The sequence below is a fragment of the Acipenser ruthenus genome, chromosome 60 (genome assembly GCF_902713425.1).
Source record: "Acipenser ruthenus chromosome 60, fAciRut3.2 maternal haplotype, whole genome shotgun sequence".
Lineage (NCBI taxonomy): Eukaryota > Metazoa > Chordata > Actinopteri > Acipenseriformes > Acipenseridae > Acipenser > Acipenser ruthenus.
The window spans coordinates 261,516-399,790 of NC_081248.1; the positions used below are offsets into that span (position 1 = coordinate 261,516).

At 45.0% G+C, this 138,275-nt stretch overlaps 2 protein-coding genes across 10 annotated transcripts; both read right to left on the bottom strand.

Annotated features, from left to right (window-relative positions):
• Nucleotides 1–4,433: 4,433 nt before the first annotated feature.
• LOC131725054 (butyrophilin subfamily 1 member A1-like) lies at nucleotides 4,434–85,031 on the bottom strand. 9 transcript variants are annotated; one of them, XM_059018473.1, is made up of 13 exons: nucleotides 84,967–85,031; nucleotides 73,541–73,687; nucleotides 62,028–62,174; nucleotides 47,485–47,558; nucleotides 46,869–47,210; nucleotides 45,250–45,531; nucleotides 43,918–44,025; nucleotides 43,788–43,814; nucleotides 41,481–41,507; nucleotides 40,936–40,965; nucleotides 40,767–40,793; nucleotides 32,510–33,073; nucleotides 4,434–5,248 (listed from the first exon to the last, which is right to left on the bottom strand). In XM_059018473.1, exons 4-13 carry the CDS (start codon nucleotides 47,552–47,554, stop codon nucleotides 4,707–4,709), a joined length of 2,019 nt encoding a protein of 672 aa, XP_058874456.1. In that variant the 5' UTR covers nucleotides 47,555–47,558; nucleotides 62,028–62,174; nucleotides 73,541–73,687; nucleotides 84,967–85,031; the 3' UTR covers nucleotides 4,434–4,706. The 9 variants fall into 9 exon arrangements, with proteins under 9 accessions (XP_058874456.1, XP_058874455.1, XP_058874458.1 ...); XM_059018472.1 differs by lacking the exon at nucleotides 84,967–85,031 and adding an exon at nucleotides 76,030–77,337; XM_059018475.1 differs by lacking the exons at nucleotides 73,541–73,687; nucleotides 84,967–85,031 and adding an exon at nucleotides 66,529–66,570.
• Nucleotides 33,090–39,563, bottom strand: LOC131725056 (uncharacterized). Its single transcript, XM_059018493.1, has 2 exons — nucleotides 37,910–39,563; nucleotides 33,090–37,732 (listed from the first exon to the last, which is right to left on the bottom strand). Exon 2 carries the CDS (start codon nucleotides 34,259–34,261, stop codon nucleotides 33,278–33,280), a length of 984 nt encoding a protein of 327 aa, XP_058874476.1. The 5' UTR covers nucleotides 34,262–37,732; nucleotides 37,910–39,563; the 3' UTR covers nucleotides 33,090–33,277.
• Nucleotides 85,032–138,275: the final 53,244 nt, after the last annotated feature.

Here is a 138,275-nt window from a genome sequence, read left to right on the forward strand (position 1 = left end):
CGGTACAAAACAAGTCCTGGACACAAAATCCATCACAAAAATAAACCCTTCTTTACAGAGGAGGGTTTTTCACCCTGTCAGTGTCTGTCTGTCTTTCTGTGTGTGTTACTGATTGGTTTATTATTTTTTTCTTCAGATTAACGGATTGGCGTCGACTGGATCTTACGTTCAGAGCGGACAGAAAGACAAGGCTGCCTCCCAGTCTCTCTTCACTGCCAGTTACGTCTACTACACCAGTGCGCTCATTAAACTGGGACCAGTAAACCTCACACACTGAGCCACTGCTTTTGCAATCTGAATTTTACATTCCAAAAGGTGCTTTTTACAAATTAAAAAAATAAAAAATATGAAGATGTCTGTCTGTAAGCCTTTCTTCCAGAGCGTTTAAAGTCATGTGGATTTGACATGATCACTGGATTAAAGGAAGTTCTGTTTCTGTGCCTCACACTCGGGAAGGCTGCTGGACTCCCCGCCTCACTTCACCTCTGCAGTGTCTTCTGGGTCATGTTACTGGCTGACGGCATGCCAGTCAGCAGGGGGAGCAGCAGCTGATTGGTTAATGACATGAAAGAAGCCAGCGAGGGGCGGGGACAATTTCACCCTCCAGGTGAACAAGGAAGTGCAACCCTAACTGAAACCATGGCTTGCAAACAGAGATTTCTTTAACCGGGTGTAGCACTGTAGCACATGTTTGATTGCTGACTATAGCAGCTAGACTAGAGCAGTGTTTGATTGACTATAGCAGCTAGACTAGAGCACAGTGTTTGATTGACTATAGCAGCTAGACTAGAGCACAGTGTTTGATTGACTATAGCAGCTAGACTAGAGCAGTGTTTGATTGACTATAGCAGCTAGACTAGAGCAGTGTTTGACTGACTATAGCAGCTAGACTAGAGCAGTGTTTGATAGACTATAGCAGCTAGACTAGAGCAGTGTTTGATTGCTGACTATAGCAGCTAGACTAGAGCAGTGTTTGTTGACTATAGCAGCTAGACTAGAGCAGTGTTTGATTGACTATAGCAGCTAGACTAGAGCAGTGTTTGACTGACTATAGCAGCTAGACTAGAGCAGTGTTTGATTGCTGACTATAGAAGCTAGACTAGAGCAGTGTTTGTTGACTATAGCAGCTAGACTAGAGCAGTGTTTGATTGACTATAGCAGCTAGACTAGAGCAGTGTTTGATTGACTATAGCAGCTAGACTAGAGCAGTGTTTGATTGACTATAGCAGCTATACTAGAGCAGTGTTTGATTGACTATAGCAGCTAGACTAGAGCAGTGTTTGATTGACTATAGCAGCTAGACTAGAGCAGTGTTTGATAGACTATAGCAGCTAGACTAGAGCAGTGTTTGATTGACTATAGCAGCTAGACTAGAGCAGTGTTTGACTGACTATAGCAGCTAGACTAGAGCAGTGTTTGATAGACTATAGCAGCTAGACTAGAGCAGTGTTTGATTGAATATAGCAGCTAGACTAGAGCAGTGTTTGATTGCTGACTAGCAGCTAGACTAGAGCAGTGTTTGATTGCTAACTATAGCAGCTAGACCTGAGCAGTGTTTGTTGACTATAGCAGCTAGACTAGAGCAGTGTTTGATTGACTATAGCAGCTAGACTAGAGCAGTGTTTGATTGACTATAGCAGCTAGACTAGAGCACAGTATTTGATTGACTATAGCAGCTAGACTAGAGCAGTGTTTGATTGCTGACTATAGCAGCTAGACTAGAGCACAGTGTTTGATTGACTATAGCAGCTAGACTAGAGCACAGTGTTTAATTGACTATAGCAGCTAGACTAGAGCACAGTGTTTGATTGACTATAGCAGCTAGACTAGAGCACAGTGTTTGATTGCTGACTATAGCAGCTAGACTAGAGCACAGTGTCTCTGTGAAGAATCTGCTCATGGACCCAACAGGCTTGTTATTGTTGAGAGTTATGTGTGAAGAATCACAATTAAAATGTCCAGTTTAAGGATACAATTCATTCATATGTGTAATGGTCTCATTTAATCAGCACTCTGCTGTCATGAATGTCTTTCTTTTTACGAGTTCAAGATTGCCGAGGTAAACAATTGAGCAGTAAATCACACAACACCGTTATATCTTTTATACATTTTATCAAGAAAGATAGAAAATAGATGCGCTACAAAAACAGAACAGAAGATTCATATCAAAAGAGCAGAAATCAGTTCACTGAGTTTAGCAATGAATAATATTCAGGGAGCATCGCAGCTTCAGTGTAAATATTGATTACATGGAAAATAATGCATTCATCTATTGCCTAGAAAGTCTTTTATCATTATTTATTTATTAGCAGACACCCTTATCCAGGGGGACTTACAATTTTTACAAAATATCACAGCACAAAAAGTAGAGGGGGCAGGGAGGAAAGAGGGAGAGTAGAGAAGGCAGGGTGGAGAGAGGGAGAGTAGAGAGGATGGAGGAGAGAGGGAGAGTAGAGAGGATGGAGGAGAGAGGGAGAGTAGAGAGGATGGAGGAGAGAGGGAGAGTAGAGAGGATGGAGAGAGGGAGAGTAGAGAGGATGGAGGAGAGAGGGAGAGTAGAAAGGATGGAGGAGAGAGGGAGAGTAGAGAGGATGGAGGAGAGAGGGAGAGTAGAGAGGATGGAGGAGAGAGGGAGAGTAGAGAGGATGGAGAGAGGGAGAGTAGAGGATGGAGGAGAGAGGGAGAGTAGAGAAGGCAGGGTGGAGAGGGAGAGTAGAGAGGATGGAGGAGAGAGGGAGAGTAGAGAAGGCAGGGTGGAGAGAGGGAGAGTAGAGAGGATGGAGGAGAGAGGGAGAGTAGAGAAGGCAGGGTGGAGAGAGGGAGAGTAGAGAGGATGGAGGAGAGAGGGAGAGTAGAGAAGGCAGGGTGGAGAGAGGGAGAGTAGAGAGGATGGAGGAGAGAGGGAGAGTAGAGAGGATGGAGGAGAGGGAGAGTAGAGAAGACAGGGTGGAGAGAGGGAGAGAAGACAGGGTGGAGAGAGGGAGTAGAGAGGATGTTGGAGAGAGGGAGAGTAGAGAGGATGGAGGAGAGAGGGAGAGTAGAGAAGGCAGGGTGGAGAGAGGGAGAGTAGAGAGGATGGAGGAGAGAGGGAGAGTAGAGAGGGCAGGGTGGAGAGAGGGAGAGTAGAGAGGATGGAGGAGAGAGGGAGAGTAGAGAAGGCAGGGTGGAGAGAGGAAGAGTAGAGAGGGCAGGGTGGAGAGAGGGAGAGTAGAGAGGATGGAGGAGAGAGGGAGAGTAGAGAGGATGGAGGAGAGAGGGAGAGTAGAGAAGGCAGGGTGGAGAGAGTAGAGAGGGCAGGGTGGAGAGAGGGAGAGTAGAGAGGATGGAGGAGAGAGGGAGAGTAGAGAAGGCAGGGAGGAGAGAGGGAGAGTAGAGAGGATGGAGGAGAGAGGGAGAGTAGAGAGGATGGAGGAGAGAGGGAGAGGAGAGAAGGCAGGGTGGAGAGAGGGAGAGTAGAGAAGGCAGGGTGGAGAGAGGGAGAGTAGAGAGGATGGAGGAGAGAGGGAGAGTAGAGAGGATGGAGGAGAGGGGGAGAGTAGAGAAGGCAGGGTGGAGAGAGGGAGAGTAGAGGAAGCAGGGAGGAGAGAGGGAGAGTAGAGAGGATGGAGGAGAGAGGGAGAGTATAGAGGATGGAGGAGAAAGGGAGTAGAGAAGGCAGGGTGGAGAGAGGGAGAGTAGAGAAGGCAGGGAGGAGAGAGGGAGAGTAGAGAAGGCAGGGTGGAGAGAGGGAGAGTAGAGAAGGCAGGGAGGAGAGAGGGAGAGTAGAGAGGATGGAGGAGAGAGGGAGAGTAGAGAAGGCAGGGTGGAGAGAGGGAGAGTAGAGAAGGCAGGGAGGAGAGAGGGAGAGTAGAGAAGGCAGGGTGGAGAGAGGGAGAGTAGAGAAGGCAGGGAGGAGAGAGGGAGAGTAGAGAGGATGGAGGAGAGAGGGAGAGTAGAGAGGATGGAGGAGAGAGGGAGAGTAGAGAAGGCAGGGTGGAGAGAGGGAGAGTAGAGAAGGCAGGGAGGAGAGAGGGAGAGTAGAGAAGGCAGGGTGGAGAGAGGGAGAGTAGAGAAGGCAGGGAGGAGAGAGGGAGAGTAGAGAGGATGGAGGAGAGAGGGAGAGTAGAGAAGGCAGGGAGGAGAGAGGGAGAGTAGAGAAGGCAGGGTGGAGAGAGGGAGAGTAGAGAAGGCAGAGAGGAGAGAGGGAGAGTAGAGAGGATGGAGGAGAGAGGGAGAGTAGAGAAGGCAGGGTGGAGAGAGGGAGAGTAGAGAAGGCAGGGAGGAGAGAGGGAGAGTAGAGAGGATGGAGGAGAGAGGGAGAGTAGAGAGGATGGAGGAGAGAGGGAGAGTAGAGAGGATGGAGGAGAGAGGGAGTAGAGAGGATGGAGGAGAGAGGGAGAGTGGGAAAGGGAGGGGATTAACATAGCAGAGGGAAGGGAAAGAGAAAGAAAGAGGAGAGCCATAGGGGAGGCAGAGAGGAGAGCAGAAGAGGAGAGAAAGAGGGATCTGGAGATGGAGAGGTGGAGGGGAAAGAGAGAGGGAGACAGGAAGGGAGAGTAGGAAAGGAGGTGTAGAGAAATAAAGAGGAGGGGCTCAGGGTAAGAGGGTGGAAGAGAGAGGATTTCTTCTCATCAGCCCAGAAGAGTGCAGAGAGAGTGTCAGTGAAAGTGAAGAGGAGATTGTCTGAGCTGTTTGAATAGTTTCCTGGTTCAGACAGCAATGTGTGTTTAATCTGCAGCGTTGACAGGGTCAGGGGACTCCAGCACAAGGTCTGTATCACTGCAAGTCCAGAAGAGTGGATAGAGTTTCTCATTGGGATTGAACTCCATGTCAGTGAAAGTGTAGATGTGAGATCTGGTCTCCACATTGTAAAAGGAGAGCTGCCCTTCCTCATAATCCAGATACATCCCCAGCTTCTGGGGCTTCAGGCTCCGGGGGAGGGGGGTCTCGTAGTCAGTGAGAGCATTGAACTCACCTCCATTCCACTCCACAGTCCAGTAACCCTGCTGGGGGGTCATGCTGTACTCCCCATTCCTCTGGGCAGACTCTCTGCTGACTCCTAATCTCCACCATGTAATCCCACCCACCTGCACCTGCCAGTAGCGTCTCCCCGAGGTGAAGCTCTCCCTGCCCAGCACACAGGGCCAGCGATCAAATCTCTCTGGATTGTCAGGGAGATCCTGCCGTGTCTCTCCCCATCTCACTCGTTTCCCCTCCGCAGACAGGATGAGCTCGGGGTGTGCTGTATCAGGGTCCAGAGTCACATCAACTGTGGAGCAGAGAGGAGACATTATTATTATTATTATTATTAGTAGTAATGAGGAAGGAAGGGTATGAAGGAGGGTATGAAGGAGGATATGAAGGAGGGAGGGTATGAAGGAGGGAGGGTATGAAGGAGAGTGTATGAAGGAGGGAGGATATGAAGGAGGAAGGATATGAAGGAGAGAGGGTATGAAGGAGGGAGGATATGAAGAAGGGTATGAAGGAGGGAGGGTATGAAGGAGAGTATGAAGGAGGGAGGGTATACAGGAGTGTATGAAGGAGGGAGGGTATGAAGGAGGTTATGAAGAAGGGAGGGTATGAAAGAGGGTATGAAGGAGGGAGGGTATGAAGGAGGGTATGAGCGAGAGGGTATGAAGGGAGGATATGAAGAAGGGTATGAAGGAGGGAGGGTATGAAGGAGGGAGTGTATGAAGGAGGGTATGACTGAGGGAGGGTATGAAGGAGGGAGGATATGAAGGAGGGTATGAGTGAGGGGGGTATGAAGGAGGGAGTGTATGAAGGAGGGTATGAAGGAGGGTCTGAAGGAGGGAGGGTATAAAGGAGGGAGTATGAAGGAGGGTATGAAGGAGGGAGGGTATGAAGGAGGGAATGTAGGGAGGAGGGTAGGAAGGAGGGAGGATATGAAGGAGGGAGGTTATGAAGGAGGGAGTGTATGAAGGAGGGTATGAGTGAGGGAGGGTATGAAGGAGGGAGGGTATGAAGGAGGGAGAGTATGAAGGAGGGAGGTTATGAAGGAGGGTATGAGTGAGAGAGGGTATAAGTAAGGGAGGGTATGCAGGAGGGAGGGTATGAAGGAGGGTATGAGTGAGAGGGTATGAAGGAGGGAGGGTATGAAGGAGGGAGGGTATGAAGGAGGGTATGGGTGAGAGAGGGTATGAAGGAGGGAAGGTATGAAGGAGGGAGTGTATGAAGGAGGGTATGAGTGAGGAAGGGTATGAAGGAGGGAGTGTATGAAGGAGGGAGGGTATGAGTGAGAGAGGGTATGAAGGAGGGAGGTTATGAAGGAGGGAGGTTATGAAGGAGGGAGGGTATGAAGGAGGGAGGTATGAAGGAGGGAGGTATGAAGGAGGGTATGAGTGAGAGAGGGTATGAAGGAAGGAGGGTATGAAGGAGGGAGTGTATGAAGGAGGAAGGTTATGAAGGAGGGAGTGTATGGAGGGAGGTTATGAAGAAGGGAGGGTATGAAGGAGGGAGTGTATGAAGGAGGGTATGAGTGAGAGAGGGTATGAAGGAGAGAGGTTATGAAGGAGGGTATGAGTGAGGGAGGGTATGAAGGAGGGTATGAGTGAGGGAGGGTATGAAGGAGGAAGGTTATGGAGGGAGATTATGAAGGACGGAGTGTATGAAGGAGGGTATGAAGGAGGGAGGGTATGAAGAAGGGAGGGTATTATGGAGCAAGGGTATGAGTGAGGGTATGAAAAAGGGAGGGTATGAAGGAGGGAGGGTATGAAGGAGGAAGGGTATGAAGGAGGGAGGGTATGAAGGAGGAAGGGTATGAAGGAGGAAGGGTATGAAGGAGGGTATGAAGGAGGGAGGGTATGAAGGAGGGTATGAAGGAGGGAGTGTATGAAGGAGGGTATGAAGTAGGAAGGGTATGAAGGAGGGTATGAAGGAGGGAGTGTATGAAGGAGGGTATGAAGGAGGGAGGGTATGAAGGAGGAATGTTATGAAGAAGGGAGTGTATGAAGGAGGGTATGAGTGAGGAAGGGTATGAAGGAGGGAGGATATGAGGGAGGGTATGAGTGAGGGAGGGTATGAAGGAGGGTATGAGTGAGGGAGGGTATGAAGGAGGAAGGTTATGGAGGGAGATTATGAAGGACGGAGTGTATGAAGGAGGGTATGAAGGAGGGAGGGTATGAAGAAGGGAGGGTATGATGGAGCAAGGGTATGAGTGAGGGTATGAAAAAGGGAGGGTATGAAGGAGGGAGGGTATGAAGGAGGAAGGGTATGAAGGAGGGAGGGTATGAAGGAGGAAGGGTATGAAGGAGGAAGGGTATGAAGGAGGGTATGAAGGAGGGAGGGTATGAAGGAGGGTATGAAGGAGGGAGTGTATGAAGGAGGGTATGAAGTAGGAAGGGTATGAAGGAGGGTATGAAGGAGGGAGTGTATGAAGGAGGGTATGAAGGAGGGAGGGTATGAAGGAGGGTATGAAGAAGGGAGGGTATGAGAGGGAGGGTATGAAGGAGGGAGGGTATGAAGGAGGGAGGGTATGAAGGAGGGAGGGTATGAAGGAGGGAGTGTATGAAGAACGGAGGTTATGAAGGAGGGTATGAGTGAGAGAGGGTATAAGGGAGGGTATGAGTGAGAGAGGGTATGAAGGAGGGTAGGAAGGAGGGACTGTATGAAGGAGTGTATGAGTGAAGGAGGGTATGAGTGAGGGAGGGTATGAAGGGAGATTATGAAGGAGGGAGTGTATGAAGGAGGATATGGGTGAGGGAGGGTATGAAGAAGGGAGGTTATCAAGGAGGGAGTGTATGAAGGAGGGTATGAGTGAGAGAGGGTATGAAGGAGGGTATGAAGGAGGGAGGGTATGAATGAGGAATGTTATGAAGAAGGGAGTGTATGAAGGAGGGTATGAGTGAGGAAGGGTATGAAGGAGGGAGTGTATGAAGGAGGGTATGAAGGAGGGAGGGTATGAGTGAGAGAGGGTATGAAGGAGGGAGGTTATGAAGGAGGGAGGGTATGAAGGAGGGAGGTATGAAGGAGGGAGGTATGAAGGAGAGGGATGGAAGGAGGGAGTGTATGAAGGAGGGTATGAGTGAGGGAGGGTATGAAGGCGGGAGGGTATGAAGGAGGAATGTTATGAAGAAGGGAGTGTATGAAGGAGGGTATGAGTGAGGAAGGGGCAGCAGTGTGGAGTAGTGGTTAGGGGCTCTGGACTCTTGACCGGAGGGTCGTGGTTTCAATCCCAGGTGGGGGACACTGCTGCTGTACCCTTGAGCAAGATACTTTACCTAGATTGCTCCAGTAAAAACCCAACTGTATAAATGGGGAATTGTATGTAAAAATAATGTGATATCTGTATAATGTGAAATAATGTATAATGTGATATCTTGTAACAATTGTAAGTCGCCCTGGATAAGGGCGTCTGCTAAGAAATAAATAATAATAATAATAAAATAATGAAGGAGGGAGGGTATGAGGGAGGGTATGAGTGAGGGAGGGTATGAAGGAGGGAGTGTATGAAGGAGGGTATGAAGGAGGGAGGGTATGAGTAAGAGGGTATGAAGGAGGGAGGTTATGAAGGAGGGAGGGTATGAAGGAGGGAGGTATGAAGGAGAGGGTAGGAAGGAGGGAGGGTATGAGTGAGAGAGGGTATGAGTGAGGGAGGTTATGAAGGAGGGAGTGTATGAAGGAGGGTATGAGTGAGGGAGGGTATGAAGGAGGGAGGGTATGAAGGAGGGAGGGTATGAAGGAGGGAGGTTATGAAGGAGGGTATGAGAGAGGGTATGAGTAAGGGAGGGTATGCAGGAGGGAGGGTATGAAGGAGGGAGGTTATGAAGGAGGGTATGAGTGAGAGAGGGTATGAAGGAAGGAGGGTATGAAGGAGGGAGTGTATGAAGGAGGGAGGTTATGAAGGAGGGAGTGTATGGAGGGAGGTTATGAAGGAGGGAGTGTATGAAGAAGGGAGGTTATCAAGGAGGGAGGGTATGAAGGAGGGTATGAGTGAGGGAGGGTATGAGTGAGGGAGGGTATGAAGGAGGAATGTTATGAAGAAGGGAGTGTATGAAGGAGGGTATGAAGGAGGGAAGGTATGAGTAAGAGAGGGTATGAGTGAGGGTATGAGTGAGGAAGGGTACGAAGGAGGGAGGTATGAAGGAGAGGGTAGGAAGGAGGGTGGTCATGAAGGAGGGTATAAGTGAGAAAGGGTATGAAGGAGGGAGGGTATGCAGGAGGGAGGGTATGAGTGAGGGAGGTTATGAAGGAGGGTATGAGTGAGAGAGGGTATGAGTAAGGGAGGGTATGCAGGAGGGAGGGTATGAAGGAGGGAGGTTATGAAGGAGGGAGGTTATGAAGGAGGGAGGGTATGAAGGAAGGAGGGTATGAGTGAGGGAGGTTATGAAGGAGGGAGGTTATGAAGGAGGGAGGTTATGAAGGAGGGAGAGTATGAAGAATGGAGGTTATTAAGGAGGGAGTATATGAAGGAGGGTATGAGAGAGAGGGTATGAGGGAGGGTAGGAAGGAGGGAGGGTAGGAAGGAGTGTATGAGTGAGGGAGGGTATGAAGGAGGGAGGTTATGAAGGAGGGAGTGTATAAAGGAGGGTATGAGTGAGGGAGGGTATGAAAAAGGGAGGTTATGAAGAAGGGAGTGTATGAAGGAGGATATGAGGGAGGGAGGGTATGAAGAAGGGATGTTATCAAGGAGGGTATGAGTGAGGGAGGGTATGAAGGAGGGAGGGTATGAAAGAGGGTATGAGTGAGGGAGGGTATGAAGAAGGGAGGTTATGAAGGAGGGTATGAGTGAGGGGGGTATGTAGGAGGGAGGGTATGAGGGAGGGTATGAGTGAGGGAGGGTATGAGGGAGGGTATGAGTGAGGGAGGTTATGAAGGAGGGAGTGTATGAAGGAGGGTATGAGTGAGGGAGGGTATGAAGGAGGGAGGGTATGAAGGAGAGAGGGTATGAAGGAGAGAGGGTATGAAGGAGAGAGGGTATGAAGGAGGGTATGAGAGAGTGGGTATGAAGGAGGGAGGTTATGAAGGAGGGAGGGTATGAAGGAGGGTATGAAGGAGGGAGTGTATGAAGGAGGGAGGTTATGAAGGAGGGTATGAGTGAGGGTATGAGTGAGGGAGGATATGAAGGAGGGAGGGTATGAAGGAGGGAGGGTATGAAGGAGGGAGTGTATGGAGGGAGGTTATGAAGGAGGGAGTGTATGAAGGAGGGAGGGTATGAAGGAGGGAGTGTATGAAGGAGGGAGGTTATGAAGGAGAGTATGAAGAATGGAGGTTATTAACGAGGGAGTATATGAAGGAGGGTATGAGTGAGGGAGGGTATGAAGGAGGGAGGTATGAAGGAGAGGGTAGGAAGGAGGGAGGATATGAAGGAGGGAGGGTATGAAGGAGGAATGTTATGAAGGAGGGAGTGTATGAAGGAGGGTATGAGTGAGGAAGGGTATGAAGGAGGGAGGGTATGAGGGAGTGTATGAGTGAGGGAGGGTATGAAGGAGGGAGTGTATGAAGGAGGGTATGAAGGAGGGAGGGTATGAGTGAGAGAGGGTATGAGTGAGGATATGAGTGAGGAAGGGTACGAAGGAGGGAGGTTATGAAGGAGGGAGGTTATGAAGGAGGGTATGAGTGAGAGAGGGTATGAAGGAGGGAGGGTATGGAGGGAGGTTATGAAGGAGGGAGGGTATGAAGGAGGGAGGGTATGGAGGGAGGTTATGAAGGAGGGAGGGTATGAAGGAGGGAGGGTATGGAGGGAGGTTATGAAGGAGGGAGGGTATGAAGGAGGGAGGGTATGGAGGGAGGTTATGAAGGAGGGAGGGTATGAAGGAGGGAGGGTATGAAGGAGGGTATGAAGGAGGGAGGGTATGAAGGAGGATATGAAGGAGGGAGGGAATGAAGGAGGGTATGAAGGAGGGAGGGTATGAAGGAGGATATGAAGGAGGGAGGGTATGAAGGAGGGAGGGTATGAAGGTATGAAGATCAATTAAAATGAACCTTAAAATAATAATAATATTTTCTAGATATAAATATTAACTAAACCCCGAGATCGCCTCGTACAGTAAAGTCTCTTAAATCGACAGGATGAACTCAAGCTGCAGTTTGGAATCGGAATTGGAATTGCGGCAGTGTTTCGAATTTGGAATTGTAGCAGTGTTCTGTTGTCATGGAAACCACAGTGAACGCAATGAGCCGCGAGATACACCAGGGGTTCCGCACTCCTTGGGAAAATGTCAAATTAAAAACATTTGATATGTTTAAACCTGTAACACTATAAATAAACCCAATCTAAACTGTCCTTTACTCATCTGAATACATATCGTGAAAGAAGGAAATCACATAGAATATGCACTGAGGGAAATTAATTTAGTAAATAAAACGAATTGCAAAAACTAAACAGACATTTTTTTTAATCAAACCTTTAAATTAGGTACCTTTGTATAATTGAACATTTTAGAAATGCGGCTATTTTTCTTGGCCCTCAAACACGAAAGAAGTGCATGTCTCTTATTATTCCCATTCATAAATACCAGAGCAGGAATCACTTTGAGTAAAACCAGCACAACGCGCACAAGAACATGACTCTGAAATCCTGATTTCTGAACACTGTGTAACTAAACCGTGCAGCCGTTACCTCTCACGCTGAACTGTAACGCACAGAAAAGAGGAATGCGCAAAATACAGAGAGAAACGAGAGCCGCGCAACAGAGAGGGAAACGAGAGCCGCGCAACAGAGAGGGAAACGAGAGCCGCGCACAACAGAGAGGGAAACGAGAGCCGCGCAACAGAGAGGGAAACCAGAGCCGCGCAACAGAGAGGGAAACGAGAGCCGCGCAACAGAGAGGGAAACGAGAGCCGCGCAACAGAGAGGGAAACGAGAGCCGCGCAACAGAGAGGGAAACGAGAGCCGCGCAACAGAGAGGGAAACGAGAGCCGAGCACAACAGAGAGGGAAACGAGAGCCGCGCAACAGAGAGGGAAACGAGAGCCGCGCAACAGAGAGGGAAACGAGAGCCGCGCACAACAGAGAGGGAAACGAGAGCCGCGCAACAGAGAGGGAAACGAGAGCCGCGCACAACAGAGAGGGAAACGAGAGCCGCGCAACAGAGAGGGAAACGAGAGCCGCGCAACAGAGAGGGAAACGAGAGCCGCGCACAACAGAGAGGGAAACGAGAGCCGCGCAACAGAGAGGGAAACGAGAGCCGCGCAACAGAGAGGGAAACGAGAGCTGCGCGCAACAGAGAGGGAAACGAGAGCCACGCACAACAGAGAGGGAAACGAGAGCCGCGCAACAGAGGGAAACGAGAGCCACGCAACAGAGAGGGAAACGAGAGCCACGCAACAGAGAGGGAAACGAGGGCCACGCAACAGAGAGGGAAACGAGAGCCGCGCAACAGAGAGGGAAACGAGAGCCACGCAACAGAGAGGGAAACGAGAGCCGCGCAACAGAGAGGGAAACTAGAGCCGCGCAACAGAGAGGGAAACGAGAGCCACGCAACAGAGAGGGAAACGAGAGCCGCGCAACAGAGAGGGAAACGAGAGCCGCGCAACAGAGAGGGAAACGAGAGCCGCGCAACAGAGGGAAACGAGAGCCGCGCAACAGAGAGGGAAACGAGAGCCGCGCAACAGAGAGGGAAACGAGAGCAAAGCACAACAGAGAGGGAAACGAGAGCCGCGCAACAGAGAGGGAAACGAGAGCCGCGCAACAGAGAGGGAAACGAGAGCCGCGCAACAGAGAGGGAAACGAGAGCCGCGCAACAGAGAGGGAAACGAGAGCCGCGCAACAGAGAGGGAAACGAGAGCCGCGCAACAGAGAGGGAAACCAGAGCCGCGCAACAGAGAGGGAAACGAGAGCCGCGCAACAGAGAGGGAAACGAGAGCCGCGCAACAGAGAGAGAAACGAGAGCCGCGCAACAGAGAGGGAAACGAGAGCCGCGCAACAGAGAGGGAAACGAGAGCCGCGCAACAGAGAGGGAAACGAGAGCCGCGCACAACAGAGAGGGAAACGAGAGCCGCGCAACAGAGAGGGAAACGAGAGCCGCGCAACAGAGAGGGAAACGAGAGCCGCGCAACAGAGAGGGAAACGAGAGCCGCGCAACAGAGAGGGAAACGAGAGCCGCGCAACAGAGAGGGAAACGAGAGCCGCGCAACAGAGAGGGAAACGAGAGCCGCGCAACAGAGAGGGAAACGAGAGCCGCGCAACAGAGAGGGAAACGAGAGCCGCGCACAACAGAGAGGGAAACGAGAGCCGCGCAACAGAGAGGGAAACGAGAGCCGCGCAACAGAGAGGGAAACGAGAGCCGCGCAACAGAGAGGGAAACGAGAGCCGCGCAACAGAGAGGGAAACGAGAGCCGCGCAACAGAGAGGGAAACGAGAGCCGCGCAACAGAGAGGGAAACGAGAGCCGCGCACCAGAGAGGGAAACGAGAGCCGCGCACAACAGAGAGGGAAACGAGAGCCGCGCAACAGAGAGGGAAACGAGAGCCGCGCAACAGAGGGAAACGAGAGCCGCGCAACAGAGAGGGAAACGAGAGCCACACAACAGAGAGGGAAACGAGAGCCGCGCACAACAGAGAGGGAAACGAGAGCCGCGCAACAGAGAGGGAAACGAGAGCCGCGCAACAGAGAGGGAAACGAGAGCCGCGCAACAGAGAGGGAAACGAGAGCCACGCAACAGAGAGGGAAACGAGAGCCGCGCACAACAGAGAGGGAAACGAGAGCCGCGCACAACAGAGAGGGAAACGAGAGCCGCGCAACAGAGAGGGAAACGAGAGCCGCGCAACAGAGAGGGAAACGAGAGCCGCGCACAACAGAGAGGGAAACGAGAGCCGCGCAACAGAGAGGGAAACGAGAGCCACGCAACAGAGAGGGAAACGAGAGCCGCACACAACAGAGAGGGAAACGAGAGCCGCACACAACAGAGAGGGAAACGAGAGCCGCGCAACAGAGAGGGAAACGAGAGCCGCGCAACAGAGAGGGAAACGAGAGCCGCGCAACAGAGAGGGAAACGAGAGCCGCGCAACAGAGAGGGAAACGAGAGCCGCGCAACAGAGAGGGAAACGAGAGCCGCGCAACAGAGAGGGAAACGAGAGCCGCGCAACAGAGAGGGAAACGAGAGCCGCGCAACAGAGAGGGAAACGAGAGCCGCGCAACAGAGAGGGAAACGAGAGCCGCGCAACAGAGAGGGAAACGCGAGCCACGCACAACAGAGAGGGAAACGCGAGCCGCGCAACAGAGAGGGAAACGCGAGCCGCGCAACAGAGAGGGAAACGAGAGCCGCGCAACAGAGAGGGAAACGAGAGCCGCGCAACAGAGAGGGAAACGAGAGCCGCGCAACAGAGAGGGAAACGAGAGCCGCGCAACAGAGAGGGAAACGAGAGCCGCGCAACAGAGAGGGAAACGAGAGCCGCGCAACAGAGAGGGAAACGAGAGCCGCGCAACAGAGAGGGAAACGAGAGCCGCGCAACAGAGAGGGAAACGAGAGCCGCGCAACAGAGAGGGAAACGAGAGCGGCGCAACAGAGAGGGAAACGAGAGCGGCGCAACAGAGAGGGAAACGAGAGCGGCGCAACAGAGAGGGAAACAAGAGAGCCGCGCAACAGAGAGGGAAACGAGAGCCGCGCGCAACAGAGAGTGAAACGAGAGCCGCACAACAGAGAGGGAAACGAGAGCCGCGCAACAGAGAGGGAAACGAGAGCCGCGCAACAGAGAGGGAAACGAGAGCCGCGCAACAGAGAGTGAAACGAGAGCCGCGCAACAGAGAGGGAAACGAGAGCCGCGCAACAGAGAGGGAAACGAGAGCCGCGCAACAGAGAGGGAAACGAGAGCCGCGCAACAGAGAGGGAAACGAGAGCCGCGCAACAGAGAGGGAAACGAGAGCCGCGCAACAGAGAGGGAAACGAGAGCCGCGCAACAGAGAGGGAAACGCGAGCCGCGCAACAGAGAGGGAAACGCGAGCCGCGCACAACAGAGAGGGAAACGCGAGCCGCGCACAACAGAGAGGGAAACGAGAGCCGCGCAACAGAGAGGGAAACGAGAGCCGCGCGCAACAGAGAGGGAAACGAGAGCCGCGCAACAGAGAGGGAAACGAGAGCCGCGCAACAGAGAGGGAAACGAGAGCCGCGCAACAGAGAGGGAAACGAGAGCCGCGCAACAGAGAGGGAAACGAGAGCAGCGCACAACAGAGAGGGAAACGAGAGCCACACAACAGAGAGGGAAACGAGAGCCGCGCAACAGAGAGGGAAACGAGAGCCGCGCAACAGAGAGGGAAACGAGAGCCGCGCAACAGAGGGAAACGAGAGCCGCGCAACAGAGAGGGAAACGAGAGCCGCGCAACAGAGAGGGAAACGAGAGCCGCACACAACAGAGAGGGAAACGAGAGCCGCACAACAGAGAGGGAAACGAGAGCCGCACAACAGAGAGGGAAACGAGAGCCGCGCACAACAGAGAGGGAAACGAGAGCCACACAACAGAGAGGGAAACGAGAGCCGCGCACAACAGAGAGGGAAACGAGAGCCGCACACATCAGAGGGAAACGAGAGCCGCGCAACAGAGAGGGAAACGAGAGCCGCGCAACAGAGAGGGAAACGAGAGCCGCGCACAAGAGGGAAACGAGAGCCGCGCACAACAGAGGGAAACGAGAGCCGCGCACAACAGAGGGAAACGAGAGCCGCGCACAACAGAGGGAAACGAGAGCCGCGCACAACAGAGGGAAACGAGAGCCGCGCAACAGAGAGGGAAACGAGAGCCGCGCAACAGAGAGGGAAACGAGAGCCGCGCAACAGAGAGGGAAACGAGAGCCGCGCAACAGAGAGGGAAACGAGAGCCGCGCAACAGAGAGGGAAACGAGAGCCGCGCAACAGAGAGGGAAACGAGAGCCGCGCACAAGAGGGAAACGAGAGCCGCGCACAACAGAGGGAAACGAGAGCCGCGCACAACAGAGGGAAACGAGAGCCGCGCACAACAGAGGGAAACGAGAGCCGCGCACAACAGAGGGAAACGAGAGCCGCGCACAACAGAGGGAAACGAGAGCCGCGCACAACAGAGAGGGAAACGAGAGCCGCGAACAACGAAATACAACTTGCAACCCCCCCCCCCCCCAAAAAAAAAAACAAACCTGCGGAGCGAAGCTGCGGCACTGAACCAAAAATAAAACTGAAATCCAGAAAATAAATCCATCTGCAGCGAAATCTGAAAAACTGTGAACGAGCCAGAAATCAATAAAATAGCAGCATATCCAAACATTTTAATAAATCAGTTACCGGTATGTAACGAGATGTATGAGTTTGATTAATAACTTGATTTAGTTAATATTGAAACACACATCAGAGTACTCAATGTTTTAAATCTCAATAGCTAATTAGTCACAAAAACGTATTAATCAGAGATATAAATTGAATTTTTAAATGAATGTTATCAAGTACAGGAGTTAGTATGAAAACATTTCTTCAAAAGAACAAACCCATTGCAGCTCCTCAAAGCTGAGCCCGCGGTACAAACCCATTCCAGCTCCTCAAAGCTGAGCCCGCGGTACAAACCCATTCCAGCTCCTCAAAGCTGAGCCCGCGGTACAAACCCATTCCAGCTCCTCAAAGCTGAGCCCGCGATACAAACCCATTCCAGCTCCTCAAAGCTGAGCCCGCGGTACAAACCCATTCCAGCTCCTCAAAGCTGAGCCCGCGGTACAAACCCATTCCAGCTCCTCAAAGCTGAGCCCGCGGTACAAACCCATTCCAGCTCCTCAAAGCTGAGCCCGCGGTACAAACCCATTCCAGCTCCTCAAAGCTGAGCCTGCGGTACAAACCCATTCCAGCTCCTCAAAGCTGAGCCCGCGGTACAAACCCATTCCAGCTCCTCAAAGCTGAGCCCGCGGTACAAACCCATTCCAGCTCCTCAAAGCTGAGCCCGCGGTACAAACCCATTCCAGCTCCTCAAAGCTGAGCCCGCGGTACAAACGCATTCAAACTCCTGCAGCTGCCTGTGGTGTTCTTTATACTTTGCAAAACGTATTCTTTGGAAGCGGACTCGACATATTGTAATTTTATTAATACTGAACACACTGTTTACATCTGAAGCAGAGCGATCACATGACCTTAACCAGTGGCGGAGGAAGAGGAAGATGAGCCCGCCCCTCCCCAAACGTTAATTTAACCCTTATTTATAAACATCAAACACACCAAATCAAGTGTTCAATATTGAACTATATTTAATTGTCAGAATGTCAGCACGTATGAAACAGTGCGTCATAAGAACGTGTTCTACTGACCTACTTTATTTGATTCTGCATACATCTGAACATCCAACACGGCACTATTATTAATGATAAACGAACAGGTTTAATCACCAATCCTACCAGGATTCCCCAACTCTGCGATCACAGAAATGATTACACAATTCACAATTCTGAACAGACATTTGCAGAAATTGTCTCACATAGGAAACAGTTTTATTATTATTATTATTATTTATTATTATTATTATTATTATTATTATTAGTAGTAGTAGTAGTAGTAGTAGTAGTAGTAGTAGTATTAAATCAGAAATGCAGTTTATTTTGGTGTCCGCAGCAGCGCCCGACAGCTTCTGTCTAAACTACAGGATGAATCGCGCACGCAGAATATAACTGCGCATGTCTGTGCTGAATAGCACCCCAAAACCTTCCATGAAGACGAGCCTCGTACCAGTTACCTGGTTAATTGTTTAAGTGCTTTTATTGCAATTCCCTGGTTCTCATTTAATTAATGAGCTTTGTCAGATGAAGCCATTTGGTCAATTTCTTGATAACAGGCATCTGACTGGTTGAGGGGAGAGGCAGTTTTTGTGGAGAGAGAGAAGGGTGTGGTGTTTGTTCATTTGAAATCTATTTTAATCTACTGTGTTTTGAAGAAGAAAGAGAACACTCAGGAAAGAAAGAGTATCTCAGACTTTAATCCTGATTATAATTATCTTCTTGAGCTGAGTTTTGTTTGGCATTTGTAAATACACGCAACGTCATCGTCCCCGCGTCCCACCCGGGACGGTGTCACGGCGCACCTTCACACTGCAGCTCAAAGAAGAAGCTGCCTGTGGAACGTGACGTCAGATTCCACGGACACGCGCGCACAGAGGAGTGCTGTGGATTTGTTTTGAGAATGGATCCCGAGGTCGGACTGTCCCAAACGATAAAGTACCAAAAGATTTCACACGAATACACAAATATGGGTTTGTGTTTCACATGCTGCTGACTGCAAATACAAACCGAATAATTTCATTTAATATTATTAAAGTTAGATTAACTACTGCTAATAATAACTTTAAAAAGTTACAGATAGTATTTAAAAATGTCAGTAAACACGTCAGAAAAATAGATTTACTTTTTTTGCGGTCTGACGCTTTTATTGTTATGATCTTTTATTTATTTTTTAATCCTGTTTTATTATTTTTATTTTTTCACAGCACTGTTTCGCGCTGCGGTTTAGTCTCATATTTCTCAATCCCTGTGAAATCTTTTGGTAGACTCTATCGTTTCAGGCAGTACGAGTTAACCGCGCCCCCAGCCTTGCTCAGCACCGAGCCAGTACCAGATATCTCGCGAGGCCAGAGTTTCACGGTTCCGGTTCGGCTCGACAAAATGACCCGTGTGAAACTAGCCGTACCGCGAGGGCTCGGCTCGGCTCTGGTGTGCTCGTGTGAAAAGGCTGTTAGAGAGCCCTGCAGCTACTGACCCGAACCAACCTGGGGAGCCCCCGACACATCACCATGCATACCGGCACCAATGCCCTGGGCCAGCGCGGAGACGTGGCCAAAGCAGTGAGGAAGGTGGCAGAGAGGGCCACGCAGGAGTTCACACTCCAGAGTTGTCATTTCCACAGAGCAGACACCCCCCCCACACATCACCAGTAATATCAACGCTGAGATCGTCCGGGGCTGTGCTCTGATGCCCAGCGTCCACCTGGCACACCCCCCCACACTGAGCCCCTGGCAGCTGTACGACAGAGTGCACCTCAACCAGGAAGCCGTCCCTCAAGGATACAGCCATGGGCCGCAGCCCAGCCAACCCCCCCAGCGCAGCATACAACCAGTGAGGAGACCCCCTGGAGCCACAGGACACACACCAGTGAGGAGACCCCCTGGAGCCACAGGACACACACCAGAGACCCCCTGGAGCCACAGGACACACACCAGGGAGGGGCCAACCCACCCCTCGCCCACACAGCACAGCACGACCCAACACTGTCTGAGCCATTGCAACCCAGAGCAGCACAGATCAGCCAGGACCAGCCAGACCCAGAGCCCCTCCGAGCACCAACCAGCCACAGCACCAGCTCAGCTACGCTGGAGCCCTCGCTCAGCCAGCCCCCCTGCCACCACTGAGCTGGGTGAGATAAAACAGCTCCTCAACACCCTCTGCTCAAGACTGCTGGACTGAGGGACCCGCAGCACTCGGGTAGGACACAGGAAACCCTAGTTTACCTGGGAAAATACCAGAAACGAATGTGATATGAATATGAAGAAAAACAATGTGTGTGTGTGTGTCAGTGTGTGTGCGTGCATGCGTGCGTTTGTGCGTGTGTGTGTATCTGCGTGTGTCTCTGTGTGTGTGTATCACACACAGTATCACTGCACAGATACATCTACATATTTACTTAATGTTGTAATTTGCATTTTGTTTTTTTATAAATAATAGAAATTTAAAAAACAAAAAGAGAAAAGATGAGATCTCCTTCAATCAGCTGCTGAACATCCAGGGTCTGTACTCCTCGGTCTTCAGGCTGAAGAGCACAGACCCTGAGTTTGTTCTCAATGTAAATAATATTGATATTATGATCCTATTAAGAGACGTGGTGCCGTGCAGATGTGCCACTCACTGTCCCTCAGGCTACAGGGAGATCATAGTGCCCTCCCTGAAACACAGCACAGTCACACATGGCAGGGACTCTGGGGGGGAATACTAGTGTGGCACAGAGGGGAGCTCGCCCAATCCATCGGCTCAGTTAAACAAGGACAGACACACACACAGCTCAAAATAAACAAAAACGCAGTCCAAGGTGAAACTGACGTTTACCTGTGTGCAGCCTGCACCCCTCCCTCTGAATCCACAAATGAGGAATATTTTCATACCCTCCACACAGAGATCAGCCATTTCCAGACCCAGGGAAATGTGCTGTTCTGTGGGGATTTCAACACCAGAACAGGAACAGAGCCTGACTGTAGAAGCACACAAGGTAACAGCCATGTATTTGGGCAAACCCCTCTGTACCTCACACCTACCTCAATCCACAGAAACAACCCTGATTGTATTGTGAACACAAATGGGAGGCAGTTAGTGCATCTCTTTCAAGCCTGGGGTCTGTACATCATTAATGGCAGGATCAGAGGGGACTCTTTAGGTAGATTCACATACTGCTCAGCTCTTGGGACTAGCGTAGTTGATTACACCATCACTGACCTGGACCCCTCCTTTATTAATGCATTCACTGTCAGGACACAAACACCTCTGTCAGACCACTGTCAAATTACTGTGTTCCTACAAAGAACAGGACAGCCCAGTAACACACTAATACAGCCATGCAAGCTGTACCATCTGAACCATACTTATAAATGGGCTCCAAACAGCACAGAGGAATTCGATAAAGCAACTGGCTCTCCTGAAATCACTAACCTTACTGACACCTTCCAAATCACACAGTGCCAGCCTAATGTGAGAGGAGTAAATCTGGCAGTTAAACACATGAATGAAATATTAGAACAAACAGCAAGCAAGGCAAATCTCAAAAAAATGAACAAGTAAAAAACAATCAGAAGCACAAACCCAAAGAAAAATGGTTTGATGATGAATGTGAAACAATAAGGAGAAAACTAAGACAAGAATCAAATCAAAAACATCATCAGCCACACAAGCCAGATTTACACCTCAGGTACTGCGAGACCCTAAAGCAACACAAACACACCCTGAAACAGAACAAAGAGAAACACATGAACACAACCCTCACAGACACGGAGGAATCTATTAACCAAAATCAGTTCTGGGAATGTGGAACATGAACTCCACACAGAAACAAGAACTGACAATACAAAATGAAACTACACCCACCCCTCGTTATATCGCCCCTCGCTATCCTGTGGAGTCTGCTCCCCATCTTTACTGTCTAACTGCACATGCCTTACCTGCAGTATACAATCGACACTTAGAATTACTGTGTGTTTTATTCTGTACTGCACATCACAAACAACAATATACAAAACAATTAAAAACAAAGCATTAATGTCGTACGAACAATGAGAAAAAGCGGGTTGCGTAGAGGACTTAAATTGGACTCTGACGCCTCTGATAAAACGAGGGAGTGGTTGTACAGTATTTGTTATCGCCTATTTGGGCCCTCGATATACAGTGCCGTGAAAAAGTATTTGCCCCCTGTCTGATTTTCTGCATTTTTGCACATTTTTCACATTGTATTTGGTCAGAATTTTTTGTGGTTTGTAGTAGTATATAGAGGGAGTCTGAGAGAAAAAATGACACAAAAGAAATTCCTGAAGAGTTGTTGATGCCTATCAGTCTGGAAAGGGTTACAAAGCCATTTCTAAGGCTCTGGGGCTCCACCGAACCAGTCTCTTTTTCTTGTTCTTCTACCATTCTGATGTAGACTTGCTTGTGTGTTTCGGATCATTGTCTTGCTGCATGACCCAGCTGCGCTTCAGCTTCAGCTCATGGACGGATGGCCTGACATTCTCCTGTAGAATTCTCTGATACAGAGCAGAATTCATGGTTCCTTCAATGATGGCAAGGCATCCAGGTCCTGATGCAGCAAAGCATCCCCAAACCATGACACTACCACCACCATGCTTGACCGCTGGTATGAGGTTCTTACTGTGGAATGCAGTGTTTGGTTTTCGGCAGACATAACGGGGCCCATGTCGGCCAAAAGGTTCCACTTTTGACTCATCTGTCCATAGAACATTGTTCCAGAACGCTTGAGGATCATCCAGGTACTTGAGACGAGCATTCATGTTCTTCTTAGTGAGCAATGGTTTCCGCCTTGCTACTCTGCCATGAATCCCATTTTTGCCCAGTGTCTTCCTGATGGTGGAGTCATGAACACTGACCTTAGCCAAGGCGAGAGAGGCCTGCAGATCCCTGGATGTTGTTCTAGGGTTCTTTGTGACTTCCTGGACGATTTTACGCCTTGCTCTTGGAGAGATTTCGGCAGGACAGCCACTCCTGGGAAGATTCACTACTGTCCCAAACTTTCTCCATTTGGACAATATGGCTCTGACTGTGGTTCGGTGGAGCCCCAGAGCCTTAGAAATGGCTTTGTAACCCTTTCCAGACTGATAAGCATCAACAACCTTTTTGCGGAGGTCTTCAGGAATTTCTTTTGTTCGTGGCATGATGTGCCTCTAGAACCTGTGTGCTGACAACTTCACTCTGATGGTAAGGGCCAAAGTTAGTCAGATTTATATTGGGCAGGGCTGGCCCAAATCAGGCCTGGTTGTTAACCAAAGTACTCAAACAGCTGACCCTAATTATCCCTTTAATTGGGTTGAGTTAACTAGAGGAGGCAATAACTTTTTCACACCTGAAGACTGCGTGTTTGATTACCTTGCACACCAAACAAATGAAAGAAGCACCAAACTTTGGTGTCATATTTTTCTCTCAGACTCCCTCTATATACTACTACAACCCCCCCAAAAATCTGACCAAACACAATGTGAGAAATGTGCAAAAATGCAGAAAATCAGACAGGGGGCAAATACTTTTTCACGGCACTCTATATTTTTATATAAACAGTATCAGTCAAAAGTTTGAGTACACCTGCTTGAAACCAGGTTTTTCATGATTATCTATGCTTTTAACTGTATAAACTTGTCTATAAACACTTAATATTTCATTATATGATACGTGTACTTATATAAGCTGATAATCATACGTGAATTGCATTCAAAAATTTTATTTTTAAATGAAAATGTAAATCTTGTCAATTTCAATGAAATGGTCACCCAAAGCAAGGGGATTTCAGTCTGAAGCCCAAGTCAGTTAAAAGTCTGAAATGTGTATAACACGGTGTTAGAACACTGGCCTAAGTATAAAAGTGTCTTTGTTAGATGTTCTCCGAGTTAACTAGCATGTTACCTAATTAACCTTTTGTCACCAATTATTGTTAACAGGTGAGGGTCCATGATTACTATAAATATAGGTAGCATAGGCACAAGTTTGTCATTCCTGAATGTAAGGGAGCAGAAAATGGCAAAATATGCTCAGTTAAGCAAAGAAAAAAGACAGTCTGTAATTACTTTAAGAAATGAAGGTCAATCTTTAAGACAAATCGCAAGAACTTTGCAAGTGTCTGTAACTGCTGTGGCCAAGACCATCAAATGATTTGAAGAAACTGGCACTCATGAGGACCGAACAAGGTCAGGCAGGCCAAGGGTGACCTCAGAATCAGAGAACAAGTTCATTCGAGTCACAAGTCTGTGAAACCGGCGATTAACTGCCCCTGAAATACAAGCTCAGCTAAATGCTACTAGAAGTACAGATGTTTTAACATCAACTGTTCAGAGGAGATTGCGTGAAGCTGGCCTAACTGGAAGAATTGCTGCAAATAAACCATTGTTAAAGAGTGCAGAATAAGAGGAAGAGACACAGAAACTGGACGTTTGAGGAGTGGAAGTCGGTCTTATGGACCGATGAGTCAACATTTGAAATATTTGGGTCCAACCGCCAAGTATTTGTAAGACGCAGAGAGGGGGAGCGCATGAGTTCTGCATGTGTGGTTCCCACTGTCAAGCATGGAGGAGGCAGTGTCGTGGTCTGGGGTTGCTTTGCTGGTGACAGAGTTGGTGATCTTTACCAAGTCCATGGCAAGCTCAACCAGCATACTTCAGAGGCATGCCATTCCATCAGGATTACGGCTAGTTGGGCAGTCCTTCATTCTGCCCAACTAGCCGTAATCCTGATGGAATGGCATTCAGAACTATCTATCGAAGAAGGAAAGTGAAGGACAACTCAATCTAATGACCTGGCCTGCCCAGTCACCAGACCTCAATCCAATAGAACTTGTATGGGATGAACTGGACAGAAGAGCCAAAGCAAAGCTACCCACAAGTGCCCTACATCTCTGGGAATTGCTGCAGAAGCGCTGGGAAGACATGTCGGGTGATTTCCTGCTGAAACTTGTTAACCGAATACCTTGTGTTTGTGCGGCTGTTATTAAGGCAAAGGGTGGCTATATTGAGGAATCCAAGATTTAGAGACAGTTTACAATTTTCTTGAACATTGCTTTGATACTCCTTATGTTTTGTTTTGTATATTGTAACATGTGTTTTCATTTTCAAGTATTTACAGAAACGTATACGACGTAAAACATTGTCAATTATGAAAAAAAAACTAGTTTCCAGCAAGTGTACTCAAACTTTTGACTGGTACTGTATATATATATATATATATATATATATATCAATTATTTGTTTCTTAGCAGATGCCCTTATCCAGGGCGACTTACAATTGTTACAAAGAAGAGCAAAGAAGAGCAACCAGAATTATCACGGGTTTAAAAGGCATGTCGTATGCAGACAGGCTAAAAGAATTGAATCTATTCAGTCTTGAACAAAGAAGACTATGCGGCGATCTGATTCAAGCATTCAAAATCCTAAAAGGTATAGACAATGTCAACCCGGGGGACTTCTTTGACTTGAAAAAAGGACCAGGGGTCATAAATGGAGATTAGATAAAGGGGCATTCAGAACAGAAAATAGGAGGCACTTTTTTACACAGAAAATTGTGAGGGTCTGGAACCAACTCCCCAGTAATGTTGTTGAAGCTGACACCTTGGGATCCTTCAAGAAGCTGCTTGATGAGATTCTGGGATCAATAAGCTACTAACAACCAAACGAGCAAGATGGGCTGAATGGCCTCCTCTCGTTTGTAAACTTTCTTATGTTCTTATGTTACAAGATATCACATTATTTTTACATACAATTACCCATTTATACAGTTGGGTTTTTATAGGAGCAATCTAGGTAAAGTACCTTGCTCAAGGGTACAGCAGCAGTGTCCCCCACCTGGGATTGAACCCACGACCCTCTGGTCAAGAGTCCACAGCCCTAACCACTACTCCACACTGCTGCCCCCGGTGTGTCTGTGTGTGTGTGTATATATATATATATATATATATATATATACAGTACTGTGCAAAAGTTTTAGGCAGGTGTGAAAAAATGCTGTAAAGTAAGAATGCTTTCAAAAATAGACACGTTAATAGATTATATTTATCAATTAACTAAATGCAAAGTGAGTGAACAGAAGAACAATCTAAATCAAATCCATATTTGGTGTGACCACCCTTTGCCTTCAAAACAGCATCAATTCTTCTAGGTGCACTTGCACAAAGTCAGGGATTTTGTAGGCATATAGTCAGGTGTATGATTAAACAATTATACCAAACAGGTGCTAATGATCATCAATTCAATATGTAGGTTGAAACACAATCATTAACTGAAACAGAAACAGCTGTGTAGGAGGAATAAAACTGGGTGAGGAACAGCCAAACTCAGCTAACAAGGTGAGGTTGCTGAAGACAGTTTACTGTCAAAAGTCATACACCATGGCAAGACTGAGCACAGCAACAAGACACAAGGTAGTTATACTGCATCAGCAAGGTCTCTCCCAGGCAGAAATTTCAAGGCAGACAGGGGTTTCCAGATGTGCTGTCCAAGTTCTTTTGAAGAAGCACAAAGAAACGGGCAACGTTGAGGACCGTAGACGCAGTGGTCGGCCAAGGAAACTTACTGCAGCAGATGAAAGACACATCATGCTTACTTCCCTTCGCAATCGGAAGATGTCCAGCAGTGCCATCAGCTCAGAATTGGCAGAAAACAGTGGGACCCTGGTACACCCATCTACTGTCCGGAGAAGTCTGGTCAGAAGTGGCCTTCATGGAAGACTTGCGCCCAAAAAGCCATACCTCCGACGTGGAAACAAGGCCAAGCAACTCAACTATGCACGAAAACACAGGAACTGGGGTGCAGAAAAATGCCAGCAGGTGCTCTGGACTGATGAGTCAAAATTTGAAATATTTGGCTGTAGCAGAAGGCAGTTTGTTTGCCGAAGGGCTGGAGAGCGGTACACGAATGAGTGTCTGCAGGCAACAGTGAAGCATGGTGGAGGTTCCTTGCAAGTTTGGGGCTGCATTTCTGCAAATGGAGTTGGGGATTTGGTCAGAATCAATGGTCTCCTCAATGCTGAGAAGTACAGGCAGATACTTATCCATCATGCAATACCATCAGGGAGGCATCTGATTGGCCCCAAATTTATTCTGCAGCATGACAACGACCCCAAACATACAGCAAAAGTCATTAAGATCTATCTTCAGCGTAAAGAACAAGGAGTCCTGGAAGTGATGGTATGGCCCCCACAGAGCCCTGATCTCAACATCATCGAGTCTGTCTGGGATTACATGAAGAGAGAGAAGCAACTGAGGCTGCCTAAATCCACAGAAGAACTGTGATTAGTTCTCCAAGATGTTTGGGCCAACCTACCTGCCGAGTTCCTTCAAAAACTGTGTGCAAGTTTACCTAGAAGAATTGATGCTGTTTTGATTTAGATTTTTCTTCTGTTCACTCACTTTGCATTTAGTTAATTGATAAATATAAACTATTAACATGTCTATTTTTGAAAGCATTCTTACTTTACAGCATTTTTTCACACCTGCCTAAAACTTTTGCACAGTACTGTGTATATATATATATATATATATATATATATATATATATATATATATATATATATATATATATATATATTGTAACATGGCAGGGAGGGGGTTAATATCCTCCCTGCCAAAAACATAATTTTGTAATTGTTTTATTAGTTAATTATGACCTGCACCTGGCTGTTGTATACCATCAACCGGGCCCTCCACACAGCAGCGCTGAAGGGACTGCCTGCTCTCTTTATATACCCTGCACTTGGCTCTAATTTACAACAGCCAGGTGCAAGTCATAATTAACTAATAAAACAATTAAACAATTATGTTTTCGGCAGGGAGGATATTAACCCCCTCCCTTGTGCTTGGGACCATTGTCCTGCTGAAAGGTGAATTTCCTCCCAAGCTTCAGTTTTTTAGCGGACTGAAGCAGGTTCTCTTGCAGTATTTCCCTGTATTTTGCTCCATCCATTCTTCCTTCAATTTTAACAAGATGCCCAGTCCCTGCTGATGAGAAGCATCCCCACAGCATGATGCTGCTACCACCATACTTCACTGTAGGGATGGTGTGTCTTGAGGCATGGGCAGTGTTAGGTTTTCACCACACATAGCGCTTTGAGTTTTGGCCAAAAAGCTCCATCTTGGTCTCATCTGACCACAAAACCTTTTCCCACATCGCAGCTGGGTCACTCTCATGCTTTCTGGTAAACTCCAGACGTGCTTTCAGATGGTACTTTTTGAGTAACGGCTTCTTTCTTGCCACCCTCCCATACAGGCCAGTGTTATGCAGAGCTCTTGATTTGGTTGACTGGTGTACCATTACTCCACTCCCAGCCACTGAACTCTGTAGCTCCTTCAAAGTGATTGTTGGCCTCTCTGTGGCTTCTCACAAGTCTCCTTCTTGTTTGAGCGCTGAGTTTTGAGGGACGGCCTTTTCTTGGCAGTGCCTAGGTGGTGTGATGCAACTTCCACTTCCTGATTATTGATCCAACTGTGCTCACTGGGATATCCAAACACTTGGATATTATTCTGTACCCTTTCCCTAATCTATGCATTTGTATTACTTTATCTCTAACTTCTGTAGAATGCTCTTTGGTCTTCATTTTCCTTCAGATTCACAGCCTGACCAATGATCCTTCAACAGTGGAGTTTTTATCCAGAAAATGTGACAGCAACTTTAATGGTTCACAGGTGGAGGCCAATGGTAAGGTAATTGTGTCCTCGTTAGGGCAGTTTCTTTCATCGGTGTAAACTGGGAGCTTCCACAGCACAGGGGTTGAATACTTATGCAAGCAAGATATTTCAGTTTTTTATTTTTCTTACAAATATTTCCCAACATAAAACCAGTGTCACCTTACAATAATTGATTTTGAGTTTCAGTGTTTTAAAATAAAATATCAAAGAGAACGAAATTTCAATGTACCATTTGTAATTCAGTAATATGAGAGAATTGGTCAGGAATACTGAATACTTTTGCAAAGCACTGTATATATATATATATATATATATATATATATATATATATATATATATATAGACACACACACACACACACACACACACACACACACACACTGCACTCTGGTTTATAAGAATCGCTGATAAAATTATCAACCACATATAGGTGATCAAAACCACTGGGACAAAATTATTTCTATGCCAACCAATGTAAAATAATCCGCTTGTAATAATCAAGCAATCCGCTTAGAAGAATATTTTTGGGGCAAATTGACTACATGTAATACGGTACTTGATCAAGTGCAATGACGTGTCCAGTCAACAAAAGCTGTTTTTGAATTTGATCACATCTTGCGTGATTAGGCCCGTACGCAGTGTGGATCGTGCAGTGATGCAAGAAAGACTGCACTTTGTAAATCAGATGTCACTGCGCCACCGAGGAAGAAGGGGCGGGAGAGCCGCTGGCTTCACACAGGGCACACGGGGCGGGAGAGCCGCTGGCTTCACACAGGGCACACGGGGCGGGAGAGCCGCTGGCTTCACACGGGGCGGGAGAGCCGCTGGCTTCACACGGGGCGGGAGAGCCGCTGGCTTCACACAGGGCACACGGGGCGGGAGAGCCGCTGGCTTCACACAGGGCACACGGGGCAGGAGAGCCGCTGGCTTCACACAGGGCACACGGGGCGGGAGAGCCGCTGGCTTCACACAGGGCACACGGGGCGGGAGAGCCGCTGGCTTCACACAGGGCATACGAGGCGGGAGAGCCGCTGGCTTCACACGGGGCGGGAGAGCCGCTGGCTTCACACAGCGCACACGGGGCGGGAGAGCCGCTGGCTTCACACAGGGCAGGAGAGCCGCTGGCTTCACACAGCGCACACGGGGCGGGAGAGCCGCTGGCTTCACACAGGGCAGGAGAGCCGCTGGCTTCACACAGGGCACACGGGGCGGGAGAGCCGCTGGCTTCACACAGGGCAGGAGAGCCGCTGGCTTCACACAGCGCACACGGGGCGGGAGAGCCGCTGGCTTCACACAGGGCAGGAGAGCCGCTGGCTTCACACAGGGCACACAGGGCGGGAGAGACGCTGGCTTCACACAGGGCAGGAGAGCCGCTGGCTTCACACAGCGCACACGGGGCGGGAGATCCGCTGGCTTCACACAGGGCACACGGGGCGGGAGATCCGCTGGCTTCACACAGGGCGGGAGAGCTGCTGGCTTCACACAGGGCACACGGGGCGGGAGAGCCGCTGGCTTCACACGGGGCACACGGGGCGGGAGAGCCGCTGGCTTCACACGGGGCACACGGGGCGGGAGAGCCGCTGGCTTCACACAGGGCACACGGGGCGGGAGAGCCGCTGGCTTCACACAGGGCACACGGGGCGGGAGAGCCGCTGGCTTCACACAGGGCGGGAGAGCCGCTGGCTTCACACAGCGCACACGGGGCGGGAGAGCCGCTGGCTTCACACAGGGCACACGGGGCGGGAGAGCCGCTGGCTTGACACAGGGCAGGAGAGCCGCTGGCTTCACACAGCGCACACGGGGCGGGAGAGCCGCTGGCTTCACACAGGGCACACGGGGCGGGAGAGCCGCTGGCTTCACACAGGGCGGGAGAGCCGCTGGCTTCACACAGGGCACACGAGGCGGGAGATCCGCTGGCTTCACACAGGGCAGGAGAGCCGCTGGCTTCACACAGGGCACACGAGGCGGGAGAGCCGCTGGCTTCACACAGGGCACACGGGGCGGGAGAGCCGCTGGCTTCACACAGCGCACACGGGGCGGGAGAGCCGCTGGCTTCACACAGGGCAGGAGAGCCGCTGGCTTCACACAGGGCACACGGGGCGGGAGAGCCGCTGGCTTCACACAGGGCACACGGGGCGGGAGAGCCGCTGGCTTCACACAGGGCAGGAGAGCCGCTGGCTTCACACAGCGCACACGGGGCGGGAGATCCGCTGGCTTCACACAGGGCACACGGGGCGGGAGATCCGCTGGCTTCACACAGGGCAGGAGAGCCGCTGGCTTCACACAGCGCACACGAGGCGGGAGAGCCGCTGGCTTCACACGGGGCGGGAGAGCCGCTGGCTTCACACGGGGCGGGAGAGCCGCTGGCTTCACACGGGGCGGGAGAGCCGCTGGCTTCACACGGGGCGGGAGAGCCGCTGGCTTCACACGGGGCGGGAGAGCCGCTGGCTTCACACGGGGCGGGAGAGCCGCTGGCTTCACACGGGGCGGGAGAGCCGCTGGCTTCACACGGGGCGGGAGAGCCGCTGGCTTCACACGGGGCGGGAGAGCCGCTGGCTTCACACGGGGCGGGAGAGCCGCTGGCTTCACACGGGGCGGGAGAGCCGCTGGCTTCACACAGCGCACATGGGGCGGGAGAGCCGCTGGCTTCACACAGCGCACACGGGGCGGGAGAGCCGCTGGCTTCACACGGGGCGGGAGAGCCGCTGGCTTCACACGGGGCGGGAGAGCCGCTGGCTTCACACGGGGCGGGAGAGCCGCTGGCTTCACACGGGGCGGGAGAGCCGCTGGCTTCACACGGGGCGGGAGAGCCGCTGGCTTCACACGGGGCGGGAGAGCCGCTGGCTTCACACGGGGCGGGAGAGCCGCTGGCTTCACACGGGGCGGGAGAGCCGCTGGCTTCACACGGGGCGGGAGAGCCGCTGGCTTCACACGGGGCATACGGCCGCAGAGTAGACTTAACCAGAACCTAAAGCTAAGAAGAGTCATCACTAAAAAAAATAAACTAAACTTCAAAACATGAAATTAGATAAAAAATGAATTAAATCAAGTTATCTCCGTGTTTATGACTGAACTCAAGAGTTCACTCCTTCCTCAGGCAGGCTGAAAGAAAATATGGCGCCTATTCCTATGTGCAGTCGTATTTATCTCCTGGGGCGGAGACGACACCCAACGCAGACGGGGCTCTTAACCCTTTCCAGCAGACGCGCTCTAATTTCATTGAAAAATTCATGATGACAAAAAGGTCATTTCTCAGCCGTCCAATCAGCTATCTTGTTTTTTTTGTGTTTGGGTCATTGCAATGACCACGGGTCGTGTCATTATACCATTGGTTTAAGGCTAGGATGGGTGTGGCATATATTATTTTGAGTTTGAAGACGAGTCTCACTGACAGCGCCATTACGACTGAGTGGACAGCGGACTCGAAGTTCTTTATCTACAATTCTACAATTCTAGGACTGATAAATCAGCACATAATCTAAAAGGTAAATACTTAAAATAGTCATATTGTTTTTTTCCTTATTTTGTTTTTAAAACTTTTTTTTACTTTGTGTATATGTGTGTAAAGAAGAGAGAGCGGCATGATTTAGCTGTAAGTTAGTTATTATTTAGCCATGTATTTTATCATGATTTATTTGTGTATTATTTAGTCATGAATATTTTGTTTTGTTTGTGCAAACAGTGAGTCTATTTAGTTGTAGTTGTTGTTATTAAATCAGCCATGTATTTTATTATTAGTTTATTTTATTGTCAGTTTATTTTTTCTGTGTGAAAAAAGATGGAGAATTGTTTATTATTATTATTATTATTATTATTATTAATTGGTATTTTAATGTTTTGTGTAGGTGTGTGTAAACCTGAAGATGGATGGAGGAGGGCTGTGACTGAGTCTTGATTTATTATTTATTGTAGTTTTGAAAATCAACATCTTAAATCTTAATTTTGTCTAAGTTTATTTTACCTTGTAATTTGCATCTATTTAAATAAATAAATAAAATATTGTGTGTTGTTTCTTCATTTTTATACTTAAATATAGTTAAATATTTCAATAACAATAATATCTCAAACAGGGTAATAATGTTTCCAATAAGTTTTTGGCAAGTCTTAGGCTTGGCTGGCATTTGCCATTTCACAGGTTGATTTTTTTTTTTCTAAAATTCCATACATTATAAAACCGTATCTAGCTCTGAAACTGTTCAAGATATTTCAATTCTGATTTCAGATTTGAAATCCTTGAGAAATTGTGCAGCTACCGTATACTCTAAGTTTTTTATGGAATACTTGGAAAAAGGTTGACATTTGCAATTTTTTTAAAATATTTGTACATCTTTTTTTTTTTTTCAAAGAAAAAAATATGATGAGTAGCTCATATGGAAAAAAAATCACCCCACAACAAAATAAACCAAATTACTGAAAAGATCTACTTAATGCCTTTCTGTAGGTGTATTGGGTTTAAATTTCTGATTTACGGTTTAAAAGCTACAAGCAAGTGTTCATATTCATAACCAAATATGGACATTTTCCGTAGGCAGCATAGGGTTAAAGGAGCATCTTTGATAGAAGTGAGCGGTAATACGGGCTGGAAGAGGTTATATCCTATTATATAATGGTTACATTTCATGCTTGAAAGGGAACAGATAGGAGTTATAGAAATGAATAATAAATCAACAAGCATATCAGCCTCTAGCAAACAAGTAGTAAAGTGAACCAGTACCTGGTGCAGCAAGAATCGATTCCCAGTCTAGAATCTTCTCACAGGACTTGAGCACAAGGTCTGTATTCCAGTCCTCAGTACAGAAGAATGGATAGAGTTTCTCATTGGGATTGAACTCCATGTCAGTGAAAGTGTAGATGTGAGATCTGGTCTCCACATTGTAAAAGGAGAGCTGCCCTTCCTCATAATCCAGATACACCCCCAGCTTCTGGGGCTTCAGGCTCAGGGGGAGGGGGGTCCGGGGGTCAGTGAGAGCAGTGAACCCACCTCCACTCCACCACCTCACAGTCCAGTAACCCTGCTGGGGGGTCATGCTGAACTCCCCCTTCCTCGGGGCAGACTCTCTGCTGACTCCTAATCTCCAGTCTGTATTCCCCCCCACCTGCACCTGCCAGTAGCGTCTCTTCGAGGTGAAGCTCTCCCTGCTCAGCACACAGCACCAGTAATCAAATCTCTCTGGATTGTCAGGGAGACTCTGCCGTGTCTCTCCCTCTCTCACTCGTTTCCCCTCCGCAGACAGGATGAGCTGGTGGTGTGCTGTATCAGGGTCCAGAGTCACATCAACTGTGGAGCAGAGAGGAGACATTATTATTATTATTATGATGGAGGGAGAGAAATGGAGGGAGGGTATGAGGGACGGTAATGATGGAGGGAGGGAATGTATGATGGAGGGAGGGTATGATGGAGGAAGGGTACAATGGAGGGAGAGTATGATATAGGGAGGGAGGATAAGGATGGGAGTGAGGGAAGGTAATGGAAGGAGGGTAATCATGGAGGGAGGGTAATAATGGAGAAGGGATGGAATAGATGGAGGGAGGGGAAATGATGGATGGAGGGAGGAAGGGAGGGTATGATGAGGGAGGGAGGGTATGATGACAGAGGGAAAGTATGATGCAGGGAGGGTGGGTATGGAGAGGGAATAATGTAGGGAGGCAGGGGGGGTAACGATGGAAGGGAAGGAGGATAATGAAGGAAGGTAGGGTAATGATGGAGGGAGGGTAATGATGGAGGGAAGGTAATCATGGAGGAAGGATATGATATAGGGAGGGTAATGGGAGGGAGGGAGGAAGGATAATCATGCAGGGAGGGAGGGTAATGATGGAGGGAAGGACGGAAAAGATGGAGAGGGTATGATGAAGGGAGGAAGGGTATGATGGGAGGGAGGGAGGGAGATGATGGAGGGAGGGAATAATGTAGGGAGGATGTGAGGGTATGATGGAGGAAGGAAGGGAAGGGCATTATGGAGGGAGGGAGGGTATGATGGATGGGAGGGTATGATTCAGGGAGTGAAGGTAACGATGGAGGGACGGTATGATGGAGGGAGGGAATAATGTAGGGAGGAAGGGAGGATATGATGGAGGGAGGGTATGATGAGGGAGAGTATGATGGCGGAAGGGAATGGTGGCGGGAATTAAGGAATGATGGAGGAAGGGAGGAGTGGGAATAATGGAGGGGTATGATGGAGGCAGCGAAGGAGGGTAGATGGAGGGATGGAGGAAGGATATGATGGAGGAAGGGAATGAGGGAGGGTATGATTGAGGGAGGGAGGGTATGATGGAGGCCGGGAGAGTATGATGGAGGGAGGGTATGATGGATTAAGGGAGGTGAGGAATGATGGAGGAAGGAAATGATGGAGAGGGTATGATGGAGGGAGGGAGGGTATAATGCTTGATTTCTGTGGGTTTTTTTAGCCCAGCTTCTTTTCTCCACTACTTTAAAGAATTTAATTGATCCCTGTTGAGTAACAAACATGATTTAATTTACATTTTGTTTTCCTAAATACTTTCTAATTTCATGGCAGAAGTGACTCCTCTTTATTAATGTAAATACAGTAAAAGGGGAACCCAAACACCTCTACCTAACTTTATGCCAAACTACTCTTTTATAGTTTTCAAATTTAGGATTAAGAAATGGTTCATTTTTAGGTTAAAAGTACATTTTTCACACTTGGGTATTTCCGTGACCAATCGGCTTGATGACGTCAGAGTGAACCGATTTTCATAGTTCTGACTGTTACCATTGGTTTTCGCGGTGTACAGCATATGAGACAGCTAATTAAACTTATCATTATGCCCTGTCGATGTGTCGCAGGTGGTTGTAGCAACACAAACGAAGGCAGATTTAAACTGCACAAGTGGCCAAAGCATCCAAAGGTTGCCAGGGTGTGGACAGCATTTGTCCAGAAAACGAGAGCCTTGTGGAGGAAGCCGACAAAATGGTTGCACTTGTGCTCGGCCCATTTTGAGGAGCAGTGCTACGAAACAACAGCGATTGCTAGGTCCTGTGCTATCCTGCCTCGACAGAGTCGATGTGTATCCCACAATTAGACCAATGGTAGTGAAATCAAGACATTCTCGTCATAAATGTGTGAGCCTCTCGACCAAACACGGCTGGCTGAGCGGGTCTGATTTCGATACCAGTGAGGGCTTGTCTGCGGGTATGCCGGCTTATGTCACCGTCAGATTTACTGGTGTCAGCTGCCGTTTCTTCCAGATGGAAGATCAGCATTTCGAAAGAGAGAATAAATGGGTGAGTAACAGTGTCATATTGCCCCTTGCTTTATGTATATTTATGTGTTTATTTACAATATTTGTCAGCAGACCCGGCGAGTATATATTAATACTATTATATTAGATAAGGATACGGTATGCAAAACGTTAGAAAAGAAACAAGCAGAAGTACGAATTTGTATTTAAAACTGAAATAGATCTACAATTATTATTAATAATAATAATAATAATAATAATAATAATAATAATAATGCCATTAAAATACTTCAAAATGCTTGTGCTACAGTCAGCACACAAGATTAATCTATGATACTGGTATGACAGATTACATTCTATAAATATAGCTATATCTTACAGGTGTTACAGGAAATCTATGATGCCACAGCTACTCCAATTACAACTGAAGGTGACAGATTAGATGAATATGAGTTTGAGAGCTGATGCTGGAGCTGAAATTGGCGTACGCCCCAATGTCAATTCAATAGGTAAAAAAAAAATGTCCATGTAAAAAAAACATTTACATACCAGTGATTTTTTATATTCTCTTTTGAGACAATGATGCGGTATGCAAAACGTTGCAAAATGAACAAGCAGAAGTACCAAAAATGGTCTCAGTTGGAATACAGTGTGAACTCCTCCAACCACCCCGAGGAAGATGATTCAATTGCAGACACAGACTCTGATGATACCAGATCTGTTGAATCCCTAGAATGTGATGATCCAGACTACAAGGTTGAAGAAAATGAGTTTGATCACTCGTTTGAAATGTAGTAGTTTTCTTTTTTTTTTGGGGGGGGAGGGGGGTTGTTGTCGTATGGAGACTTTCCTTGTTTTTTGCAACAAGCACAGTCAAGAGCAAGCTGTTACCCAAATCAGAAGCACGTTACAAGATTGATTTCCCAAAATTCAAAAGGGGAGAGCACACAGCAAGTGCGTTTTTTTTTTTATTTGGACCCATTCAAAACTACATTAGGGTCAGAATAACTACATTGGTGGTTTCAGTATTAATGGAGTAAACCTCTGTGGTAAATGTCTGACACACCTTGACTAGATGCTGATTTAAAAAAGTCAATATTTCTTGAAATGGCTTCATATGTATTCTAATGCATTACATTTTTAGAAAAAAATGTAATGGTGATATGAGCAACTTAAAGCCCTTGTTACACGAGTCAATTTACTAGCAACTTTTATCGCCTGCGACCAAATCCCGTGAGGATTGCCCCGTGTAACAGCCCTGACAACGTATTGTCAACTTTCTGGCAACTGCGTGGCAACGCGATTGCTTGAGTGGACAGCAATCCTACTCCAAGCAACAGGGTCCAGGCAATATCCAATCAGAGCACTGGTGTGTGTCACGTGATTCTGTCTGCTACAGTGAAAACAACAGTTGGCATGGAAACGAAAGCCGCAATTACCTGGACTCATGAGAAAGAAATACTTCTCATAGAGTTTTATGAAGGGTGGTCAACACATCGTTATTTTGGTAGTGGACTGTTTTGATAACAACCAATGCTGGGACTAGAGTTACTTTTAACAAGTTTTTAAAACTACTTAAAATCTTTGTCCAACTATCGTTAACTACGCCCCGAACTGCACCGTTGTTCAGGTCTCTCCTTCTTAATATTAAAAATACCTTTGTATAAAAGACAGCAATAATAATAATAATAATAATAATAATAATAATAATAATAATAGGGGAATAAAAATGTAGCTACTGTAACTCTGCTAAACCGATGTCCATATTATGTTATTTTGTTACCTTTTTTTAAACCGTTACTCCGCAGCACTGCGATAATATAACCATAAAAGGCAGGGTTTTTTTATTATTATTATGACTGATATATATTTTACAGCATTTAAAGAAATTAAGAATCATCGTTCATTGTTATCTACGTGTAGTACTGTACGTTAAATTGAGTTTTACATATTTGGTTTATTTGCTTTTATTCTGTAAACGTTACTACTTTATTATTATAATTATTAGTTGTTCAATTATTTAAAGATGACAGTAATACTAAATAGTTGTACTGATGCTTGGTATTTGTAAGTATATGACCTGAAAACCAGAACCACGTGACGTAGTTCTTAAATATGATTGGATATTGCTTGGATCAAAGGCAATTTCAATCGAATGCGAGTTGCCTGTTAGTTGTATCGTGTAACAGGTCAAATCCCCCACGGTGACGTCACAGGCAACATGTTGCTACAATTTATGTTGCCAGCGCATTGACTCGTGTAACAAGTCCCATATATATTCAGATAAAAAATATATTTACATAGTCTTTTATATTAAAGAGAATGTTGACCGGTTCAAAGATTGTGTTTTCCATGGCCCAAAATGGGAACAAAGTTTGTCCATCTAAGGATGTGCCACCTTCAATGTGCCATAAGTACAAAAAAAACATCAAAGGAACAAGCCATCCTTAAGCACAAGAGCCGATTTAAAAGTGGACATTAGAACCTGTGACACATGTTTTGGACATTTCTGGAGAAACTGAACTGAACAATTGTTTTATTTTTAAATTGTTTATTTTTAAAATTGAATTATATTTGTTCCAAAGACAACTGAAATCCTCTATATGTGCCATTCGGGCTAGGAAACGTCTCCCTGATTTTTAAGACCGCACATGCAGGCATAACTCTGCGGACATCTCTGCCAAGAAATCTCCAACACCAACGGCAAAGTTGATGATATGCCAAATGGTGGTATTTCCTGCAACAGCAAATGGAGTATAATTAGTTTAATAAAAAAGTGAGAGGTTGATGTTTTTAATTTTACTTTAAGTATGTTCTATATCCATATGCAGTTTACTTAATGATATGGCATCAGCAGCAGAAATTATTGTATGAAATGTACTATTTGTAATACATACTTTTTTAAAACACATACTCAGCACTCAGCCTGTCTTTTTTCTGAATCATCAGTGTTGTATTGTTGCCTGTATTAGTAGAATGTAGTATCCAATACACCATGGTTAAGGCACACTGGGTTGGAGTCTGGGTGTTGGGTTATACATTTCTGTGGAAAAGTCTAGTTCTTCACATTTTTCACGTGTTCTCTCAAGTTCCTGGCAGCAAACACTTTCTCTTGTTGTGGCCATTGGCTGGCAGTTACCACAGGAGCACCTGAGAAAAAGAAAGAAGTTTCACATTTGCTGATAACTTTCCTTGACTCTCTCTGTAGGAAGACTATCACAGTTGTAATAAAAAACAGTTGGACTCAATTATATATCTTTCATAAGTGTGTAACATCATATTCAGAAGGAGCTTCAATGTAGCACACCCTTATAAAAAAGTAGTATACTGCAAGTATATTGGGTCAAAATATTATGGTTTTAGTATACCGTTAGTATACTTGTAGTATATTAGGCTTACTTTTTAACCTCAATGGATTGCACCGAGTGAGAAGGTATTTTCACTCCAAGAATTCCACACAGAAACAAAGTGGCACGGCTAATCTCTCTAAAGTAACAGGTTACAGCGCACTGTATCACCTGATTGCAATGTAAAAGGTACTATTTTAATGGAAACGCATCATTAATTACACCATTTTTTCTTCTATTTCTGCATTTGTATTATCTGCTAAGTTTAAAAAGAGGTTTGTCTCCAGACAGAACTTGTTTTACGAAATAAGCATTTGTGTTTCTCTCAAAATATGTGATTCAGTGCAGAGTGCATTGCAGTGACTGCAACCTTTTCACCATGAAAGTAAAGCGATCAATTATCTTTATATACAGTGGTTTGCAGAAGTATTCACTCCCTACCAATAATGTCACATTTTGCGGAATTACAAATAATGTCTTAACAGTTTTTCAAACTAACTTTTTTTTTTATTCAAAGCTGTAATGGTTAAATTTAACACTGTTATATGAGGAGGTTAAATGTCAGCAAAACTTGCAAAGAACATGTACAAAATGAAATATACTGGTTGCACAAGTATTCAGCCCCTTAAGTCAGTTCTTGGTAGAAAAAACTGAAATTGTTTGGACATCACCAGATATCCTTGATTTAATTAAGAAATGGACATGGATTAACAATGCTAGTTAACAGTTATAAACGGGAGGTAAAGGGAACAGAAATAAATGTTGAAAAGTACCAAGCCTATAACAAGAGTATTTAAAAGAAAGACATTTAACGAACATAAATAACAATGAAGGTAAATAATAATAATAATAATAATAATAATAATAATAATAATAATAATAATAATTTGTTTTGCAATCCATCATAATAGGAAGGGTAGGTCACCTCTGCAAGTGTCAAGGAAGTGGGATATTTAAACCACATTTTATTAATTTGGCTGACGCTTTTATCCAAAGCGACTTAGATTTATACCAATATATACAGCTGGGCACTTTTTACTAGCAATGTGACCCAGTGATGTAGGCTACCTTGCTCAAGTGTGCAAACAGCAGTGCACCCGGGATTGAATGTACTGTAGTTGTTTTTTTAATAACATTAAATTACATTTAATAAAAACAGATTACTTCAGATCAATTGGCATGCAGTTAGTTTATACACGTGGTAGTAGTAATACAAATAAAACTTACCAATCTGTTATGTAGGCGATCGCCTTCATCGATGTCCGACTCGCTTTCGTCAGATGCGTTGCTTTCGGTTTCACACGGCTCAAATTGATATGGCTGTATGCCACACACAGCAACAACGAGCCCGCTGTCATCAAGAACACTGCCCTCCCCATTACACTCATCGTTTTCATTAACTTCTGAGGTAGTACAGTCAGTGAAATCACAGCTTCTCATCAACGTGTTTTCAATAATATTCACCATCTTTTCAGCCACCGAGTTCACTCTGTGACATCACAAGTCAGATTTCACCATCTATTTCCTTGTTGGATAGAAACCTACTGGAACGCTATTTGTAACCCAAAAAGCAGTCATAAAAAACTCCAATATTTGTGTTTTTATATCAAATCAGAATAGGAAGATCATTTTTTTGCATTTGGGTTCCCCTTTAACGACTGTAATAAAGTGTGTCCAGCAGAAAATACTTTATTGTTCATTCTACCTTTAATAAAAAATAGTCACTTAACATGCTGCAATCTTGATTATATGTTCTGCTTGTTAATCAATAATTAAGGCTTGGCCGATTTAAAAGACCATTTAGTTGTTTCAACAGAATCTTTTTTTATTTTTAATGAGATCGTTTTATATGAACCCGTTTCTCAGCTGTGATTGAGCGACACGAACAGCTCAACTAGGATCAGCTGAATTCGTAAAGGACAGGAGAAAAGCCGAGGTACAAAAACTGAAATCAGAATCCCAACCTATAGGACATCAACTGGGATATGCATCCCCTTTGAAGAGAACAGGAGAAGGATAGAGGGAGGGGTACACTCATGAGAGGAGAGGTGCAGACAGGCTCCAGATTGGGACACTCTTAATAATGTGTAGAAAGAATGTCTGTACCAAGTTTCATCCCAATCAGATCAGCAGTTCTCTAGATGCATGTCAAAGTGTAACATATGGAGCCCTGCAGTGTCTACATGTGATCTTCACTTCACAGTGAGTTCACAATCTGGGGCATTATAACTAAACACACTTTCTCCTCTCCTTTTCAGTGTTTCCTTTGGGAGGCACACAAGGCTGGCGTTGCTGAGCTGGGAGTGCACAGAGGTTTAAATGGGGCACAATGTAAATATAGATGTAAACACAGTGAGTGAGACGGGGCTCCTCGCTGTTCTTTTACCCTCCACTGTGAAAGGAATCCATTGAAGAGACACATACCTGCTGAGCTGAGGATCCACTTCCATTCTAGAACACAGAAATAAAGAGAGCATTATTTTACAATCACTCCTCCTGTACTTTCTACAGTTCAGAAGATGTGCAGCACACACTAACCGGCAGGGCTGTGCTGGGGTGAGACAGGCTGTGGATTTCCACACAGTCTACATACCTGATTTAAGGACCTCGCGGCTCATAGACTCTGTGAAAAGAAGAGAGCTGGATTACATTCTGAACACTGAGGTGTAAAATCACCTTTTGAATACCACTGAATAATAGATCACTCTGTATCAAGCAAGTTAGTCTAACTGTAACTGACATAAGATATCCTGGAGCAGGTCCAGTAGTGATGGTCTGCATGCACACATGGAGTTGTGGGCCCAATTCTGAAGAGATTCTGAAACCATGATTTCACTAGACAGACAGAATTATAGAAAGCTAACAGATAGAAGAACAGAAAGCTAACACAGGCACACAGACAGATAGAAGGATAGAAAGCTAACACAGGCACACAGACAGATAGAAGGATAGAAAGCTAACACAGACACACAGACAGATAGAAGGATAGAAAGCTAACACAGACACACAGACAGATAGAAGGATAGAAAGCTAACACAGACACACAGACAGATAAAAGGATAGAAAGCTAACACAGGCACACAGACAGATAGGACATGAAGTTTTATGGTAATTCTGAAAATAAAAACCAATTCTTACCAAGTTCCTTACGAAGGCACTTAGCAGCTAAAAAAATGAATCAGACAGAACAGTGTGTGGTTATTTCAGCTCCAGTACAGATTAAAATGAATCAGACAGAACAGTGTGTGGTTATTTCAGCTCCAGTACAGATTAAAATGAATCAGACAGAACAGTGTGTGGTTATTTCAGCTCCAGTGCAGATTAAAATGAATCAGACAGAACAGTGTGTGGTTATTTCAGATCCAGTACAGATTAAACTGCAGTATAAAAAACACAACCAGTTAAATGAGCAGGCTGTCCATGTAAAAATGAATCTGCTGTCTTAAGTACATAAAACATCAAATCTAAAATTGCTACAATTTTCAACATCCCTCCATAAAGAAATATTTATATTCCTAAACCTTTGTGTCCAAAAAACCACAGCTTTTTTAAAATTTCAATTTTAATAGATTAATTTATTTAACCAGGAGATGTACCCATTGAGACCAGTGTCTCGTTTACAAGGGGGTCCTGGAAAACAATACACGGACAATTACAATGTATATAAACAATAGCAATGTAAAAATAAAAAAATTGCAATGCATATAAACAATTGCAATGTACAGTGCCGTAAAAAACTATTTGCCCCGTCTGATTTTCTGCAATTTTGCACCATTTTAACATTGAATTTGGTCAGATTTGTTTGTGGGTTGTAGTAGTATATAGAGGGAGTCTGAGAGAAAAAATGACACCAAAGTTTGGTGCTTCTTTCATTTGTTTGGTGTGCAAGGTAATCAAACATGCAATCTTCAGATGAGAAAAAGTTATTGCCCTCCCTAGTTAACTCAATCCAATTAAAGGGATAATTAGGGTCAGCTGTTTGAGTACTTTGGTTAACAACCAGGCCTGATTTGGGCCAGCCCTGCCCAATATAAATCTGACTGACTTTGGCCCTTACCATCAGAGTGAAATTGTCAGCACACAGGTTCTAGAGGCACATCATGCCACGAACAAAAGAAATTCTGACGACCTCCAGAAAAAGGTTGTTGATGCTTATCAGTCTGGAAAGGGTTACAAAGCCATTTCTAAGGCTCTGGGACTCCACCGAACCACAGTCAGAGCCATATTGTCCAAATGGAGAAAGTTTGGGACAGTAGTAAATCTTTCCAGGAGTGGCCGTCCTGCCGAAATCGCTCCAAGAGCAAGGCGTAAAATCGTCCAGGAAGTCACAAGGAACCCTAGAACAACATCCAGGGATCTGCAGGCCTCTTTCGCCTCGGCTAAGGTCAGTGTTCATGACTCCACCATCAGAAAGACACTGGGCAAAAATGGGATTCATGGCAGAGTAGCAAGGCGGAAACCATTGCTCACTAAGAAGAACATGAATGCTCGTCTCAAGTTTGCCAAAAAGCACCTGGATGATCCTCAAGAGTTCTGGAACAATGTTCTATGGACAGATGAGTCAAAAGTGGAACTTTTTGGCCGACATGGGCCCCGTTATGTGTCTGGCGAAAACCAAACACTGCATTCCACAGTAAGAACCTCATACCAACGGTCAAGCATGGTGGTGGTAGTGTCATGGTTTGGGGATGCTTTGCTGCATCAGGACCTGGATGCCTTGCCATCATTGAAGGAACCATGAATTCTGCTCTGTATCAGAGAATTCTACAGGAGAATGTCAGGCCATCCGTCCCTGAGCTGAAGCTGAAGCTCAGCTGGGTCATGCAGCAAGACAATGATCCGAAACACAGGAGCAAGTCTACACCAGAATGGTTGAAGAACAAGAAATTTTAAGTTTTGGAATGGCCTAATCAAAGTCCAGACCTAAACCCCATAGAGATGTTGTGGCAGGACCTGAAACGAGCAGTTCATGTTCGAAAACCCACAAACGTCACCGAGTTGAAGCAGTTCTGCAAATTACTTTTTCACACGGGGGCATTCGGTGTTGCATAACTTTCTTTAATAAATAAATGAAATATGTATCAATTTTTGTGTCATTTGTTCACTCAGGGTCACTTTTATCTAATATTAGATTTTGGTTGAAGATCTGATAACATTCAGTGTCAAAAATATGCAAAAATGCAGAAAATCAGACAGGGGCAAATACTTTTTCACGGCACTGTATATAAACAATAGCAATGTAAAAACAATAGTAATGTATATAAACAATAACAATGTACCAACAACACAATGACAAAGTGTGACTCAAACTGAATCAGCAGCACAGAGATCAAAATAACAGAATAAATAAGACAGCTATCTATTTGTTAATGTGGACTGCAGGAGATGCATTGCCAGGCGGTTCTGAGCAATTTTCAGCATCTATTCATTAAGTGCTTTACTTACCCAGAAGTTCAGCCTTTCTCTCCATGGCTAGAAGAAAAACAGAACAGTCCATATTATTGTAAACCTGTTTGACATGTTTAAAATGCACAGAGCTATATGAAATGCCTCATGATAATGATAAAGTTCATACCATCCATTCTTCTCCATTGGATCACCAGCGGAGGAATGGCTCCAATACTGAGAGCTAAAGTCAAGAAGAAAGCCACCATCCATCCAGAGACTCCTGGGAAAAAATCCCCTGGAAAACAACACAGCAGCTCAACACACTGGAACACACACACCCCTCCCAACACCGACCACACCCCTCATAGTGAGCATTCCACACACCCCTCCCAACACTGACCACACCCCTCATAGTGAGCATTCCACACACCCCTCCCAACACTGACCACACCCCTCATAGTGAACATTCCACACACCCCTCCCAACACTGACCACACCCCTCATAGTGAGCATTCCACACACCCCTCCCAACACTGACCACACCCCTCATAGTGAGCATTCCACACACCCCTCCAAACACTGACCACACCCCTCATAGTGAGCATTCCACACACCCCTCCCAACACTGACCACACCCCTCATAGTGAGCATTCCACACACCCCTCCCAACACTGACCACACCCCTCATAGTGAGCATTCCACACACCCCTCTCAACACTGAGACCCCCCCCTCATAGTGAGCATTCCACACACCCCTCCCAACACTGACCACACCCCCTCATAGTGAGCATTCCACACACCCCTCTCAACACTGAGACCCCCCCTCATAGTGAGCATTCCACACACCCCTCCCAACACTGAACCACACCCCCTCATAGTGAGCATTCCACACACCCCTCCCAACACTGACCACACCCCCTCATAGTGAGCATTCCACACACCCCTCCCAACACTGAACCACACCCCTCATAGTGAGCATTCCACACATCCCTCCCAACACTGAGCCACACCCCTCATAGTGAGCATTCCACACACCCCTCCCAACACTGACCACACCCCCTCATAGTGAGCATTCCACACACCCCCCCCCAAACCAATGTTTGATTCAGATATTGACTGGTCCACTAGTTCATGTGTTTGATTCAGATATTGACTGGTCCACTAGTTCATGTGTTTGATTCAGATATTGACTGGCCCACTAGTTCATGTGTTGATTCAGATATTGACTGGTCCACTAGTTCATGTGTTCGATTCAGATATTGACTGGTCCACTAGTTCATGTGTTCGATTCAGATATTGACTGGTCCACTAGTTCATGTGTTCGATTCAGATATTGACTGGTCCACTAGTTCATGTGTTCGATTCAGATATTGACTGGTCCACTAGTTCATGTGTTTGATTCAGATATTGACTGGTCCACTAGTTCATGTGTTTGATTCAGATGTTGATGCCCCATCATGATGACTGTAATCTATGGTCGGTGTCAGTCAGGCTCAATCCACAAACATGTGATACTCACTGGATATGTGGAGTTTGGATTCCCAGTCTGGTTTGGGTATTTTACTTCTAACCAGACAGGAGAACACGTTGGACTGCTGTTTGATTTTGATGTAGCTGCTGACACTGAGGAGCCCCTGCCTGTCCCTCTGCACTGTTGTGTTGGACAGTGATGTCACATCGTTTCCATCCCTGTCTCTCCAGATCACTTCAGGTTCAGGGCTCCACCCCTCTGATCTGCACACCAGCCGGGTCTGCTCTCCTTGTGTAGAGTCCATAGAGATTGAGGGCTGGGTCCCCAGAGCTGTCAGGGAATACAGACCGTGAGACACACACAGATAGACTGTCAGGGAATAGAGACAGTGAGACACACAGATAGACTGTCAGGGAATAGAGACAGTGAGACACACACAGATAGACTGTCAGGGAATAGAGACAGTGAGACACACACAGATAGACACACCAGCCAGGTCTGCTCTCCTTGTGTAGAGTCCATAGAGATTGAGGGCTGGGTCCCCAGAGCTGTCAGGGAATAGAGACAGTGAGACACACACAGATAGACTGTCAGGGAATAGAGACAGTGAGACACACACAGATAGACACACCAGCCGGGTCTGCTCTCCTTGTGTAGAGTCCATAGAGATTGAGGGCTGGGTCCCCAGAGCTGTCAGAGAATAGAGACAGTGAGACACACACAGATAGACTGTCAGGGAATAGAGACAGTGAGACACACACAGATAGACTGTCAGGGAATAGAGACAGTGAGACACACACAGATAGACACACCAGCCAGGTCTGCTCTCCTTGTGTAGAGTCCATAGAGATTGAGGGCTGGGTCCCCAGAGCTGTCAGAGAATAGAGACAGTGAGACACACACAGATAGACGGTCAGGGAATAGAGACAGTGAGACACACACAGATAGACACACCAGCCGGGTCTGCTCTCCTTGTGTAGAGTCCATAGAGATTGAGGGCTGGGTCCCCAGAGCTGTCAGGGAATAGAGACAGTGAGACACACACAGATAGATACACCAGCCAGGTCTGCTCTCCTTGTTTAGAGTCCACAGTTTGAGGGCTGGGTCCCCAGAGCTGTCAGGGAGTAGAGAGAGTATTTAACAGTGTTTCCAATCCATTAAACCAGCCATGTGCTGGTACAGGCAGGCCAGTAGTGCAGCATTATCAATCCAAGCCACACAGACATGTATTGTGTGGAATTATTAAAAACACAACATGGCAATTTGATTTTTTTATCTTCAAGTGTAGGGATCATCAAACAGGATAAATATAAAACCATATTCTGTGTTTAGTGTTGATAGGGTTCAGTAGTAAACTGTTCTTGAAGTAAATGCCTACCTTCCATTGGGTGCATACTTGTACTAATCCCTGTGACAAGTTTCACATACTAATTTCAGACTATTTTTAAATGTTAATGCTAAGCCTTTATTCTAGACTGCACTATTCTGTCCTCAGCGCTCATATTATCACATCATGTGGAGGGCCTAGCTCCTCTGTATCTTATTAGATGTTCAAGGTAATAAAGTGACCAGAATTGGTGATATTATGTGGGGTCTAACTGGAGAATTATATAATCTTAGATAAAGTTCCTACAATTTGTATCAAACACTTGTTTATCAAACACTACCTGTAACTATCAGTTCAGTAAGCCCTTCTTCATCATGATTATCAGCTAAGCAGGTATAGACGCCTCTATCAGAGGGCTGGAGGTTTCTCAGATGCAGAGAGATATCGCCTGTCTGCAGTGCAGAGGGACGGAGAGCAGTGCGACCCCGGTAAGCACTGTCCTGTGTTCCTGGCTGATCCTTTTTGTTTACATATAAATGAACAGGCGTGTCGAATCTGTCCCTGTACCACCTCACTTCCATGTCCACAGCACTGACTCTGGGTGAAATGTGACAGGGCAGGATGACATCATCACCAGGCTCAGCAATGACAGGCTGATCAGAGCCAACGACACGCCATGCATCTGAAAAAGAAAAGACAAGGTTAGGCAATAAACAAACATAAAAAACCTGTTTCTTAAAAAGGCATCTTCAGTAGAATGAGTATTTGCAAGCTGTATGTAGGGTTGGTGTTCCTCCTGGAAGTTCTTTGAGCTCAATGCTATACATCCACACAGAGACAATAAACACACTGACAGTTAAATATTTTATCTCAATGGATCTTTCCTGATGAAATATCTTCATGTTAGAGATAGCAGGATGTCTCTTCATCAGTTTCATTTCTACAGTCCCTCTCACCTTGTGTAGAAACAGCTTTTAGCAAACTCAAGACAATGAGACAGGTCCTCCCCAGGAATCCCATCTTCATTTCCCTGGAAAACAACACAAGATCTGTTTGTTAAAGCTGTGTGACACAACTAGATGTGCAGACTGTGACACACTGAGCTAACACAATGTAGGATCAGCACAGCACAGTTCTGTAGAGCAGCGGTTCCCAAACTGTGGTACGCGAGCAGTCTGCCAGTGACACGTCAAAGCAGTTTGTGTTCATTTGTCTTCGGGAATATGGAGCAAGCTGTGCATGTATTCTTTCTTTTTCACCATCTAGTGGCTGTCGTAGAATACCGGATGTTTAAAAACAATTTTGATTTGTGACAGTTTCTGACTCATGTTATGACAAGAGTGTGCACTGAATCTACAAGTTAATAATTCCAAACTCTCTAATATGGATAAGTGGCTGACTTTTGGTTCCCTGAAGAGAAAACATTCTGAGATGAACCAAAGGCCTGTTTATGAACCGGGTGATGAATCACTTCTAATCAGTCAAAAGAGGAAGGGAATTCTTGTGCAGTTTGCTGGTTCTATCTTGAGTTCTGTGCTGATGTGATTTACGTTTTTTGGAGGTGATTGGACTTGTTTGAGAGAACAATGTTAATGAATACAGTGTATAATGCCAGCACTGTGTGTGCTATGCGAAGGCACAGCCAGCGTTTGTACATTTTCTTTAATCATGATTGTAACAGGGAATGTGTTACATGTGTGGGTAGTCACTGGAAAATACTGAGAGACACAGAGCATGGATGCTGATACGCCGCTCAGGCACGCAGATTTAATTTAAACACAGTATGGACACTAGGGTACCAGCAATGATAGACCTAGTGTCACATTTAATAAAGAAAACAAAACAAACACAAAGCTAAAAATAAAAGCCTGCCACACAAAGCGACGCGCGCTAGTCCCACTAAACGGAATGTCCTGCTCCAGGAACCTGCTAGTCTACGGTAACCCTCTCTATACTGTTTTGGGATTCACATCCCCTAAGCTGACCTACTTCTGTTCTGTTGCTTCTGAAGTGCTGGGCAATCGCCTCCACAGGCCTCGTCTTGCAGTTAAAGGGCTCTGTGGTAGTAGTTCCTGCAGAGCGGACACTTCCCTCCTGGATGTATACAAACACGCTCCCATTCAGCGCCCGTCTGTACAGCAATGGCCTTGCAGCAGCCCCGAGCTGTAGCACAGCAGCTATTTGAGCTTTGCGCTCATCCCCAGGCATGCCCCACAGCCAATCCGGAACTCCAGATCAGCTTAGCTCAGGATGAGCCTCCCGCTCAGCTGGTTGTTTAGCAACGCGTCTCCGGCTGCGCGTCGCAGCTGATTTCTCATAGGCATACACACTTGCTCAGGAACCAGCGACCCGGCTCCCTGTCACAATGATATAACTGTAGGCTCTATAAAATTGACTCTGCAAGTTGCGGCTTTCCGTTCATTTCATACAGTTCATCATCCTGTTCTTCAATATCGGACCTTCAGGCAGTCAAAACCACACAAGACTACATACAAGAACACAGTGATGCACTTAATACAATGTTTCAAAGGAAGCTAGTCTGTATGTCGTTCTGCCTAGCAGTGCACTAGTTTTCATGTTAACTGCACTGGATTTCACATTGCCAGTGTAACAGGGTTAAGCTTTCTTTGCACTTTATTTTGTATTTATAATTTAAGAGGTTTCATTTTTCTATTGCACTTTGATTATTTAACATTGATATGTTTTTTTAAAGCACGTGTGAATGTGTGTAAGGAGATCGCGTTGTAATTGATTAATTAGTCCAATTGTTTGTAGCTGAATATTTCATAAAGCTTCATTAAGAAGAATGAGGGGAGAGCAGGGAGGACATTCAGGATAACAAGCAGTTTGTGTGAGCATGGATGCCGGGCTGGGAAGGAGGAGCGGCGGTAGGGTTTTTGAGAAATTGCTACTCTGTGTGTGAAGTTCATGAACTGTAGTGTGTACTGACGGGGGGGTGTATCTGCATATAGCAATTGGAGCTCATGTGTTGCCGCTGCTGCTACATTCTTAGCCCGGGAGCGGCTCTGCCTGTAGTGAGAGGGGTAGGGGCAGAGCTAGAATGGCTCCTATGGGATTGTTTAGCCTATAAAATGAAAAGCCACTTCCTTTCTTTGATAGATGTGAGAATGGGATTATTTAGCCAATGGAACACGTGCCCGATGCTTGGTATCTGAACTCCATTGGGAGACGAGATTGTGGACTTGCTAGGTTTTGTTTAGCTGGAGTTGCTTTGATCTGAATACACTTTGTTGACGGAGTCCTCAACCATATCTCCAATTCACCAATGTAACTAAATGGATTGTTTTACTGCTAGGTGCCCTTTAGTGCTTCACAATCTGTGATGCTGACTTGCGAACGACAGTATCAAACTTGTTCAGCTGATGTTAACTAACGTGCCTAACGTTTTACGAAGCCCAGGATCCATTTGAGATTCAATTTTTGTAAATGCGAAAAGCATGTTTTATCTTATTAAAAACATTGAACTCCATTTTTGCTTGCTCTCTGCTCTTCTTGTGGTTCATGCATTGCTCTGTCTCAATAAAGTAACATGTGCTGTTAAACTAGGGTAAAATTTCGGAAACATTTTAGTTGCTCTTTTTTATAGATGTGGTGTAGTCGGATTACTGCACGGCACGGTAGTGGCTTAGCCCGAGTGTAGCTGTGCCCACTGATCCAGCGGTGCCGGTGTCGCACACACTGCTCTAGCGGTGCCGGTGTCACCTCACACTGCTCTAGCGGTGCCGGTGTCACCTCACACTGCTCTAGTGGTGCTGGTATCACCTCACACTGCTCTAGTGGTGCTGGTATCACCTCACACTGCTCTAGTGGTGCTGGTATCACCTCACACTGCTCTAGTGGTGCCGGTGTCACCTCACACTGCTCTAGCGGTGCTGGTGTCACACACACTGCTATAGTGGTGCTGGTGTCACCTCACACTGCTCTAGCGGTGCTGGTGTCACCTCACACTGCTATAGTGGTGCTGGTGTCACCTCACACTGCTCTAGCGGTGCTGGTGTCACCTCACACTGCTCTAGTGGTGCTGGTGTCACCTCACACTGCTATAGTGGTGCTGGTGTCACCTCACACTGCTCTAGCGGTGCTGGTATCACCTCACACTGCTATAGCGGTGCTGGTGTCACCTCACACTGCTATAGTGGTGCTGGTGTCACCTCACACTGCTCTAGCGGTGCTGGTGTCACCTCACACTGCTCTAGTGGTGCTGGTATCACCTCACACTGCTCTAGTGGTGCTGGTGTCACACACACTGCTATAGTGGTGCTGGTATCACCTCACACTGCTCTAGTGGTGCTGGTGTCACACACACTGCTATAGTGGTGCTGGTATCACCTCACACTGCTATACTGGTGCCGGTGTCACACACACTGCTCTACTGGTGCCGGTATCACCTCACACTGCTCTAGTGGTGCTGGTATCACCTCACACTGCTCTAGTGGTGCCGGCGTCACACACACTGCTATAGTGGTGCTGGTATCACCTCACACTGCTATACTGGTGCTGGTGTCACACACACTGCTCTAGTGGTGCTGGTATCACCTCACACTGCTCTAGTGGTGCTGGTGTCACACACACTGCTATAGTGGTGCTGGTGTCACACACACTGCTATAGTGGTGCTGGTATCACCTCACACTGCTCTAGTGGTGCTGGTATCACCTCACACTGCTCTAGTAGTGCTGGTGTCACACACACTGCTATAGTGGTGCTGGTGTCACCTCACACTGCTCTAGCGGTGCTGGTGTCACCTCACACTGCTATAGCGGTGCTGGTGTCACCTCACACTGCTATAGTGGTGCTGGTATCACCTCACACTGCTATAGTGGTGCTGGTATCACCTCACACTGCTATACTGGTGCCGGTGTCACACACACTGCTCTAGTGGTGCTGGTATCACCTCACACTGCTATAGTGGTGCTGGTGTCACCTCACACTGCTCTAGTGCTGCTGGTGTCACACACACTGCTATAGTGGTGCCGGTATCATCTCACACTGCTATAGTGGTGCTGGTGTCACACACACTGCTATAGTGGTGCTGGTATCACCTCACACTGCTATAGTGGTGCCGGTATCATCTCACACTGCTATAGTGGTGCCGGTATTATGTCACACTGCTCTAGTGGTGCTGGTGTCACACACACTGCTATACTGGTGCTGGTATCATCACTGACTGGGTTAATATGTTTTCGCAAAGTGCAGATAAAACAAGACACTCTTTGTAATAACAGCCTATCTACATTCCCTCCCCTCCTAGGTCTATTAATTCTTTCTATTCAAGTAGGCAACATTGCACTTATACACATGAAAATGTTTAGCAACCACGGAGGTCATGTCTATCCGTCTAATAGCACTCTTATGCTGCGATATTTGTGTTTTTAAAGTTCTGCTAGTTTTTCCTACATGTGCAAGTCCACATGGACAAAATCACATTTTGGGTACTGCAATTGATTACACCTCTAACTTTAATTGTTATACCTGTGTGGGGGTGCCAGAAGGTGTCAGTTTTGTAAGTATTGTTACATTGTGCACAATTATGACAATGATAGTACCCAGGTAGAATACCAAAGTGGCAGGTAGGTGTAGGCTTATAATGATCCACTCTTACTAAAAGATCTTTGAGATTTCTATAAGCAATAATGTTCCAATGTTTCAAAATGAGATCCTCAATTGTCTTAGATGCAGGGCTATATGTTGTAATGCATACAATCCTAGATTGTTTAGTTACATCCGTAGATTTTGTTTTTAGTACTGTACGTCTGACGAAAACAAAAACAGTAGGAAATACTATTCTGCATTGTATTACAGTGTTTAGTATTATTATTGGTCCATCTTATCTTGTTGTTTCAGTTCACCCATAAATGCAACACAGTGACTCTTGTATGTTACACGCGGGAACGAGATTTGAGGTTAGTTTGTTAAACGGAGTAGAATATATGCTGTTAAAATTGAACACAAATTCTCCCATGGATGAGTGATAAAAGCCAATGCCTGGCTTCAGCACGGGGAGCTGTCCTCACAGGCCCCAGTCTAGGCTGCTGGTTGACATTAAAAAAAAAAAAAAAAAAAAGGCATTTTCTGAATAACCAAATCATTATAAAAGTTAAACTGTGTTGTTTCTTTTTGTGCCCAATAATTAGCTTTATATATGAATCAAGCAAAAGGACAAAACATCCTACATTTCAGCCTTGACTTCAGTTTAGTGGCCTGGGTGCCCTCTACACATTTATTTAACAAGGCCATTTTGACCTTGCCAATTAAGAGCCCTGTGTGATGCTTTCAGGAGCTTCCGAGTCACACTGCAAAAGTCCACTAACGCAGGCGGCTGCAGATTCAGCATGAAAGCAATAAAAACACACAGTTTATTACAGCAGCCAGAGTGGTTGTCTTTTGCTTCATTTACTTTCTTTGCAGATTTTTAACCAGGCGAACATGATGTGCCGAAACGCCACAGGTCTCTTTTTATAGGTAAGAAATAAAGATAATGGTGTCTTTTACCCCAAGTGTTGCGCTTTCTCACCATTTTTATTTGAATTTTACAGTCAGTGGCCAGCAGTCCAGATAAGCTGCGTACCTGCAGTTTATACGCATTAAAAAAAAAAAAACCCCAAAAATCAGGAAATACACACCAAATTTCAATTGAATGTGTGAAAATACACATAACAATTCTGCTGCACAGCTTGTCTACCTGTTGTCTTTGCAGCCAATCACAGTAAGAATAAGAAAAATTCACAGGTCGAGGTATAAACACCCCAGTCCAGCTACAAATCCAACTGGAAGCATCGTCAGAGGCAACCACTAAAATAAGGTGCCTACAACAGTAAACAAACTTATCTATCTGATTAATGCATTTCCTTATTTTATTTATCTGTATGGCTTTATATTGAGGTTTTAACATGATCACTGAGTTTAAGAATGTAATGTTAAAATATAAGTAACGTAATTCATTTGCAGTCAATGTGATATCGTATGTCGATGCGCTGAGCTGATGGACTTGCAGCACACTCTCGTGGTTGTACAGTAGTTCAAAGTAACATAGCAGTTAAAATGGAAGGCCTACCCCATTACTATCAAAGATTGTACAGTATTTAACAAGATTACTCATGAAAGATAAGGTTGTATTTTACCCCCTGAAAATACATTTTACTCTGTGTTAAAATCAGAGGGTAAGCTACTCCCAGACCCAGTGGCAATGACCTATGAATACACTGGAACTGGTTTTCAGCAGGAAAATAAAACATACATTTAAACATATATTGTACCATTTAACATGTAATGGATATACGATCCAAAGTATGGTGATAGTATGAATATCATGATACTGTGCATGGTATCGTATCGAGGCTCCTAACTGAGGTATCACACAACACTAGTGCAGACTGTGTACTGTGCATGGTATCGTATCGAGACTCCTAACTGAGGTATCACACAACACTAGTGCAGACTGTGTACTGTGCATGGTATCGTATCGAGACTCCTAACTGAGGTATCACACAACACTAGTGCAGGCTGTGTACTGTGCATGGTATCGTATCGAGACTCCTAACTGAGGTATCACACAACACTAGTGCAGGCTGTGTACTGTGCATGGTATCGTATCGAGACTCCTAACTGAGGTATCACACAACACTACTGCAGACTGTGTACTGTGCATGGTATCGTATCGAGGCTCCTAACTGAGGTATCACACAACACTAGTGCAGACTGTGTACTGTGCATGGTATCGTATCGAGACTCCTAACTGAGGTATCACACAACACTAGTGCAGACTGTGTACTGTGCATGGTATCGTATCGAGACTCCTAACTGAGGTATCACACAACACTAGTGCAGGCTGTGTACTGTGCATGGTATCGTATCGAGACTCCTAACTGAGGTATCACACAACACTAGTGCAGGCTGTGTACTGTGCATGGTAAATATACATATTGTGACAGAAAAAAAGCCCAAGCATTTTGGAAAGTAATGAAAACAATAATTTCATACAGTATATAAAAAGTGAAAGCCCACAAAAAAAAGAAAAATGTAATGACTTACATAAAACTCAAATAGTTTAACCCCTACGCACCAGACCTCTCTAGTTTCAGGACTTAAATCCGAGAACGCAAACTCTGTTCTGGGATGTCTCACAGCCCTAATAAGCCGTCAATCAATCAAATCAGTCTTTCTGAGCCTGTCACTGAATAAGGCTCGGCACTTCAGCGATACCTCATTTAGGGAGTATCGATACGACACCATGCACAGTACCACGACATTAGAGACTATCACCATACTTTGGATCTTATGTCCCTTACATGTTAAATGGCTGTGTGTATTTAAAGGTCATTGCCACCGATGATAAAATTAATATAAAAGTGGTAAGAAAGCACAATACTGTGTAAAAGACACAATTTTCTTTATTTAAAAAGAGAACTTGTTTCAGCCAGCTTCAAAAACTCCAATTACAAGGAATCTCTTCATTCTGATATATAATAAAATAACACAGAAATACTTTTCTTGAAGCAGTCTTTTTATAACCAGGCCAGATGTTTTACATACAGGGGTATCTTAGAAGTGCTAAAAAAATGTGAGCAAGGAATGAAAAAATGAAGCACATGTGGAAGCTGATTTACACGGTTACTTTGAGAAATGGCTTGATGAGGTTCTTGGATCAATAAACAACCAAATAAGCAAGATGGGCCAAATGGACCTCCTCTTGCTTGTAACATTTCTTATGTTCTTAAAGTCACATACAACATAACACCTCCATGAATCTATACTGTGCAAATATTTTAGAAAGTAAAACAAGTGAACACAGAGTATCATGCTAAACTAGACTAGCCCGATTGATTCATGTACACTGTAAAACATTTCTCTTAACCCTTTGAGTAGCGAGTTCTAAAATGCACTGCCGGTCCTACAGGAGTGAGATTTTTTTTTCTGTCTTAAGCATGCGCTTGATTATTACAAGTACAGCGTACAAGCAAGCTGAAAGCTATTATGTCTGTATGTATGTAATGAATACTGACAAAATACAGACAAATCATTTTTACTGTCAATAAATAAAACAAATAAATACACCGTTTAATTTTGTCATAGGGAAAGGTTTTGACTAAAAAATAACAGGTAGACAATAAACAACAAATAGGGTGGAACAACCACAACACGTCCTAAAAAAAAAAGGGCTGAATTAGAGGGAGAGAGCAAGCAAGAGAGAGAGAGAGAGAGAGAGAGAGAGAGAGAGAGAGATGAATAAATCATATCTGGGTAAACAGGTGGTGGGGCGGAGGGAGTGAGAGTGCCTCATGCTTCAGCGTTTGATACTCCTTGAAGCATGGAGCAATCTGAATTCAGTATTATTTCTAATACTTCTTTCTCACTGAGCAATTTTCGCCAGTTTACAAACACTGTTGACATTTTTGTGATGGTTTATTGTATGTAATTCAGTCAATATCTAGCAGAGGGTGCAAGAGACCAATAAAAGGTGTTACAGAAACTTAGTGTAACAAGATATTGTTATCAGAAGTTTTGTAAGCTCAGTAATTCAAGTTTAAAGTTGCAGAACGTACCGTTCGTACTCCCTGGGGACCAGAGAGCAGTGAACATACCAGTACGTTCGTACTACTCAAAGGGTTAAATGAACACAGTAATGTGTTACATTAGGGAATACACACAAACGCTATATTCCTTCATTTTAAACACTATGCGTTCATTTTACATTTGTATAGTGTTAAAGATATTTTGAAAATCACTACTTAGAAATAATTTAATAAATTTGTTCAGCGGATTAAAAAAAAAAAAAAAAGGTACTTCTTGCAAAGAACCGCTTTACTAAAAACACTGCTAACATACTCAATTCAATAGTGAAAAGTTCAAATTTAAGTATTATATTTAACGCTACGTTTCTAAAACAAACAGGCCACTTCTGTAGATGCCTTCCTCTTACGTGCTATTAGAACAGAACTCTGTTTGATCGTATTCAAGCCAAATGTCTTCGTCAAAACAACGCCCCAGTGCACCTTAAATAAGAACACAAGACATTCTACTAGCGAGAGGAGGCCATTCGGCACATCATGATCGTCTGGTTGATAAAAATCTTGCACAGAAAGTAAATTAGACAAAAGACAACCACTCTGGCTACTGTAATAAACTGCAAGTACTTTTTATTGCTTTCATGCTGAACCTGTAGCCGTCTGCAGTGTGACTCAGAAGCTTTATAGGTCCTGTGCTTTCCTCTGCAGGTGAAGCATCACATTGATCCTGTTCGGGAAACATGCTGGCAATGAAGTCTATTCATTCTGGTCTTTCCACCGCTCATGCATGCAATTCAACACACAGGACTCTCACAGCTATCACAACACACAGGGCTCTACACATAAAATACAGACAGGACTTTCACAGCTATCACAACACACAGGGCTCTACACATAAAATACAGACAGGACTTTCACAGCTATCACAACACACAGGGCTCTACACATAAAATACAGACAGGACTTTCACAGCTATCACAACACACAGGGCTCTACACATAAAATACAGACAGGACTCTCACAGCTATCACAACACACAGGGCTCTACACATAAAATACAGACAGGACTTTCACAACACACAGGCTCTACACATAAAATACAGACAGGACTCTCACAGCTATCACAACACACAGGGCTCTACACATAAAATACAGACAGGACTTTCACAGCTATCACAACACACAGGGCTCTACACATAAAATACAGACAGGAATTTCACAGCTATCACAACACACAGGGCTCTACACATAAAATACAGACAGGACTTTCACAACACACAGGCTCTACACATAAAATACAGACAGGACTCTCACAGCTATCACAACACACAGGGCTCTACACATAAAATACAGACAGGACTTTCACAGCTATCACAACACACAGGGCTCTACACATAAAATACAGACAGGACTCTCACAGCTATCACAACACACAGGGCTCTACACATAAAATACAGACAGGAATTTCACAGCTATCACAACACACAGGGCTCTACACATAAAATACAGACAGGACTTTCACAACACACAGGCTCTACACATAAAATACAGACAGGACTCTCACAGCTATCACAACACACAGGGCTCTCCACATAAAATACAGACAGGACTCTCACAGCTATCACAACACACAGGGCTCTACACATAAAATACAGACAGGACTTTCACAGCTATCACAACACACAGGGCTCTACACATAAAATACAGACAGGAATTTCACAGCTATCACAACACACAGGGCTCTACACATAAAATACAGACAGGACTTTCACAGCTATCACAACACACAGGGCTCTACACATAAAATACAGACAAGAATTTCACAGCTATCACAACACACAGGGCTCTACACATAAAATACAGACAGGACTTTCACAACACACAGGCTCTACACATAAAATACAGACAGGACTCTCACAGCTATCACAACACACAGGGCTCTACACATAAAATACAGACAGGAATTTCACAGCTATCACAACACACAGGGCTCTACACATAAAATACAGACAGGACTTTCACAGCTATCACAACACACAGGGCTCTACACATAAAATACAGACAGGACTCTCACAGCTATCACAACACACAGGGCTCTACACATAAAATACAGACAGGACTTTCACAACACACAGGCTCTACACATAAAATACAGACAGGACTCTCACAGCTATCACAACACACAGGGCTCTACACATAAAATACAGACAGGACTTTCACAGCTATCACAACACACAGGGCTCTACACATAAAATACAGACAGGACTCTCACAGCTATCACAACACACAGGGCTTTACACATAAAATACAGACAGGACTTTCACAACACACAGGCTCTACACATAAAATACAGACAGGACTCTCACAGCTATCACAACACACAGGGCTCTACACATAAAATACAGACAGGAATTTCACAGCTATCACAACACACAGGGCTCTACACATAAAATACAGACAGGACTTTCACAGCTATCACAACACACAGGGCTCTACACATAAAATACAGACAGGACTTTCACAGCTATCACAACACACAGGGCTCTACACATAAAATACAGACAGGACTTTCACAGCTATCACATCACACAGGGCTCTACACATAAAATACAGACAGGACTTTCACAACACACAGGGCTCTACACATAAAATACAGACAGGACTTTCACAGCTATCACATCACACTTACATAAAATACAGATTAACATGTAGAGTTTTAACCCTTTCCGGTCCTACATTGCAATTTTCCCTTTCCGGTCCATGTCGGACCCTGTCCTACATCATCAAAAAGACGCAAAAAACAGGTCTCTAGTCGATTTTTCTCCGGAAAATAATAACTTGGATCGCATTATCGAGGAGTTTGGTAATAAAACAAGTGATCAGGAGATGATTTATCGGTATGCACTACTATCAAGAGGTATGTGAAAAAAACAGCGAACGAGGGGTGGGGCTGGAGATTACTGAGTGTCCTGTTGATATGCAGAGTCTTTTAAACATGTTTTACTGTGAAAAAATTACTTTTAAACAGCGCGTCTAAAATAAACTGCGCGTGTGAAAATAAATTGGACCTGACGTGCCTGAGACGCACTGAATAAATGGACTGCTAAGGGTTAATGACACGTCAGCAAATTAGATTTTTGCAGCTTCTAGCAAATGTACTGTAATGACGAAATAAACAAGAATCAATTAACTCCCTTTTGATCGGCTTCTAGTTTTATTTTTATTTGCATTTATTCCTGTTATCTTTGCTGTGACTTTTTATAAAGTAATATGCACTGGGATTCACTTACTTAAATAAAAGTAAAAGAATGGAAGAAACTGCAGTAAAAGTAAACTTTGGTAAGAGATTGGGGTGGCGATCTGAAAGATGTTTCAATAAACTGGTGGCATTTCCTCCTTTGCTGTTGTCATCTGACTGAAATCCAAGCTTCTCTCCTGCATTCACCATGACTGCTGCAGTCACTGAATTTTCCCAGAGCATGCAGGGTAGTTGGTCTCTTCCGCTGAGCAGAAATGAGTCTTCTTAGTTCATATTGTTTTTAAAGCACTCAATTTGTTTTTTGAATTTTCAATAAGATATTTTTATTTTACCCCGACATTAGGGATCAGAGGATTTTGGTATCATGATATTTGGTATCGATATAAAGCGGAACACTACTAGGAACAAAACAACAGTATCCCTACATGCCAGTTTAGATGCCACACTTCGAAACCGCCCCAGAGGAAACGCACGTACCAGCGCGTATCCTGAAGTGGAAGAGGAGGACAGGATGAGAGCAGGCTTGCACTTGACAGTACGAGCACCACACTGCATCACTGGATTGATTGATTTGTTTGTTTGTTTTCTTACAGTGGTGGCAAAACGTATTGCATCACCTCATTATCTTTACAATTGCTGCTTTATGAGTTCTGCACCATGTAGTTTGTTTTTCTATAGATTTTTGTTTTTTGTTATTGTTGATGTGCTGTTCGTAGTTATAGTAAATTCTATAACTTTTGTCTATAAATATGATTCTCTTCATAGTGCAAAATGATTTCAAGTCAGGAAACATACAGCACATTATGTTTATATCCCAAATGAAATGCATGTATTTGTTTGTTTGCTTACAGTGGTGGCCGCATTCATTGCAGCAGTCCAATACAGTTAGGTTTACTGCTTTGTCGCCATTTATGTTTTGTTGGTATAGTAAGTTTTTCCATAGACTTGAATTATATTCGTGGATATATTGAATTCTATAACGTGTGTATATAAATATGATTTTTCTCTTCACAATGCAAAACTATTGAATAATTTAATAAAAACCAACTGCATTTTTTACTTGTATTGATATATTTCATGGTTAAAAGGTTTTACGTATGATTTGGCAATGAACACTGTGATATTTTGCTTAGTCTGGACTACTTTCATAAAATAGCTGACAGTGCTGTGAACAGGGCGTTCTGTCATACAGACCAGGGCTCGGACAAGATCTTGTAGCTCCTCAACGGTAGAAGACAGTCAAATAAAAAATCAGATTTTAAAACCCTCATAAAATTTCACAACTAACGTCTGAATATTTTTTCTATATCTAACTTAGAAAGGGGTTGAAATTGGCAGTTTTTTTTTTTTTTTAATATTTATTATTTTACATTACGATGTTTTGGGGGGCATGGCTTACATAAATATATACATTCCACAACAAAATACATGATACCACTGGAAACAGACAGGTAAGCCCTTTCTGTAGATATATTGGGTTTTAATTTCTGATTTAAGGTTGCCAAACTACAAGCACTAAAACACAAAGGGGTCATATTCATGCCTGTATATGGCCATTCTGCTTAGGCATCAAAGGGTTAAAATAAGCACCTAAAATGAATAATAAAGAACGAAAAACAGAAGCCTGAATTATAATTTAAATCCAACTGACTGGGTTTCCACTAACCCAACTGACTGGGTTTCCACTAGCCCAACTGACTGGGTTTCCACTAGCCCAACTGACTGGGTTTCCACTAGCCCAACTGACTGGGTTTCCACTAACCCAACTGACTGGGTTTCCACTAGCCCAACTGACTGGGTTTCCACTAACCCAACTGACTGGGTTCCCACTAACCCAACTGACTGGGTTCCCACTAACCCAACTGACTGGGTTTCCACTAACCCAACTGACTGGGTTTCCACTAACCCAACTGACTGGGTCTCCACTAACCCAACTGACTGAGCTACACTAACCCAACTGACTGGGTTTCCACTAACCCAATTGACTGGGTTTCCACTAACCCAATTGACTGAGCTACACTAACCCAACTGACTGGGTCTCCACTAACCCAATTGACTGGGTTTCCACTAACCCAACTGACTGAGCTACACTAACCCAACTGACTGGGTCTCCACTAACCCAATTGACTGGGTTTCCACTAACCCAACTGACTGAGCTACACTAACCCAACTGACTGAGCTACACTAACCCAACTGACTATGAATGGCATGTAAAGGAGCTCTATAAATGACATGTAAAGCTCTTTGAGATCCTGTGCTATGAAAGGAGCTCTATAAATGACATGTAAAGCTCTTTGAGATCCTGTGGTATGAAAGGAGCTCTATAAATGACATGTAAAGCTCTTTGAGATCCTGTGGTATGAAAGGAGCTCTATAAATGACATGTAAAGCTCTTGGAGATCCAGTGGTATGGAAGGAGCTCTATAAATGACATGTAAAGCTCTTTGAGATCCAGTGGTATGGAAGGAGCTCTATAAATGACATGTAAAGCTCTTTGAGATCCAGTGGTATGGAAGGAGCTCTGTAAATGACATGTAAAGCTCTTGGAGATCCAGTGGTATGGAAGGAGCTCTATAAATGACATGTAAAGCTCTTTGAGATCCAGTGGTATGGAAGGAGCTCTGTAAATGACATGTAAAGCTCTTGGAGATACTGTGGTATGAAAGGCACTATATACATAAAATAAATTATAACTTAAGTACAGAGGACACTTACAGCCCAGCGCAGGATCCAGGAGACGAGCTCAGTGGTTATAACCGGACCTGGGTTCAACTCCTATAACACTCACTCTGCTCCGCTACACCTCCTTCCTGACTGAAGTCTGCGTTGTGTGTGTTTGTTACAGTACCAATGACCAACTTCCTGTAAAGAACACAGAGTGAGAGAGAGAGGGGTAGTGTGTCTGCTACTTGACATTAGGATCATATTAACAATTACACAAAAACAAACACCATGTCAATTATTTTAACGCAAGTTTTCATCTCTTATCAAGGAAGGAAGAAGCCATTTGAGACCCTGCTGGGTTCCACTCCCAGCATGCACTGCAGTGTGTTATCAATAACAAGTGAGGTTCTGTACCCGAGTGTGAGTGTGACCAACGATATTCTATTAACAAGATACTCGACTCTGCTGATTTTCAATGGAGACTTCCGTCTCACTGCGCGCAAAGCATTGTGGTATATACAGAGAGCTCGGCAGAACTGTTTCTATGGAGAGTCAATGGAGGAGGCGGAAGAAATGTTGCTGGTTTTCGCCATGTTAAAAAAATGCATCAAACTTTTGAAGTCGATTTCACACTTGCCCAAAGCCTTTTGAAGAAAAGGGCAACATCAGCAAATTATGACAATACGTAATTATAAAAAATGCTGTTTTCTGAGCGCTGTCCTGTTCAGCATGCGCAGAAACATTACTCTAAAGAAGCGACGCCTGCATGCAAGTCCAGGTGTGTGCAGGAAAGACAGGCAGGTGAGCTATGTACTTATTATTCTTAACACTGAAATTAACTTAAAACCGTGTTTAACAATCTTATGTTTATCTATCTATCTATATATATTTAAATATAGGTTATTACAATTAAACAAGAAATTACATAATATATGGTATTTTATGTATAAAGTGAAGTTAAAGCTATTTTTTATATTTAATCTTTGTAGTTTAATTGATACATTATTTTGTTTATAAACTATTAAATATGAGTGCTTAATAGAATAGAAGATAAGGAGACAGAAGTGTGAAGTTAACATTTATTATTCTTGGAGAAACCATTTTTATTCAAATAACTCACTATTCAGTGATACAGTTAACACATCACAGTTTATATTTACAAAAATTAATTTGCAACAATTACATAACCAGAAACTTAGATTTACAAATGTGTTCTTTAATATTTTTTTTAAAACACTTAAATAGACTACAGGCAACAATTACATATTATTATTAAATATATACAGCAGAGTACTTTTCAGTCTTTTTTTTAAACTAATAGCAACAAAGAAAGTTCTTAGTTCAATTAAGGCTTCAATGAAGTCACTTTGAGCTGATTTACATTAAAATCCAGCAGAGACAGTGCCTGGGTGGAGCCTGGATTTACATAGAGGTGATGCATTTAATAGAACAAAACGAAACGTATTCATTAAATCATGTAACAGTCTGGTAACAGCGGTTACTTTTGAAATACATAACATTACAACATATAACATATAACATATATCTGACATGATGCAGCTTTTAAATGTCCCGTTACCCGCTCCAGAAAGCTGTCAATAAATATTACCATCGATCAGCCGTAACTGTATTTACTGTGCATGCGCCGCGGAACAGGACAGCGCTCAGGAAACAGCATGTTTCATATTAATTACGTATTGTCATAATTTGCTAATGTTGCGTTTTCTTCAAAAGGCCTTGGGCAAGTGTGAAATCGACTTAAAGTCTGATGCATTTTTTTAACATGGCGAAAACCAGCAACAATTCTTACGCCTCCATTGACAAAATTCTGCCGAGCTCTCTCAGCAATGATTTGCGCGCAGTGAGGCGGAACTAAAGGCGGAGTGGAGCATCTTGTTAAATGTTATATATCTTTGTAACGGCGCAGTTACACCCGACTGCAGAGAGATTTCAAACTACACGCTCTGCATCGTTCACATGACTGAACCCCAGAGGACAGGACAGGACAGCACACTCACAATCATTACTAACGAGAGCAACAGCGAAACACTCCCATCGCATACTATACGACATGTTTACAGAAACATACCTCAGCTTGATATAAATCTACGAATATAACGAGTGACACTGTTTTAGAGCTCTACGCATTTCTATTATAAGAGCCGTTTCACTTTCGTTTAAGTTTGTATTTTCATATTGCATCGCCCTTGTTTGTCTGTTAGACAGGAAGTGGGCATCGGCCTCAATGCCAGCGAGCAGGGATAAAGCGCAGAGGAAGACAGGAAGGGGGTACATTCGAGATCTCTGTTCTAAAAACAGTGGAATAAAAATCCTGCAATACTCTCTGGCGATTAAGTGCTGAAAATGAAAAGAGAGAGGGTTCCTACCTCGTTGTTTTGTCCACTCGACCGCACTGCGCAGCTAGAAATCAACTTCCTCTCTGAGAATGTGCGCTGACAGGAAGGGCGCGCCCGAGCGCGGAAACCAAACAACTGAACTCCTCCCCGAATTGCAACATCGTTCATAACTGAGTCAGGACGGAGCTAGCCAAGAATAATCTGCAAGCACAGCCGAGACCTGCGCCGCGCCCACCCTCTCCCCCCGAGGTTTATAACGACACAGAGAGGATATCAGCAGATTGTTATATGCAGTTTGTTTAAATACAAACGTTTAGTTAACAGTTTGTTGTTTTTTTTGTTTTTTTTCTAAATACTACACTATTATAGACTTGTGAGTACTGCGGTTCTGACTCTGCAATATAATACGGACTGTGTGGTTTTGTACAGGGCTGTGACAGCAGCGATATACAGGAATATACGTGTTCTCCTTCAGGAAATGCACTGCTCCGATTGGCTTGTTTACACAACATCACGTGTAGCTCATTTTAAAGTAGTTTGCCAATCTTCCTGTGAGCATTGTCATCACATTTCTGCAACATGTCTGTCGTGGAGAGATCAATCTCATCTCTGTGACAGCAAAGCAGGGCAAGACCACACAGCCGATCTGCACACATGGAAGATCTTGTCCAGCCCTTAAACAATTAATAATATTATTGCAATAATATTATTGCAATAATATTATTGCAACTGAACAACTTGTCGGCTAAAATAAAAACCGCTTCAGCAAGTAGATATTGCAATATTAATAAGCTGCTTCCACTAGAGGTTTAGAATTGCAATATTAATAAGCTGGTTCACTACACTGCAGTTTACAAGCCTCTTCCACTAGAGGTTTAGAATTGCAATATTAATAAGCTGGTTCACTACACTGCAGTTTACAAGCCTCTTCCACTAGAGGTTTAGAATTGCAATATTAATAAGCTGGTTCACTACACTGCAGTTTACAAGCCTCTTCCACTAGAGGTTTAGAATTGCAATATTAATAAGCTGGTTCACTACACTGCAGTTTACAAGCCTCTTCCACTAGAGGTTTAGAATTGCAATATTAATAAGCTGGTTCACTACACTGCAGTTTACAAGCCTCTTCCACTAGAGGTTTAGAATTGCAATATTAATAAGCTGGTTCACTACACTGCAGTTTACAAGCCTCTTCCACTAGAGGTTTAGAATTGCAATATTAATAAGCTGGTTCACTACACTGCAGTTTACAAGCTGCTTCTACTAGTGGTTTCTAAACTGTTGGCTACCGAGGGAATGTATTACTTCTTTCTAATCAACATTATTACTTTGCTTCGCCTTGTTAAAAAGTCACCAATAAGCCTTGGTCGTTTAGAAGCCATTTGAACGTGTTTAGCTCACAGCTATGCTGGTATGAACCGAGCCGTACGGTGTTTTTGAAGAGCACAGAGGCTGTAGATATCAGTGAGACTTGGGAATTAATGCATGCACACAACGAGGGATGAAATGCATTTTATTTTGCGCCAAAGCAATATGTAAGAGAGCCTTAATAAATAACGATCAGTATGATTTTAACACAGCTCTGTGACTCGATGCCTCATAGCTGGCTATGGCATTGCTTACTTACTGAAATCACGGTCCCTCCCTTGAAAGGAGCACTGACCTTCTTTAAAATCCATTCTCTCACCTCGTATTAGCTTTATTAACATGATCACTGGTCCCTCCCTTTAAATCAGTGCTGACCATCTTTAAAATCAATTCTCTTACCTCTTATTAGCTTTATTAACATTATAACTGACGCTCCCTTTAAAGGAGTGCTGACCATCTTTAAAATCCATTCTCTCACCTCTTATTAGCTTTATTAACATGATCACTGTCCCCTCCCTTTAAAGGAGCGCTGACCATCTTTAAAATCCATTCTCTTACATATTACCTTATATTATAACTCGTTCCCAAAGCCTTTGAAACGTTTAAAACAGATTCCGTTTTTATTTTGTATCGTCTTGTTTGTTACAGACAGGAAATGAGCGTCGGCCTCAATGCCAGTGAGCAGGGAGAGAGAGAGGAAGAGACAGAGGAGAGGGGGCTCAATTCGAGATCATTGTTCTAAAAACAGAGGAATAAAAATCCTGCAATACTCTCGTGGGATTAAGTGCTGAAACAAAGAACACAGACAGAGACAGAGGGATTCCTACCTCGTTGTCTTGTCCACACCACCGCACTGCGTACCAGGAAACCAGCTTCCTCTCCGCACTGACAGGAAGTGCACTCCACAGCATGGCAACCAAACTCCCCGCCCCCCCCCCCCAACTGCAACATAATTCTTAACTTACTTTTTAAAGAGTGCTGACCATCTTTAAAATCTATTCTCTTACTTATTAGCTTTATTAACATGATCACCGGTCCCTCCCTTTAAAAAAGTGCTGACCATCTTTAAAATCCATTCTCTCACCTCGTATTAGTTTTATTAACATGATCACTGGTCCCTCTCTTTAAAAGAGTGCTGACCATCTTTAAAATTCATTCTCTTACCTCTGTTTTATAATTGCCCCTACTCTACCCTTCTGTGTGAAATGTTCATCTCTGTTTGTTTTTTCCACGATTGTGTTTCAACTCTTTCAAGCACATGATCTGTTTAGTTTAGTCACTTTTATGGCACACCCGACCCGTGAGGGCTCAGTACGGTACCGGTACGGGGGGTTCTCCACTGGCTATTTGTCGAGCTGACTGAGAACCAAACCGTGAAACTCCAGGCCCCCGACATCCGAATCGAGAAGGGTAAAGCTGCAAGAGGTGCGTGTACCATCTGGTACATCCAATCTGGTACAGCTGCGCGCGCACATCGCTACAATGACACAATGGGAACTGGAACAAGAATGGTCAAAAATCACTAAAGAATCATGCCAAAAGCATATTGACAAATATCCTAATCGTTTAAAAGAGGTTATTATTATAAGTGGGCATCGGCCTCAATGCCAGCGAGCAGGGATAAAGCGCAGAGGAAGACAGGAAGGGGGTACATTCGAGATCTCTGTTCTAAAAACAGTGGAATAAAAATCCTGCAATACTCTCTGGGCGATTAAGTGCTGAAAATGAAAAGAGAGACGGTTCCTACCTCGTTGTTTTGTCCACTCGACCGCACTGCGCAGCTAGAAATCAACTTCCTCTCTGAGAATGTGCGCTGACAGGAAGGGCGCGCCCGAGCGCGGAAACCAAACAACTGAACTCCTCCCCGAATTGCAACATCGTTCATAACTGAGTCAGGACGGAGCTAGCCAAGAATAATCTGCAAGCACAGCCGAGACCTGCGCCGCGCCCACCCTCTCCCCCCGAGGTTTATAACGACACAGAGAGGATATCAGCAGATTGTTATATGCAGTTTGTTTAAATACAAACGTTTAGTTAACAGTTTGTTTTTTTTTTTGTTTTTTTTCTAAATACTACACTATTATAGACTTGTGAGTACTGCGGTTCTGACTCTGCAATATAATACGGACTGTGTGGTTTTGTACAGGGCTGTGACAGCAGCGATATACAGGAATATACGTGTTCTCCTTCAGGAAATGCACTGCTCCGATTGGCTTGTTTACACAACATCACGTGTAGCTCATTTTAAAGTAGTTTGCCAATCTTCCTGTGAGCATTGTCATCACATTTCTGCAACATGTCTGTCGTGGAGAGATCAATCTCATCTCTGTGACAGCAAAGCAGGGCAAGACCACACAGCCGATCTGCACACATGGAAGATCTTGTCCAGCCCTTAAACAATTAATAATATTATTGCAATAATATTATTGCAATAATATTATTGCAACTGAACAACTTGTCGGCTAAAATAAAAACCGCTTCAGCAAGTAGATATTGCAATATTAATAAGCTGCTTCCACTAGAGGTTTAGAATTGCAATATTAATAAGCTGGTTCACTACACTGCAGTTTACAAGCCTCTTCCACTAGAGGTTTAGAATTGCAATATTAATAAGCTGGTTCACTACACTGCAGTTTACAAGCCTCTTCCACTAGAGGTTTAGAATTGCAATATTAATAAGCTGGTTCACTACACTGCAGTTTACAAGCCTCTTCCACTAGAGGTTTAGAATTGCAATATTAATAAGCTGGTTCACTACACTGCAGTTTACAAGCCTCTTCCACTAGAGGTTTAGAATTGCAATATTAATAAGCTGGTTCACTACACTGCAGTTTACAAGCCTCTTCCACTAGAGGTTTAGAATTGCAATATTAATAAGCTGGTTCACTACACTGCAGTTTACAAGCCTCTTCCACTAGAGGTTTAGAATTGCAATATTAATAAGCTGGTTCACTACACTGCAGTTTACAAGCCTCTTCCACTAGAGGTTTAGAATTGCAATATTAATAAGCTGGTTCACTACACTGCAGTTTACAAGCTGCTTCTACTAGTGGTTTCTAAACTGTTGGCTACCGAGGGAATGTATTACTTCTTTCTAATCAACATTATTACTTTGCTTCGCCTTGTTAAAGTCACCAATAAGCCTTGGTCGTTTAGAAGCCATTTGAACGTGTTTAGCTCACAGCTATGCTGGTATGAACCGAGCCGTACGGTGTTTTTGAAGAGCACAGAGGCTGTAGATATCAGTGAGACTTGGGAATTAATGCATGCACACAACGAGGGATGAAATGCATTTTATTTTGCGCCAAAGCAATACGTAAGAGAGCCTTAATAAATAACGATCAGTATGATTTTAACACAGCTCTGTGACTCGATGCCTCATAGCTGGCTATGGCATTGCTTACTTACTGAAATCACGGTCCCTCCCTTGAAAGGAGCACTGACCTTCTTTAAAATCCATTCTCTCACCTCGTATTAGCTTTATTAACATGATCACTGGTCCCTCCCTTTAAATCAGTGCTGACCATCTTTAAAATCAATTCTCTTACCTCTTATTAGCTTTATTAACATGATCACTGGTCCCTCCCTTTAAATCAGTGCTGACCATCTTTAAAATCAATTCTCTTACCTCTTATTAGCTTTATTAACATTATAACTGACGCTCCCTTTAAAGGAGTGCTGACCATCTTTAAAATCCATTCTCTCACCTCTTATTAGCTTTATTAACATGATCACTGTCCCCTCCCTTTAAAGGAGCGCTGACCATCTTTAAAATCCATTCTCTTACATATTACCTTATATTATAACTCGTCCCCAAAGCCTTTGAAACGTTTAAAACAGATTCCGTTTTTATTTTGTATCGTCTTGTTTGTTACAGACAGGAAATGAGTGTCGGCCTCAATGCCAGTGAGCAGGGAGAGAGAGAGGAAGAGACAGAGGAGAGGGGGCTCAATTCGAGATCATTGTTCTAAAAACAGAGGAATAAAAATCCTGCAATACTCTCGTGGGATTAAGTGCTGAAACAAAGAACACAGACAGAGACAGAGGGATTCCTACCTCGTTGTCTTGTCCACACCACCGCACTGCGTACCAGGAAACCAGCTTCCTCTCCGCACTGACAGGAAGTGCACTCCACAGCATGGCAACCAAACTCCCCGCCCCCCCCCCCAACTGCAACATAATTCTTAACTTACTTTTTAAAGAGTGCTGACCATCTTTAAAATCTATTCTCTTACTTATTAGCTTTATTAACATGATCACCGGTCCCTCCCTTTAAAAAAGTGCTGACCATCTTTAAAATCCATTCTCTCACCTCGTATTAGTTTTATTAACATGATCACTGGTCCCTCTCTTTAAAAGAGTGCTGACCATCTTTAAAATTCATTCTCTTACCTCTGTTTTATAATTGCCCCTACTCTACCCTTCTGTGTGAAATGTTCATCTCTGTTTGTTTTTTCCACGATTGTGTTTCAACTCTTTCAAGCACATGATCTGTTTAGTTTAGTCACTTTTATGGCACACCCGACCCGTGAGGGCTCAGTACGGTACCGGTACGGGGGGTTCTCCACTGGCTATTTGTCGAGCTGACTGAGAACCAAACCGTGAAACTCCAGGCCCCCGACATCCGAATCGAGAAGGGTAAAGCTGCAAGAGGTGCGTGTACCATCTGGTACATCCAATCTGGTACAGCTGCGCGCGCACATCGCTACAATGACACAATGGGAACTGGAACAAGAATGGTCAAAAATCACTAAAGAATCATGCCAAAAGCATATTGACAAATATCCTAATCGTTTAAAAGAGGTTATTATTGCTAAAGCTGCCCCAACAAACTACTAATTTCGTTTTCCATGTCAGGGTATGAATACTTTTGAATTAGCATTTTTGCAAAAAAAAAAAAAATTTTGAAATAAGTAATTATAGACATCTATTTCTTCTGACTTTTTTTCCCTCATCTACAAAAAGCAAAACTTTTGCTACAAAAGATTTTTCCTTTAATTTGTTTGAGAAATTTCAAGAAATTATATATGTACATTGGGGTATGTAAACTTTTGACTACATGCATACCCCACTGTATTCAAATTTCCATACATTGCGGTATGTAAATCCTTGACGACATCTGTATATATAGACACTCACAACCACGATTAATTTACTCCACCTATCCGGCAGATATGACTTCTTCTAGTTATTTGTAGCAATTACCCTGTAATGTAAAATATTACATTTAATTATTTTTATTTATCAATCATGTATTGAAGTGTGATTACCGTAAAACTTTGAATAAACGCCCCAGTGTTTATTTACAATATTTGCAAGTAGCCCCGGCGACTATTTGTGACTCTGCGTTTATTATGTAAGATCACTAACATCTGCAAATACTTCAGATGCAATCATGAAAAAGCTGCCTGCACACACCCATATAGAAACGACATGAGAATTACAACATTCCAGCAACATCATTAAAGGTAGATATATATTATTATTATTATTATTATATTATTATTATCTATTTCTTTCTCCTGCATTCACCATGACTGCTGCAGTCACTGAATTTTCCCAGAGCATGCAGGGTAGTTGGTCTCTTCCGCTAAGCAGAAATGAGTCTGCTTAGTTCATATTGTTTTTAAAGCACTCAATTTGTTTTTCGAATTTTCAATACGATATTTTTATTTTGCCCCGACATTAGGTATCAGAGGATTTTGGTATCATGATATTTGGTATTGATATAAAGCGGAACACTACTAGGAACAAAACAACAGTATCCCTACATGCCAGTTTAGATGCCACACTTCAAAACCGCCCCAGAGGAAACGCATGTACCAGCGCGTATCCTGAAGTGGAAGAGGAGGACAGGATGAGAGCAGGCTTGCACTTGACAGTACGAGCACCACACCGCATCACTGGATTGATTGATTTGTTTGTTTGTTTTCTTACAGTGGTGGCAAAATGTATTGCATCACCTCATTATCTTTACAATTGCTGCTTTATGAGTTCTGCACCATGTAGTTTGTTTTTCTATAGATTTTTGTTTTTTGTTATTGTTGATGTGCTGTTCGTAGTTATAGTAAATTCTATAACTTTTGTCTATAAATATGATTCTCTTCATAGTGCAAAATGATTTCAAGTCAGGAAACATACAGCACATTATGTTTATATCCCAAATGAAATGCATGTATTTGTTTGTTTGCTTACAGTGGTGGCCGCATTCATTGCAGCAGTCCAATACAGTTAGGTTTACTGCTTTGTTACCATTTATGTTTGGTATAGTAAGTTTTTCCATAGACTTGAATTGCTATTCGTGGATATATTGAATTCTATAACGTGTGTTATAAATATGATTTTTCTCTTCACAATGCAAAACTATTGAATAATTTAATAAAAACCAACTGCATTTTTTACTTGTATTCATATGCTTCATGGTTAAAAGGTTTTACGTATGATTTGGCAATGAATACTGTGATATTTTGCTTAGTCTGGACTACTTTCATAAAATAGCTGACAGTGCTGTGAACAGGGCGTTCTGTCACACAGACCAGGGCTCGGACAAGATCTTGTAGCTCCTCAACGGTAAAAGAGAGTCAAATAAAAAATCCGATTTTAAAACCCTCATGAAATTTCACAACTAACGACTGAATATTTTTTCTATATCTAACTTAGAAAGGGGTCGAAATTGGCAGTTTTTTGTTTTTTTTTAATATTTATTATTTTACATTACGATGTTTTGGGGGGCACGGCTTACATAAATATATACATTCCACAACAAAATACATGATACCACTGGAAACAGACAGGTAAGCCTTTTCTGTAGATACTGGGTTTTAATTTCTGATTTAAGGTTGCTAAAACACAAATGGCCATTCTGCTTGGGCATCAAAGGGTTAAAATAAGCACCTAAAATGAATAATAAAGAACGAAAAACAGAAGCCTGAATTATAATTTAAATCCAACTGACTGGGTTTCCACTAGCCCAACTGACTGGGTTTCCACTAACCCAACTGACTGGGTTTCCACTAACCCAACTGACTGGGTTTCCACTAACCCAACTGACTGGGTTTCCACTGACCCAACTGACCGGGTTTCCACTAACCCAACTGACTGGGTTTGACTAAACCACCTGACTATAAATGGCATGTAAAGTAGCTCTATAGATGACATGTAAAGCTCTTTGATTTCCTGTGGTATGAAAGGAGCTCTATAAATGACATGTAAAGCTCTTGGAGATCCAGTGGTATGGAAGGAGCTCTATAAATGACATGTAAAGCTCTTGGAGATCCTGTGGTATGGAAGGAGCTCTATAAATGACATGTAAAGCTCTTGGAGATACTGTGGTATGGAAGGAGCTCTATAAATGACATGTAAAGCTCTTTGAGATCCTGTGGTATGGAAGGAGCTCTATAAATGACATGTAAAGCTCTTTGAGATCCTGTGGTATGAAAGGAGCTCTATAAATGACATGTAAAGCTCTTTGAGATCCTGTGGTATGGAAGGAGCTCTATAAATGACATGTAAAGCTCTTTGAGATCCTGTGGTATGGAAGGAGCTCTATAAATGACATGTAAAGCTCTTTGAGATCCTGTGGTATGGAAGGAGCTCTATAAATGACATGTAAAGCTCTTTGAGATCCTGTGGTATGGAAGGAGCTCTATAAATGACATGTAAAGCTCTTTGAGATCCTGTGGTATGAAAGGAGCTCTATAAATGACATGTAAAGCTCTTTGAGATCCTGTGGTATGAAAGGAGCTCTGTAAATGACATGTAAAGCTCTTGAAGATACTGTGGTATGAAAGGCACTATATACATAAAATAAATTATAACTTAAGTACAGAGGACACTTACAGCCCAGCGCAGGATCTAGGAGACGAGCTCAGTCGTTATAACCGGACCTGGGTTCAGCTCCTATAACACTCACTCTGCTCCGCTACACCTCCTTCCTGACTGAAGTCTGCGTTGTGTGTGTTTGTTACAGTACCAACGACCAACTTCCTGTAAAGAACACAGAGTGAGAGAGAGAGGGGTAGTGTGTCTGCTACTTGACATTAGGATCATATTAACAATTACACAAAAACAAACACCATGTCAATTATTTTAACACAAGTTTTCATCTCTTATCAAGGAAGGAAGAAGCCATTTGAGACCCTGCTGGGTTCCACTCCCAGCATGCACTGCAGTGTGTTATCAATGACAAGTGAGGCTCTGTACCCGAGTGTGAGTGTGACCAACGATATTCTATTAACAAGATACTCGACTCTGCTGATTTTCAATGGAGACTTCCGTCTCACTGCGCGCAAAGCATTGTGGTATATACAGAGAGCTCGGCAGAACTGTTTCTATGGAGAGTCAATGGAGGAGGCGGAAGAAATGTTGCTGGTTTGTGCTGGTTTTCGCCATGTTAAAAAAATTCAAACTTTTGAAGTCGATTTCACACTTGCCCAAGGCCTTTTGAAGAAAAGGGCAACATTAGCAAATTATGACAATACGTAATTATAAAAAATGCTGTTTTCTGAGCGCTGTCCTGTTCAGCATGCGCAGAAACATCACTCTAAAGAAGAGACGCCTGCATGCAAGTCCAGGTGTGTGCAGGAAAGACAGGCAGGTGAGTTATGTACTTATTATTCTTAACACTGAAATTAACTTAAAACCGTGTTTAACAATCTTATGTTTATCTATCTATCTATATATATTTAAATATAGGTTATTACAATCAAACAAGAAATTACATAATATATGGTATTTTATGTATAAAGTGAAGTTAAAGCTATTTTTTATATTTAATCTTTGTAGTTTAATTGATACATTATTTTGTTTATAAACTATTAAATACGAGTGCTTAATAGAAAGGAAGTTTAGGAGACAGAAGTGTGAAGTTAACATTTATTATTCTTGGAGAAACCATTTTTATTCAAATAACTCACTATTCAGTGGTACAGTTAACACATCACAGTTTATATTTACAAAAATTAATTTGCAACAATTACATAACCAGAAACTTAGCTTTACAAATGTGTTCTTTAATATTTTTTTTAAAACACTTAAATAGACTACAGGCAACAATTACATATTATTATTAAATATATACAGCAGAGTACTTTTCAGTCTTTTTTTTAAACTAATAGCAACAAAGAAAGTTCTTAGTTCAATTAAGGCTTCAATGAAGTCACTTTGAGCTGATTTACATTAAAATCCAGCAGAGACAGTGCCTGGGTGGAGCCTGGATTTACATAGAGGTGATGCATTTAATAGAAAACGAAACGTATTCATTAAATCATGTAACAGTCTGGTAACAGCGGTTACTTTTGAAATACATAACATTACAACATGAAATATTATCAAGACACTGCAATACATTACGGTAAAGAAACTACCGGCAGCTACTTGGACAAGCAGGTTAAAAAAAAGGTAATGTTCATCTGTATATTTGTTATGAAATTATTTCACAAATAATTAACACACACAAAAATAGTAATAAAATATATCTGACATGATGCAGCTTTTAAATGTCCCGTTACCCGCTCCAGAAAGCTGTCAATAAATATTACCATCGATCAGCCGTGACTGTATTTACTGCGCATGCGCCGCGGAACAGGACAGCGCTCAGGAAACAGCATGTTTCATATTAATTACGTATTGTCATAATTTGCTAATGTTGCGTTTTCTTCAAAGGGCCTTGGGCAAGTGTGAAATCGACTTAAAGTCTGATGCATTTTTTTAACATGGCTAAAACCAGCAACAATTCTTACGCCTCCACTGACTCTCCGTAGAAAATATTCTGCCGAGCTCTCTCAGCAATGATTTGCGCGCAGCGAGACGGAACTAAAGGCGCAGTGGAGCATCTTGTTAAATGTTATATATCTTTGTAGCGGCGCAGTTACACCCGACTGCAGAGAGATTTCAAACTACACGCTCTGCATCGTTCACATGACTGAACCCCAGAGGACAGGATAGGACAGCACACTCACAATCATTACTAACGAGAGCAACAGCGAAACACTCCCATCGCATACTATACGACATGTTTACAGAAACATACCTCAGCTTGATATAAATCTACGAATATAACGAGTGACACTGTTTTAGAGCTCTACGCATTTCTATTATAAGAGCCGTTTCACTTTCGTTTAAGTTTGTATTTTCATATTGCATCGCCCTTGTTTGTCTGTTAGACAGGAAGTGGGCATCGGCCTCAATGCCAGCGAGCAGGGATAAAGAGCAGAGGAAGAGAGGAAGGGGGTACATTCGAGATCTCTGTTCTAAAAACTGTGGAATAAAAATCCTGCAATACTCTCTGGCGATTAAGTGCTGAAAATGAAAAGAGAGAGGGTTCCTACCTCGTTGTTTTGTCCACTCGACCGCACTGCGCAGCTAGAAATCAACTTCCTCTCTGAGAATGTGCGCTGACAGGAACCAAACAACTGAACTCCTCCCCGAATTGCAACATCGTTCATAACTGAGTCAGGACGGAGCTAGCCAAGAATAATCTGCAAGCACAGCCGAGACCTGCGCCGCGCCCACCCTCTCCCCCCGAGGTTTATAACGACACAGAGAGGATATCAGCAGATTGTTATATGCAGTTTGTTTAAATACAAACGGTTAGTTAACAGTTTGTTTTTTTTTTTGTTTTTTTTCTAAATACTACACTATTATAGACTTGTGAGTACTGCGGTTCTGACTCTGCAATATAATACGGACTGTGTGGTTTTGTACAGGGCTGTGACAGCAGCGATATACAGGAATATACGTGTTCTCATTCAGGAAATGCACTGCTCCGATTGGCTTGTTTACACAACATCACGTGTAGCTCATTTTAAAGTAGTTTGCCAATCTTCCTGTGAGCATTGTCATCACATTTCTGCAACATGTCTGTCGTGGAGAGATCAATCTCATCTCTGTGACAGCAAAGCAGGGCAAGACCACACAGCCGATCTGCACACATGGAAGATCTTGTCCAGCCCTTAAACAATTAATAATATTATTGCAACTGAACAACTTGTCGGCTAAAATAAAAACCGCTTCAGCAAGTAGATATTTAATGTGCTTTGTATTATTATTATTATTATTTATTTAGCAGACACCTTTATCCAAGGCGACTTACAGAGACTAGGGTGTGTGAACTATGCATCAGCTGCAGAGTCACTTACAACTACATCTCACCCGAAAGACGGAGCACAAGGAGGTTAAGTGACTTGCTCAGGGTCACACAATGAGTCAGTGGCTGAGGTGGGATTTGAACCGGGGACCTCCTGGTTACAAGCCCTTTTCTTTAACCACTGGACCACACAGTATTGTTGTGCAATGCGTGTGTATATGGTATAACAATACGACATTAATGCTTTGTGTTTAATTGTTTTGTATATTTTGTTTGTGATGTGTATCGTGCAGTACGAAACAAAATGAACCAAAATATGCCTATGTATATTGCAGCTAAGGGGTTAAACTCAGATTATTCTTTGGTAATGTGCAGACCGCTACACACATTAGGTTAAACTAGTTTTCTGGATATGCGGCCCATGATAAAAGTTTAGTTGTGCACCTTTGCACTAGAGGTTTAGAATTACAATATTAATAAGCTGGTTCACTACACTGCAGTTTACAAGCCTCTTCCACTAGAGGTTTAGAATTGCAATATTAATAAGCTGGTTCACTACACTGCAGTTTACAAGCCTCTTCCACTAGAGGTTTAGAATTGCAATATTAATAAGCTGGTTCACTACACTGCAGTTTACAAGCCTCTTCCACTAGAGGTTTAGAATTGCAATATTAATAAGCTGGTTCACTACACTGCAGTTTACAAGCCTCTTCCACTAGAGGTTTAGAATTGCAATATTAATAAGCTGGTTCACTACACTGCAGTTTACAAGCCTCTTCCACTAGAGGTTTAGAATTGCAATATTAATAAGCTGGTTCACTACACTGCAGTTTACAAGCCTCTTCCACTAGAGGTTTAGAATTGCAATATTAATAAGCTGGTTCACTACACTGCAGTTTACAAGCCTCTTCCACTAGAGGTTTAGAATTGCAATATTAATAAGCTGGTTCACTACACTGCAGTTTACAAGCCTCTTCCACTAGAGGTTTAGAATTGCAATATTAATAAGCTGGTTCACTACACTGCAGTTTACAAGCCTCTTCCACTAGAGGTTTAGAATTGCAATATTAATAAGCTGGTTCACTACACTGCAGTTTACAAGCCTCTTCCACTAGAGGTTTAGAATTGCAATATTAATAAGCTGGTTCACTACACTGCAGTTACAAGCCTCTTCGCATAGTTTATGACTAGGAACCTACCGAAATCGCGATTTCGCGGAAATCGTGAAATTGAGGGGTCGCCGCGAAATTCACCTCTTAGGGGCCAATGCATACAAACAAGTACGGAGAGGGGAAAAAGAAAAATTGTTTAAATGAACTACTGCACAACGCAAGTGACGCAAACCACACATCTTCCTTCTGCAGAGCCTTTTTTTATTCCTTCGCCGTCCCGTGTGCATTGCACTTACGCAAAAAACAAACAAACAGAAAATGTCCACAAGTAACATTTACAAAATAAATTCCCCAAAGCAGTTAACGTTCTTGTTTTAATCAGCCGATCAGTGCGTCTTTACTGCTTTTATGTGACCTGTACTGTGCCGGAGTGGGCGGGACAAAGGTGCTGCATTGTTTTCATTTAGGTTGCTTAAATCTAGTTTTCAGCATTGGAGGGAAAATTGTAGAAATGGACGACAAAAAAAGCAAAGTATATTTCGGCTGATGATCGTTTAAAGATATTTCCCAAAGAAACTACATGCAGACTGAGGTAATTGTTTTCCATATCTTAATGTGTCTTTGGAGAAAATACAATCGATCGCTATTTAGCTTCAGAATCACGCATTAAACAAAAGGCTACTTCAGAGGCTGCTGAACAGAACGTAAAATAAACAGCTTTCAGAAACCAAACTGGAAAGTCAGCGCAGACAAGAAGTATTCCTGTCTGCAAGTTAAATCAGTACTAAAATGATCCAGCACAGCCACCTCGCTTCAACCTGCTGCTTACAGTTTGAATTTTAGACCCGAATAGCCACGTCTTCTTTGTTTTGACTCGGTACTAATAAAATAAATGATTGGATAGGACAAATAACATGACAACAAACGTGCTGCATACATTGCCTTTATTAAACTCTACCAGATGCCCCTGTGTAACCAAGTTTTTGGGCTGTTTCTAATCGATTTCCACATTTGTATAACTTGGCAAAGCTTTGCCTTAACTTCCAACCAATTCAGTGGATGCAGACGTGCAGTCTCAATGTATGGGCAAGTCAACTGCAGGGGGATGCTGCATACTCGCCTTTAACAAATGCCAGCACTCTGTTTCAGTAAGGAAGCAAGTACCACTATTTTTAGGCTTTACAGTGTTCTGAAATACTGTCTACTTAGGTTTATTTAATGTTTAAACATGTCCGCGAAATCCTAATTTTATTCCGCAACATACCAGTGAAAAATACGTAAATTTACCGCGATTTAAGTAGACCCCTATTTATGACATGTTTACAGAAACATACTACGGATGCCTTTAGCTTGATATAAATCTACGAATATAACGAGTGACACTGTTTTAGAGCTCTACGCATTTCTATTATAAGAGCCGTTTCACTTTCGTTTAAGTTTGTATTTTCATATTGCATCGCCCTTGTTTGTCTGTTAGACAGGAAGTGGGCATCGGCCTCAATGCCAGCGAGCAGGGATAAAGAGCAGAGGAAGAGAGGAAGGGGGTACATTCGAGATCTCTGTTCTAAAAACAGTGGAATAAAAATCCTGCAATACTCTCTGGCGATTAAGTGCTGAAAATGAAAAGAGAGAGGGTTCCTACCTCGTTGTTTTGTCCACTCGACCGCACTGCGCAGCTAGAAATCAACTTCCTCTCTGAGAATGTGCGCTGACAGGAAGGGCGCGCCCGAGCGCGGAAACCAAACAACTGAACTCCTCCCCGAATTGCAACATCGTTCATAACTGAGTCAGGACGGAGCTAGCCAAGAATAATCTGCAAGCACAGCCGAGACCTGCGCCGCGCCCACCCTCTCCCCCCGAGGTTTATAACGACACAGAGAGGATATCAGCAGATTGTTATATGCAGTTTGTTTAAATACAAACGGTTAGTTAACAGTTTTTTTTTTTTCTGAATACTACACTATTATAGACTTGTGAGTACTGCGGTCCTGACTCTGCAATATAATACGGACTGTGTGGTTTTGTACAGGGCTGTGACAGCAGCGATATACAGGAATATACGTGTTCTCCTTCAGGAAATGCACTGCTCCGATTGGCTTGTTTACACAACATCACGTGCAGCTCATTTTAATGTAGTTTGCCAATCTTCCTGTGACCACTGTCATCACATTTCTGCAACATGTCTGTCGTGGAGAGATCAATCTCATCTCTGTGACAGCAAAGCAGGGCAAGACCACACAGCCGATCTGCACACATGGAAGATCTTGTCCAGCCCTTAAACAATTAATAATATTATTGCAACTGAACAACTTGTCGGCTAAAATAAAACCGCTTCAGCAAGTAGATATTTAATGTGCTTTGTATTTGTTGTGCAATGCGTGTGTATATGGTATAACAATACGACATTAATGCTTTGTGTTTAATTGTTTTGTATATTTTGTTTGTGATGTGTATCGTGCAGTACGAAACAAAATGAACCAAAATATGCCTATGTATATTGCAGCAAAGGGTTAAACTCAGATTATTCTTTGGTAATGTGCAGACCGCTACACACATTAAAGTAGTTTTCTGGATATGCGGCCCATGATAAAAGTTTAGTTGTGCACCTTTCCACTAGAGGTTTAGAATTGCAATATTAATAAGCTGGTTCACTACACTGCAGTTTACAAGCCTCTTCCACTAGAGGTTTAGAATTGCAATATTAATAAGCTGGTTCACTACACTGCAGTTTACAAGCCTCTTCCACTAGAGGTTTAGAATTGCAGTATTAATAAGCTGGTTCACTACACTGCAGTTTACAAGCCTCTTCCACTAGAGGTTTAGAATTGCAATATTAATAAGCTGGTTCACTACACTGCAGTTTACAAGCCTCTTCCACTAGAGGTTTAGAATTGCAATATTAATAAGCTGGTTCACTACACTGCAGTTTACAAGCCTCTTCCACTAGAGGTTTAGAATTGCAATATTAATAAGCTGGTTCACTACACTGCAGTTTACAAGCCTCTTCCACTAGAGGTTTAGAATTGCAATATTAATAAGCTGGTTCACTACACTGCAGTTTACAAGCCTCTTCCACTAGAGGTTTAGAATTGCAATATTAATAAGCTGGTTCACTACACTGCAGTTTACAAGCCTCTTCCACTAGAGGTTTAGAATTGCAATATTAATAAGCCTCTTCCACTAGAGGTTTAGAATTGCAATATTAATAAGCTGGTTCACTACACTGCAGTTTACAAGCCTCTTCCACTAGAGGTTTAGAATTGCAATATTAATAAGCTGGTTCACTACACTGCAGTTTACAAGCCTCTTCCACTAGAGGTTTAGAATTGCAATATTAATAAGCTGGTTCACTACACTGCAGTTTACAAGCCTCTTCCACTAGAGGTTTAGAATTGCAATATTAATAAGCTGGTTCACTACACTGCAGTTTACAAGCCTCTTCCACTAGAGGTTTAGAATTGCAATATTAATAAGCTGGTTCATTACACTGCAGTTTACAAGCCTCTTCCACTAGGTTTAGAATTGCAATATTAATAAGCTGGTTCACTACACTGCAGTTTACAAGCCTCTTCCACTAGAGGTTTAGAATTGCAATATTAATAAGCTGGTTCACTACACTGCAGTTTACAAGCCTCTTCCACTAGAGGTTTAGAATTGCAATATTAATAAGCTGGTTCACTACACTGCAGTTTACAAGCCTCTTCCACTAGAGGTTTAGAATTGCAATATTAATAAGCTGGTTCACTACACTGCAGTTTACAAGCCTCTTCCACTAGAGGTTTAGAATTGCAATATTAATAAGCTGGTTCACTACACTGCAGTTTACAAGCCTCTTCCACTAGAGGTTTAGAATTGCAATATTAATAAGCCTCTTCCACTAGAGGTTTAGAATTGCAATATTAATAAGCTGGTTCACTACACTGCAGTTTACAAGCCTCTTCCACTAGAGGTTTAGAATTGCAATATTAATAAGCTGGTTCACTACACTGCAGTTTACAAGCCTCTTCCACTAGAGGTTTAGAATTGCAATATTAATAAGCTGGTTCACTACACTGCAGTTTACAAGCCTCTTCCACTAGAGGTTTAGAATTGCAATATTAATAAGCTGGTTCATTACACTGCAGTTTACAAGCCTCTTCCACTAGGTTTAGAATTGCAATATTAATAAGCTGGTTCACTACACTGCAGTTTACAAGCCTCTTCCACTAGAGGTTTAGAATTGCAATATTAATAAGCTGGTTCATTACACTGCAGTTTACAAGCCTCTTCCACTAGAGGTTTAGAATTGCAATATTAATAAGCCTCTTCCACTAGAGGTTTAGAATTGCAATATTAATAAGCTGGTTCACTACACTGCAGTTTACAAGCCTCTTCCACTAGAGGTTTAGAATTGCAATATTAATAAGCTGGTTCACTACACTGCAGTTTACAAGCCTCTTCCACTAGAGGTTCAGAATTGCAATATTAATAAGCTGGTTCACTACACTGCAGTTTACAAGCCTCTTCCACTAGAGGTTTAGAATTGCAATATTAATAAGCTGGTTCACTACACTGCAGTTTACAAGCCTCTTCCACTAGAGGTTTAGAATTGCAATATTAATAAGCTGGTTCACTACACTGCAGTTTACAAGCCTCTTCCACTAGAGGTTTAGAATTGCAATATTAATAAGCTGGTTCATTACACTGCAGTTTACAAGCCTCTTCCACTAGGTTTAGAATTGCAATATTAATAAGCTGGTTCACTACACTGCAGTTTACAAGCCTCTTCCACTAGAGGTTTAGAATTGCAATATTAATAAGCTGGTTCATTACACTGCAGTTTACAAGCCTCTTCCACTAGAGGTTTAGAATTGCAATATTAATAAGCCTCTTCCACTAGAGGTTTAGAATTGCAATATTAATAAGCTGGTTCACTACACTGCAGTTTACAAGCCTCTTCCACTAGAGGTTTAGAATTGCAATATTAATAAGCTGGTTCACTACACTGCAGTTTACAAGCCTCTTCCACTAGAGGTTTAGAATTGCAATATTAATAAGCTGGTTCACTACACTGCAGTTTACAAGCCTCTTCCACTAGAGGTTTAGAAATGCAATATTAATAAGCTGGTTCACTACACTGCAGTTTACAAGCCTCTTCCACTAGAGGTTTAGAATTGCAATATTAATAAGCTGGTTCACTACACTGCAGTTTACAAGCCTCTTCCACTAGAGGTTTAGAATTGCAATATTAATAAGCTGGTTCACTACACTGCAGTTTACAAGCCTCTTCCACTAGAGGTTTAGAATTGCAATATTAATAAGCTGGTTCACTACACTGCAGTTTACAAGCCTCTTCCACTAGAGGTTTAGAATTGCAATATTAATAAGCTGGTTCACTACACTGCAGTTTACAAGCCTCTTCCACTAGAGGTTTAGAATTGCAATATTAATAAGCTGGTTCACTACACTGCAGTTTACAAGCCTCTTCCACTAGAGGTTTAGAATTGCAATATTAATAAGCTGGTTCATTACACTGCAGTTTACAAGCCTCTTCCACTAGGTTTAGAATTGCAATATTAATAAGCTGGTTCACTACACTGCAGTTTACAAGCCTCTTCCACTAGAGGTTTAGAATTGCAATATTAATAAGCTGGTTCATTACACTGCAGTTTACAAGCCTCTTCCACTAGAGGTTTAGAATTGCAATATTAATAAGCCTCTTCCACTAGAGGTTTAGAATTGCAATATTAATAAGCTGGTTCACTACACTGCAGTTTACAAGCCTCTTCCACTAGAGGTTTAGAATTGCAATATTAATAAGCTGGTTCACTACACTGCAGTTTACAAGCCTCTTCCACTAGAGGTTTAGAATTGCAATATTAATAAGCTGGTTCACTACACTGCAGTTTACAAGCCTCTTCCACTAGAGGTTTAGAATTGCAATATTAATAAGCTGGTTCACTACACTGCAGTTTACAAGCCTCTTCCACTAGAGGTTTAGAATTGCAATATTAATAAGCTGGTTCACTACACTGCAGTTTACAAGCCTCTTCCACTAGAGGTTTAGAATTGCAATATTAATAAGCTGGTTCACTACACTGCAGTTTACAAGCCTCTTCCACTAGAGGTTTAGAATTGCAATATTAATAAGCTGGTTCACTACACTGCAGTTTACAAGCCTCTTCCACTAGAGGTTTAGAATTGCAATATTAATAAGCTGGTTCACTACACTGCAGTTTACAAGCCTCTTCCACTAGAGGTTTAGAATTGCAATATTAATAAGCTGGTTCACCACACTGTAGTTTACAAGCTGTTTCCACTAGTGGTTTCTAAACTGTTGGCTACCGAGGGAATGTATTACTTCTTTCTAATCAACATTATTACTTTGCTTCGCCTTGTTAAAAAGTCACCAATAAGTCTTGGTCGTTTAGAAGCCATTTGAACGTGTTTAACTCGCAGCTATGCTGGTATGAACCGAGCCGTACAGTGTTTTTGAAGAGCACAGAGGCTGTAGATATCAGTGAGACTTGGGAATTAATGCATGCACACAACGAGGGATGAAATGCATTTTATTTTGCATTTTATTAAGAGAGCCTTAATAAATAAAGATCAGTATGATTTTAACACAGCTCCGTGACTCGATGCCTCATAGCTGGCTATGGCATTGCTTACTTACTGAAATCACGGTCCCTCCCTTGAAAGGAGCGCTGACCATCTTTAAAATCCATTCTCTTACCTCTTATTAGCTTTATTAACATGATCACTGTCCCCTCCCTTTAAAGGAGCGCTGACCATCTTTAAAATTCATTCTCTTACATATTACCTTATATTATAACTCCTGTCCCCAAAGCCTTTGAAACGTTTAAAACAGATTCCGTTTTTATTTTGTATCGTCTTGTTTGTTACAGACAGGAAATGAGCGTCGGCCTCAATGCCAGTGAGCAGGGAGAGAGAGAGGAAGAGACAGAGGAGAGGGGGTTCCATTCGAGATCATTGTTCTAAAAACAGAGGAATAAAAATCCTGCAATACTCTCTGGGGGATTAAGTGCTGAAACAAAGAACAGAGACAGAGACAGAAGGGTTCCTACCTCGTTGTCTTGTCCACACGACCGCACTGCGCACCAGGAAACCAGCTTCCTCTCCGCACTGACAGGAAGTGCACTCCACAGCGTGGCAACCAAACTCCCCGCCCCCCCCCAACTGCAACATAATTCTTAACTTACTTTTTAAAGAGTGCTGACCATCTTTAAAATCTATTCTCTTACTTAATAGCTTTATTAACATGATCACCGGTCCCTCCCTTTAAAAAAGTACTGACCATCTTTAAAATCCATTCTCTCACCTCTTATTAGCTTTATTAACATGATCACCGGTCCCTCCCTTTAAAAAAGTGCTGACCATCTTTAAAATCCATTCTCTCACCTCGTATTAGTTTTATTAACATGATCACTGGTCCCTCTCTTTAAAAGAGTGCTGACCATCTTTAAAATTCATTCTCTTACCTCTGTTTTATAATTGCCCGTCTACCCTTCTGTGTGAAATGTTCATCTCTGTTTGTTTTTTCCACGATTGTGTTTTAACTCTTTCAAGCACATGATCTGCTTAGTTTAGTCACTTTTATGGCACACCCGACCCGTGAGGGCTCAGTACGGTACCGGTACGGGGGGTTCTCCACTGGCTATTTGTCGAGCTGACTTAGAACCAAACCGTGAAACTCCAGGCCCCCGACATCCGAATCGAGAAGGGTAAAGCTGCAAGAGGTGCGGCGATTATTTGTGACTCTGCATTTATTATGTAAGATCACTAACATCTGCAAATACTTCAGATGCAATCATGAAAAAGTTGCCTGCACGCAATCTTATAGAAACGACATGAGAAAATTACAACATTCCAGCAACGTCATTAAAGGTAGACATATAGTGAACCAGTACAGTCCACATATTTGTGAGCTGTGCCAAACTGTGTCTGTTTTGGTGCAGAAGGATGTGATAGAGACCAAGGTCGGGAATAACACTTCTTTTTAATTGTTTTCAAATAAAATAATTACAGCTGCTCGCCACGTCACCACAAGCGAAACGTTTTCCCTTGTGGCTCAACAATTTTTCCCCAAGTTGGCCACGGTGGCGAAGGCTTTGAAAAATGTACTTGTGTGAGACTACCGCACATTCAACGTGTGATGGTAGATGAATCAATACAGACTATTTGGTTTGATTTCATTTTGCCCAATGAAAGCTCTTTCGCTTGATCACGTAACATATGCATGCCACAAACGTCGTGTTTGGCGGGAGGACAGAGGTTCTAATTAGAAACAGTCAGCGGACGGCGCTGCTTGTGAAAGAAAAAAAAAAAACACATGGCATCCAAACGGAAAAAAATGGTAGAAAAAAATTGTACAGACAAATGACCAATTTAATAATTTAATAAAAAAATAAACACATTTATTACTTTAAAAAGAAGGCTTTTAATGTCAGAATCAGTGCAATATTACTGTCAGTAGTCCCAGGTGAAAGAACACGGTAAAAAATGTTTGGTTCCCAAGTGGCGCATCCAGTAAAGGCGCTCCGCTGAAGTACAGGATGAGCCCTATAGCCTGGAGATCGCAGGTTCGAATCCAGGCTATGTCACAGCCAACCGTGGCATAGGCCCGGCAGGGGAATCCACAGTTGGATTGTGGCCGACAGGGCGCCTGTGGTTCTGCAGTGGAGCCATCAGATCTGTGTTGTCCTCCAGCACTGTAGGTCTGGTGGCCTCGCTGTGGATCCGCAGTGCAAAAAATGACGGCTTGGCAGGAGCACGTTTTGGAGGACGCGTGTTCCAGCCTCCGTTTCCCGAGTCGCCAGGAGGTTGCAGCAGTGAACCAGGATATAAACAATAATTGGGCATTTCAAATTGGGAAGAAAACCAGGGTAAAAAATTGCCGACGGCTACATTTAAAATAAATAAATAAAAATACGTTTTTTAAACACAGTAGTGGATGTACAATCCTACTAATATTAATCACATTAGTACAAGCTTGCATAACTAGAGCTGCTTTTGGTCAGGGAGTGTCACAAAGACGGCCAGAGTGGGTTGCGTCAGACCAGAAAGGAATTCAAACACAGAGACGGTGGTTGTGATGAGCTGAGTGCAATGGCTGCACTCAGCGTTTATTAACAAATAAAAGGTTTGAAAACAATGGAATACAAAACAGGACACGGCACTATAGCCAAAATAAAGAGACAGACAAAACGGACTAACACTAAACAAACGGTGCACGGAGACAAACAAACACGGTGAGAACAAAACACTTATCTTTACGATCTTTCACTACTACTTATTCCTCTCTCTCTCACCCGTTCTCCTCTTCCGAACACCCAACCCCGACTGAAAGAAATGTGCGTCTATATATACTATTGTGCTGGGATTCAATTACTAATTAATTATTCACTTGAATCCCAGCACGTGAATTAATTCTGTGCAACCCCGTGCTCACATATTACATTTAACCAGCACGTGAAGTGATTTGTGCCCTCCTCGTGCCTAAATATAAATCTACACTTTTTAAATACACGTGAAACACAGACCCGTTTATATCCCGTGTACCAATGACTATACACCAACATTAACACACGCAACATACAGCAACACATAACACACAAAATACACACAGGGGCGGGCACTTTGCCACATATACCCCCCCCTGTGCAAAGCACACATGGCCTCAACGGCCACCTCCCCCCTTAAATACCCAGCAGTCCAGGCCAAAGTCTCGGGCTGGGAAGGGAGGCTTCAGTGGGCCCATGGCTGGAAATGCTGTCAGCTCCCCTGCCGGTAGTGGCACGGCTGACAGCATGCTGGTCCCGTCCTGCAGCGAAAAAGCTGCGGGGGCAGGTGGTCCCCCGACCTCCCCCTTCTTCGTAGCCGGCAGCTCCCTCCTGTGGGGCTCTGGCCACAAGAACTCCTGCAGCGAAACTGCTGCTGGGGAAAGTGGTCTCCAGACCTCGTCCCCCTTCTTCGTGGCCGGCAGCTCCCCTTTCTGGGGCTCCGGCCACCGTACTCCCTGTGGAGGTACGGGCAGCAGAGGCAGCTCCTGCTCCTCTGCTCCGGGCGGTGGCGGAAGCAGAGGCAGCTCCAGCTCCTCTGCTCCTGGTGGTGGTGGAGGCAGAGGCAGCTCCTGCTCCTCTGCTCCTAGTGGAGGAAGCGGTGGAGGTGGCGGAGGCAGAGGCAGCTCCTGCTCCTCTGCTCCTTCCGGTGGAGGTGGCGGAGACAGAGGCAGCTCCTGCTGCTCTGTTCCTGCCGGTGGAGGTGGCGGAGGCAGAGGCAGCTCCTCTGCTCCTGGCGGCGCTGGCTCCCTCCGCTGTGGCGGCTGGGCTGGTGCGCGCCGTGCTGCCTTCAGCAGCATGAATAGAGGCTGCTGGGGGACACCAGCCTCCTGCCCCTCTCCCCCCCAAAAATTTTCAGGGGGTTGGGCCTGTAACTCCTCCCCTTCCGGCTCTTGGGGCTGAACCAGCAGGCATTTTCCCTCTGCTGGTGGCTTGGGTCCCAGAGCTGTGGAAGCCCCGACTTGCCTCCCTTTGGGCTGTGGACGCACCGACTCCTCCCTTTTGGGCTGTGGACGCACCGACTCCTCCCTTTTGGGCTGTGGACGCACCGACTCCTCCCTTTTGGGCTGTGGACGCACCGACTCCCCCCTCTTGGGCTGTGGACGTTCGGGCTCCCCCCACTCAGGCGTAGGACGTTCGGGCTCCTCCCACTCAGGCGTAGGACGTTCGGGCTCCTCCCACTCAGGCGTAGGATGTTCGGGCTCCTTCCACTCAGGCGTAGGACGTTCAGGCTCCTTCCGCTTGGGCTGTGGACGCCCAGGCTCCTCCCATTTGGGCTGTGGACGCTCAGGCTCCTCCCATTTGGGCTGTGGACGCTCAGGCTCCTCCCATTTGGGCTGTGGACGCTCAGGCTCCTCCCGCTCGGGCTGTGGACGCTCAGGCTCCTCCCGCTCGGGCTGTGGAGGCAAAACCAGCAGGCATTCACCCTCTGCTGGTGGAGATGGGGACAGCAGGTACTCCTCTGCTGGTGGTCCTGCTACCTGGGCTGCTGTTCCGTTTATCGTTGCCTCCAGGTAGCTGAGGAGAAACTCCACACCTTCCTCCAAGGTGTTTGGGGTGTGTTCCTGCTGATAGGCCTCCCATCTCTCACTGTCCATCATCCACAGGGCCCGGACGACCATGGGCAGAGACTGGGCCTCCAGCCCAGCATTCTCCAGGAACCAGCCCCGCAGTTTGATGGCGTCTTCTGCCATTGACTTTTTTTTTTTTTTTTCCCCAAAACAATATTTGTAATCCTTTATTTTTATTTATTTTTTTTAATCCAGACCCCTCCTGGTCTGACGCTTGGAGGCGCGGCTATCCCACTTCTGACACCACGTGTCACAAAGACGGCCAGAGTGGGTTGCGTCAGACCAGAAAGGAATTCAAACACAGAGACGGTGGTTGTGATGAGCTGAGTGCAATGGCTGCACTCAGCGTTTATTAACAAATAAAAGGTTTGAAAACAATGGAATACAAAACAGGACACGGCACTATAGCCAAAATAAAGAGACAGACAAAACGGACTAACACTAAACAAACGGTGCACGGAGACAAACAAACACGGTGAGAACAAAACACTTATCTTTACGATCTTTCACTACTACTTATTCCTCTCTCTCTCACCCGTTCTCCTCTTCCGAACACCCAACCCCGACTGAAAGAAATGTGCGTCTATATATACTATTGTGCTGGGATTCAATTACTAATTAATTATTCACTTGAATCCCAGCACGTGAATTAATTCTGTGCAACCCCGTGCTCACATATTACATTTAACCAGCACGTGAAGTGATTTGTGCCCTCCTCGTGCCTAAATATAAATCTACACTTTTTAAATACACGTGAAACACAGACCCGTTTATATCCCGTGTACCAATGACTATACACCAACATTAACACACGCAACATACAGCAACACATAACACACAAAATACACACAGGGGCGGGCACTTTGCCACATATACCCCCCCCTGTGCAAAGCACACATGGCCTCAACGGCCACCTCCCCCCTTAAATACCCAGCAGTCCAGGCCAAAGTCTCGGGCTGGGAAGGGAGGCTTCAGTGGGCCCATGGCTGGAAATGCTGTCAGCTCCCCTGCCGGTAGTGGCACGGCTGACAGCATGCTGGTCCCGTCCTGCAGCGAAAAAGCTGCGGGGGCAGGTGGTCCCCCGACCTCCCCCTTCTTCGTAGCCGGCAGCTCCCTCCTGTGGGGCTCTGGCCACAAGAACTCCTGCAGCGAAACTGCTGCTGGGGAAAGTGGTCTCCAGACCTCGTCCCCCTTCTTCGTGGCCGGCAGCTCCCCTTTCTGGGGCTCCGGCCACCGTACTCCCTGTGGAGGTACGGGCAGCAGAGGCAGCTCCTGCTCCTCTGCTCCGGGCGGTGGCGGAAGCAGAGGCAGCTCCAGCTCCTCTGCTCCTGGTGGTGGTGGAGGCAGAGGCAGCTCCTGCTCCTCTGCTCCTAGTGGAGGAAGCGGTGGAGGTGGCGGAGGCAGAGGCAGCTCCTGCTCCTCTGCTCCTTCCGGTGGAGGTGGCGGAGACAGAGGCAGCTCCTGCTGCTCTGTTCCTGCCGGTGGAGGTGGCGGAGGCAGAGGCAGCTCCTCTGCTCCTGGCGGCGCTGGCTCCCTCCGCTGTGGCGGCTGGGCTGGTGCGCGCCGTGCTGCCTTCAGCAGCATGAATAGAGGCTGCTGGGGGACACCAGCCTCCTGCCCCTCTCCCCCCCAAAAATTTTCAGGGGGTTGGGCCTGTAACTCCTCCCCTTCCGGCTCTTGGGGCTGAACCAGCAGGCATTTTCCCTCTGCTGGTGGCTTGGGTCCCAGAGCTGTGGAAGCCCCGACTTGCCTCCCTTTGGGCTGTGGACGCACCGACTCCTCCCTTTTGGGCTGTGGACGCACCGACTCCTCCCTTTTGGGCTGTGGACGCACCGACTCCTCCCTTTTGGGCTGTGGACGCACCGACTCCCCCCTCTTGGGCTGTGGACGTTCGGGCTCCCCCCACTCAGGCGTAGGACGTTCGGGCTCCTCCCACTCAGGCGTAGGACGTTCGGGCTCCTCCCACTCAGGCGTAGGATGTTCGGGCTCCTTCCACTCAGGCGTAGGACGTTCAGGCTCCTTCCGCTTGGGCTGTGGACGCCCAGGCTCCTCCCATTTGGGCTGTGGACGCTCAGGCTCCTCCCATTTGGGCTGTGGACGCTCAGGCTCCTCCCATTTGGGCTGTGGACGCTCAGGCTCCTCCCGCTCGGGCTGTGGACGCTCAGGCTCCTCCCGCTCGGGCTGTGGACGCTCAGGCTCCTCCCGCTTGGGCTGTGGAGGCAAAACCAGCAGGCATTCACCCTCTGCTGGTGGAGATGGGGACAGCAGGTACTCCTCTGCTGGTGGTCCTGCTACCTGGGCTGCTGTTCCGTTTATCGTTGCCTCCAGGTAGCTGAGGAGAAACTCCACACCTTCCTCCAAGGTGTTTGGGGTGTGTTCCTGCTGATAGGCCTCCCATCTCTCACAGTCCATCATCCACAGGGCCCGGACGACCATGGGCAGAGACTGGGCCTCCAGCCCAGCATTCTCCAGGAACCAGCCCCGCAGTTTGATGGCGTCTTCTGCCATTGACTTTTTTTTTTTTTTTTCCCCAAAACAATATTTGTAATCCTTTATTTTTATTTTTATTTTTTATTTATTTTTTTTTTAATCCAGACCCCTCCTGGTCTGACGCTTGGAGGCGCGGCTATCCCACTTCTGACACCACGTGTCACAAAGACGGCCAGAGTGGGTTGCGTCAGACCAGAAAGGAATTCAAACACAGAGACGGTGGTTGTGATGAGCTGAGTGCAATGGCTGCACTCAGCGTTTATTAACAAATAAAAGGTTTGAAAACAATGGAATACAAAACAGGACACGGCACTATAGCCAAAATAAAGAGACAGACAAAACGGACTAACACTAAACAAACGGTGCACGGAGACAAACAAACACGGTGAGAACAAAACACTTATCTTTACGATCTTTCACTACTACTTATTCCTCTCTCTCTCACCCGTTCTCCTCTTCCGAACACCCAACCCCGACTGAAAGAAATGTGCGTCTATATATACTATTGTGCTGGGATTCAATTACTAATTAATTATTCACTTGAATCCCAGCACGTGAATTAATTCTGTGCAACCCCGTGCTCACATATTACATTTAACCAGCACGTGAAGTGATTTGTGCCCTCCTCGTGCCTAAATATAAATCTACACTTTTTAAATACACGTGAAACACAGACCCGTTTATATCCCGTGTACCAATGACTATACACCAACATTAACACACGCAACATACAGCAACACATAACACACAAAATACACACAGGGGCGGGCACTTTGCCACAGGGAGACATTAATATTAACACACACTAGCACTGTCCTGCAGTGGAAAGAAAACCGCGTCACAGTCCAAATAATGTAAAGGATTATGCAGTACATGAATATCTCTGCAAACCTATTCAGAATTTAGGAAATCTGTAATGAAGTTTTTTCATGTGGGACTAAGTTTGGCATTTATTAAATGGGAATCAGATTTATAGTGCACTTTAAATATACCGTTTATGTGTATTGTAAAGGGTAGGGTCTGGCATTTAAATATCTACGTGTTTTCAAATAAAATACACGTCTTTTTGCCTTGTGAAACAGCATGTTTAACTTGTTTACAGTATTGTTAAGTGGCTTAAGTTTTTCCAGTGTGGCTAAAAAACGTTAAGTTACTTTAGCCACAGTGGCTAACTAAATGAAAGTCTTGGAGGGAACGTAGAATGCTAGTGGTGTCGATACTCGTATTTTCAGAGTAATCGTAATGGCTAAGTTGTATTTGTCAGCAGGTATTAAAATCAATCAAAGCATGCCTATTTATTAATGTGTTGATTTCAAAACAAGAAAAGCTGCCCTTCCCTCACCTTTACAATAGAGTATCAATCAATGGCAATGAACTTCAGCATTGAGTGTTTTAAAAGAGTGCAAGAGAATGAATCACACTCTCAACATGATCAGAGGGAGACACACCCGATACTCAGAAACATATTATAAGAGACGCCCAACACACCACAGATTAGCTGATATAAAACTGAGGTACAGGGAGAGGGGAGAGGGGAGAGGGAGGATCTGTCCTACAAAGAGTGCACAAGAATGAAACACACTCTCAACACAATCAGAGGGAGACGCACCTGACACTCAGAAACATATTATAAGAGATGCCCAACACACCACAAATTAGCCGATATAAATCTGAGGTACAGGGAGAGGGGAGAGGGGAGAGGGAGGATCTGTCCTACAAGAGTGCACGAGAATGAAACATGCTCTCAACACAATCAGAGGGAGACGCACCCGACACTCAGAAACATATTATAAGAGATGCTCGACACACCACAAATTAGCTGATATAAATCTGAGGGAGAGAGGAGAGGGGAGAGGGAGAGGGAGAGGGGGGAGAGGGAGAGGGAGGAGGGAGGGTCTGTCCTATAAAGAGTGCAAGAGAATGAAACACACTCTCAACATGATTAGAGGGAGACACACCTCCGATACTCAAACATACACTAATAACCTTTATAATGTATAGTAAGCAGAAACCTTGAAACCCCTTTCAGAAAATATCTATTACAATTTCAAATGTGAAAGGGATCAAGATTTTGATGTGCAGAGAGGTTAGAGTCTGGATTAGGGGTTGGGGCGGTGTTTCAAGGGTACCTGTATTTGATAGCGAGGAACAGGGGGGTACCTCCAAACCGGTCTCTCACTGTGGGCTCCGCCCCCCTGGCCAGCAGGAATTTGACCATGTTGGTGTTGCCGCAGATGGCTGCCATGTGCAAGGGGGTGGTGCTGTCATAGTCACCACAGTTCAACCTGCGCGGGAGAGAGAGGAGAGTGAGGAGACACGCACTTAAAAGTCTCTGTGTCTTCAGTGTAAATTCAATGGCAAACGTTTCCACTAGAAGTCTTTCTCAGCGTCTTCAGTGTAAATTCAATGGCAAACGTTTCCACTAGAAGTCTTTCTCAGTGTCTTCAAAAGTATTTTCATTTTAACACATGTGATGCTACAACCGGTTAAAGAAAGCTTTCAGTTTCCTGGCCAGCTTCCGGCACCTCCTCAAGACACAGCTGTTCAGACAGCATCTGTAAACCTCACCACTCTCCACTATGCTGGACTGGACGGCATCCAGCTGTACCAGTACTTGCATCAGCTTGTGCTTGCACTGAACTGCTCCACACTTTGCCGTATTCTACTACTGCTCTCAATCAGAATTATATTTGCTGTATCTCGTACTTGATTTTACTCTTAAAAGGTAACCGTAGTCACTTTTTTTTTTGTAATTGCTCTTCTTTGAAATCGTTCTTCTCTATTTATTGTACTGACTACTTGCTCTTAATGGAATTTACTCTTATAACCAAACATTTGTAAGTTTAACTGCTCTTAATTGAAATCACTCTGAAACGTAATTATTGACTGCATTTTTTATTTTCTCTTATTTGAATTAGCTCTTACTAGTGATTGTATTGTATTCCAGTACTGCTATTATCTATGTGATACTTTGTACTGTGATATTTTGTAACAACTGTAAGTTGCCCTGAATAAGGGCGCCTGCTAAGAAAGAAAGAAAGAAAGAAAGAAAGAAAGAAAGAAAGAAAGAATATATTCTCTGACAGTCTGTTACAACTTCCCTTCCTCGCTCACCGCAGCAGTGTCTTCGAGGTTACTGGCTGAAAGCATGTCAGTCAATAGGGGAGGCAGCAGCTGATTGGTTACTTAACAAGTGAATGGATTTTAGAAATCATCTATGCTAGTCTGCCCCTCAAACAGTTTTAAATATAATTTAGATTGAAATGGCAGTTAGTTTATAAATCCATTTCTAAAACGGGTCGCATTTTGTAATTTAAATACCTATGAGCTACCAAAACGTATTTTTGTTTCATATCGTCATTAATGTATTTATTTATTTATTTGGTTAAACTGTAATCCAGCCTTACATTTTAACTTCTTGAAGTTACCACAGCGTGTCTATGTATGAATTACTGACGAGTAATATTGAGATTTGATTACACTAGCAGATCAACTGATAATGTATGGATGTGATTTTGTGAAAATAAAATATTAATATTTTTAAAAAAAAATGAAACACTACAACATTTTATAAAGAAATAAATAATTAAATGAAATAAACACCAAACTGTACCACATTCGTTTAGTCTTAATAATATCATAACAAATATACTTATTATAAATACGTACCTTCTTTTATTTTTGGGGAAACGGTCTGGAACTAAAGTAAAGTATTTTTTAATACAGTGTTATTTGAGTATTTAAAATATGGTTATCTTCAAAATTAAAATATCAGCAACGGTGTGTTAATTAAACGAAGCGCCTGACGCCGCTCGGAACTTTGGCATTTTTAAATCCTAACGGTCTCTGCTCAGCGGAGTGGAATGTTCAGGAGCCGGTTGCCTAGCAGCGTCTCCGCCTCCTTCTCTGCCCCGCCCCCTCTCTCCCTCTCTCGTTGCTCCAGCTAGGAGTTCACATTCAGCTTCCTTAGATTATATAGCGCCATTCTTTACTAACTTTTACAAATGAGCTTATTGGAGGCTTCGTGTTTTTAAGATGGTTCAGGTGCAGTCCGGGCACACTGACTGGAGCATCATTACAGTATACCGCACTGCGCTCGGCTTTGTGTGGAGGCTGATACACAAAATAATGAACGACTGGTAAAGAAATCACATGTATTGCTTTTTAATGGTAAATGTGTATCTGGTATTCTAAGTATTATCTACAATTAATAATTCAGCTATATTCCGAATGTAATGCAGTATTAAGACAGGGTCCAGTATTAGAAATAAATAAACACGCTTTAAGCAGTGATGTTTATTGACCATTCCCATCCATTCTCTATATGTTTCTACATTGTGGTTGCAATCCACAGGGACAAGGGACTCAGTGATGTTAAATAAAAAACTAGAGCCCACAATTAACCAAAATATTAAATGTAAAGAACACGTTCATGTCTTGCTTTCTCATAGCTGCTTCTGTGTGTATGCACCCGTGGTGTTTGTTTTGTGTGATTATCTTGTCTAAGACTGTGCATATTATACAGGGTTAGACTCCTACAGAAAACAGTGAGTGGACTGTGAAGTGTAAATCCTTTACCAGCTTTGGAAAAACGGAACTGTGCGATCATATTTGTCCATGCATAATGTTTATGCTGGTCTGTAAACTGTTGTGAAATTAAATGCTGTTTGTTTTAAAACACATTTTTGGTTGTACCGTTAAAAGAGTATACAGACAACAGGAAACAAGTATCACTTGACTCACTTGCAGAAATTGAATGTTAAGCAAATATATTCTATTTAACAAGATAGTCGATTAATCTGTAGACAGGAGAGTTTCGCGTGGCCGCTGCAGATCCACATTATAAACACACAAGCACAACAATAGCGTGTAACGTGTTCGGGTTGCGCACTGAAGTGAATAAAGAAAGACTGCATTTCCCAGCGTCGCTCGCTCTATTTAAAGCTGCGCTTGCGCACTGAAGGGAATAAAGAAAGACTGCATTTCCCAGCGTCGCTCGCTCTATTTAAAGCTGCGCTTGCGCATTGAAGTGAATAAAGAAAGACTGCATTTCCCAGCGTCGCTCTCTCTTTTTAAAGCTGCGCTTGCGCATTGAAGTGAATAAAGAAAGACTGCATTTCCCAGCGTCGCTCGCTCTATTTAAAGCTGCGCTTGCGCACTGAAGGGAATAAAGAAAGACTGCATTTCCCAGCGTCGCTCTCTCTTTTTAAAGCTGCGCCTGCGCATTGAAGTGAATAAATAAAGACTGCATTTCCCAGCGTCGCTCGCGCTATTTAAAGCTGCGCTTGCGCACTGAAGGGAATAAAGAAAGACTGCATTTCCCAGCGTCGCTCGCTCTATTTAAAGCTGCGCTTGCGCATTGAAGTGAATAAAGAAAGACTGCATTTCCCAGCGTCGCTCTCTCTTTTTAAAGCTGCGCTTGCGCATTGAAGTGAATAAAGAAAGACTGCATTTCCCAGCGTCGCTCGCTCTATTTAAAGCTGCGCTTGCGCATTGAAGTGAATAAAGAAAGACTGCATTTCCCAGCGTCGCTCTCTCTTTTTAAAGTTGCGCTTGCGCATTGAAGTGAATAAAGAAAGACTGCATTTCCCAGCGTCGCTCTGTTTTCACAGCTGCGCTTGCGCATTAACGTGATAAAAAAGACTGACAGTACGTTCATTTAGATCATTCTGTGCAGAATCTGACCAGTTTATCCAATGATCTTAGAATTGGTCAGATTCTGCACAGAATCTGCAGAGAATGGTCTCCGTGAACACACCCTTAATCAGCCTCTCAGTGCGTCTGCACTGGCTTTTCTGTGCCCTGCTGTACTGTGCGGAGCAGGTGGGACACAGGCAGGGCTGCATTGATTTCATTCAGGTTGCTAAAATCTAGTTTTCAGCATTAGACGTAAAATACCAAAAATGGACGACAAAGCAAAACAAGCAGAGTGTATTTCATCTGAGGATTAAAAATGTGCTGAATACAATGTTTCTGGCCCGCCTACTCTTAACTTTTTTACAATCTGGCCCCCGAAATAAACGAGTTGAAGAGCCCTGCGTTAAGCCATTCGTGTATCTCAATCACATCCTGAGAAACGTGTCAATAGTAACATTGATTTAATTTTTTTTTTTTTCTGTGAAACAACTAAATGGGCTTTTAAATCGTAAGTCTGACTTTTTCATTTCAAAGCAGAAGCGACTCTTCTTATGTAAATACAGTCACGCACAACGATTGTGAGTCCAGCATCAAATACTTTATTTTTCATTGTAGCTTTGATAAAGATTTGTCGTTATTAACACGTTGCGATCTCGTTTCTGCTTGTTAATCAAAAATTAAAGCTTAATTTGGTTGTTTCACAGAAAAAAAAAACACGTAAATCAAATCAATTTTGCTATTAACTGGTTTCTCAGTTGTGATTGAGATGCACGAATGGCTCAACAGGTATCGATTTAATTATTAAAGGAGAGCAGAAAAGTCGGTTAAAGTCGAGATATTTGAACGGGGTCTGTGTCGTGTAGCGGCGCGAGACTGACAGCTGAGAGCTCTCAGAACTGCGGCGCGAGCAGGGGGCGTGGCCACTGGACTGCGTGTTGTGTGTGCGTGTGCGTGTGCGTGTGCGTGTGCGTGTGTGTGTGCGTGCGTGTGTGTGTGCGTGCGTGTGTGTGTGAGTGTGTTTCTTCTCAATGGAATATCACTGTGCTCTGTGTGTGTGTGTGTGTGTGTGTGTGTGTGTTCTCAATGGAATATCACTGTGCTCTGTGTGTGTGTGTGTGTGTGTGTGTGTGTGCGTGTGTGTGTGTGTGTGTGTGTGTGTTCTCAATGGAATATCACTGTGCTCTGTGTGTGTGTGTGTGTGTGCGTGTGTGTGTGTGTGTGTGTGTGTGCGTGTGTGTGTGCGTGCGTGTGTGTGTGCGTGCGTGTGTGTGTGAGTGTGTGTTTCTTCTCAATGGAATATCACTGTGCTCTGTGTGTGTGTGTGTGTGTGTGTGTGTGTGCGTGTGTGTGTGTGTGTGTGTGTGTGTTTCTTCTCAATGGAATATCACTGTGCTCTGTGTGTGTGTGTGTGTGTGTGTGTGTGTGCGTGTGTGTGTGTGTGTGTGTGTGTGTGCGTGTGTGTGTGTGTGTGTGTGTGTTTCTTCTCAATGGAATATCACTGTGCTCTGTGTGTGTGTGTGTGTGTGTGTGTGTGTGTGTGTGTGTGTGTGTGTGTGCGTGTGTGTGTGTGTGTGTGTGTGTGTGTGTGTGTGTGTGTGTGTGTGTGAGTGCTCTGTTATTGTTGTTTATGTTCTGTTTATGTTCTGTTATTCGGCACACTGGACCTGTAGGGCGGTGCTCGTATCCTTCATCCTAGCCTGTAGTTACACAATAACGATACACTAGAAATTAACATTCCTGCATTGAATCCTATGAAGGAGGACAGGTGATGATGTCACATAATGGGCGGGGCTAACGGTTACGCGCTTTACTGTCATTGTGGCTTTCTAACACCGAAAATATATTTTAAAATTAAGCACAGTTATATCTTATTTTCTTGACAGTACAATGCATTCTCATTCATATAAACTATTAGTTTGGTTTTGATATTTAGTTAAGAGATCACGAGTCCTTAAAAAATCCCAAATTTCCATTTTTCGTATCGCCCTATTTTAACACCAGCTAGAGTTAAATCAAAAGACATTGGAGCAGGCGATTAATATCAAAGATATCGTATGAAGATTAATATTGGAATCCTGATATCACACATTAAAGAAATGTATTTGTCAAAATGTTTATTGATGATCTGTCCTTATTTCATATAAAGTTGGATAGCTAGCTGGTTTTCTTTTTGGCATGTCACATGTGCTTAAGGAGATGCTGGTTCCAGTGGAATGAAGGGAGTGAGGTGATATGTGAGGGTTCCTAAGACAGATCCCAAGTATGATTACACTGAATTCATCCAAGCAGCTCAGTTAAGACAGAATCTCAGGACTATTTCATTTCTTTTGTTGTGGATAGTTCATTTGTAATCAGATGGGCTACATTTAGGTAGGCTTAATGTCTTACAGTGGAATTCAATCTTGTGCTCTTGTGAGTGTCTCAGGTCAGTCCAATGGTAGCTAACGTGCCCATTTTTTCTCAGTTTCAGAAAAATTCAATCTGCCACCAGAGATCCACGTGGACTTAAAGGACTCTTCAGGAATTGAAGATGATGCAGACATCTTTGATGAGCTTATGACGTCAAATGAAGTATCCTTCAAAGTCTTCACTGGAGAACAATCTGGTAAGACTTTGAGTTATAGGCTAAGCAAAGTTTATCCTGTTGCACATTCTGCTTAAACCCTTTAAATTCTCAAAATGATGTCATACGGAGCAGAAGCGGACAGGACGTCCTGGCTAAGTACTCAAGCTAGCTGTGCTTTAAAGCCCATTGACCGTGTTTTGCATTGGCTAATGTAAGGAATTTATTGAAAGGAGACTTGTGATTTTGGCATTGTCATGACAATTTTCTATCAAATTAGATGTCATTAGTCATCCTATCATCCGTTTTTTATGACAGCGGACGATAGGATGACTCGTCTAATTTGACAGAATTGTCATGGCAATGGCAAAATCACAAGTCTCCTTTCAACTGATTGCTTACTTCAGCCAGTGCAAAACACAGTCAATGGGCTTTAGAGCACAGATAGCTCGAGTGATGAGCCAGTTTGTCATGTCTGCTTCTGCTCCCATTGTGTGTGTCTTCAGATCTATCCGAGGCCTCGTTCTGCTCAGTGGGGTCTGATTCATCATCAGGTTCAACTGTGATTCTTGAAGAAACCATAGCAAGGAGAAGAAATCGGACTGATAGTCCCGTAGACAGTAATGCAGCAGGAGGTGTGAGTTTAAAAATATATATTTTGTATTATATGCACTGCTTGTGCATTAGTCAATGTTTTAGAACACATTGTGTGGTTTCTGCCATTTCCAGCACCCTTGAAGATGCACTGCTGTGGCTGTTAGGTTTTTATCTTGTTCTTCCAGATGATCAGTGCCATCCTTGACTCGAAGGCAGGTGGTGAAAAGATATTCCTTGAGTTTGCCAAAACCAAGAGTCTCTCTGATAGCACCCGTAGGCTATTAGTGAACATGCTTGTGGCAGATATGATTGAGAGGCATGGGTAAGTGAATGATTCAATGTGCTGGGTCTGTATGATAACAATGCTAGAATTACCTTTCTTTACTGATAACATAATCACAAACCAACATTTTGTCTGGAACGATTTTAGTCAGACTTAGTCTTAGTCATTAGTTTTCATATATTCATGTTGTGGTGTTCTGTTCCAATTTATCTTAAAAGGAGGGTCCCCCCATCAAGTGTGCGCACCAAGCATGCCCTGGGAATCGTGACTTTATTCCCCTATTTGAAGGATCCAGATTCAAGTGATGGATATGTAAGTTTGGATTATTGTAGGTAACAATGCATGCACATTTTTAACCTTTCTTAATTAAATTGGTGGGGCCAAATTGCTTCAATTATCAGCTCAGGACTCATCTTGTACTGGGGACACCTGGCCAAGAGTACTATGGTCCTAAATAGTGACCTTATGTATTTGTCAGTGTTTCCCCTAGATTATAGTCCAGACAGGGTGGGAAGGCTCCATCTCTCATCCAGACCCTCTTTATCCAAAACTGTCAATAGAAACCAGTAGAAGTCTAAGTCTTTCTGGTGGGGGAGCACGAGACCTAGGCAGGCAGGGCTGCCCTGCATGCACAATGGTAAGGGGAACTCTGTTTTGTCAAGTTCTTACTGTGTTTTCCTTTTGAAAGGAACACTACTGCAATGCCGAAAGTGGATCGGGTTACCTGGCCTGGAGGATTAAGACTGTCCAACGCAACACATCACATGGGACCAAGAAGAGATCCATGTCCACATACCAAGATGGTCCAAAGGCTAAGCGGGCTTCACATTCAACTGTTGAGCAACTGACAGGCGACGAACGCAGAGAGGCGATATCTGTGCTTCAACATTCAACTGACGAGTCACTGGTCAAGGAGAAGATGAGGGCAACATTCAAACACAGACAGAACATTGTGCAGGATCCAGAGAAGTCCTCAACCATCTTGGGCGTCTTCCCCCGATTCCTTGACATACCAGGCTTGGTAGTTATGATTAGAAGCAAGCTTTTTGCCATACTTTGTAGATTTAAAGATAAGAGTTTTGTGAAACAATGTTGGTTCAATGTTTTTCAGATCGACCAAGACTTCACAATGCTGTTTGGAGAGGATGCATCTGGCAAGTTCCTGGCGAAATGGCCAACTTTGTTCAGACCAGAGTCATCGCAGACTGCAAGAACCTACCCCCCAGTGCCCATTTGGAAGCCCTCCTCTCTTCTGCGCAGCACGACTCTGATGATTTGGGTACATGAGTACATCATTTCTGCTTGACCACCAAATAGTTTGGTCTTACTAACATGTCATGTGAGCTTCAGGTTTTTACTGTAGCGTTTACTGTAGCGTTTGCTCTACTGTGTTTATCCTTCACTAAGACTATGATGGGACAGTGACTTGGCAGCCATTCTGTTGCTGCTGCATCTGCTACCCCCGACCTCAAAAGGCAAGAGGGCTGCAAAGATCGTTGTCTCTCAAGCTGCTGACCATCTGGTGAAATATATGAAGGTATGTTCTCTTATTTTGGTTGTGCTTTTCTGTGCCACTCTCCTTTTATCTAGCACAGTGCCTCCTTGCCATACACACAGCCCCTGCAAGCCCCTCTCCCGCCCCTTGCTTTCTGACAGTTTCACCAAGGTGATTGGAGGTGCATTGCAGACAGCAGCTGTATCGTAACCAATCAGCATGTTTGCTCAATCTGAGTGCAATAATGGAGGCTACTTTGTACCTCAGGCTGCTTTGTCTTTGCTTTGTGTGACAGAAATGAATGGCTGTGGTTTCCCCTATGTTCTTTCTTTCAGGTGGGGACGAGCATGGTGACCTTCCTTGCGCAAGTTGGACGTGAACAGCCCTTCCTCCTCTGTGTCGGCGAACAAAAGAACATCATCCAGAAATTCTACATCGTCGTTGACCAGAAGGCCATTCCAGTTTATACTCTGATGTTTCCACATCTAGTTGGGTGAAGAACTATGGAAGCGAGTATCACATTGGTAAGTTTGTTTGCTCAGGTACAGAAAGTGAAATGCCTGTATTCAAGAAGATCATTAATGTGATTGGAAAAGATGACCAAGCTTTTCTTTTGACCTCGAATGTTGCTACGTTGTGTTTTGATGATCACTTAAATGCATTCAGCATTGAAGAAATAAGTGATGCATTTACTGTGATATGTGTAGAAGACCTGGTTCACCATAGACCTTATGACAGGCAGTATGACACGGATGATGAGAGAACATGCATTGTCCCATACTGTCACATTGTATGACTTGCATTTTGTTTTTGATGTGTGTAGAAGTGCTGCTTTACCATCGGCCGTACATCAGACTGTTTTTGTATCATACTGATAGAGAACACATTGTCACAAGTTGTGTCATGTTTACCTGTTCAATGTGAGTCAGGGTAATGTCACGTGTTGAATGTGGTGTACATGTTGAGATTAAAAGAAATAACAGCAGATTCTGTGCTGTGTTTATTTTAGTTGTAAGTACACTAAGGTTAAAGGCACAAACACATTGGGGGGTACAGGGGGTATTATATGGCTGGAATGGTTATAATTCAAGTTTACATCCTATAGTGTGAACTCTATTAGAGTGAAAGTTACAGTGTGAGAGTTGATTTTATATTTACACCCTACAGGGTTGAAAGGTAGAAAACTGGCAGAGTAAAAATGTACTCTGATGGAGTTGATTGTGAACATGTTACACGAGTGTAGAGTTAATGCAACAATAACCAGGGTTGGCCACTGTTCATTTTAACAATTTACTGAGTTACAGTAACTCTGCTAAAGTGTTAAAAAGCTAACCCTTTCAAAAGTGTAAGATTAACACTGTGTAGAGTGGGACAGTATAGACACTTTCTGAGTGTTCAATTTAACACGATTAGAGCTGATTTAACACGTGAGAGGGAGAGAGGGGGCGGGGCAGAGAAGGAGGCGGAGACGCTGCTAGGCAACCGGCTCCTGAACATTCCACTCCGCTGAGCAGAGACCGTTAGGATTTAAAAATGCGAAAGTTCCGAGCGGCGTCAGGCGCTTCGTTTAATTAACACACCGTTGCTGATATTTTAATTTTGAAGATAACCATATTTTAAATACTCAAATAGCACTGATAACTCATATGTTAAACTATAACACCACACTACTTAGCACTCCGAGAAATGTAGAAACGATTCATTTGTAAAGAATTAGCTGTGAGATTATTTAGATAAATAATCAGAATTATGGATGCATGGATTTTGTATTAAAACATAGCCACATGTATGTTTGTTTCATGTCGTAGGACAGGGTGTGTGTGTGTGTGTGTGTTATCATGAGGTAATATCACCACGTCTTGGGTGCGTTGTGAGGCTCTAGATGAAGTGGAGTCCTTCAGCCGCACAGGAAGTGGTGATATATTCATGAACACAGCTTTAGACCTACAGGACTATATTTATATATCCCTACACCCCCTGCTCACAGCTGCGCCTGCGCACTGAAGGGAATAAAGAAAGACTGCATTTCCCAGCGTCGCTCTCTCTTTTTAAAGCTGCGCCTGCGCACTGAAGTGAAAAAAGAAAGACTGCATTTCCCAGCGTCGCTCTCTCTTTTTAAAGCTGCGCCTGCGCACTGAAGTGAATAAAGAAAGACTGCATTTCCCAGCGTCGCTCTCTCTTTTTAAAGCTGCGCTTGCGCATTGAAGTGAATAAAGACAGACTCAGGGTGCGTTCACGGAGATCATTCTGTGCAGAATCTGACCAGTTTATCCGATGAACTTCTATGAACTGGTCAGATTCTGCACAGAATCCGCGCAGAATGATCTCCGTGAACGCGCCCTTAATGTCTTCCTTTCACAGCTGCCCGGTTCAGCGCAGTTAATTCAGAAGCGGTTCTGTAATTACAGATATTACTGAAGCGCATTGCTACCTTACATAAACAAATAAATAATAAAAATAATACATGAATAAATAAATAATAAATAAATAAATACATTTTATAAATCACGTATATAGAGAACCATCACGTGACTACGTGTTTAAAAATCATCACGTAAATGCGTGACAAAGTAACACGTAAAAACACGTGTTAAAATGTATGTTTTTTTTCACCCCCGTGTTGTTTGAGTGGACGCGCTGTAAGCAGGATACAGTCACTCTAATAACACGTGTACTGCCCTGAATCACGAGGAAATCCTTTACCAGCTTTGAAAAACGAAACTGTGCGATTGTAGTAGGGTCTTCTTCTTCTTCTTCTTCTTCTTCTTCTTCTTCTTCTTCACGTGTGGATTGTGTTTCTCATATTATTATTTGATAAATGTGTATTGTGTGTGTGTGTGTGTTGATTTATTTATATAAATGTGTGTTTTGTTGTTCAGCTCTTTATTATTATTTCTCATCTCGAGTGTGGTTTGATGGATTTGCTTCACTGGACCCCCCTAAACTACTTTCTCTCTTTCCTCTATGGAACTATACGAGCGAAACTCCGATTGGCTGAAGGACTGTCTGCCCAATGCACGCCCCCCCCCCCTGTTGCTTAGCAACCGCGTCTCCCGTTCCACGGCTCTGCTTGATCTCCCCGCCCTGCCAATCATCTCCTGCCTTTATAAATGCGGAGGAATATTGTGAGAGGGAGAGCCGGACTTGTGAAGGAGATTCCGCGCTGCAGACTGGAGCTGGAACGCGGAGAGACTTTATGAAACTGATAGATCCAAGTATTTTATATAAACTGCAATAATATAATCTGTGGTAACTAGTTTAATTAACTTCACTATAAGAAACTGATAGATTTAGAGTTTGTTTTATTGTATCATCCCTATATATACTAGACAATTGTTATAGACTGTGAAGTGAAGGTGGCATTGTCATATGGTTTACATTATTGTCAATGTGTTTGAGATTTTTTAAAATCAATTATTACTAATAAAAAAACTTGTAAAGATTATTTTTGGTGTATGATTGTTTGGTTTCTCCCGGATAAAAGAGTTTGCGCGGGAACCAACCACGCGAGGTCCTTGTCCTCGATAAACACAAGGTGGCGCAGTCACATTATTAACATCGATTTAGCTCTTCTAAAGACCTGTTCCACTCGTTCTGTCGAATCTCTCCAGAATGTTATTCCTCAAGTCTGTGTGTTAAAGTGAAAGGCAGATTGAAGTTATCTTGATCGTTGATCGCCGATGTGGGCAGACTGGCTTCGACTCCTGGTTCTGTTCTACTTTCTAATTCTTCAGCCCCGTTATCTGGAACAGCAGCGCCGCCTAAACTCTCGCTGACCAGTTGTTCAGGTTCATTAGTTGTTGTCTTTACTTCATTTTTATAGGATTTAAACCCGTGATGTGATCGTCTCAATGTTTTCCAGCAGGCATTTTTCACTAGCTTGCTTTTACTTTTGTTTTATTCGTTTTGCTGCACCGCTAAGTTTTTTCAATTTTTTCTTTGGATTTTAAATTGTAAAATAGCCATTTTTATTTAGGTATTTATTTTATTCAGGCTGCGGGCCCCCTCGGCAGCTCAGTTCCCCCCCCCCCCTCCCTTAAATCCGGCCCTGCCTACATGTGTGTGTCCCCTCCCCCCACATGCGTGTGTGTGTTCTATTTCCATGTGAATTCTGCATGTATAATGCTCGTGAATGTGAGGAATGCTTGCAGGCTGTTCTCATGTATTATTGCAGGGGAGGCTGGACCTGTCCGAGGGGACTGGGGGTACAAGTTTAGGGTTAGGGTTCAGTTGAAAGGGCAGCGATATAGACTTCTATGCAAAGAAGGATGGCTGTTAGAAAAACATAAGGGGGGAACAAATATTTGAAAGGCAAAATATTGGTTCCTGGGGAACAAATATAATGTGACACCGGTATAAAACAAGTCCTCGACACAAAATCCATCACAAAAATAAACCCTTCTTTACAGAGGAGGGTTCCCTTTCAAGTCGAAAATAACCATCAAGGTATGGGACATTGCCGTCAGGCAGTAGGGATTGGCTGAGCTTTATGTCAAAGCTGCCGATAGGCCTCCGCGCAAGCTGCCGTGCAAGCCCGCCCCCTTGGGAGCTTACTATACGCAGCGCGCGGAGAGTCACTTCCTCTTTTGCCTTCAGCATCAGTAGCGGTAGGACTTAGAGCTATTTTGACTGATTGTACTCACTAAGCTTAGGCTTGAGAAGCTGGTTTATCCCCTTCTCCGAGTTTATTTCAGTTATTATTATTATTATTATTGTATTGTATTATTTTAGGATATATTTTGTGTCTACATTATATATTCCTTTTCGCTTTGCTTCGGCATTGCGTTCTTCGTGGTCTCCCCGTCTTTCCTCTGTTCCTTATATTTACTGTGTGGGTTTTTTGTATATATATTTTCTATATATATTATATTTTGTGTAATTATATTGTTATATATATTTACATTGTGTGTCGGTCTAGCTTAGGCTAACCGTGTGTGTGTGCGGGTAGTCTGCTCTGCAGTGTCCCCCCCCCCGCGGCGCGTTCCCGCCACGTGGTATTGCACTACACTCCCTTTCCTTTTGCAGCGTCCACAAAAAAAAAAAAAAGTTTTTCCCTTCACTATACAGAGGAAGACAACCACCAACGTGCAAAATCCCCAGCACCTTCAGGTAGGTATTGCACAGCACCAGACACTGTACCAGCACTTTGCGTCTCCGCTTGGCGGGTCAGCTGACGCTTAGGCGTCTGTGCTTGCGTTCCACGCTTGGTACTCGCGCTTCGGCGCTCGCGCTCCGGCGCTTTGGTGTCAGCGCTTGTGCGCTTGGTGCAGCGCTTCGGCGCTTTGTGCAGCGCTTCTGCGCTTGGTGCTTAGTGCTTCTGCACTTGGGGCTCAGTGCTCGACGCTCGACGCTTCGGCGCTCGGTGCTCGACGCTCGGTGCACGTTTCCATCTACGTCGGTGCTCGACGCTCGACGCTCGACGCTCGGTGCACACACCCTCGACGCACCTCGGTGCTCGACGCTCGGTGCTCGGCGCTTGGCGCCTCGACGCACGCACCCTCGACGCTCGACGCACGCGCCTCGACGCTCGGTGCACACACCCTCGACGCACCTCGGTGCTCGACGCTCGGTGCTCGACGCTCGACGCTTCGGCGCTCGACGCTCGGTGCTCGGCGCTTGGCGCCTCGACGCACGCACCCTCGACGCTCGACGCACGCGCCTCGACGCTCGGTGCACACACCCTCGACGCACCTCGGTGCTCGACGCTCGGTGCTCGACGCTCGACGCTTCGGCGCTCGACGCTCGGTGCTCGGCGCTCGACGCTCGACGCTCGGTGCACGCACCCTCGACGCTCGACGCTCGGCGCTCGACGCTCGACGCTCGGTGCACGCACCCTCGACGCACCTCGGTGCTCGACGCTCGGCGCTTCGGCGCTCGACGCTCGACGCTTCGGCGCTCGGTGCTCGACGCTTCGGCGTTCGACGCCTCAACGCGCGCACCCTTGACGTCGACGCACGCACCTCGGTGCTTGACGCTTCGGCGCTTGGTGCTCGACGCACGCACCCTCGACGCCTCGGTGCTCGACGCGGCGGCGTTCGGCCCACGCACATCAGGTGCTTGACGCTTGGTGCCCAGCGCTTCGGCGCTCGACGACGCGCACCTCGCTCTCGTCTTTGACGTCATTATGTCTGGGTTCCACCGTTGTGTGACCTGTCAGGCCAAGTTGCCTGCCAGCGACCCTCATGAGGACTGTGTCGCATGTTTAGGGCCGGACCATGCAGCATCTGCCCTGGCAGACAGGGCATACTGCCAGCTATGTGCGGGGTTTCAAACACGCACCCTACGCCAGAGAGCTAGGAAGGCGGTGGGAGGTCGTTCCCCATCTTCGGGCTCGTCCCACACCGTCTCGGCCCCACCATCGTCTATCGTGTCGCTGCCGGCGACGTCTCAGCCTATGAGCCCATCTTCCCAGCTTACAGCTGGTCAGAGGTCTCCAATTAGGCGTGCTCGGGAACGTTCCCGCAGCCCCTCCTCTCGCGGGGCTCGCCCCTGTCGAGAGTCGCGATCCAGATCTCGATCGCCTCGCCGGAGAAGACACTCCCGCTCCCCTCGAAGGGGTAGACGGCATCAAGACACATCTGGGGTGGCTGAGCTCACCTCCAAGATGTCGCAGTTCATGGAGCTCATGATGGGACAACAATCCCTCCTCATGACTCTAGCGAACGTGGCGCCTCGGGCCCCAGAAATGGTTACCGGACCCAGCGCTAGTCAGCCGATGGCTCCTCCACCAGTTCCCCAGGAAGTAGAGTGGGACGCCGATGCTGTCTCAAGGGACGCATCTGATGCAGACCCGCTCTTTGAAGATACAGAGCCTGAGGTGGCATCCCAGCACTCTGGGCAGGACGACCCTGAAGTGCTGGATACTAATGACCCTATCTGGTCAGTGGTGGAGAGGGCAGCCCGCCATCTAGGCGTGGACTGGCCCGCATCAGAGCCAACACGTCGCTCTCTGTTTGAATTGCCATCGGCTCCGCCCATTCAGTCCAGGATGCTCCCGGCATTCCCGGATTTTATTAAGGAGGTGCAGTCCACCTGGGGAGCACCGGCCTCCGCCCCTGCGACTTCTCGCAAGGCTTCGGCCTTCACCATGCACGGGGCGAGCGAAGCTGGGCTGGCGTTGTTTCCGCCAGTGGGCGCCGCGTTCGCCGCGCTAGTAAAGACGCCGACACTTTCGGGGCTGGCTAAGGACCCTTCCTGCCCTAACAGGCAGTGTAGGATTACGGAGGCCCACCTAAAAAAGGGTTATGCCGCGGCTACAGAGGCAGTTAGACTGTCCAACGTGGCCAGCCTCCTGACAGTCTACCAGGCGGCGCTGATTCGCGACCTGCCTGAGTCCCCACCCGTCGGGCTCAGGACCGAGCTGGGTGCAGTTGCACAGCTGTTGGTCAGGCTGGCTCAGCTAAATGCGCGAGCACAGGGCAGGAGCATTGCTTCTTTAGTAGTAGCAAGAAGGCAGCTATGGCTCTCACAGGCCAGGGTACAGGAGCCTGATAAGGCCCCGTTGTTAGATGCTCCTATATCCCCGGGGCACACGTTTGGCCCAGCGGTGGAGGAGATGCTGCAACGCTCCGTCAAGGCGCGTGAGGCGTCGCAGCAGTTGGCTAAGATGTGGCCAAGCAAGCCTTTCCAGCCAAGACGGCCGCAGGAGCGCCAATGGCGCAGGGCGCCGCCGCAGCAGCAGGCGCACCCACAGGGCAGTAAAACCGCCCCCTCGGGGGTTGCAGCACGCAGCCAACCAGCATTTGCGAGACCGCAGCGCGGAGGGTGGCGCCCCAGAGGAGGTAGCAGACCACGTCCTCGTGGCTCTGGTCAGGCCCCTCGTGAGCGAGCGCAGCCTAAGCAGCCCTGAGAAACCCCGGCAGCCGTTAACCCACCCCTACACTGTTCCACAGCTCCTGTTCTGGCAACAATGCACCAACGACATCTGGGTGCGCAAAACTATAATCACCGGGTACACCCTTCAATTCCGGTTAAACCCCCCCCCCCTTCAGGGGAGTGGTGGTAACTGCAGTGAAGGACTCGGTTCAGTCCTCAGCTCTAAATGCAGAAATACAGGCATTGCTCAAGAAGCGTGCCATTCAACTAGTAGACCCTGCTCTGACCGACCAGGGGTTCTACTCCAAATACTTCCTTGTGCCAAAGAAGGACGGCGGGCTCTGCCCTATTCTAGACCTGCGTGTACTGAACAAATACCTACGGGTGTTGTCGTTCAAGATGCTTACGCACAGGCACATTGTCCAGTCTGTCCGGCAGGGCGACTGGTTTACCACCGTAGACCTCACAGATGCATACTTTCACGTTCCCATCTGTCCGGGTCACAGGAAGTACCTACGTTTCGCATTCCAGAGCAGGGTCTACGAGTTTTGTGTCCTGCCATTCGGCCTGTCTCTAGCTCCTCGAACCTTTTCGAAGTGTATGGACGCCATTCTAGCCCCCTTGCGGGTTCAAGGCGTTCGACTGCTGAACTATCTGGACGACTGGCTCGTCTGCGCGCAGTCAAAGGAGCAGTTGGCACAGCACACAGTGATGGTTACAGACCATCTTCAGCGGCTAGGTCTGAAGGTCAATCCAGACAAGAGCCGCCTCGTGCCCAGCCAACAGACCGAGTTTTTGGGTCTGCATCTGGACTCAGTGTCCATGGAAGCGACCCTATCGACACAAAGAGTTGCCTCATTAGAGCGGTGTCTCTCCCTATTCAGGTTGAGAGAAACAGTCAGCATGGAGCTCTGTCAGCGCATGCTGGGGTTGATGGCTGCCGCCTCGCAAGCCCTTCCTTTGGGCTTACTACACCAGAGACCTCTGCAGGCCTGGTTCAATGCCTTCGCGTTGCATCCGCGGAGAGACAAGCACCGCAGGTTGAGGGTATCCCGAACCTGCTGGGAAGCATTACGCTGGTGGAGAGTTCAGTCGAACATCCGCCAGGGCGTGCGCTTGGGTCCCATCTTCCGAAGGGAAGTTATCACAACCGACGCTTCCAACCAAGGTTGGGGAGCAGTCTGGAACGGGACAGGGACCCGTGGAGTGTGGTCAGGACCCTGGAGGTCAGCCCACATCAACGCTCTGGAACTCAGAGCAGTGGACCTCGCCCTTCGGCACTTCTTGCCAGTGCTTCTAGACAAGCACGTGTTAGTGCGGTCGGACAACACCACAGTAGTGGCGTATATCAATCGCCAGGGCGGATTGCGGTCCCCAGGTCTTCACCGGATGGTAACGCGGCTGTTGCTCTGGGCTCAACCGCGATTAGCCTCTCTGCGTGCAGTTCATCTGCCGGGCAGAGTCAATTACGCAGCGGATCTCCTGTCCAGAGGAGGTCCTCTTGCGGGCGAATGGCGTCTTCACCCTCGGGTGGTAGAGCGCATTTGGGACTGGTTCGGCACAGCGCAAGTCGATCTCTTCGCTTCGCGAGAGACCACGCACTGCCCCCTATGGTTCTCGGTGAAGGACCTCGACAGCCCCCTAGGAGTCGATGCACTGGCTCACGAATGGCCGCCAGGGCTCCTGTACGCATTTCCACCGATTTCGATGCTCCCCGCCTTCTTGGAGAAGGTCAGGGTAGAGCAAGCGACAGTGATTCTGATCGCTCCTCGGTGGCCTCGGAGGATTTGGTTCCCGAGTCTGGTGCAGTTGTTGCACGGTCGCCCGAGGGAGCTCCCTCTGCGAGCGGACCTGTTGTCCCAAGCCCAAGGAGGGCTATGGCATCCGAACCCCAAGCTCATGCAGCTATGGGCCTGGCCCCTGAGCGGGAGCGCCTGTCAGCCTTAGGGCTTTCGACGGCGGTTATATCGACCATTCAAAGTGCGAGGGCGCCCTCCACTCGGTCGCAATATACGTATAAGTGGCAATTATTTCAGAGTTGGTGTCTGGCTGAGGGCCATGACCCGGTCTCCTGCCCTATGGCAGTGATATTACAGTTTCTGCAGAAGCTGTTAGACGAGGGTAAGTCTCCCTCTACACTTAAAGTGTATTTGGCCGCTATTTCGGCTTGCCACGTACGCATTGACGGGTTATCACCTGGTTGCCATTTTTTGGCATCTCAGTTTCTGAAAGGCGCAAGACGCTTGCGGCCTCCAAGAACGACCAGTTTACCGTCGTGGAGCTTTGATGTGGTGCTGGAAGCCCTTGCCAAGGCGCCGTTTGAGCCTCTCCACAGCGTGGATATGAAGCTCATATCTATTAAGACTGCGTTTTTGCTGGCTGTGGTATCAGCAAAACGCGTGAGCGAGTTACATGCACTGTCAGTGCATCCTTCTTGTAATCGTTTTGCAGGAGACGGTTCTAAGGTCTCCATGCGCCCTAATCCGGCCTTTTTACCAAAGGTTATATCCCCGTTCCACATGAACCAGTCAGTCGAGTTGATGGCGTTCCATCCTCCTCCTTTTTCTTCCCCAGAGGAAGAGCGGTTACACATGCTCTGCCCTGTGAGGGCATTGAGGTGTTATATTGACCGCACAAGGACTGTGAGGCAGACAGAACAGTTGTTCATATGCCATGGTTCTAGATCTTTGGGTCAGCCGCTGTCTAAACAGCGCCTTTCCCACTGGATAGTGGATGCTATTAAATTAGCGTATGAATCTGCAGGCCTTCCTCCACCAGGGCAGTTGAAGGCGCATTCTACCAGGGGTATGGCGACATCCTGGGCCCTCTTTCGAGGGGTGCCGGTGTCTGATATTTGCGCGGCAGCCAGTTGGGCTACGCCGCATACTTTCATGAGGTTTTACAGGCTAAATGTGCTGGAATCCTCTGCTCCGTCATTTGGAGCATCTGTGTTGCACTCTATGACGCCTCAGGTTGCGGACGTCTAGAGTAGGTACAATATGGTGTGACTATTCCACCTTGGGACAGGTGTCATTGCGAGCATAGACGCTGAGGCGCAGCTCCGCATATGCCTAGATGTACTGCCTACGCAGTTGCGTTATGACGTAAGTCTGTCCTACTGCCGAGAATCCTCCCTCGCGACGGCTTGGGTACACTGTTCCCATACCTTGATGGTTATTTTCGACTTGAAAGGGAACGATAGGTTGCGGATGCAACCCCGGTTCCCTGAAAGAGAAAATAACCATCAAGCCGCGAGGTCGCTCTGGAGGCCTTCACGGCCTGAAGGGCAAAAGAGGAAGTGACTCTCCGCGCGCTGCGTATAGTAAGCTCCCAGGGGGGCGGGCTTACACGGCAGCTTGCGCGGAGGCCTATCGGCAGCTTTGACATAAAGCTCAGCCAATCCCTACTGCCTGACGGCAATGTCCCATACCTATACCTTGATGGTTATTTTCTCTTTCAGGGAACCGGGGTTGCATCCGCAACCTATCGTTTTTCACCCTGTCAGTGTCTGTCTGTCTCTATGTATGTCTATACCTCTGTGTGTATGTGTGTGTGTCTCTGTGTGTTACTGATTGGTTTATTATTTTTTTCTTCAGATTAACGGATTGGCGTCGACTGGATCTTACTTACGTAACTACTTGTTAAAATGTATGTGTTTTTTTTTTTACCCCCGTGTTGTTTGAGTGGACGCGCTGTAAGCAGGATACAGTCACTCTAATAAGCACGTGTACTGCCCTGACTCACGAGTAAATCCTTTACCAGCTTTGAAAAACGAAACTGTGCGATCACGTTTGTCCATGCAGAATGTTTATGCTGTTCTATATTGTGAAAGTAAATAAATACTGTTTGTTTTAAAACATATTTTTGGTTGTACCATTTATTTACTAAGAGTATACAAACAACACGAAACTAGAATCATGTGACTCACTTGCAGAAACTGATTGTTAAGCAAATATATTCTATTTAACAAGATACTCGATTAATCTGTAGACAGGAGAGTTTCGCGTGGCCGCTGCAGATCCACATTATAAACACACAAGCACAGCAACAGCGTGTAACGTGTTCGGGTTACGCATTGAAGTGAATAAAGAAAGACTGCATTTCCCAGCGTCGCTCTCTCTTTTTAAAGCTGCGCTTGCGCACTGAAGTGAATAAAGAAAGACTGCATTTCCCAGCGTCGCTCTCTCTTTTTAAAGCTGCGCTTGCGCACTGAAGTGAATAAAGAAAGACTGCATTTCCCAGCGTCGCTCTCTCTTTTTAAAGCTGCGCTTGCGCACTGAAGTGAATAAAGAAAGACTGCATTTCCCAGCGTCGCTCTCTCTTTTTAAAGCTGCGCTTGCGCATTGAAGTGAATAAAGACAGACTCAGGGTGCGTTCACGGAGATCATTCTGTGCAGAATCTGACCAGTTTATCCGATGATCTTCTATGAACTGGTCAGATTCTGCACAGAATCCGCGCAGAATGATCTCCGTGAACGCGCCCTTAATGTCTCCCTTTCACAGCTGCCCGGTTCAGCGCAGTTAATTCAGAAGCGGTTCTGTAATTACAGATATTAAGGAAGCGCATTGCTACCTTACATGAATAAATAAATAAAATAATTTTTAAAAAAAAACGTATATAGAGAACCATCACGTGACTACGTGTTAAAAATGATCGCGTAAATGCGTGACAAAGTAACACGTAAAAACACGTGTTAAAATGTATGTTTTTTTCACCCCCGTGTTGTTTGAGTGGACGCGCTGTAAGCAGGATACAGTCACTCTAATAACACGTGTACTGCCCTGACTCACGAGGAAATCCTTTACCAGCTTTGAAAAACGAAACTGTGCGATTGTAGTAGGGTCTTCTTATTCTTATTATTATTATTATTATTATTATTATTATTATTATTTTATTATTATTTTATTATTATTTTATTATTATTATTATTATTATTATTATTATTATTCACGTGTGGATTGTGTTTCTCATATTATTATTTGATAAATGTGTATTGTGTGTGTGTTGATTTATTTATATAAATGTGTGTTTTGTTGTTCACCTCTTTATTATTATTTCTCATCTCGAGTGTGGTTTGATGGATTTGCTTCACTGGACCCCCCTAAACTACTTTCTCTCTTTCCTCTATGGAACTATACGAGCGAAACTCCGATTGGCTGAAGGACTGTCTGCCCAATGCACGCCCGCCCTGTTGCTTAGCAACCGCGTCTCCCGTTCCACGGCTCTGCTTGATCTCCCCGCCCTGCCAATCATCTCCTGCCTTTATAAATGCGGAGGAATATTGTGAGAGGGAGAGCCGGACTTGTGAAGGAGATTCCGCGCTGCAGACTGGAGCTGGAACGCGGAGAGACTTTATGAAACTGATAGATCCGAGTATTTTATATAAACTGCAATAATATAATCTGTGGTAACTAGTTTAATTAACTTCACTATAAGAAACTGATAGATTTAGAGTTTGTTTTATTGTATCATCCCTATCTATACTAGACAATTGTTATAGACTGTGAAGTGAAGGTGGCATTGTCATATGGTTTACATTATTGTTAATGTGCTCGAGATTTTTAAAATCAATTATTACTAATAAAAAAGCTTGTAAAGATTATTTCTGGTGTGTGATTGCTTGGTTTCTCCCGGATAAAAGAGTTTGTGCGGGAACCAACCACTCGAGGTCCTTCTCTTCCATAAACACAAGGTGGCGCAGTCAAATTATTAACATCGATTTAGCAAAGACCTGTTACAAAAAAATAAGGAGGGAAACAAATATTCACAAGGTGAAATATAGGTTCCTAGGGGGGAGTTAGTATTTGTTTGCTGGGGGAACAGATATTCTGTAACACCGGAAAAAAAACAAGTCCTGGAAACAAAATCCATCACAAAAATAAACCCTTCTTTACAGAGGAGGGTTCTTCACCCTGTCAGTGTCTGTCTGTCTCTATGTATGTCTATACCTCTGTGTGTATGTGTGTGTGTCTCTGTGTGTTACTGATTGGTTTATTATTTTTTTCTTCAGATTAACGGATTGGCGTCGACTGGATCTTACGTTCAGAGCGGACAGAAAGACAATGCTGCCTCCCAGTCTCTCTTCACTGCCAGTTACGTCTGCTAGACCAGTGTGCTTATTAAACTGGGACCAGTAAACCTCACACACTGAGCCACTGCTTTTGCAATCTGAATTTTACATTCCAAAAGATGATTTTTACAAATTTAAAAAAAATATATATATATATGAAGACGTCTTTAAATAGCTTTAAATAAAAATCTACACTGTTGGAAAATTAAAGTGTGTGGAAATTCATGATTTTTATTTTTTCTTTAAGTGATTTATAGCTTAATAAAATAATTTCATACAGATGACCTGCTTGGAAGTTGCATTAGCTCTCAGATGTCCAGTTTTTGAAAGATGTTCTCGCAGACCTGGATTTGACATGATCACTGGATTAAAGGAAGTTCCCTTTCAAGTCGAAAATAACCATCAACATGAGATATTGCCGTCAGGCAGCACCGGTAGGCTGAGCTTTTTTAGCAAAGCTGCCGATAGGCCCCCACGCCAGCTGCAGTGTAAGCCCGCCCCCCTGGGAGCTTACTTAACTGCGCGCGCGGGGATGCACTTCCTCTTTTGTCTTCAGCCTTGGTACGGTAGGTAATAGATAATAGAGCTTGTTAACTGATTGTACTCGATAAGCTTTACGCTTGAGAAGCTGGTTAATTACCCCTTCTCTGAGTTTATTTCAGTTACTGTGTTATTTAGGATTATATATATTTTCTTGTTAATATATATTTTTCCTTTCGCTTTGCTTCGGCATCGCGTCTTCGTGGTCTCCCGTCTTCCTTTTCTTATTGTTATTATTATAATATATAATTTATATTATATTTATTATTTGGGTTTTTGTGTATATATATATTGTTATATATATTTTTTATTGTATATTGTTTGGGACGCGTGTTGCGTTGGCCTTAGGCCACGCGCATTATTGCAGCCTCGGTCTTGCTTAGGCTAGACCGCGTGTGTGTGTGTGTGTGCGTGCAGCCTGCATTGCAGTCTCCCCCCCCACCGCGGCGCGTTCTACCGCCACGTGGCTGCTATTGAGTATAGCCCCACTGTTCTTACACTATACGTAGTGTCTGCTGCAGCGTCCAAACAAATAAAAAAAAAAAAAAAAAAAAAAAAAAGTTTTTTTCCCATACAGTATAAGGAAGACGACCACCAAGTGCATTAACTGTTGCCCTTATAAGCAGCACAACACCTTGTCTTTCGAGACTCAGACACAGTACTAGAGCACATAGCGTCTCCGCTTTGCGGGTCAGCTGACGTGGATCGTCTGGTGCAGTACACGCGCTCCGGCGCTTTCGGTGTCAGCGCTTAGGCGCTTGGTGTAGCGCTTCGGCGCCTAGTGCTTGGGCTCAGTGCACGCAACGCACCTGTGCACGCACCTCGACGCTCGGTGCCTCGGTGCACGCACCTCGGTGCTCGGTGCACGCACCTCGACGCTCGGTGCCTCGGTGCACGCACCTCGACGCTCGGTGCTCGGTGCCTCGGTGCACGCACCTCGACGCTCGGTGCTCGGTGCCTCGGTGCACGCACCTCGACGCTCGGTGCCTCGGTGCACGCACCTCGACGCTCGGTGCACGCACCTCGACGCTCGGTGCCTCAGTGCACGCACTTGACGATTGTCTTTTCAGTGCTTGGTGCACGCGCCTCAACGCACCTTAAAGCTGTACGCTTGGTGCTCAGTGCTTAACGCTCGGCGCTCCTATTACTGGCACGGTACGCTTCGGCATACAACGTGCTGCACCATGTCATTTCACCGCTGCGTCACCTGTGGGACGAAGCTACCGGCTAATGACCCGCATGAGGACTGCGTGTCCTGTCTGGGGCCGGAGCATGCGGCATCTGCCTTGGCAGACAAAGCCTTTTGCACGTCATGTGCAAGCTTTCAGATGCGCACTCTGCGTCGTAGGGCGAGGAGAGCAGTCGGGGATCGCTCCCCTTCATCTGGGTCGTCACACACCCTTTCCGCCCCGCAGCCTTCTTTGGCTTCCCCGCCAGCGAAGCTGCCTTTTTCCAGGAGTTCGCCTTCCCAGGTTACCCCTGGTCAACGATCTCCTGACGTTAGGCGTAAGAGAGACCGCTCCCACAGCCTTTCTGTAATGCGAGGCCCTTCTCCTCGCGGCGAACGCCCCCGTCAGATCTCGAGATCCCGCTCTAGATCGCCCCGAAGGAGAGGACGTTCCCGTTCTCCTCGTCGCGACAGGCGAGGTGGTGTAACTGAGCTCACTAATAAGATGTCTCAGTTTATGGACCTTATGATGGGGCAGCAATCGCTGCTCGTGTCCCTTGCCACAGCTCGGGCCGCAGAGGAGCCAGTCAGACCGGTTGTCAACCAGCCGATCATCCCACCACAACCCCTGTCCGTTCCAGTTGCGCAACAGGACGCATGGGACGTGGATGCTATCTCTCGAGATGCATCAGAGGGTGAGCCTCTCCACGGAGAGGATAGTGTGGAGGCAGAGCTCACGTCCCACCACTCAGAGTCTGAGATGGAGGTAGGCGTAGATGACTCTTTATGGTCCCTAGTAGAGCGGGCGACTCGCCACCTGGGCTTAGAATGGCCTGCCACTGAAGAACCTAGACGCTCTCTTTTTGAGTCGCCTTTGGCACAGGGCCAGCAGTCTAGGACGCTTCCGGCCTTCCCAGACTTTGTTAAGGAGGTGCAGTCCACTTGGGGGACTCCAGCCTCCGCCCCGGCAACCTCGCGTAAGGCGGCTGCCTTTACCATGCAAGGGGCGAGTGAAGCGGGTCTGGCGTCATTTCCGCCAGTTGGCGCTGCGTTCGCAGCGTTGGTGAAGTCACCAACACTCTCTGGGTTGGTGAAGGACCCCACCTGCCCTAACAAGCAGTGCAGGATCACTGAGGTGCACCTCAAGAGGGGCTATTCGGCGGCTACAGAGGCAGTTAGGCTGTCCAATCTGGCCAGCCTCCTCTCAGTTTATCAGGCTGCGTTAATAAAGGATCTCCCAGACTACCTTTCGGTGTCTCTGAGAGCGGAGTTGGGGCTAATTGCCCAGCTGCTGGTCAAGCTAGCCCAGCTTAGCGCGCGGGCCCAGGGCAGGAGCATCGCGTTTCTGGTGGTGGCCAGACGACAGCTCTGGCTCTCGCAGGCGAGAGTCCAGGAGCATGACAAAGCTCCCTTGTTGGATGCCCCAATTACACCGGGGCACACATTTGGCCCAGCGGTGGAAGAGATGCTGCAAAGTTCAGCTAAGGCTAGAGAGGCATCACAGCAGTTGGCTACGATATGGCCGCGTAGGCCTTTCCAGGTCAAACGCCCACAAGAACATCAGTGGCGTAGAACACCACCGCAACACCAGCCGCGTCCAGGGGGTACTAAGACCTCCCCGGCGGGTACAGCAGCGCGTGGCCAAATCCCAATGGGGAGACCGCAGCGCACAGGGTGGCGACCTAGAGGAGGCGGCAGACCACGCCCTCGTGGCTCTGGCCAGGCCCCTCGTGAGCGAGCGAAGCCTAAGCAGCCCTGAGAAAACCAGGCAGCCATTAACCCAACCCTATACTGTTCCACAGCTTCTGTTTTGGCAACAATGCACCAGCGATATCTGGGTGCGCAAGACTATACTCACCGGGTACACCCTTCAGTTCCGGTTAAAACCCCCCCCCTTCAGGGGGGTGGTGGTAACTGTGGTGAAGGACGTGGTTCAGTCCTCAGCTCTGAATGTGGAAATACAGGCATTGCTCAGGAAGCGTGCCATTCAACTAGTAGACCCTGCTCTGACCGACCAGGGGTTCTACTCCAAATACTTCCTTGTGCCAAAGAAGGACGGCGGGCTCCGCCCTATTCTAGACCTGCGTGTACTGAACAAATACCTACGGGTGTTGTCGTTCAAGATGCTCACTCACAGGCACATTGTCCAGTCTGTCCGGCAGGGCGACTGGTTTACCACCATAGATCTGACAGATGCGTACTTTCACGTTCCCATCTGTCCGGGTCACAGGAAGTATCTACGATTCGCATTCCAGAGCAGGGTCTACGAGTTTTGCGTCCTGCCATTCGGCCTGTCTCTAGCTCCTCGAACCTTTTCGAAGTGTATGGACACCATTTTAGCTCCTTTGCGGGCTCAAGGCGTCCGACTGCTGAACTATCTGGACGACTGGCTCGTCTGCGCGCAGTCAAAGGAGCAGCTGGCACAGCACACAGTGATGGTTACAGACCATCTTCAGCGGCTAGGTCTGAAGGTCAATCCAGACAAGAGCCGCCTCGTGCCCAGCCAACAGACCGAGTTTTTGGGTCTGCATCTGGACTCAGTGTCCATGGAAGCGACCCTATCGACACAAAGAGTTGCCTCATTAGAGCGGTGTCTCTCCCTATTCAGGTTGAGAGAAACAGTCAGCATGGAGCTCTGTCAGCGCATGCTGGGGTTGATGGCTGCCGCCTCGCAAGCCCTTCCTTTGGGCTTACTACACCAGAGACCTCTGCAGGCCTGGTTCAATGCCTTCGCGTTGCACCCGCGGAGAGACAAGCACCGCAGGTTGAGGGTATCCCGAACCTGCTGGGAAGCATTACGCTGGTGGAAAGTTCAGTCGAACATCCGCCAGGGCGTGCGCTTGGGTCCCATCTTCCGAAGGGAAGTTACCACAACCGACGCTTCCAACCAAGGTTGGGGAGCAGTCTGGAACGGGACAGGGACCCGTGGAGTGTGGTCAGGACCCTGGAGGTCAGCCCACATCAACGCTCTGGAACTCAGAGCAGTGGACCTCGCCCTTCGGCACTTCTTGCCAGTGCTTCTAGACAAGCACGTGTTAGTGCGGTCAGACAACACCACAGTAGTGGCGTATATCAATCGCCAGGGCGGATTGCGGTCCCCCGGTCTTCACCGGATGGTAACGCGGCTGTTGCTCTGGGCTCAACCGCGTTTAGCCTCTCTGCGTGCAGTTCATCTGCCGGGCAGAGTCAATTACGCAGCGGATCTCCTGTCCAGAGGAGGTCCTCTTGCGGGCGAATGGCGTCTTCACCCTCGGGTGGTAGAGCGCATCTGGGAATGGTTCGGCACAGCGCAAGTCGATCTCTTCGCTTCGCGAGAGACCACGCACTGTCCCCTATGGTTCTCGGTGAAGGACCTCGACAGCCCCCTGGGGGTGGATGCACTGGCTCACGAATGGCCGCCAGGGCTCCTGTATGCCTTTCCACCGATTCCGATGCTCCCCGCCTTCTTGGAGAAGGTCAGGGTAGAGCGAGCGACAGTGATTCTGATCGCTCCTCGGTGGCCTCGGAGAATATGGTTCCCGAGTCTAGTGCAATTACTGCACGGTCGCCCGAGGGAGCTCCCTCTGCGAGCGGACCTGTTGTCCCAAGCTCAAGGAGAGCTTTGGCATCCGAACCCCAAACTCATGCAGTTATGGGTTTGGCCCCTGAGCGGGAGCGCCTGTCAGCCTTAGGGCTTTCGACTGCAGTTATATCGACCATCCAGAGTGCGAGAGCGCCCTCTACTAGGTCGCAGTATGCGTATAAGTGGCAGTTGTTTCAGAGTTGGTGTCTGGCTGAGAGCCACGACCCAGTCTCCTGTCCTATGGCAGTAATATTGCAGTTTCTGCAGAAACTGCTGGATGAAGGGAAATCTCCTTCTACACTTAAAGTGTATTTAGCCGCCATTTCGGCTTGTCATGTACGCATTGACGGTTTATCACCTGGTTGCCATTTTTTGGCATCTCAGTTTCTGAAAGGCGCAAGACGCTTGCGGCCTCCAAGAACGACCAGTTTACTGTCGTGGAGCCTTGATGTGGTGCTAGAAGCCCTTACCAAGGCACCGTTTGAGCTTCTCCACAGCGTGGATATGAAGCTCATATCTATTAAGACTGCATTTTTGCTGGCTGTGGTATCAGCAAAACGCGTGAGCGAGTTACATGCACTTTCAGTGCATCCTTCTTGTACTCGTTTTGCAGGAGACGGTTCTAAGGTCTCCATGCGCCCTAATCCGGCCTTTTTACCAAAGGTTATATCCCCGTTCCACATGAACCAGTCAGTCGAGTTGATGGCGTTCCATCCTCCTCCTTTTTCTTCCCCAGAGGAAGAGCGGTTACACATGCTCTGCCCCGTGAGGGCATTGAGGTGTTATATTGACCGTACAAAGACTGTGAGGCAGACAGAACAGTTGTTCATATGCCATGGTTCTAGATCTTTGGGTCAGCCGCTGTCTAAACAGCGCCTTTCCCACTGGATAGTGGATGCTATTAAATTAGCGTATGAATCTGCAGGCCTTCCACCACCAGGGCAGTTGAAGGCGCATTCTACCAGGGGTATGGCGACATCCTGGGCCCTCTTTCGAGGGGTGCCGGTGTCTGATATTTGCGCGGCAGCCAGTTGGGCTACACCGCATACTTTCATGAGGTTTTACAGGTTAAATGTACTGGATTCCTCTGCTCCACTGTTTGGAGCATCTGTTTTACACTCTACGACGCCTCAGGATGCGGACGTATAGAGTGGTTGATAGCATGGTGTTGACTGTTCCACCTTTAAAACAGGTGTCATTACGAGCATAGACGCTGAGGCGCAGCTCCGCATATGCCTAGATGTACTGCCTACGCAGTTGCGTTATGACGTAAGTCTGTCCTACTGCCGAGAATCCTCCCTCGCGACAGCTAGGGTACACTGTATCCCATGTTGATGGTTATTTTCGACTTGAAAGGGAACGATGGGTTGCGGATGCAACCCCGGTTCCCTGAAAGAGAAAATAACCATCAAGCTGCGAGGTCGCTCCGGTAGCCTTCACGGCCTGAAGAGCAAAAGAGGAAGTGCATCCCCGCGCGCGCAGTTAAGTAAGCTCCCAGGGGGGCGGGCTTACACTGCAGCTGGCGTGGGGGCCTATCGGCAGCTTTGCTATAAAAGCTCAGCCTACCGGTGCTGCCTGACGGCAATATCTCATGTTGATGGTTATTTTCTCTTTCAGGGAACCGGGGTTGCATCCGCAACCCATCGTTCTGTTTCTGTGCCTCGCACTCGGGAAGGCTGCTGGACTCCCCGCCTCACTTCACCTCTGCAGTGTCTTCTGGGTCATGTTACTGGCTGACGGCATGCCAGTCAGCAGGGGGAGCAGCAGCTGATTGGTTAATGACAGGAACGAAGCCAGAGAAGGGGCGGGGACAATTTCACCCTCCAGGTGAACAAGGAAGTGCAACCCTAACTGAAACAATGGCTTACAAACGGAGATTTCTTTAACCGGGTGTAGCACTGTAGCGCAGTGTTTGATTGCTGACTATAGCAGCTAGACTAGAGCACAATGTTTGATTGACTATAGCAGCTAGACTAGAGCACAGTGTTTGATTGACTATAGCAGCTAGACTACAGCACAGTGTTTGATTGACTATAGCAGCTAGACTAGAGCACAGTGTTTGATTGACTATAGCAGCTAGACTAGAGCACAGTGTTTGATTGACTATAGCAGCTAGACTAGAGCACAGTGTTTGATTGACTATAGCAGCTAGACTAGAGCACAGTGTTTGATTGACTATAGCAGCTAGACTAGAGCACAGTGTTTGATTGACTATAGCAGCTAGACTAGAGCAGTGTTTGATTGACTATAGCAGCTAGACTAGAGCACAGTGTTTGATTGACTATAGCAGCTAGACTAGAGCACAATGTTTGATTGACTAGCAGCTAGACTAGAGCACAGTGTTTGATTGACTATAGCAGCTAGACTAGAGCACAGTGTTTGATTGACTATAGCAGCTAGATTAGAGCACAATGTTTGATTGACTATAGCAGCTAGACTAGAGCACAGTGTCTGATTGACTATAGCAGCTAGACTAGAGCACAGTGTTGACTATAGCAGCTAGACTAGAGCACAGTGTTTGATTGACTATAGCAGCTAGACTAGAGCACAGTGTTTGATTGACTATAGCAGCTAGACTGGAGCACAGTGTTTGATTGACTATAGCAGCTAGACTAGAGCACAGTGTTTGATTGACTATAGCAGCTAGACTAGAGCACAGTGTTTGACTATAGCAGCTAGACTAGAGCACAGTGTTTGTTTGACTATAGCAGCTAGACTAGAGCACAGTGTTTGATTGACTATAGCAGCTAGACTAGAGCACAGTGTTGACTATAGCAGCTGGACTAGAGCACAGTGTTTGATTGACTATAGCAGCTAGACTAGAGCACAGTGTCTGATTGACTATAGCAGCTAGACTAGAGCACAGTGTTTGATTGACTATAGCAGCTAGACTAGAGCACAGTGTTTGATTGCCTATAGCAGCTAGACTAGAGCACAGTGTTTGATTGACTATAGCAGCTAGACTAAAGCACAGTGTTTGTTTGACTATAGCAGCTAGACTAGAGCAGTGTCTGATTGACTATAGCAGCTAGACTAGAGCACAGTGTTTGATTGCCTATAGCAGCTAGACTAGAGCAGTGTCTGATTGACTATAGCAGCTAGACTAGAGCACAGTGTTTGATTTCTGGCTATAGCAGCTAGACTAGAGCACAGTGTTTGTTTGACTATAGCAGCTAGACTAGAGCACAGTGTCTGATTGACTATAGCAGCTAGACTAGAGCACAGTGTTTGATTGACTATAGCAGCTAGACTAGAGCACAGTGTTTGATTGACTATAGCAACTAGACTACAGCACAGTGTTTGATTGCCTATAGCAGCTAGACTAGAGCACAGTGTTTGATTGACTATATCAGCTAGACTAGAGCACAATGTTTGATTGACTATAGCAGCTAGACTAGAGCACAGTGTTTGATTGACTATAGCAGCTAGACTAGAGCACAGTGTTTGATTGACTATAGCAGCTAGATTAGAGCACAATGTTTGATTGACTATAGCAGCTAGACTAGAGCACAGTGTCTGATTGACTATAGCAGCTAGACTAGAGCACAGTGTTGACTATAGCAGCTAGACTAGAGCACAGTGTTTGACTGACTATAGCAGCTAGACTAGAGCACAGTGTTTGATTGACTATAGCAGCTAGACTGGAGCACAGTGTTTGATTGACTATAGCAGCTAGACTAGAGCACAGTGTTTGATTGACTATAGCAGCTAGACTAGAGCACAGTGTTTGACTATAGCAGCTAGACTAGAGCACAGTGTTTGTTTGACTATAGCAGCTAGACTAGAGCACAGTGTTTGATTGACTATAGCAGCTAGACTAGAGCACAGTGTTGACTATAGCAGCTGGACTAGAGCACAGTGTTTGATTGACTATAGCAGCTAGACTAGAGCACAGTGTCTGATTGACTATAGCAGCTAGACTAGAGCACAGTGTTTGATTGACTATAGCAGCTAGACTAGAGCACAGTGTTTGATTGACTATAGCAGCTAGACTAGAGCACAGTGTTTGATTGACTATAGCAGCTAGACTAGAGCACAGTGTTTGATTGACTATAGCAGCTAGACTAGAGCACAGTGTTTGATTGACTATAGCAGCTAGACTAGAGCACAGTGTTTGATTGACTATAGCAGCTAGACTAGAGCACAGTGTTTGATTGACTATAGCAGCTAGACTAGAGCACAGTGTTTGATTGACTATAGCAGCTAGACTAGAGCACAGTGTTTGATTGACTATAGCAGCTAGACTAGAGCACAGTGTTTGATTGACTATAGCAGCTAGATTAGAGCACAATGTTTGATTGACTATAGCAGCTAGACTAGAGCACAGTGTCTGATTGACTATAGCAGCTAGACTAGAGCACAGTGTTGACTATAGCAGCTAGACTAGAGCACAGTGTTTGATTGACTATAGCAGCTAGACTAGAGCACAGTGTTTGATTGACTATAGCAGCTAGACTGGAGCACAGTGTTTGATTGACTATAGCAGCTAGACTAGAGCACAGTGTTTGATTGACTATAGCAGCTAGACTAGAGCACAGTGTTTGACTATAGCAGCTAGACTAGAGCACAGTGTTTGTTTGACTATAGCAGCTAGACTAGAGCACAGTGTTTGATTGACTATAGCAGCTAGACTAGAGCACAGTGTTGACTATAGCAGCTGGACTAGAGCACAGTGTTTGATTGACTATAGCAGCTAGACTAGAGCACAGTGTCTGATTGACTATAGCAGCTAGACTAGAGCACAGTGTTTGATTGACTATAGCAGCTAGACTAGAGCACAGTGTTTGATTGCCTATAGCAGCTAGACTAGAGCACAGTGTTTGATTGACTATAGCAGCTAGACTAAAGCACAGTGTTTGTTTGACTATAGCAGCTAGACTAGAGCAGTGTCTGATTGACTATAGCAGCTAGACTAGAGCACAGTGTTTGATTGCCTATAGCAGCTAGACTAGAGCAGTGTCTGATTGACTATAGCAGCTAGACTAGAGCACAGTGTTTGATTTCTGGCTATAGCAGCTAGACTAGAGCACAGTGTTTGTTTGACTATAGCAGCTAGACTAGAGCACAGTGTCTGATTGACTATAGCAGCTAGACTAGAGCACAGTGTTTGATTGACTATAGCAGCTAGACTAGAGCACAGTGTTTGATTGACTATAGCAACTAGACTACAGCACAGTGTTTGATTGCCTATAGCAGCTAGACTAGAGCACAGTGTTTGATTGACTATATCAGCTAGACTAGAGCACAATGTTTGATTGACTAGCAGCTAGACTAGAGCACAGTGTTTGATTGACTATAGCAGCTAGACTAGAGCACAGTGTTTGATTGACTATAGCAGCTAGATTAGAGCACAATGTTTGATTGACTATAGCAGCTAGACTAGAGCACAGTGTCTGATTGACTATAGCAGCTAGACTAGAGCACAGTGTTGACTATAGCAGCTAGACTAGAGCACAGTGTTTGATTGACTATAGCAGCTAGACTAGAGCACAGTGTTTGATTGACTATAGCAGCTAGACTGGAGCACAGTGTTTGATTGACTATAGCAGCTAGACTGGAGCACAGTGTTTGATTGACTATAGCAGCTAGACTAGAGCACAGTGTTTGACTATAGCAGCTAGACTAGAGCACAGTGTTTGTTTGACTATAGCAGCTAAACTAGAGCACAGTGTTTGATTGACTATAGCAGCTAGACTAGAGCACAGTGTTGACTATAGCAGCTGGACTAGAGCACAGTGTTTGATTGACTATAGCAGCTAGACTAGAGCACAGTGTCTGATTGACTATAGCAGCTAGACTAGAGCACAGTGTTTGATTGACTATAGCAGCTAGACTAGAGCACAGTGTTTGATTGCCTATAGCAGCTAGACTAGAGCACAGTGTTTGATTGACTATAGCAGCTAGACTAAAGCACAGTGTTTGTTTGACTATAGCAGCTAGACTAGAGCAGTGTCTGATTGACTATAGCAGCTAGACTAGAGCACTGACTAGAGCAGTGTCTGATTGACTATAGCAGCTAGACTAGAGCACAGTGTTTGATTGACTATAGCAGCTAGACTAGAGCACAGTGTCTGATTGACTATAGCAGCTAGACTAGAGCACAGTGTTTGATTGACTATAGCAGCTAGACTAGAGCACAGTGTTTGTTTGACTATAGCAGCTAGACTAGAGCACAGTGTCTGATTGACTATAGCAGCTAGACTAGAGCACAGTGTTGACTATAGCAGCTAGACTAGAGCACAGTGTTTGACTGCCTATAGCAGCTAGACTAGAGCACAGTGTTTGACTGACTATAGCAGCTAGACTAGAGCACAGTGTCTGATTGACTATAGCAGCTAGACTAGAGCACAGTGTTTGATTGCCTATAGCAGCTAGACTAGAGCAGTGTCTGATTGACTATAGCAGCTAGACTAGAGCACAGTGTTTGATTGACTATAGCAGCTAGACTAGAGCACAGTGTCTGATTGACTATAGCAGCTAGACTAGAGCAGTGTTTGACTGACTATAGCAGCTAGACTAGAGTACAGTGTTTGATTGACTAGCAGCTAGACTAGAGCACAGTGTTTGATTGACTATAGCAGCTAGACTAGAGCACAGTGTTTGTTTGACTATAGCAGCTAGACTAGAGCACAGTGTTTGATTGACTATAGCAGCTAGACTAGAGCACAGTGTTTGTTTGACTATAGCAGCTAGACTAGAGCACAGTGTCTGATTGACTATAGCAGCTAGACTAGAGCAGTGTTTGACTGACTATAGCAGCTAGACTAGAGCACAGTGTTTGATTGACTATAGCAGCTAGACTAAAGCACAGTGTCTGATTGACTATAGCAGCTAGACTAGAGCACAGTGTTTGTTTGACTATAGCAGCTAGACTAGAGCACAGTGTCTGACTGACTATAGCAGCTAGACTAGAGCACAGTGTTTGATTGCCTATAGCAGCTAGACTAGAGCACAGTGTTTGATTGACTATAGCAGCTAGACTAGAGCACAGTGTTTGATTGCTGACTATAGCAGCTAGACTAGAGCACAGTGTTTGATTGACTATAGCAGCTAGACTAAAGCACAGTGTTTGTTTGACTATAGCAGCTAGACTAGAGCACAGTGTCTGATTGACTATATCAGCTAGACTAGAGCACAGTGTTTGTTTGACTATAGCAGCTAGACTAGAGCACAGTGTCTGATTGACTATAGCAGCTAGACTAGAGCACAGTGTTGACTATAGCAGCTAGACTAGAGCACAGTGTTTGATTGCCTATAGCAGCTAGACTAGAGCACAGTGTTTGACTGACTATAGCAGCTAGACTAGAGCACAGTGTTTGATTTCTGGCTATAGCAGCTAGACTAGAGCACAGTGTTTGTTTGACTATAGCAGCTAGACTAGAGCACAGTGTCTGATTGACTATAGCAGCTAGACGAGCACAGTGTTGACTATAGCAGCTGGACTAGAGCACAGTGTTTGATTGACTATAGCAGCTAGACTAGAGCACAGTGTTTGATTGACTATAGCAGCTAGACTAGAGCACAGTGTTTGATTGACTATAGCAGCTAGACTAGAGCACAGTGTTTGATTGACTATAACAGCTAGACTAGAGCACAGTGTTTGATTGCCTATAGCAACTAGACTAGAGCAGTGTCTGATTGACTATAGCAGCTAGACTAGAGCACAGTGTTTGATTGACTATATCAGCTAGACTAGAGCACAGTGTTTGACTATAGCAGCTAGACTAGAGCACAGTGTCTGATTGACTATATCAGCTAGACTAGAGCACAGTGTCTGATTGACTATAGCAGCTAGACTAGAGCACAGTGTTTGATTGACTATAGCAGCTAGACTAGAGCACAGTGTTTGATTGACTATAGCAGCTAGACTAGAGCACAGTGTTTGATTGCCTATAGCAGCTAGACTAGAGCACAGTGTTTGACTCACTATAGCAGCTAGACTAGAGCACAGTGTTTGATTTCTGGCTATAGCAGCTAGACTAGAGCACAGTGTTTGTTTGACTATAGCAGCTAGACTAGAGCACAGTGTCTGATTGACTATAGCAGCTAGACTAGAGCACAGTGTTGACTATGGCAGCTGGACTAGAGCACAGTGTTTGATTGACTATAGCAGCTAGACTAGAGCAGTGTTTGATTGACTATATCAGCTAGACTAGAGCAGTGTTTGACTAACTATAGCAGCTAGACTAGAGCACAGTGTCTGATTGACTATAGCAGCTAGACTAGAGCACAGTGTTGACTATAGCAGCTAGACTAGAGCACAGTGTTTGATTGCCTATAGCAGCTAGACTAGAGCACAGTGTTTGACTGACTATAGCAGCTAGACTAGAGCGCAGTGTTTTATTTCTGGCTATAGCAGCTAGACTAGAGCACAGTGTTTGATTGACTATATCAGCTAGACTAGAGCACAGTGTTTGTTTGACTATAGCAGCTAGACTAGAGCACAGTGTCTGATTGACTATAGCAGCTAGACTAGAGCACAGTGTTGACTATAGCAGCTAGACTAGAGCACAGTGTTTGATTGCCTATAGCAGCTAGACTAGAGCACAGTGTTTGACTGACTATAGCAGCTAGACTAGAGCACAGTGTTTGATTTCTGGCTATAGCAGCTAGACTAGAGCACAGTGTTTGTTTGACTATAGCAGCTAGACTAGAGCACAGTGTCTGATTGACTATAGCAGCTAGACTAGAGCACAGTGTTGACTATAGCAGCTGGACTAGAGCACAGTGTTTGATTGACTATAGCAGCTAGACTAGAGCACAGTGTTTGATTGACTATAGCAGCTAGACTAGAGCACAGTGTTTGACTATAGCAACTAGACTACAGCACAGTGTTTGATTGCCTATAGCAGCTAGACTAGAGCACAGTGTCTGATTGACTATAGCAGCTAGACTAGAGCAGTGTTTGATTGACTATAGCAGCTAGACTAGAGCACAGTGTTTGTTTGACTGTAGCAGCTAGACTAGAGCAGTGTTTGATTGACTATAGCAGCTAGACTAGAGCACAGTGTTTGTTTGACTATAGCAGCTAGACTAGAGCACAGTGTCTGATTGACTATAGCAGCTAGACTAGAGCATAGTGTTTGATTGACTAGAGCAGCTAGACTAGAGCACAGTGTTTGATTGACTATAGCACCTAGACTAGAGCACAGTGTTTGATTGACTATAGCAGCTAGACTAGAGCAGTGTTTGATTGACTATAGCAGCTAGACTAGAGCACAGTGTTTGTTTGACTATAGCAGCTAGACTAGAGCACAGTGTTTGATTGACTATAGCAGCTAGACTAGAGCAGTGTTTGTTTGACTATAGCAGCTAGACTAGAGCACAGTGTCTGATTGACTATAGCAGCTAGACTAGAGCACAGTGTTTGATTGACTATAGCAGCTAGACTAGAGCACAGTGTTTGATTGCCTATAGCAGCTAGACTAGAGCAGTGTTTGACTGACTATAGCAGCTAGACTAGAGTACAGTGTTTGATTGACTATAGCAGCTAGACTAGAGCACAGTGTTTGATTGACTATAGCAGCTAGACTAGAGCACAGTGTTTGATTGACTATAGCAGCTAGACTAGAGCACAGTGTTTGTTTGACTATAGCAGCTAGACTAGAGCACAGTGTCTGATTGACTATAGCAGCTAGACTAGAGCACAGTGTTTGATTGCCTATAGCAGCTAGACTAGAGCACAGTGTTTGATTGACTATAGCAGCTAGACTAAAGCACAGTGTTTGTTTGACTATAGCAGCTAGACTAGAGCACAGTGTCTGATTGACTATAGCAGCTAGACTAGAGCACAGTGTTTGATTGCCTATAGCAGCTAGACTAGAGCAGTGTCTGATTGACTTTAGCAGCTAGACTAGAGCACAGTGTTTGATTGACTATAGCAGCTAGACTAGAGCACAGTGTCTGATTGACTATAGCAGCTAGACTAGAGCACAGTGTTTGATTGACTATAGCAGCTAGACTAGAGCACAGTGTTTGATTGCCTATAGCAGCTAGACTAGAGCAGTGTCTGATTGACTATAGCAGCTAGACTAGAGCACAGTGTTTGATTGACTATATCAGCTAGACTAGAGCACAGTGTTTGTTTGACTATAGCAGCTAGACTAGAGCACAGTGTCTGATTGACTATAGCAGCTAGACTAGAGCACAGTGTTGACTATAGCAGCTAGACTAGAGCACAGTGTTTGATTGCCTATAGCAGCTAGACTAGAGCACAGTGTTTGACTGACTATAGCAGCTAGACTAGAGCACAGTGTTTGATTTCTGGGTATAGCAGCTAGACTAGAGCACAGTGTTTGTTTGACTATAGCAGCTAGACTAGAGCACAGTGTCTGATTGACTATAGCAGCTAGACTAGAGCACAGTGTTGACTATAGCATCTGGACTAGAGCACAGTGTTTGATTGACTATAGCAGCTAGACTAGAGCACAGTGTTTGATTGACTATAGCAGCTAGACTACAGCACAGTGTTTGATTGACTATAGCAACTAGACTACAGCACAGTGTTTGATTGCCTATAGCAGCTAGACTAGAGCACAGTGTTTGTTTGACTATAGCAGCTAGACTAGAGCACAGTGTTTGATTGCTTTCTATAGCAGCTAGACTAGAGCACAGTGTTTGATTGACTATAGCAGCTACACTAGAGCACAGTGTTTGTTTGACTATAGCAGCTAGACTAGAGCACAGTGTCTGATTGACTATAGCAGCTAGACTAGAGCACAGTGTTGACTATAGCAGCTAGACTAGAGCACAGTGTTGACTATAGCAGCTAGACTAGAGCACAGTGTTTGACTGACTATAGCAGCTAGACTAGAGCACAGTGTTTGACTGACTATAGCAGCTAGACTAGAGCACAGTGTTTGATTGACTATAGCAGCTAGACTAGAGCACAGTGTTTGATTGACTATAGCAGCTAGACTAGAGCACAGTGTTTGTTTGACTATAGCAGCTAGACTAGAGCAGTGTCTGATTGACTATAGCAGCTAGACTAGAGCAGTGTTTGTTTGACTATAGCAGCTAGACTAGAGCACAGTGTCTGATTGACTATAGCAGCTAGACTAGAGCAGTGTTTGATTGACTATAGCAGCTAGACTAGAGCACAGTGTCTGATTGACTATAGCAGCTAGACTAGAGCAGTGTTTGACTGACTATAGCAGCTAGACTAGAGTACAGTGTTTGATTGACTATAGCAGCTAGACTAGAGCACAGTGTTTGATTGACTATAGCAGCTAGACTAGAGCACAGTGTTTGTTTGACTATAGCAGCTAGACTAGAGCACAGTGTTGACTATAGCAGCTAGACTAGAGCACAGTGTTGACTATAGCAGCTAGACTAGAGCACAGTGTCTGATTGACTATAGCAGCTAGACTAGAGCACAGTGTTTGATTGACTATAGCAGCTAGACTAGAGCACAGTGTCTGATTGACTATAGCAGCTAGACTAGAGCAGTGTTTGTTTGACTATAGCAGCTAGACTAGAGCACAGTGTCTGATTGACTATAGCAGCTAGACTAGAGCAGTGTTTGACTGACTATAGCAGCTAGACTAGAGCACAGTGTTTGATTGACTATAGCAGCTAGACTAGATCACAGTGTCTGATTGACTATAGCAGCTAGACTAGAGCACAGTGTTGACTATAGCAGCTAGACTAGAGCACAGTGTTGACTATAGCAGCTAGACTAGAGCACAGTGTTTGATTGACTATAGCAGCTAGACTAGAGCACAGTGTTTGATTGACTATAGCAGCTAGACTAGAGCACAGTGTCTGATTGACTATAGCAGCTAGACTAGAGCAGTGTTTGTTTGACTATAGCAGCTAGACTAGAGCACAGTGTCTGATTGACTATAGCAGCTAGACTAGAGCAGTGTTTGACTGACTATAGCAGCTAGACTAGAGCACAGTGTTTGTTTGACTATAGCAGCTAGACTAGAGCACAGTGTCTGATTGACTATAGCAGCTAGACTAGAGCACAGTGTTGACTATAGCAGCTGGACTAGAGCACAGTGTTTGATTGACTAGCAGCTAGACTAGAGCACAGTGTTTGATTGACTATAGCAGCTAGACTAGAGCACAGTGTTTGATTGACTATAGCAACTAGACTACAGCACAGTGTTTGATTGCCTATAGCAGCTAGACTAGAGCACAGTGTCTGATTGACTATAGCAGCTAGACTAGAGCACAGTGTTTGATTGACTATAGCAGCTACACTAGAGCACAGTGTTTGTTTGACTATAGCAGCTAGACTAGAGCAGTGTCTGATTGACTATAGCAGCTAGACTAGAGCAGTGTTTGTTTGACTATAGCAGCTAGACTAGAGCACAGTGTCTGATTGACTATAGCAGCTAGACTAGAGCACAGTGTTTGATTGACTATAGCAGCTAGACTAGAGCAGTGTTTGACTGACTATAGCAGCTAGACTAGAGTACAGTGTTTGATTGACTATAGCAGCTAGGCTAGAGCACAGTGTTTGATTGACTATAGCAGCTAGACTAGAGCACAGTGTTTGTTTGACTATAGCAGCTAGACTAGAGCACAGTGTTTGATTGACTATAGCAGCTAGACTAGAGCACAGTGTTTGTTTGACTATAGCAGCTAGACTAGAGCACAGTGTCTGATTGACTATAGCAGCTAGACTAGAGCACAGTGTCTGATTGACTATAGCAGCTAGACTAGAGCAGTGTTTGACTGACTATAGCAGCTAGACTAGAGTACAGTGTTTGATTGACTATAGCAGCTAGACTAGATCACAGTGTCTGATTGACTATAGCAGCTAGACTAGAGCACAGTGTTGACTATAGCAGCTGGACTAGAGCACAGTGTTTGATTGACTATAGCAGCTAGACAAGAGCACGGTTTGATTGACTATAGCAGCTAGACTACAGCACAGTGTTTGATTGACTATAGCAACTAGACTACAGCACAGTGTTTGATTGCCTATAGCAGCTAGACTAGAGCACAGTGTTTGATTGCTGACTATAGCAGCTAGACTAGAGCACAGTGTTTGATTGACTATAGCAGCTACACTAGAGCACAGTGTTTGTTTGACTATAGCAGCTAGACTAGAGCACAGTGTCTGATTGACTATAGCAGCTAGACTAGAGCACAGTGTTGACTATAGCAGCTAGACTAGAGCACAGTGTTGACTATAGCAGCTAGACTAGAGCACAGTGTCTGATTGACTATAGCAGCTAGACTAGAGCACAGTGTTTGATTGACTATAGCAGCTAGACTAGAGCACAGTGTCTGATTGACTATAGCAGCTAGACTAGAGCAGTGTTTGACTGACTATAGCAGCTAGACTAGAGCACAGTGTTTGACTGACTATAGCAGCTAGACTAGAGCACAGTGTTTGATTGACTATAGCAGCTAGACTAGAGCACAGTGTTTGATTGACTATAGCAGCTAGACTAGAGCACAGTGTTTGTTTGACTATAGCAGCTAGACTAGAGCAGTGTCTGATTGACTATAGCAGCTAGACTAGAGCAGTGTTTGACTATAGCAGCTAGACTAGAGCACAGTGTCTGATTGACTATAGCAGCTAGACTAGAGCAGTGTTTGATTGACTATAGCAGCTAGACTAGAGCACAGTGTCTGATTGACTATAGCAGCTAGACTAGAGCAGTGTTTGACTGACTATAGCAGCTAGACTAGAGCAGTGTTTGTTTGACTATAGCAGCTAGACTAGAGCACAGTGTCTGATTGACTATAGCAGCTAGACTAGAGCAGTGTTTGATTGACTATAGCAGCTAGACTAGAGCACAGTGTCTGATTGACTATAGCAGCTAGACTAGAGCAGTGTTTGACTGACTATAGCAGCTAGACTAGAGTACAGTGTTTGATTGACTATAGCAGCTAGACTAGAGCACTGTGTTTGATTGACTATAGCAGCTAGACTAGAGCACAGTGTTTGTTTGACTATACCAGCTAGACTAGAGCACAGTGTTTGATTGACTATAGCAGCTAGACTAGAGCACAGTGTTTGTTTGACTATAGCAGCTAGACTAGAGCACAGTGTCTGATTGACTATAGCAGCTAGACTAGAGCACAGTGTTTGATTGACTATAGCAGCTAGACTAGAGCACAGTGTCTGATTGACTGTAGCAGCTAGACTAGAGCAGTGTTTGACTGACTATAGCAGCTAGACTAGAGTACAGTGTTTGATTGACTATAGCAGCTAGACTAGATCACAGTGTTTGATTGACTATAGCAGCTAGACTAGAGCACAGTGTTTGATTGACTATAGCAGCTAGACTAGAGCACAGTGTTTGTTTGACTATAGCAGCTAGACTAGAGCACAGTGTCTGATTGACTATAGCAGCTAGACTAGAGCACAGTGTTTGATTGCCTATAGCAGCTAGACTAGAGCACAGTGTTTGTTTGACTATAGCAGCTAGACTAGAGCACAGTGTCTGATTGACTATAGCAGCTAGACTAGAGCACAGTGTTTGATTGCCTATAGCAGCTAGACTAGAGCAGTGTCTGATTGACTATAGCAGCTAGACTAGAGCACAGTGTTTGATTGACTATAGCAGCTAGACTAGAGCACAGTGTCTGATTGACTATAGCAGCTAGACTAGAGCAGTGTTTGACTGACTATAGCAGCTAGACTAGAGTACAGTGTTTGATTGACTATAGCAGCTAGACTAGAGCACAGTGTTTGATTGACTATAGCAGCTAGACTAGAGCACAGTGTTTGTTTGACTATAGCAGCTAGACTAGAGCACAGTGTTTGATTGACTATAGCAGCTAGACTAGAGCACAGTGTTTGTTTGACTATAGCAGCTACACTAGAGCACAGTGTCTGATTAACTATAGCAGCTAGACTAGAGCAGTGTTTGACTGACTATAGCAGCTAGACTAGAGTACAGTGTTTGATTGACTATAGCAGCTAGACTAGAGCACAGTGTTTGATTGACTATAGCAGCTAGACTAAAGCACAGTGTTTGTTTGACTATAGCAGCTAGACTAGAGCACAGTGTCTGATTGACTATAGCAGCTAGACTAGAGCACAGTGTTTGATTGCCTATAGCAGCTAGACTAGAGCAGTGTCTGATTGACTATAGCAGCTAGACTAGAGCACAGTGTTTGATTGACTATAGCAGCTAGACTAGAGCACAGTGTCTGATTGACTATAGCAGCTAGACTAGAGCACAGTGTTTGATTGACTATAGCAGCTAGACTAGAGCACAGTGTTTGATTGCCTATAGCAGCTAGACTAGAGCAGTGTCTGATTGACTATAGCAGCTAGACTAGAGCACAGTGTTTGATTGACTATATCAGCTAGACTAGAGCACAGTGTTTGTTTGACTATAGCAGCTAGACTAGAGCACAGTGTCTGATTGACTATAGCAGCTAGACTAGAGCACAGTGTTGACTATAGCAGCTAGACTAGAGCACAGTGTTGACTATAGCAGCTAGACTAGAGCACAGTGTTTGATTGCTGACTATAGCAGCTAGACTAGAGCACAGTGTTTGATTGACTATAGCAGCTAGACTAGAGCACAGTGTTTGATTGACTATAGCAGCTAGACTAGAGCACAGTGTTTGATTGACTATAGCAGCTAGACTAGAGCACAGTGTTTGTTTGACTATAGCAGCTAGACTAGAGCACAGTGTTTGTTTGACTATAGCAGCTAGACTAGAGCACAGTGTTTGATTGACTATAGCAGCTAGACTAGAGCACAGTGTTTGATTGACTATAGCAGCTAGACTAGAGTACAGTGTTTGATTGACTATAGCAGCTAGACTAGAGCACAGTGTTTGATTGACTATAGCAGCTAGACTAGAGCACAGTGTTTGTTTGACTATAGCAGCTAGACTAAAGCACAGTGTCTGATTGACTATAGCAGCTAGACTAGAGCACAGTGTTTGATTGACTATAGCAGCTAGACTAGAGCACAGTGTTTGATTGCCTATAGCAGCTAGACTAGAGCAGTGTCTGATTGACTATAGCAGCTAGACTAGAGCACAGTGTTTGATTGACTATATCAGCTAGACTAGAGCACAGTGTTTGTTTGACTATAGCAGCTAGACTAGAGCACAGTGTCTGATTGACTATAGCAGCTAGACTAGAGCACAGTGTTGACTATAGCAGCTAGACTAGAGCACAGTGTTTGATTGCCTATAGCAGCTAGACTAGAGCACAGTGTTTGATTGACTATAGCAGCTAGACTAGAGCACAGTGTTTGCTGACTATAGCAGCTAGACTAGAGCACAGTGTTTGATTGACTATAGCAGCTAGACTAGAGCACAGTGTTTGATTGACTATAGCAGCTAGACTAGAGCACAGTGTTTGATTGACTATAGCAGCTAGACTAGAGCACAGTGTTTGTTTGACTATAGCAGCTAGACTAGAGCACAGTGTTTGTTTGACTATAGCAGCTAGACTAGAGCACAGTGTTTGATTGACTATAGCAGCTAGACTAGAGCACAGTGTTTGATTGACTATAGCAGCTAGACTAGAGTACAGTGTTTGATTGACTATAGCAGCTAGACTAGAGCACAGTGTTTGATTGACTATAGCAGCTAGACTAGAGCACAGTGTTTGTTTGACTATAGCAGCTAGACTAGAGCACAGTGTTTGATTGACTATAGCAGCTAGACTAGAGCACAGTGTTTGTTTGACTATAGCAGCTAGAGTAGAGCACAGTGTCTGATTGACTATAGCAGCTAGACTAGAGCACAGTGTTGACTATAGCAGCTAGACTAGAGCACAGTGTTTGATTGCCTATAGCAGCTAGACTAGAGCACAGTGTTTGACTGACTATAGCAGCTAGACTAGAGCACAGTGTTTGATTTCTGGCTATAGCAGCTAGACTAGAGCACAGTGTTTGTTTGACTATAGCAGATAGACTAGAGCACAGTGTCTGATTGACTATAGCAGCTAGACTAGAGCACAGTGTTGACTATAGCAGCTGGACTAGAGCACAGTGTTTGATTGACTATAGCAGCTAGACTAGAGCACAGTGTTTGATTGACTCTAGCAGCTAGACTAGAGCACAGTGTTTGATTGACTATAGCAGCTA

Bases quoted from the DNA above. Each gene is read 5' to 3' on its own strand.
- LOC131725054 (XM_059018470.1), bottom strand. From the start codon at position 64,501: ATGAACGATGTTGCAATTCGGGGAGGAGTTCAGTTGTTTGGTTTCCGC. The intron at 45,532-46,868 runs GTAGTGTTTGAT...ATTCCCTGACAG, and splicing joins TACTGAACTGATAGTTACAG to CTCTGGGGACCCAGCCCTCA. The intron at 40,966-41,480 runs GTAAGAATTGGT...TTCTTTTCACAG, and splicing joins GTGCCTTCGTAAGGAACTTG to AGTCTATGAGCCGCGAGGTC.
- LOC131725056 (XM_059018493.1), bottom strand. From the start codon at position 34,261: ATGTTTGTTACTCAACAGGGATCAATTAAATTCTTTAAAGTAGTGGAG.